We start from the raw sequence: 144,179 nt of genomic DNA, 5'->3' as shown, positions 1-144,179 counted from the left end.
CATAAATTTACAGGTTGACTCAACCTGTTCCAGCTGGCAGCTGGGGTGGTGGGGCTGGGGACACTTGACCTCGATATATCTTCTGAACAAAGTGGGAGGGAAGGGCTTCCTGCCATCCTTTGTCATCAAGCAGGCCAAGCCTGGCTAATGGGAACTGTCACCTGGGCCTTTCCAGGTCAGAAACGAAGAACAGCACTGAACTCCCCCTGGGGGCCTGCGGCCCTGAGCAGGCCCCGCTAGGCCAGGTAGCTAAATCATTAAAGACACGGTTCTTTTCAGTGATAAATTGTGCAGGCGCGTGAAACCCGCTGCTGGCCATTAATCTGGGCTAATCAGGTTGAAAGCTCGGTTGTTTTATTTAGTAATTAACGGTTATGTGAAAAACATGATCCATGGCCTGGGGCGTGTCTATAGAGCCCTGTCCGGGAGGAGAGAATGGAGAGCGGCGGGGATTCTCCTGAGAGACACTCAGCCTTATGCAATTACAGCCATTGGCAAACGCTGAAAAATGACCCTGGGCTCATATTGACACCCAGGAAAGAAACATCCTTGCCAACAGCACAGGCGGCGTCTGGAAGGCCGATAATTGCTCTCTCCCTCCTCCCCTCGCCGGAATCCCAGGTTCCCAAGATGCACGGGGGTTGTGTGGACACACACTGCTCCTTGCGGGGGCAGACAGCCTGCTTTGGAAAGTGGGCTGGACGGAGGTGGTGCCTGTTGCTGATATGGGGGTCCAAGACGAGGGGGAGGGGAAGGGTGCGAGAGACGCATGGTTTCGGCTGAACACGTTGGCATCTTGATGCCCGGGGATGGCCAAGAGGGAGGGGCCACTTGGCGAGTGGACAGATGGCTCTGGAACTCAGGTGTGGGCTGGAGCTGTGGTCGCCCAGGGGGGTGCGTTGGGGGCAAAGTGCGGAAGGTCCAGCTCAGGGCCCCGAGTGTGACCCTGCTGGAGATCAGCGTCCCTCTCCTTCCCAGTCCCCCTCCAGCAGCAGCACGCCTCTGCTGTTGACTGGCTTGTCGTCTCCTTCTGGCTCCACATCAACTGCACAGAGACCCAGCCCTGCCCAGTCCACCTTCTCACTTGCCTCACCTCCTGTTTTCCGGCTCCTCGGCCTGCTCTCCACCTCCGGGCACCATTGCCTCCGTAGCAATGTTGCAATAGCTACTTGACAGGGCTGCCCACGTCCATTCCTTAGTCCTCCTGAGTCTCCTCCAGCGGAGCCAAGGTGACCTTTCTAAAGATCTAAAATTCTTGGGATGCTCCTGAATGACTTAAAGATAAAACCCTCACCCTTAAAGATAACCCTCACCCGGGTTGCCGAGGTCTGGCGTGATATCAGGGCCTTGCTTACCTGTCCAGCCTCCTCTCCAGCCACCTCCTTGCCCCTCACCCCCTGAGACCCAACCATGCCCCACCTCACTTCTTCGAGTCCACATTCATGAATCAACAAGTCTGTGTCTTCCTCTCCCCACTGCCACCATGCTAGCACCTGGTCGCAAAACCTAGCTGGCCCCTCAAGCTGGCTTAGGAGCCTTCCTGTGCGGTCTCCCCACCCTGTGCCTTCAGAGCGCCCACCACTTTGTGGCTACTATCTCGTTGCTTCTTTCTGTCTCACTCCAACCTCTCTGAAGTCACGGACCACAACCACAGTGTTGCTTGCTGCTGCGTTTCTAGCTCCTCAGTGGTTCCTGGACCATAGTCAGTACTTGGCAAAATCTGTTGAATGAAGTTGGGAGTAAAAGAGTTCACTGAACAGGAGGCCTCATGAAGGGCATCGACTCTCAACCCTCACTGTATGGATAAGGGAACTGACCCCAGAGAAGGCTGATAACACACTGGGCCATATGGCAAATTAGCGGCGGACTCCGAAGGGAACGTGAGTGTCCTGACCAATCCATGTGTTCCATGGCTTTCTCTTTGGAAGGTGGATTATTTAAATTCCTTGTGAAAGGCCCTCGGCCCTTTGATCAGTTTAAGCAATTTCTCCAGATAAGCAGCCTGTTGGTATAAATGCAAATATCTGACATTTCCACATAACATCAATGACTAGAAACAATTTAAGGAACATTCCTGAAAGTTTATGTTAACATTCTAGGAATCCGTGGAGGCAGTTCAGCTGGTAGGTAAGAGAGAGTGTTTTGGAGCCAGAAAACTGGGTTTAAATCCTGGCTCTGCCATGCATTAGCTATGTGATTTTGGGCAACGCACTGGACTTCTCTGTGCCTTCCTCTTATCGTCTATAAAATGGGGATAATAACACTGACCTAATAAATTATCGCTAATAATAATGGAAGATAATGTTTATTAAGTGCCAGATACTGTGCTAAATATTATGTCTTATCTCAATCTCTGAACAACATACTGTTCTTATCCCTGTTTCATGGATAGGAAAACTGCAACACAGCAATTGCCCAAGGTCACACAGTCATTCAGTGGAGGAGCCAGGACCCATTCACTTGGAACCCCCATGCCCTGTTCCCTGCGCAGCCCAGTGTCTGACACGTGCTCCCTCTGCGCTCCCTGGTATAAACGGGGGCAGCACCAGAAGCAGCCATAGAAACCACATTTTATCCAGGGCCTTCCTCATAGTAGCTGCTCCATAAATGGTAGCTTGTAGGACTATTACTAGCCTGAGGAGTCTGTGCTCCAGAATTTGTTTTCTAAAAAAAAAAAATTCCTGAAATTTCTAATAAACAAATTCCAGAATTTGTTTTTTAAAAAAGGATCTAGGCGCCTTTGCGAGGAAATCCGATCAGCAGGAACCAGTTCCTATGAAGCTATGGAAGGCCCTCTGGCCACGGAGGAGCCAGTTCTCGGTGGGCCAGGTTTCTGGTCCTGGCTGGCTTCCGGTCCCTTCGCTGCCAAATCAGTATGTGCCAGGCTCCAGAAGGTTTCATCTACTTCCGGGCTGGAGGCTAAGCCACATGCGTGCAAATCAGATGGAGGGCCAGGTCAAACATGCAAGGGGCAGTGGAGGGGCCCCCGAGAGGACTATGAGAGCTCCAGGGCCCCTGTGGCCCCCAGAACTGAGCCCTGGATGGCCGAGGGAGGACACCCCCCCCCCAACGGCCCTCCACCTCTCCCAGGCCAGCCATGCAACAGAGGGGACATTCCCACCGTCTTCTTCTCCTAGGAGAAGCCTCTCTTCCCTCAAAGACATGCATCTTTTGTTGCCCTTACCGTCTGGCTGAGCAAGGGAAGGTACCAGCCAGCCAGGTCTCATTCGACAAGAACATCAGTAGCACCAGCCTTTGGCAAAGTGGGGCCTTACTGAACTCCGGAGATGGAAGGGTACTTGCTCAGAGCTTGCCTGTGAAGGTCAGTGTTCTTGTATTAAGGCTGAGAGCCTGGACTATGGAAGCATCCTCCCCAGGTTTGAGTCCAGTCTCTGTGACTTACCAGCTCTGTGACCTCGGGCGTTTCCCTGTAACTCTATTTTCTCGTCTGTACTAATCGGAACAGTAACAGTACTTACTTCTTAGAGTTCTGTGAGTATCACATGTGAGGGTCCCTGTGAAGTATTTACAACAGTCCTGGAGACATACTACCTGCTCCGTGTCAAGTACTAAATCACCTGGGCACCCACTGGCCAAATCCTCACTATGACTCACATGCGGTTAGTGTCTGCTTGACCTCTTCTGGCAACAGGAAGCTCATCATCTTTCAAGGTTTCTCTTCTGGTTGCCACACAACTCTGATTATTGGGTGTAGCTCCCATCTCTATGCAGCAATGAAAAAGTCCCTGTGGCAAGTCTACGTGACTTGAAAGATATCTGACATATATCTGACATGTATTCGACATATATTCAGTGAAAAAGATGAAGCCAAACATCATGTATAAAAAAAGAATAGGGTTTGCCCTGCTCGCCTTTGAGGCAGCTCAGGGACCGAGAGCAGATGCTGGCCCCTCTGTCTGGGTGATTGGATTCCGAAAGGGATCTGACGAATTGCCCTCGCATGGGCCAGTTTAGGCAGGAGGGCAAGCTGATAGGTAACGGAGGAGAGGGTAGGAGGCGAGGTTCCTGCTGTCTAATTTGCCCAATCTCAGGGAAGGTCAGTCCCAGACCTTGACCAAAGGAGACTCGCTGGCTTCAAAAAGTGGTTTAGATCATTTTTTGAATGAAGCTCAGGATCCAGAAGTGACGGGAGTTCTCCAATCTGTCATTTAAAAAAATTCGTTGAATTCTCAAGAGTCGGTCAAGCGCCTCTTACAGAAAACATGACACGCGCCCATCGGGGCAATCCCAAATCACCCTCTCTTTCAGAACACCCCAAGAGTCCCACGGGGAGCCTCCCATGATCCTCATGATGGCCAGACCTCCCCTCTGCACCTGCTTCTCCCAGCCACGGGGTGGGGGTGGGGGGGGTCAGATTCCCTCCCTGTGGCCACTACGTGAGGGGAGGCTTGGAATCCTATTCTGTAGGCACTCCATTAGCATAGAGAGAATGCTCACCGTGTCTGTTAGCTGTTTCTGCCAGAGAGGTTTCTGTGGGTCCGTGGAAGTCTGCGGACCTGGGCCACATGACTGTGCAAAACTCAGGGAGGGACACCCAATAATCTTTACTTTATCTTAAAATAGGCCCTGTGGTAGGTCTGATTCCCGTTTTTACAGATGAGAAGCCAAGACAAGGAGAGGGAAGGAACCCCCTTAAGGTGGCACAGCTCACTGGGGGCAGAGGCTGGTTTATACTGTCTCCCAGCTCCTCACCGAAGGTTCTTGCTGGCCCCCCTGGCCCTCACGACCTTCCTCACTTCCTCCCGTCTCTGTTCTTGGACCAGTTCTGCTGCTCCTTTCAAATGTCTGCCATCCTTCCATACCAGGCTGAAGAGAAATCTATTTGAAGAGGAGGAAGGTGAGAGGAAATGGTGACAGAACAGAGAACTATTGGAAGTCCAGCGGAGCCACCGCGGCAAACACAAGCACGAGGGTCGTGCCCCTGACCAAGCCGCAGATCAGCCCAGCGGAGTGTGAGGGTCTGGAAAGCAAGAGGAAGGTCCTCCTGGCTGTGAGCGGGCCCCTCTGCTCAGGGCGTCAGCAGGCCTGCTGACGAAGCTCCACGATGGGACGGAAGAGGAGGACAAAGGGACTGCCAGGCCTGCCCTGGGCCCAGGGCGTGTTCACCGAGGCCACACAGGCGCCTTAGAGCCTTGAAGCCACACTTCGAAGAAGAGCAAGGATGCGGCCAAATCGAGGAGGAAGGTCATGGACCACGGCGACCTTGGCAGCCTCAGCTGGCAGAAACACAGACACACAGAGGGGGAAGAGAGAGAGAGACACTGAGAGGGAGGGAGGGGGTGAAGAGGGAGAGAAAGAGAGAGAGGAAACCAGTCACTAGACCGTCCCTGTGCCTACACTCTGCTCACTGGGCCCAGCCCTTGGCATCTTGGGGTTCAAGGCAAGGATGGTCCAGGCATCCCCTCCCTGCTAGTGGGGACTTTACTCTGAGAAGCTGGAGGAGAGGTTTTCAATTCTTTCTCCTAAGTAGGAGTTTTTTGGGGGCTTTTATTTCCACATCTGTGGGCCAAGGGACTGAAGGAAATTTCCAGTCTTTGCTCTGCTCTCCTGTGACTCTACATCCCACACTTTGACTTTCAAGAGGCTTGTGTTCCCGGACACAGGAGCTCCACGTGAACATATGTGAGATTTTATCCCAGAGAGAGGCCGCTGTTTTACCAAGCATCAAAAACAAGAAAATATTCCATTTTTCCGTGGCAGCCTCAAGTCTGTCAACGTGGCTCCCCATTCAGCTGCACTCAGGTTCCAGGTTAATATAATAATCGAGGTAGGAGTTGCCCGTCTTTTAATTTGGCCAAAGCTTCACCTGGAGGTTCCCATAGGTCCCTCCAGGTCTGAAAGTGCCTTTTTTAGGTCCTGGTGCAGGTTTCCACCAGTTCCCCTGCTTCCAGCCGCTGAGGGATATCCTTTGGTTAGGAATCTTCATGAACTTTTAAGAATAAGTAAGAAGACACACATGTGCACACGCCCATACGGGTTCGTTCAGCAAAATGTGCCCTTGGCCCAGCCCCTGCGCTGGGTGCAGGGCTGACAGTCTCATGGGGGATGCAGACAAGATAAGCAAGCAGAAAATGACATCAGAAGCCAACATGGACATGCCCTGTGCCTTGATCCTTCAGGCATTTGGGATCAGGCTTGAACACAGGAGATGGAAGCTAAAAATAGAAAACTCACATTGTCCTGTGCACAGGGCTGTGGGGGAGGTCACAGGGACCCAGTGGGCAGCCCGGGAGAGTCTTCCCTCCCACTGACTGGCCCCTCACTCCCAGCTCCCATCACGTGCAGCTCCCTGGGGACCCCATTGTCTGCATGGATGAGCTGAGGTTCATTTGGGAAATTCGTCCCTGGGAATGGAATGGGAGATTTCAACCGTGGAGTTGGACTTTTGTGTTAATACAACTGTGTTTTGTTTGGGAGTTTTGTCTTTTTTCAAATAACACCACACAGAGAACCCTAAGAAAGTCCCCAGCCTTCGATAGACAGACGCATCGTTTCTTTTTATTCCATCAGTCAGGGGGAAAAAAGTGAGAGAGAGAAAAGAAAGGGACGAAAGGAAAAAGAAGCCCCCTAGAGCCGCTCTCCTGTCCTTCCCATCAGCCACGTGGGTCTGCACAATTAAATCTCAATAGCTCCTTCCAGGGCTTTGTGGGGCCCTCACTGCCCCAGGAGGACAGTCACTCTGGCGTTCAGAGGAACCTTCCTTTCCACATGCCTGCAGGTCTCTACTTCCAGCCTGCTCCTAGCGGGACTGACTGCTCCTGAGGTCGTGTTCCCACTAACAGGGGAGCCCATGCCTGTCCGAGGCAGCCCAGCCTCCAGCTGGGAAAACCTGCCCAAAGCTGCTGGCCCATGAAGAAAGCAGAAGCTGGCCACTGGCGTCACTTGCCATTTGTGTGGCTGCGAAGAGAGATCATCCCACGTTAGTGCTGGTTTATAGCAGAAACAAGGAAATGCTTTGCTCAGGGTTGGTTCGTTTTTTCTATTAAGGATCTAAGGATCTATCAGGGATCATGTGCATTCAAAATTGTTTAGTATTTTTTATTTTTAAAAATCCTAAACTTCAGATTTATATGATAATAAAATTAAGAGCATGGAAGAATCTATATATAAAATTATAGTCTCCCTGGTGCTGGAAGGGGAGCAGGGCATCAGGGAAGGGAACCATACAGGTGTGAATGTAAAATGGTGACCAGTTTTATTGGAGACAAGAGGACGTACAAGGTGAGTCCGGACAAGAAGGCTGAGCTGTATTTGCAGAGGCTTCATATGGGTATTAGGAAAGCCCTTGAGGATTTTTGAGCCAAGAGGTGATGTGTTGTGAGCTCTGTCCGAGTGCAGTGAGTATGACAGGTTGTGTTGGAGGAAGGAGACAACGGAGAGGGCCACCATGAGCAGGCGGCCATAGTAGCCAGGCGGGTGTGGACAGGGTAGTGGCAACAGTGAGGAGGCCCCAGAGGAAGGGGCCTCTGCCGATGACCTTCTGGGGGGGGGAGGAAGGAAGGACAAGAAGCAGCAGCCACGGCACCCTGAGGGGGTCCTCTGTCCCCCCGGGGCACCCCCATCCATACACGACATTGTAGCTACCTGTGGCTTGTTGGTCTCCCAGACTGCACTGTACCTTCCTTGAAAAGGTATCATAGCAATATCGTACACCCAGCATCTGGCCCACGGAAGGTGCTAGTAAAGACATGTGTGGGACGAATGAGAGTGACTCAAATGTACACAGTGCCTCCAGGAGAGCCTGTTTGTGAAAGCTAGGGCAACGGGTTTGTGACGGAGCTACATTTTGGATAGTGTGGCCCCTTGGGTCCTCCCCCATCCCAGGAAGTTTCCAGCTGCCTCTCTTCATGCTTTGCTTCGGATCTTCCCATCTGATGCGGGTCCCATGACAAGATGAGACCAGCCTGGACCCAACCCTCATCATGATAGCCATCAAGACCAGATTTGTGAGGTATCTGGTCTCTGCTAGACCCTGCAGCTATGACATACACCATCTCATTTAGTTCCACTTCACCTTTACGGGGATCCTTTAAAAGAGTTATAATCTCATGTATCAGAGGGAGGAACTGGGGTCCAGAAGGAGTCAATAGCTTGCTCGAGGCTACACGAGGAGACAGAGTGGACCCAAACCACTATGCTGTGAAGACCCTGAGGGTACGACCGCATCATGTTCACTGCTGTATCCCGCACACGCTGCCCACACCATGCACTTTTGAGTATTTGCTGAATGAATGAATGAATGAACGAATAAAACAAGATTCTCTTGACTCCAAAGCTCGAATACATCCTGTGCCTCCATTGCCTCCTCCGGAAATCATATGAACCCCATGGGCTTGGTGTGAGGCTGAAAACGGGTCCTAGCAATACGTCTGGTAAGCAGAGGGGTATGTAAGCCACCTTCTCTCCAGAATTCCCCCAATGCCACGCTGCAGATAATGCTTGCGGATATCCTTTTGAAGATGTTTGGCCTTCAGAGCTCAGCTCGCATCCCCCCGGTCCTCATTCGTGGGTCTGATCTGATACTTAAAACGGGCAACGTCGCCTGCCAGCAGGCACACAGCAAACCTTCCACGAGAGGCTGAACAAACTCCCTTTATTTCAGGAGTGTCTGAAACCTGCTCACTGCGTTCCACCACCGCCCCCGGACCACGCCTCCCAGCTCCACCCCCACCCACGCTCAGCAGCCCTTTGTCAAGGAACTCAGAAGGGAAAGGTGAACTGAAGGGGGACATCTTTGTGGCCAGAATAAGTCAGCAGTGGGGCTGTGTCTCGGCCAACCCTGCTCAAGTTTCGGCTGCTATGGGCCACACAGAGCCGGCCTTGTTCACTCCTGAAACTTCTAGCCCCAGTTTCATTCCAGGGATGCGGAGGCTTCAGTGGGGCCTTTGTGGCCAAAGAAACCTCCTGGACAATAGGGCCACCCTCCTTCAAAGTGACTGCTCCACCCTGGAGGGAGGGCCGAGGCTCTCAAACTACTGACTGCCCAGCACTTCGTGGACATGGAAAGTTCCGGGAAGCCCAGGAGGTATGGAGAGCTCAGGCCTCTGCTGTGCCAGGCCCCTCTTAGGCCAAGTCACAACCTAAGGGAAAGCTGCTGCCAGCCCTCGCCTGCCTGGGGTGCCGACATCAACCACATCCCCTGCGGGACAAGATGGGAGATCTAAACTCAGCACGAGTGTCTCACTCAGGGGCTGCCTTTCTCTGCCTGGTGCAGCAGTGACCCCAATTTGTCTAGAGGGCCAAAACTATGTCATGACTAAACATAGAGGGGTCAGTGGGGAAAAGTTATGGAGCGCTTACCGAATGCCAGGTGGTGTGGGAAGCACTTTAACAAGTTGATATGTATTAGGCACCTACTATGTCCCTGGCATTCTGTTAAACAATTAATATTTATCATTTCATTCCAGGTCCCCAACAGTCCAACAAAGAAGGTAGGAATAGTATCATCCTCATTTTACAGATAAAAGTGCTGAGCTTCGAAGAGTTTAAGTGACTTGCCTATGGTCCCACAGTCTGTAAATGGTGAGCTAGGATTTAAACGTGGGATTTGAATCCATGTCTGTGCAACAGAGAAGTCTATATTGTTTTTATTTGTGTATAACTGACACACAGTGTACTTCACAGAGTTCAAGTCTACAGTTGATTGTTTTCAGCATGTGAGACCATCACCACTCGACGTGGCCGACATATTCATTTCCCCAAAGTTCCTTCGTGCCTCGTTGTAGTACCTTCATCCTATCCGGAAGCAATGGCGGATCTATTCTTATTATATATTAGTTTACAATTCCTAGAATGTATGATTCCTAGAACCATATAATATGTACTTTTTTTAAATGTGACTTCTTTCACTTGGCATAACCATTTTCAGATTCACCTGTGTGGTTGCATTTATCACCAACCTGTTCCTTTTGGTTGCCAAGTAGTTTTCCATTGCATAGATGTACCCGTATGTGTTTATACATTTCTCTGTTGGTGGACATTGGGGTTATGTCCAGTTTCTGGCTGTTAGAAATGAAGCCGTTATGAATTTCTGTCTACAAATCTTGTAATACATGCTTTCGTTCTTCTTGGATAGAAACCTAGGAACGGAATGACTAGATCATATGGTAGGTTATATATTTAAACACTTAAGAATTGGCCAACTGTTTTCCAAAGTGGTTTCGTATTTTACATTTCCACCAACAGCGTATGAAGATTCCAATTGCTCCACACCTTTATCAACGCTTGGTGTGGTCAGTCTTTAATTTTAGCGTTTCTAATAGGTGTAGTTTGTAGCGGAACCTCATCTTTCCATGTGTTTATTTGCCATCATACATCTTCTTTGCTGAAATGTCTGTTAAAATCTGTTGCCCATATTTTTATTGGGTTGTTTGAGTTCTTACAATTGAGTTCTGAGAGTTCTTTATATATTCTACATACAGGACCTTTATCAGATGTAGGATTTGTAAATATTTTCTCCCAGTCTGTGGTTTGCCTTTTGAAGAGCAGAAGTTTTACATTTTGATGATGTCCCGTTTATCAATTTGTTCTTTTATGAATAGTACTTTAGTTGTAGTATCTGATTCAAGGTCACGAAGATTTTTTTCCCTATGTTTTCTTCTAGAAGTTTCATAGTTATAGCTTTTACATTTATGCTTATGATCCATTTCATGTTAATTTATGTGTATGGTGAGTTAAAGCTATTTTTTTTGCATATTCAATGGTTTTAGCAGCATTTGCTGAAAAAACTATTCTTTCTTCACTAAATTGTCTTTACACATCTATCAAAAATCAGGTGTCCATATATGCATGGGTTTATTTCTGTATTCTATTCTGTTCCACTGAATTGTCTTAAGCTGTCCCCACCCACGTTACAATAAGTCTTGAAATCAACTATTGCTCATCTTGTTTCGGTTTATTCTTCTTTGCAAATTTGTTTTGGTTTTTAAGTCCTTTGCATAGCCATGTGAATTTTAGAATCAGTTTGTCAATTTCTACTTAAAAATTCTGCTGGGAGCACCTGACTGGCTCAGTCAGTAGAACACGCAACTCTTGATCTTGGGGTGGTGACTTCAAGCCCCAAATTGGGCACAGAGATTACTTAAAAAAATTTTTTAAGCTATCTGCTGGGATATTGATGAAGCTCCTAACTTTAATTACATGCTAATCATACTTACATTTTACCAAAAATCTTTGAGTATGGCATAATTCTTACTATTTTATAGATGAAGAAACCAAGACTCATATAGGTAACAGAATCTCATTTGTGACAGAATAAAAACTAGAACCCATGACTGCTTTAATTCTTGCTACAGTAAAAGAGCTTGGAGTGAGAATAAATGGTGTCCCAGCCTTCAGCTGGGATTTCCCACTGAAACACTTTTGGGTTGCATTCAACCCATGAAGCCATCATTTGATGTTTATTTGATTGCAAAATAGACCTTCAAAAACACATCCTTCCTGCTACCTCTCTCTGACCGACCCTCTCTTCATCCTCACGAGTGGGAAAAACACATACTGTCATCTGTGCAAATAGTACCTTCCCTCTAAGTCTCACTATGCATGACTATAATGAGAACTTACTCACCAGGCCTGTTCATAACTGCTCAAGTAATCATCTTCTTAAAAGCATGTCACTCTCCTGCCCAAACACAATAAATGACTCCCAATGCTACTAAAATTATGTTGACTCATGGAACTGTGCACGTTTAGAGCAGAAAAAGACCTTAGAGATCAAGTGTACAAAACTGTAAAGAAGTAATGTTCAACCCTCCTGTTTCTGATGTGAGAGCTAATTACCAAGGAGAGGAAATGACTTTGATGCAAGGAATCTGTAACTCTGTCTCAGGAATTCTGGTTTTGTTTTATTTGGTTTTGAGCTTTATGGCAGGATTTTTATTGCAATCGCAGCCTAATGCTCTTTCCTCTAAAACTGTAAAAGAGTCACTCTGCCATTCAAGGCTCTCCTCACTCACATGCCAGCCCATTTCCTGTCCTTCCACCATACTCCAGGCAGCTGGTGTCCACACCAGCAAGACCCTTCCTGACCTCTGTGCCTTGCTTTCTGCTGGTCTGTCTGCCAGTGATGAGTGCTCCTTTTTCTCTTTGCATCCATTTCTTCCCGAAATACCCTTACTCCCTATCACTTGAGGCTGATCTCAAATGCTACTTCTTCCAGAAAACCGTCTATGATTCCTCCAGATGCAGGCATTAGGTTTTCCGTCCACCACCCCAAGTTTCCATCATCCTGGGTTTGATATGAAAAATACCCTAGATGAAATTGAGAGCAGATTGGTGATGATAGAGGAGAAGATTAGTGAATTCAATGACATAGCAACAGAACACCAAATGAGAGCCAAAATAAAACCCAGAGATAAAAAGAGAACAGGAAAAAATAGACAATCAATGAGTTGCAAGATAGCTCCAAGTGGCCTAATATATGTAATTGTGTCACAGAAGAAGAGGAGAGAGTGCTCAAGAAAATACTGAAGAAATAATAGCTAAAGTTTTTGTACATTTAATTTAAAAAAATAGCTACAGATCCAAGAAAGTCAATAAACCCCCAAGCACAAGAAATATGAAGAAAAGTACAAGGCATACCCTAACCAAACAGCTTAAAACCAGTAATAAAAAGAAAAATAAAATAACATAAAAACAATTAGAAAAAAAGGCACAGTATGTCAAAAAGGAACAAGAATGCCAGCATACTTCGCAAAGAAAACAATGCAAGTCAGAAGATGGTGGAGAAACATCAATGAAGTTCTGAAAAAAGAAAACCAACTTAGAATTCTATACCCAGAGAAAATATCTTTCAAAAAGGAAGGTGAAGTAAAGACTTCCTGAGACATATAAAAGCTGAAAGGGCTCATTCTCAGCAGGCCTAGACTATACGAAATAAAGCTTTCCTCACAGGATAATTGTAAGAAATATGCTGCTGAGATATGGGTGCTCAGGGACAGGCATGCTGCCCAGTAAAGAGCCTAAAACCAGGGTTCAGGAGTCTGAGCCCATCCCAGCTCTGCAAGCTGCAGCTAAGAAGAACCTTGTTTCTGGAACCAAGGCCAAGTCCAGGCCAGAACCAGGACACGGCCAAGAGCAGCTATTGCTTACCTCCTGGCCCATCTGCTGCCCTTGCCCACTTCTGGGGCATCTTTCCTGGTGGCTTTCTCTGAGAACCATTCAAATGCAGACCACACCCCTGCTCCTCCCCTCCCCCACACAAACACTGAGGGAGGGTATGCCCAGCCACAGACAAAGAGTGAACCCCCATGTTGGTCCCATCAGCTTCATCCTTGCTGCCATGGTCAGGCTGTGACCTTGTCACTTCACACCTGGACCATGGTAAAGACTCATAAAGGTCACCCAGCCTCCACTTTTAGTCTGACCTCCACCTCCTCACCTCCAAAACCACTCTCCACTCTGTACTGTGGTCAAAAGGATCTTTTGATAAAGCAATTCTGATTATGTCTCTTCTTTCTCAAAATTCTTCAATGGCTCCCCATCACCTTCAGGATAAAAATCTAAACTCCATAGCTGGTCACAATGTAACCCAAACCTGACTTCCGTCTCACCACCCAGCCTTCTTCCCTTGACAAAGACACAGACTCGGCTCTAATCACACCAGGCCAGCTGCTGCTCCCTAACTCCATGTGTGACATTTAGTGAACACCTGTCATGTGCCAGAAATCCTCTAGGTGCATTTTCACTGTAAATTTTCCAGCCTTCACGGTGATGAAGAAAGAGCTTACTATGCCAAAGGGAAAATAGGATGGTTCACTTTTTGAAGGATGTTGTTCAGCTCAGCTCACATGCCACCTCCTCCACAAAGCCCACCTAGGCTGTATCCACTCTCGTCTTGCTCCTTTTCAGAGTGCTGGTGGTCTAAAGTTATTTTGTTGCCTGAGATCCAGGATTATGACTCTCTTCTTCAAGTTCAACCCCTACCAAACGTGGTGAGCTTCTTGAGCTGAAGGTGCATGTTTTGTTCACCCCTGTCTCTCCCGGCCAGGAGGAAGAACTGAATGGAACGGAACCCTCCTTCCTGGAGTGGGCTCCTCCCAAGGCCACAGAGCCCCCAGAGCTTCCCAAGAATTCTTGTGCACCTGTGCCGACACAGCACCTCCCCCTCGCCCCCAGCTTCCAGTTTTTAGGGAGTCCAGTGTTGAGGTCTGGGGCGTTGCTGGTGTGTATCTTGGAGGGAAGTGAGCAAAGGCCTCAAGACAAGGGAAAGGTTCCCAAGGTTGCAGGGGCTGTAGGGCATCTGCCCCCCCCCCCCCCACAGGCCCCTGCGCTGCTGGTCTCTGCCGTGCCCTTTGGCCTCTGGTGGGTGGTGTGTCTTGACAGTCTGGCAAGCGGGAATCCACCGTGAGTACTCAGGAGAGAGGGAGCCAGACTCTGGACTCAGGCAAGAAGGAGATTGGGAGGCTCTACTGCTGATTCAGCTGGGCAGCGGCGACAGAAGTCTCTCCGGAACATGGCACTTCCAGCCCAGTTTCTTGGCCACATGTGTAACATGGGGTAACACAAGCCAAAACGCAGAACTCCCAGTAGGACACGGGGTCGTTGTGACCATGGGAAGCACAGATCCCCTAAGAGCCCTGGGTGGGGTGGGAATGGGGTCGATATGAATGCCAGGAGAAGTAGGTGACATGCAGAATTCTCCTGATGGGAACAGTCACTTTTGTTGTGTGTTTGGGTATGTGGAGAGGGGCCTGGCAGTGGTGATTGTGTGTGTGTGTCCCTTGACATTAGCAATGAAGTTCTTTAACAGCATTCTAGGGCTGGCTATGGCAAACTGGAGGGAGCCTGTCCAGACACACTCCACGTAGTCTCAAACAAGTCCCCTCCCGTTCTGGGCCTCAGGTTCCCCACCTGTTGAGGGAGAAAGTTGAACCCCTAGCTCTGGCATGCTTTTTTATCATCCATTTTAAGCTCCCTTTCATCCCCCAACCACCGATTTGCTTTAGGAATGCAAAAGGAGTGGGGTATCACATAGCAGAACACAGTTGGAGGGAGGTTCCCCCCTTCTGCCTCTCAATCGGCCTGGGAGGGTTTTCAGGCAGAAGGATGGAGCGGATTCAGGACTGGAATAACTCAGGTGTATTCGGTGATGTGGAGGGAATCCGTAAACGACCCGTCTTCTGATGTTTCTGGATGGTGGCATGGAAGGAGGAGGTACAGTGAGGTATGGTGGGCAGGGCACCCGCCACCTTCTTGGGACGGGACACCTGAGCCCGTGCGTTGCCACTGGCTTAGACAGCCCTCCTGCGGTCAGCCCGTCAGCGTCCTCATGCTCAAGACAGCAGAGTGGAGCCAGGGACCGCACTGGTACCGGAAGGGCCCTAAGAGACATGAGACGAACTCTGCCCTCTAACAGAATCCACCCCGGTGCCAGAGCAGGGAAGGGGCTTGCTGGGGTCAGGGCAGAGCTGAGGTCAGTCGGTGCCAGCCTGTGCTGGAACCAAGCCCTGCTCGATAGACACATAATAGGCTGGCTTCAAATGCCAAGGGAAGTTTCCAAAATTATGTGGCTTAAAGCAGGTGAACTGCTCTATGTTAGACATCAGGAGAGTGGTCAGCCTTGCCGGGGGTGATGGCTGGAGGGTCACAGGTGGGCTTGTGGGAGGCTGAGCACGTTGAGGTTCTTGACCTGCTGGGTGTAAGGGCGTGGCGGGTTGTGAAAACGCATGAGGCCGCACAGATGACATGCGTACATTCCACTTCAAACTATTTAAGAAAAAAAAAACGAACTGAAAAGGGAGGAAAGGAAGCACGAGTCTTGGGCGCTGCGGTCAGCACCCCTCCCCCGGGGGCACGCAGGAGAGGGCGGGGCGCGGCTAGCGCCCCTGGCTGTCCCCCTGGAGCGGGAGGCTGGAAGGCCGGCCGCCCGCTCATATTGGCAGAGCAAACACACGGGCCCCCAGCACACTGGCCCTCTGTGTACACAGGGTGTTAGGCCGGGCTCCCCCGAGCTGCACTTCATGGTGACAAAGACAACAATGCCACATCTCGTAACTGTCAACAGCATCGCCGTACTCAGGTTTTTGGTCCAATATTTGCAGAGTCAGAGGAGCCATGTCTACTCTGCAATATTGACTTAGAGCCAGCACTTACCAGAGAGAGTGGAGGACCCAGCCCCGCCTGCTCACCTGCCAGGGCCTTCAGGGCGTGCGTGGCCTCAGGCAGAGCGCTGGGGGCCCGCAGAGTAGGAAAATCAGCCCTGCTTGGTTTCCCGGATGTTGGCCCTGATACCTGCACCCTGTAGCCTGGGCGTCGGGCTGTGGCGGGGACTCCGGAGTTTCCAGATCGCCTGCAGCCCTGGGTAAATGCAACCCGGAGACCCGCACAGGAGGCAGCTGGGAACATGAGGCATGGAGTTCCCAGTCTTGAACTGAAGTTTTCAGGAAATGGTAATTAGACTTTTTTTTTTTCCTGAAGAAGTTTTCTTTTTCATAACGGAGCTAAACCCTACGGATGCCAAACATGTAGCCTCCGGTTCAGGATCTTACGTCCCCCCCAGTAACTTCTGAGTGAGACACTTTCCCATTGACAAACACAAGAGACTACTTTCCAGAAAGTCTGTCCCCTTTGTGAGCTCCAGGCCCCAGCAGCGGCGGCCATGACCTGTGACCTCCTGGCTCCCAGCCTTGCTGTCAGCTGGAGAAAGACAGGGGCCCCGCCTGCGTCAGCTGGACAAACGAGGGCCTGGAAACGCTGCCTAGAGGCTCTGCTTTCCACAAGGGGCTGACCCCTCGCTGCAGGTGCCCTGTCCCCAGGGCAGACTTGCTGCGCCGTCAGGTGGCAAGTTGCTTAGACATCTCCGTTCTCTGAGAATGACTCTTTTTCCCATTTGATCAGAAGAGCTCTGAAGAGACTGCCTGCCCTGCCCTCTCTCTGCCTCCAGGGCCCACGCATTCAGCGAGGCGTCCAATAACCATTAATTTAGCCAATTTCCTGGGCCACACCGTCCCCCGGGGACCCCACTTTGGTGGGCAGCAGCGGAACAAGACTCCCTGCTGTTTGCCTTCCCTTTTAATTACACGGGGACAAGCTTCCTTGGGCTGACTTTGGGAGGCAAGCCCCAGGCCAGCCTGGCTGCCCTCCACGAAACAATGCACACATGTTCGGGAGAATTCCCTCCTAGCCTAATCCGGGCTGGGAAGAAAAGGGCTTTTCTTCTTGTTGTCAAAGGGGGTCTTCGATGCTAAGATACCATTTTGTGTCTCAAGTCATGTCACGGGACTTCTGCCTCGGCCTCGCTGCCTGCTCTTTAGAAATGAAAGACACAGTCCTTGCTTCACCTCAGGACAAGTGCCCCCCACCCTGCCCTCCTCTGAAAATAAAGGGGGTTGGGGGCCTAGGGAAGCAGGAAAAGCTCCCAACTCCCACTGTTCCTTTCTCATCCTGGCAACCTCGGCTTTCTGGACTATTTGCCCAAAGGATGAGTAGGGAGGGCTGAGCCTCACCTGCTGATCTCAAGGGTCATGAATATTCTTATAATCCCCTGGATAGAAGGGCTCTTTCATTAGAGGACCAGATTCTTCCTGGCGGCCTGGGGGCTTGCCTCCCCCTCCCACCCACCGGCTTGCCTGCTGGCTGCTTTCCTGCTCCACCGCCTCTGGGTCTGGCTAGCTCCTCCGCTCTTGGCGCAGGTTGGATGGAGAGCCAGATTTTCATAAGGCATTGCTATGCTGCTTCCCTCACTACTCCCTGTCCCTATTCTACGGACGAATCAAAGGACATAACAAAGAAACCCCAGACATGCATCCTGCTGCTTAGAAAGGAGCTGGTGTCGGTACACCGAGGAGAGCAAAGTGACGGTGTCACTGGTAGTTGAGTGCACTTACGTTTATATACTTTACCTTTATTTGGCAAAGGATTGGAGGTAGCTTTTGGAAATACCCATAAAAATTCAGATGAAGAAATCAAAGACAATTAGAGCAAAATAGAACCAAGGCAGAGGAAAGCTTAATACCACAATTAAATGTTAACAAGTTACAAGTAAATGTCAGTTTCCATATGGGAGCAAGGCTGAGCTAACAATGTAACTTCGGACTTCCTAGCAGCCCAAGAAAAGGGAGAAAAATGGTCCATGGATGGTCAGAGCATACCAGTTGCTCAGGGGAAGCACAGTTCTCCCTGACACTGAGGGCTGAGACCCTCTATCAACAGTGGGTCCTCAAAACAAACAAAAATTCTCGTGTGCTGCATTAAACATGTCATCTCTAATCTTAGAACCGTTTCCTTAAGCTGTCTTTCAAGTGGTTTAATGTGCAACTCACATACCAACAATCACTGACTTTGCTAGACTGCTTTTAACACTTGCCATGGATTTAAAATCCATCTTGAATTCAGGCTAAGAAACTAAGAGGTAATTCTAATGGGGAGTGCATTGCTTCGGATATTTTAAACAAAGAAAAGGTCTGGTCCTATATAGCTAAGCCTCAGAGTACAAAGCAGTGATTTTCAAAGTTTTAATCTCTTAAAAATTATTGAGTATCCCAGAGAAATTTTTCTTTAGGTGGGTTATGTGTATTGATATTTAATATTTAATATAATATTTGATATTGGTATATTCACAATTGAAATGGAGAATTATTTAAGATACATACTCATTAACTATTTTAAAACATAAAACAACTTTATGTTAACATAAAATTACATTTCTTATGACAAAAACTGTAGCAATAAGAGTAGCTTATTTTTGCAATTCTCTTTGATGTCTGGCTTGATAGAAGATAACTGGATTCTTCCAAGCACTTCTACATTCAACCTATTGCAACATATTGTTTTGGTTGAAGTATATGAAGAAAACTTCCTCTCACACCGTAATGTAATTAGAAAAGAGAAGGAGAATTTAATAGCTTTCCAGTTAATCGTGAATCTCCTTCGGTACTCCATCAACACTTGACAAAGGTTAGTTGCAGTGTAGACCCTGAAACCGTATCAGTCAACTTCTCATACTCTGTGATGTAAAATCCATCGGTCCACCTTCCCCTTGGAAAGGAGCTTTCCCCATGCTTGACTTGGCCCCATCATGCCTTAGCCATTTGGAAAATACTGGTTTCCTTGGTTATGCAGATCTTCTAACTAACACATTTCTTTCTACAATATCAAAAAGAAACATTCATCTAAGTCATGGGAATAAAAGGCCCAGCATAGGGAATATATTCAATGACACTGTAATAGTGTTGCACGGTGACAGATGGGAGCTGCACTTGTGGTGAGCACGCTACAGAGAAGTTGAATCACTATGTTGTACACCTGAAACGATGTAACACGGTGTGTCAATTATTCTCAAATAAAAAAGTTTTTTAAAAAATGCTTTTAAAAATGAAAAAAAAGATACATTCATCAAAGTCATCATCCACTTCGCCAGATAAATACTGAGAAGTTGTCAAGCTCATTGTTTTTCCAGATTCTGCTTTTTGCCTAATGTATAAGTTTTATCATTGGCAACGAATACAACAGAGTTGTTTTCCGGGAAGTGGCAGGTCCACTCTGCTTATTTTCGAGCAAATGTCTGCCACATGACTAAGTTTGAACTCCCATAGTTCCTCAGTCATCCTCAGCAAAATGGCATTCCTCAAAAAAAGTGAGACTTTAGGTCACAAATCACATAACTGCACAAGTATTTTTCCTCAAGATGACCATCATATTTTGGGTTGCAAAGTGTTTTATGCGAACCTCCTAATTTGTCACATACACCATGAAAAAGACATGAAAAGCACTTAAGGGTGGAGATCTAATAAAAGCAAAAATCAATAAAATAAGAGTAATACAAATTAATAAAATAAATGACTAATTTTTGCTACTTCACCAAGCCATTCGTTAAGTTGCCTTTTTCTTTTCCCTAAGCTGTGAGTGCGTCGCGGTGCGGCCGGCACTACGCCCGCGAGCGCACGGCGGCCCCACTGCCCGGTTCATGCCGAGCGGGGTTACCCACCACGACTCTGGCATATCAGTGGATAGCAGCGTACTGCAAAGAGCAAATAACATATTCGTATTATTACAAAATCATGTTGACCTTGTGAGCCCTGGAAGGGTCTTGAGGACCCCCAGGGTCCGCAGGCCGCCCTCTACTAACTGCGGGTGCAGAGGAAGACCCGGCTGGTAAGAGGGCAATTCCTTGAGGAGAGGCTCTCCACATGCCAAGCAAGAAAAGGCAAGCACTTCCTTCTGAAAATGTTTTCTATCTTGACTACAGCTCTGACAGCTAAAAAAATTAGAGATGCACCCTGTGCTGAACAAATAAATATTTCAGAAATTTAGTGCTAGAGTCAAACTGTTTGATTAAGGTTAGATAAATGCTTACAATAGGCTAATAACTGAATTCTCCTCATCCCATACAATGATGATCTTCTCCACCATATTGATATATTGTGAAGATCAAATGAGATAATAGCTCTGAAAGCTCTAAGCTAATTAAGGGTAGTGTTATATTTTATTTTTGAGGGTAGTTTTATTTATAAGAGGCAGTTTTATATAAAAATAGAAGTTTTCACAAATATCGGCATTAGAAGGACCTTTAGTGAATATCCAATCAAACCCTCTGTTTTATCAATGAGGAAATTAAGACGAAAGATGAAAAGGACTTTCCAGATTATAGCAAATCCTGATTATGGGTCCAATTTTTTGCCAGTTGAAGAGTTAATTGTTGTATACCAGTTAGCAAACGAAAGAAGCTCTCTCTCTCTCTCTCTCTCTCACACACACACACAGTAAATGTACAGATAGCAGTAAACAGTAATTTGTATGTAACTCAGAATCTACATACCGTATGCTTTATAAACATGAACAACTGACTCCTTTAAATAGTTTTTCTGTATTTGTGACAGGCTAAGTGTTAGGTATATGAAAAGAGAGACCACACAGCCCCTGCCCTCAGAGACCCTTCGGTCTTGTGAGGAAACGCAGGAGCGATCGGTAACTGCAGGACGCGCTGCTGCGTTAGGACAGGCGCGTGCTTAGGGCGCTAATGTAGGGCAGTTCACTCAGGTGGGAGACAACGGAATAAGGAAGGAGTCACAGAAGTTCCCCAGAGCAGGTGGTGCTCGATCAGGGTTCCCAGGGAGGCAGGAGGGTCATCAGACCAAGGAGCCCGGTCCAGTCTGAGCAGCGCGTGTGCAGGAAGCAGTGTGACGGAGCAGGGGGCTCTGGGGCTCTAACAGGGATGCGGGATGAAGAGCGGGGCTGGAATTGCTGTTCGAGAGGTGAGCAGATCCCTCATCGGGCAGAGCTAGGAGCTGAAGAGTTTGAACTTTGAAAATCTGGAGACAGTTTTAGTTAAGAAGTCACATTTGCACTTTGGACACATCATTCTGGCAAGAGTGTGGAGGATGGATGGGGGGAAGGGGGCAATGAAGGTCTGCAGTGGCAATGCAGTGAGACACGAGGGCTGTCTGATGTGCGCAGAGGTCATAGGATGGGGACACAAGATAGAAGGATGAAACTAGAGAGACTGGCAATTGGGTTTGTTCCTGTATCAGAGGAGATTCCTAGATGTCTGCCTTGTGTACCTAACAGTGTCTGTCGCCAAAATAGTGAGGTCTGGAGAAGGGACAGTTTTAATGGAGAAAACAGTGGTCTCACTATGGACAGGTGTCTGTGGGACATGTGAGTGGACAGCTGGGGATGGGGCTTTGGGGTATGGGGAGAGGACTGGGACGGAGCCAGAGAGTGACAGTCACTGCAAACACGGAAGGGAGTTGACCAGCCAGGGAGAACGTGCGACTGAGGAAGAGCTCCGGGAAAGGCCACCATCTAGGAAGGTCTGCAAACAGCACTGACAATCAGCAGCTGCTTTGTTACTAGAAGGGAAACCAGGAGAAAATGGTGTCATCAAAGGACAGAAGCCAAAGAAATAAGGGTTTACAGAGAGAGAGGGAAGGAGTGGAAGAGGGAACGGATGTCACAGTCTTAAATAGCCAAGTAAGTAAAAGAGTGTTTGGGCGACAGTGGTGGCCTCAGTGAGAGGCAGGAGGCAGAGGTGCCCAGCTGGTGAAAGAAAATGCGAGCTTGGAGTGAGCTGAACAAGGAATGTGGATGATTTCTCTTTAAGGAGCTTGGCTGTGAATGAAAGGAAAGCCAGTGTGTACTTAATAGATATATAGACTTCACAGAAGATACCAATTTGTTTCTAGATCCTGGGATTCACGGATATTTTAAAAGCTCATTTGGAGCATTTGAGTGGCTCAGTAGGTTGAGCCCCTGACTCTTGATTTTGACTCAGGTTATGATCTCAGGGTCCTGGGATCGAGACCCACATCAGGCTCTGTGCTCAGCACAGAGTCTGCTTGAGAGTCTTTCCCTCCGCCCCTCCCCCCACTTGCAGGGGCACATGCTCTCTCTCTCTCTAAAATAAATAAATAAATCTCTTAAAAAATTTTTTAAAAAGTCCATTTGTCTTATTTCCAGATAACTCTATCCAGAGTACCCCGAACACAGTACGTCAAAGTGGTGGTATAAAACGAGAATAAAGGAAAACCCATTGAGATTAGAAAAATGCAAAACCAGCAAATGCAAACCACCCTATTGTAATCTAAAATGCTCCCCATCTAGGTTCCTTATGCCCACGTGGTGGTGAAAGCATGGCCTGGGAGCGGGGCTCTTAGTAGACAAGGCAATCCCTTTTCGGCCTGGCCGTGAACCTAAGTTCACACAAGTCGCACTGTACCCTCTATCAGGCAGCCAATAGTCAGTCTCTTTGGAAACCTACTTTGGATTTAGGTCTCTTTGCTCATCCCTGTTCCAATGCAGATTAACCTTTGCCCTTGGCAGGGAGTTGCTGCTGGATGTGAGCAGTCTTGTTGGCAGCCAGGGGTATCTCAGGACTTGGGTGTGGAACCAAGGCACCTGTGAGCCAGCAAAGCTATTTCTCTGTGCAAACATTCCTGAGAAAGCAGCACCTCTCTTACCTACAGCTCCCAAATGCCTCCCTTCTGAACTCACCACCTCTCAAACTTCTCTGACGTCTTTGCCAACAGTAACTTCTTCCTCATGCCTCCTACTGGGCAATGCAGGCCACTTCTGGTCGAGAAACAATTTACAGTACAGGGCGGTGGTGAGGGGCACAGACCAGGAACCAGACTTTCAGGTGGAAATCCCAGCTTTGCCACTTATAAGCTAAGCAAACTCTGACAACTTGAATGATTTAGAGGTTCTGTTTTGGGGTTTTTGCCTATAAAATGGGAAAAATAATAGTACCTATCTCTCAGGGTTGTGGAAATGAACAACATTCAGACAATTTAAGTGCTTCCAACAGTGCCTGACAAACAGTACATGGTAACTCTCATTATTTAGAAGGATTTGAGAGAGAAACACCTTGTATCTGGTTTGGAGGCAAGTATTAGAATGCCTTTCACTTAAAACAGAATGTCCCCTCGGAAATATCTTGCCTGACTTCGTTGGACCAGGATGCATGGTCCCTTGGTTTCTCTGGATGCCAAGTTTAATCAGGCGCAGAAACTCAGAGGTGACCTGGGCTGGGGGAAACCTGTGGGACTCTCCAGCTCACTGTGCTTTCCCACGTCGGGCCTGGAGAAGGAAGTGGCGCTAATAAGGTCATGCGGGGAGCGGAGCATGATTCATCAGAATAGGACTCCTGTGCTTCATGGCCGTGTGCCCTGCTGCGCCCTTCTGAAGATCCAAACGCACGGGTTTGAACTCTGCGTGTGCGCATGTCATTGCCTTCTTTCCTGACAGAATTTCTCCAAATAGGATTGCTTTTCTGGAACCAGAGACAAACCCTTTGTTACAAATCCAGGATAAATAGACACACACACACACACACACACACACACACACACACACACACACGGATTGCTTTTCTGGAACCAGAGACAAACCCTTTGTTACAAATCCAGGATAAATAGACACACACACACACACACACACACACACACACACACGGATTGCTTTTCTGGAACCAGAGACAAACCCTTTTTACAAATGCAGGATAAACACACACACACACACACACACACACACACACACACAGTAGACAACCGGCTCTCCCGTACGGTACCGTACCCTTTAGTTAGTGAGATGATTTTATTCAAGCTGAGCAACAAATACAAAATAATTACCAGAATTCTGGGCTACCTCTTCCTCAGTAAACCCTAAAAATAGAATATGCTCTGAATACTCAGGATTCACTTAAAATGTGTAAAACAGGCCTCAGGGACACTTTCCCCGCTGAAGTTCACCAGCGTGACTTTCCGAACTTGAAAAAGTTAGACGTGTGGAACAAGAGACTTCTATATAAATACATACACCTTACTCGATCAGGGTTTCCTCTCAGCACCAACTTATCCCTTGCGCTCGATGTAGTATATATTAAGTGTCTCTCTCGGAATGCACACCCTTTCCTGCAGCTCACACCACGAAAAGGAACTGTCGGGTCGGGACAGGTGAGTGGGTAAGGGAAGGGGGCTCCTGGCACGTCGCCAGCCCATTCAATACCTGCTCTGTTTTCCAGGCTCTGCAGGCAAACTCACATGGGATCCCAGACAGACGCAGCCAACTTGCCAGCCTGGGAACTCAGGGAACCTCTCCGAGCAGGCGTTGATGTGCTGAAAAATGGTGACGGCGCCTACGTTAGGGAGTAAGAATAAGTAAACTAACATATTTAATATATATTTAATATAGTTGGCATTTAATACATGACATTTTCCCTTCAGTCCACCCTCATCATTTAGCTTCATTTAAGGTTAAAGCTCCACGCGTCTACATGAAGCTCAACATCTACGCATCCCGAAGCATGACCAGGAATCATGTTCTCGTCAGAAGCCCTTAGGATTGTCACGCAGATGCACTGAGGCCAGCGGCGGACAGAGCGCTGCAGTTCAAGACGCACATGGTGACCTGGGGCTGGGCAGCATGCTGGTTGTGGATGTTTCTGTCTGACTCACACACCGCTGAAGATCTTCTTCAAAAGATTTATTTATTTGAGAGAGAGAGAGAGAGAAAGAGAGAGCGAGTGAGCATGCAGGGGTAGGGGCAGGGGGAGTGGGAGATACAAAGAATCTCAAGCCGACTCCCCACTGAGTTAGAAGCCTGACGTGGGGCTGGATCCCAGGACCCTGAGATCATGACCTGCGCCGAAATCAAGAGTCGGACGCTCAACCGACTGAGCCACCCTGATGCCCCAAGATTTTTAAATTAGCTGCTACCATTCAAAAGTAGGGAGGTTTCAAATAAATACCCAAATCTCCAGCTTCTTTTACAAAATGCCTGACTTTGGGGGGCACTGAGTTTGTGGCCTGACTTCAATCTTCTTGGAACAGACACAGTATAGTAGTCCCCCATGATCAGCAAGGGGGGGACATTTCAAGACCCCTTGTGGATGCCTGAAGCTGCAGATAGTTCTGAGCCCTACAGATGCCATGCTTCTCCCTGTACACACATACCTATGATAAAGTTTAGTTTAAAAATTAAACATAGTAAGAGATTAACAATAACCAATAATAAAATACAACAATTATAACAATATACTGTAATAAAAGTTATGTGAATATGGTCTCTTTCTTAAAATACCTTATTGGACTGTACTCACCCTCCTTCTTGAGATGAGACGAAATGAGGGGAATGGCGTAGGCACTGTGGTGTGGTGTTAGGACACAACTGGCCCGATGATGCCTCAAGAGGACGGTCACCTGCTTCCGGACGGAGGCTGCCCCTGGGTCACTGGAGTTGTGGATAAGGGAGGACCACTGTACATGCTTAGGAGTCAGCAGAGAAGGGTTCTAGTTCTGCCACTAAGGGAACCAATTGTTCCTTCTCTCTGGACCTCTTTTCTTCTTTTGCAAAACGTGAGCTATCATTGTTTTAAAACTGTAATTCACTGGCTAGATAAACAAAGTGAAGCTGAGGGTAAAAAAAATGATAGAAATCCTCTACAAACCACACCATACTCTATACAGCCAGCCAGGTGGTGGGAGGCTTTAAAAATGTCTCCGAATATACGTATCCAAACTATAGGCATTACTGATAAAAGCTATGGTAGTTCAGAAAGAGGAAACAATTTTTTAAAGGAAGAATCACTCTATTTTATATACACAGGAAGATCTCGGCTTCCCACTACCAGATGGGAAACATGCAGATGTGCTCTGTATGCATCTGCTCTGGAAACTTCCCTATTTCCACATTCTCATCTTGTAGTTTTGAGGAGGTTGGTTGAGCGTGCCACGCCTGGTCTGTGGAGGCTTTCTGCTCGGTTGGCTTCAGACAAAGTTACCATTAACTCCCCAACCTGCAAGAAAATTATTTAACACAAAGGATTCCAAAATGTCCTCCTCTCCCCCTACAAGCCTGCAAACAAATGGTACAGGAATGAGGTCAGAAAGGAATCCCCCGCCTACCAGGCCTCTGAATTCATTTACCTACCTCAGAGCCCATTCAGGGAAAGGGGTGGAACAGGGAACAAGAGATGCTCGGAGGCCAAGTGGAGTTTGGGGGTCGAGCGCTACATTACAAGATTTGACAGGCCTTTGCCAGCCTTCAGCTTCTTTGTGTCTCTCACATAATAGAGAAACACAAACTGAGCAGCACACGATCTGTGGTTACACCCTTGGACAGAGCACACTCTTTGCAAATGCTAATAGTATTGTAGCATCTTGTCACCCGGGAACACAAAAAAGGATGTTGATTTTCACATGAACCAGAACAGGCCCATTGTACACAAGTTTGTGACCAACTTGTAGTATCTGCACATCAAAAGCCCAGCCAATCACGGGGTACACAGCTGGCGAACTGCACCGATGGGGGTGCCCGCCGCAGAACAAGATCCAAACGCCTCACCCACCCATACGGCGACACACACAGTACTTTTGACATGAATGAAACTACGATCTCACGATCCTCGTTCAGCTATGACCACGGCAGTTGGCAAGTATAATTAGCAAGAACATAAATGTCTCAGATGTTTAAGAAGAGAAGTCTGAATGTATGAAAACGGGAGTGGTTTTGCTCGCGCTGAGAGGCTCCAATATGGTAGAGGCAGCGAAGGGTGGGGATGTTCAATCAGGGGCGATCTGATACACGGAAAGATAAACTCACGAGAATGTCGGCAAGAAAAGTATCTACTTTCAAGCTAATAGTCCTGGGAAACTAGAAACTCAAGGCAAGAAAATTAAATAAAGAACGTATAGGATACTCTTAAAAATAAATTGTCTAAATTGTAGAGGCTTCTGCTAATAGCCTTTCTCTCAAGTGTTAAGTTTATTAGGAACAAAAAGGCAGTAAAATTTGGGGAAATATTCAATCAAGGTTTTAAAAACTGGGGTAAAAGTAATTCTGGATCTGAATAGTTGGGCTAACTCAAAAAAATTTAGAGGATCAACACAGGTAAGATGGGAAATTAACATGATTAACATGTTGAGGAAAAATCACAAAGTACTAATTTCTACTACTGAGATTTGAGGTCTGGGGCAGACAGGAGATGAGAGCCCCCTGAATCTCAGGATCACCTTGTCCCCCAGGACCCCGCAGGGACCCCCATCTCTGCTGAGATCCCCATTCTGGTGGTGCAGCCACAGCCTCAGTTAGGGTTAACTCCTTATGCACTTTCTGGGGGTGTCAGTGCCCTGGGTACTCCTCAGTAAGTCCACTTCATAAATAAGTTCACTATCCTAAAAGTATTTTTGAGAGACAGCAAAGTGCACACAAGTGTCTAACCAGGCTTGTTTTCAAATTTAGACTTTGCTACTCACTAGAATGACCTTGGGCAAGTTACTGAACAACTTTTCTGAGCCAATTTCCTCATCTACAAAATGGAAATAATACTACCTGTGGTAATGAACGCAGAACACAAGACATACTGGTTCAAGTTCTTTTCTTAACATCAAAACTTAAAAGAAAAACCAAAAAAACTTCACGGGACCAATCTTTGGCAAGATAGGATACTAAAAAGGCTTCGGGGTTTCTAGACAGACCCCAAAATGCTAATGGCCAGTGACAGTACACGTCTTTGCTGTGCGCTCGGTCCTGCAGGGACCTTTATAATGGGCCCTTAGTAAGGGTGTGCTGCCTTCTGTACCTTTCTCCCAACACACACCAGGCACCTCTTCCTCCTGCTAGTACTGCTCATGGAGGCAGGGATGCAGGTTTGCTATTGTAACTGGGTACGTGCTGGGTTCTTAATGCATAGCTCACGTGCTGCAAGTGTGGGGGTACTTCTGACTCAAGCTCTCCAGACAGATACATTTCTTGATGGAGAAAAAGTGAGCATTGCAACTTGTTAATGATGTGTGACTACTTCCATGTTAAGACATATGGAAAAGAGAGATTAAAAACAAAAATGGAACGCAGAAAAATGGATAGGTTAATTCCTTAAGTTAAGAGGTAAATTAATTTCAGCATTTCCTGCAGCTGAAGTGAAGAAACAGGTTAAGGTCTTGAATTCTCTTTGACAGAAGAGTGGCACATACATTTGTCTGGAGGGGGAAGCTTTGCTGGCACTGCATAATCTAGTAATCCTTCTTTTAATGAACTCAAATAACAGACATGTTCTTAGGTTTTACTTCTGCAAAGGATACCATGCAGAAAAATATTTTCTTCAAATAGGTACATCATATAGCATTTGGGAAAGCCCAGGCATGTTAGATGAATCGAGAGGTAGGTCAGTGTCAGTCCAGGCAGTATTGCTTCCTGAAGTTTTGGCCTAATTCTCAGAAAAACTTTAGCAAAGCAAGATGGAGCCAGTCTATTCTCTGCATACTTTCTCACACATGTTAGAGGTCTCACAAGTTCCTGGCAAGTGCTAGATCATGAAAACCATGACTCTATTTTCTGACAAGTGGATAAAATTCTAATTTCCATGTTGTTCTATGTGATGTAGTCACTCCGAGGATAAGCAGCAGAACGGACATTCTGCCTCAAATGTGAAGCTGTGTTCTGGTAACACAGCTGTACGACATTCCTCTGTGGGAGGCAGCTGGCAGTGTCGTGGCATGGTGACTGGGTCTTCACTGGGCCTTGGGCCTATGGGTTTTTAAATTTTCTCAAACCTGGATAGGAACCAGCTAACACTTGGATTAATTAGTTAAAAACAAAACACGTAAGAATTCTCTACTGCAAAGAATGAAGTAACAGGGATTTAAAAACCCTTAAAAGTTACTTCCTACTCAGTGACTTGACCCCAGATGAGCCTCAACACTGATCCAGAGAATGTGAACGTAACTCCAGTCTTTCCGAGAGTGATCAGATACACGCTCTCAATTTTCAAGCTAGTAACTCAACTCTTACTGTTTCAAGATACTTATTAAACCTTATGACGCACATTTTTCTTACCCTTACAAAACTGTCTTCTTCGAGGTAAAGGTTACTCACATTTAAACAGAATGGAGGTTCCTCAGAAAGTTAAAACACAGCTACCCTACGACCTATCAATTGCACTACTAGGTATTTACCCCAAAGATACACACACAGTGAAAAGAAGGGGCACCTGCATCCCAATGTTCATAGCAGCAACGTCCACAAAAGCCAAACTGTGGAAGGAGCCGAGATGTCCTTCAACAGATGAATGGATAAAGAAGATGTGGTCCATATATACAATGGACTACTACTCAGCCATCAGAAGGATGAATACCCACCATTTACACTGACGAGAATGGAACCGGAGGATATTATGCTAAGTGAACTAAGTCAATCAGAGAAAGACAATTATCACATGGTTTCACTTACATGTGGACTATAAGACAGTGCGGAGGACCATAAGGGAAGGGAGGAAAACTGAATGGGAAGAAATCAGAGAGGAAGACAAACCATGAGAGACTCTTGACTCTGGGAAACAAACTGAGGGTTGCTGGAGGAGAGATGGGTGGGGGGATGGGGTAACCGGGTGCTGGGCATTAAGGAAGGCATTTGATGTGATGAGCACTGGGTGTTATATGCAACTGATGAATCACTGAACACTACGTCAGAAACAAATGATGTACTATATATCGGCTAACTGAATTTAAATAAAAAAATACAAAATAAACAAAAATAAACTTTCCTGATACTATTCTGCTTCTTAATCTTTGACAATTTTTGTAGCACTCAACCTAACTCTTAAGTTTTCTACATCTATTAGTTTAATATGTGGAGAATATGACTGTTTTAGTTGTCACAAATTGGGTGTGTTTATTTTAAAACACATTTTGCAATACAATTAAACAATCCATCTGTATTATTTGCAAGCACATGATAGCTACTTCACTTTCATAGAGAATTCTTTATACACCTGAAACTAATTTAATGTTACATGTCAACTATATTTCAATTAAAAAATGGGTAATTTTTAAAAGGTATTAATTCTTCAGTTGGAAGCGTGAGAAGGAAACAAATCACTCTGTTAAATCTACAGGACGTAAATTCTTCAAACTTTTTTGATACATGCAGACTTTGGACTTGAAGTGTACAAGGGATAAAAAATTAAAGTACAACTACTTTTTAAGCCTCACATTGAGACTGGTCCGTTAACAGTGACAAGTGACCTACAGGCTAACGTGACGGAAACATGTTCTTTTCTACAAATCTTCCAAAGGAATTCAAAGACTGTCTCTTGACATTAACTCACCAGAAATAAACCATACTCCAGCTAGTATGTACTACTTACTGAAGCAATCATGCCTTCGAGTCTTCCCCTCGTTTTGACTTCGGCCAACCATAAGAATCCTGGAGAAGACACACCTATACTCTGCCTTATTTTACACATCAAATGATCAACAAACATTTAATAAGCATCAGTTAGGAGCAAAGTTCTGGGAAGAAAAAAAAAAGAAACGGGAGTTCATAATAAGGTGGCAGGTGGAAGTAAGGGATCCTTAAGGTTCTTTCCCATTCTAAGACTTAGGTATGACATTTTTTTTTTTTTTTTAAAGATTTTATTTATTTGACAGAGAGACAGCCAGCGAGAGAGGGAACACAACAGGGGAGTGGGAGAGGAAGAAGCAGGCTCCTAGAGGAGGAGCCCGATGTGGGACTCGATCCCGGTACGCCAGGATCACGCCCTGAGCCGAAGGCAGACGCTTTTAACGACTGCGCTACCCAGGCGCCCCAAGACTTAGGTATGACTTTTTAATAAGCCCCCTGTACAAATGCACATGCTAGCATCATTAATGAAAACGATGGCCGTGGCAGCAAAATCCAATTAAAAGACATTTTTAATATATTTTATCAAAGAAAATACCAAAATGCTTTGACAAGTATCAAGACAAGAAAAAAGGCATTGTCTGACCATGGATTACAAGTGTGAAATGTGAAGCATGTGAAATAGAAGTATTCAGAGAAGAGCCACATTGAATGGCTTGTGAGCCCATGAATTTGGTTACACCGTGAAGTCAAATTACGACCCTAGGTGGACAGATCTCTTTCTCTCCTCTTTCTCTCTCACCCCTTCATTAATACAAAGTTAAAAGATGCTCTCCAATATCAAATTATAACATGATTTAAATATCTTTAATTACTAATCTACACAAACGACCTTAATTAAGCACAGGCGAAGTATCATCGCAATAACACCGACATGGAGCACGGTTTTAAAAAATAATACAAAGGTCATTCACAGTGCACAAGTGAAAACAAGGTTAAGCTTTAAATATTTAAACACATAGCCATGATCATTCAAAAGTAAGTGTATTTGTAAGCACATGTCTATACTGCTAAAGCACCTGAGACTACAGCAAACACCAGCTTAGAGAACGGAGATAAAATGCATTATTTTGATCCCTCTTACGGGAAAACTAAAATACCGTATTTCTTTTTTGCAGATAAATACATCTGAAATAAATAAATACAAAATTATCAACTAGTTAAGGGATTTACCTTTTAAGCCTACACTCTGAATCTTATCATATGTAAATTTCCCAAATTATACGGTTAGGAAGCACCACTCTGCAATGTTCCCTACTCATTTTTACTCTATTCATTTGCATTTGGAGGCCAAATTATTTGTGGGAAGGAGTCCACTGGAGTAAAGCTGAAAAAGGGGGGGGAATACGGAATACAAAGAGGAGAGAACATAATTAAGCTACTAAGAAAGGCTGCTTGCTCCACCTATAGCCATAGCTCAGCTGATTCAACTGGGAAGCAGCAAGAACGGCTTGTTTCCTATTGTGCGTTGCCTACCAATACGGAGTTTTAAAATTGATATCCTGACCGAGTAAATGTTAGATACAATCTATCTACAGGTGTTCAGTCTTCCATACAGGGCTTTGTTCACTCTATTCTTTGCAAATTCTGCCATGAAAAACAAATGATTCCTGGTTGAGTTAGAACTTAACTCTTGTACATTGAATTTCTGAAGTGATTTGTTTAAATTTGAATCATTTGTAATTTTTGAACTACAGACACAACACACAGGGTTTACTGTTGAGAATCCGAATTTTATTTTTTCTTTTAACATCTGCATCAACCTAACTTCCAAGAAAAAAAAAAAAAGCACGCTTAGAATGAGATCAGCTAAAAAGGAAAAAAAAAATATGTAGCCCATGAAAGAAAGAAGTCATATTACTGTGGGGGGCGAGGGGGTATCTGGACTCTTACATGGGATTTTTAATCACAATTTTTATCATCTATTTGCATGTTTAATCTACAAATAGTGATCTCAAAATTAAGACACCCCATCCCCATTTCTTAAATTTATACAAAGAGATGTGAAAAAAGTACTGACTTAACGCCAGCCTTTTGCTTGGGAAAAATCTACAGAAATAACAGCTAAGGGTATTTTTTCCTATCCATAGCACATACAAAAAACATGGTCCTATTTCTTTAGAAATAGATTTATAGTTGTAAAGTGGCTCTGTTTTACAACTACAAAAATATTTTTTTTTTTTTTAAGATTTTATTTATTTATTCGACAGAGATAGAGACAGCCAGCGAGAGAGGGAGCACAAGCAAGGGGAGTGAGAGAGGAAGAAGCAGGCTCACAGCGGAGGAGCCTGATGTGGGGCTCGATCCCAGAACGCCGGGATCACGCCCTGAGCCGAAGGCAGACGCTTAACCGCTGTGCCACCCAGGCGCCCCTGCAACTACAAAAATATTAATAACTGCATGGTGCCTGCTTCAGTGAGAAGTTACCACCAAGCAGCACTGGTCAGAGGAAATTAACCAGTGAGGTCATCTCCAAACTCAGCACAGAACATGGAGGGGGTGGGGGGCGGCTCTACTCCCTTTCTGTTCACCCACCAGCCCTAGAGCTGAAAGACACATGAAATGTTCTTGACCCTCATCTACCAAGTAACAATGAACACCACTACCAGCTGTGTAAAACCGGATCTACCTTCCTTATCAAACAATGTAAAACAAATATTTACTCACTTCTCAATTTCTGAAATATTTTGTGATATCCTTCCAACTTTGTATAGTGAGTGTCCTCAGATCCCGAGTGAAATCACAATGAAGAATATATTGATGCTAAATTAAAAAAAAAAAAGTGGGGTGGCAAGGGAACTGTTACCAAAACATAATTCTAAAAAAGCTGTAAAATGAACTATAAAATAAAAACTGTCACACAATGGGCATTTTTATTAGAATATTAAAGGCTTAATGAAATGGCAACAAAGAGCAGAAATAAATAAGAAAGATATTTTAAGTCAAAAATGGCATATTTCTTTGCTTTAACATCCATTAGCCAATAAAAAAGTATTTGTATGAAGCACATGAAAATGCTGTGAAGGTACTATAACTGAACTGCAATGAATCAAATTTTACGTTTTTCTTTACACTTTCAGCTAAGAGGGAGATGGTCAACATTATTCTGTTGAAACAATTTCTATTTCAAATAGTCTTATGTCTAAAGCCTTTTCCTGAAGCCCACCTGAAGTGCTTGACAACAGTCTAAATGAAATTAGTCAACTCATTATTCTTTATCTTCCTTACCCTGTGTCACAACCCAGTAGCTCTGTCAACAGGTTCAAAAAACCCACAGCTAACAGAGAACCTAGCTTACCTATACGACATCCAAACTGAATGAATTTCAAATGGGTACAGAAAGGACAAAACGGTCAACTGAAGCAAACAGGGAAGCCACTGCCAACTTCGCTTCTAAGGCAGCCCTCTGGGCTGGCTATGAAGGGTGAGACCTCTTTCACTGAACGTACCCAGACTTGTAATCCGAATTCACCTATTTGAGGCACTCTTCTGTTAGCTAGTCCTCTTTCACATGATAAATGTAAACTGAATTTCCATAATCAGATAGCTACTGCACATAGAACATTACAGATACAGACAACAACTTAGTGGGTTACCATCATTTTATATACAATTGATAGCTTTTCACAACACCTGGCATTTTTTCCCCAGAAAAAAACTCACATTGGGTAACACCAGCTAATGAATTAGTTGAACGTGCTACCACAAATGAGACGAGCAGGAGAGCAAGCTTCTTATCTTCAAGGACTGAATCTAACGGCCACACCTCTTGTATTATCTCAATTTGTCACTTCAATACAATTAAAATAGGACTTTAATGCCATGTCCACTGTTCCTGCATTCGAAAGGCAACTGATGGTTAAAGTGCCTCGAACACGCATAAATTATTTTTATCCCATGACTTTATTTTATGTTTAGAAAGGTGGAATAGCAGAAGGAAAAAAGGCAGGACAAGAGACTTTTGGAGTTTTCTTTCTTCACATGTATGCAGAGGTGATTATATTATGAGTAGGATTCTGCAAAAATAAACACATTTGATAAATTAAGGTATGAGGAGACAAATGCAAAATTTCTAAACTTTACTGCTGCATGATCATAAAAACACTGAAACTTAACAGTCTGCTGGTTTTATTAAATGCAAAATATCACCTACTTTAACAATAGAACAATTTTATTAACATGATGTGTGAATCAAAAAATAATGTAATTTATTTTTTATGGAAAACATTTAAAAACATATTAAAATCAATCAACAAAGTCATCTGTGTATGACTGTGTTGCATACGAACATCTTCAGCAATTATCAGAATGAAGTACTTAAAACTATCAGGCTAAGGAACTCCACACATGTTAAAACTACCGTTAAGAAACTATTCCTTGAAGTTCCTGGTAACTCTTATAGAATGGTCAGAATGAAGCAAGGCCACTCCCTCCCATTTTGCCACATTTATTCTTTTCATTGGATATGCACGGTACAAAACAGAATTACTAACAGTTCACAGGGTTATAAACCCCAAGGGTTGGAAAGGGCCGGAGAGACCAAAGCCAAGTAAGGAACAAAGAACTGGGATGGTTTCCTCACAGACAACTTAGCTCTCGGGACTGCCCTGGCCTCCACTTGAGACAGACACTCTGGCAGGAAAAGGCATGTTCCCAGTAGCAATGGTAACACTAAGATGTCACACCGACCAGCTTACGGAAGTGACACCGACCACTATGTAAAACACTGGCTGGCTTTAGGCTTCCTCATTTCATTAAAGACAGAAATGCAGCTTATATTTTTACTGGGTTTCTGTGATTTTCATGAATTTTCTCCCCCCACCCCCACCACCACCCTGAACCACATTTACAAACAAAAATTTCAAGAGAACTTTGGTGCTGAAGAGGAGAATCTCCAAATCAAAAAGGCTCTCAAAATGTTTATTTCTAACATTAATTATTGATAGTAATTATAACAACGAGGAAGATACAACAACCTTTTGGCTTTAAAAGAAAATTTTTATACACTGAAGTTTTATAAAACATTTATGAACATAAACACTTAAAAACAATGAATTATTTCTGGATTGTGTTCAAGATGACTGATATTTAGTTTCTAGATGCATTTTGTACACATCCATATATACATTCGTCTTAACTTCAGGGAGAGAGACAGAACTAAGTAACACAGCATTACTGGAAAGCTTTCTAATTCCTCCCTTACTCGTTGCTGGGATGCTGCTCTGAGTGATAATCCTCTGAGCTGTGCTTCCTTTTCTAGCTTGCTTTCTCCAATATACTGCCCCTCCAGTAGAGGCAAACAGGTAGTTTGGTTAAAGGGCCTTTTCTGAAATGAATGCAGCTAGGGAGGGAATCTTTTACTTTTCTATTCCTTCCAGTTCTGATTGTGTTCCAGGCTGCCTACAGGGCAGGGCTCACAGATAAAGTGATTAATTAAATATTTTAAATAGATGATAATGTCTTAATTATAGCATTTTCCCTTTCTCAACTTCTTCAATAAAAGCAGAAGACTCACTAATTATAATTCTTTAGCAATAATTAGCAGGTTACTAAGCTACTAAGGCAAGTCTTTAAATATGTAATACTTTATTTGGAACATGCTTCCAAAGCCAGACTATATAGAATTAGACAAGAGTCCACACATTCAGAAGAATACTCCATTCTAAGGCTCTCTGAGTTATTTTACACAGGAGAAATATTTTTAAACATAAGAGAATAAGATTAAGAACAATTGTTAGGATTACCAGTCAAGCCAGTAAATGCTTTGCAACTTAACATACACATAATTATCCATGGAATGTGAACAATGAGGAAAATAATGAGAGCTACAGTTCACTTCTTTACGTGCAGAAAACTTACGAGCCACATGCATATTATGAAACAGCTTAGCTTTGTTTACCTTTGTTCTGTTCAAAATGAGTTCTAGAGGATATTTTCAGTTCAGCCAGAAGACAATCAAGTATTCAAAAGGAACATTATACATGTGAAATGTAGAATTAGTTTCAGAGATTCCTGCCATTAAAATTGTTATTAAGGAACAAGCAGGATATAGTCAAGTACAATGATAAACTATAATAATAAGCCAAAAAATATAAATTTTGCATCTAGTCAGTACCAATGCAGTGAGAGGACTTTTATTTAACTTATTACCATTTATTTCTCCTGATGAAGAGCTTCAATAAAAGCATCAAGTTTTTCTTGAATTTCTCTAACTTTCTCTGCAGAGAGAAAAAAGATAATAAATTAGTTAAAAGTGAATTTATTTTTCAAAGGCAACACAAATCTTAGAAGATAATTATCCAATAAATATTGGATAATTATCTGGGATACTCTATTTGGGAAAAGGGAAAAAAATTACTTTAGCACCCCACACCACCTTATATCCAAAAAAGGTTAAAACAGATTGTAGTAGTAGCTCTTAACAACCTTTTGGAAAGGGAATGTGTGTGGGGTTTGTGACAGACCCCTTTCAGAATGCAGTAAGAGTTAAGGAATCTTACACAGAAAAATGTATGTATAGATACATATGTAATTGCGTACAGAATTTTAAGGAGTTCTCAGATTCTCTGGAGTCCAACCAAGGACTCAGCAATATCTGGAACAGACCAAAATATAAAATAAAATAATGAAACCATTTTTAAAAACTAAAGACTACAGGTGAGCATTTAACAGGCCTTAAACTGGAAAATGACTTTCTAGGATAAATGGGAAAAGTTACAAAGGATAAGATTACCAGTATGACCACATTAAAATGTATACTTCATATGTCAAAATAGATAAAAGAAATTGTAGGAGATATTTGCAACAAACATGAAAAGGGTAAAGCACTTCAAAAATACATACAAAAATGAATAAAGTTTAAAAACACTACAGGCACTAAAGACAGACTTACATTATCTTATTTGATTTTCGATTTTCATGTTTATAGACTTCCAAATAAAATCTATAACTTCTCTTTGAAATATAAAGACTTCCTTCACAGATATAAACTAGTCACAGTACGTGTCAATCTCCAAATGTTAAAAAAATGGAAGTTGTGATTTATTCTACTTCATTGCTAACTTAATTATGCAACTCCCCTTTAAAATACAGTTTGTGCTAAGCACAGTAACAAATATTTTTATCCTTTTAACACAATTCTACATATTAGTGGGAATTATCAATTAAAGTGAAGTGATTGGTTCAAAACTATTGCTCTAGAGGCAAAACTATAAAGCATTCTGTACTATATCTATAGAAAAATCATTATTATATTCAACATTTGTATTTTTTAAAAAATATTTATTTATTTATTTATTTATTTATTTATTTACTTATCTTAGAGAGAGGAAGAGTGCTTCTGAGCGGGAGGAGGGGCAAAGGGAGAGGGAAAGAACCTCCAGCAGACTCTGTGTTTATCTATACTTTTTGGTAGTCTGTACTATCTGTAAAAGAACAGTCAAACCAAAAATATACATCCTTTCTCAAAATAAGGCCCTACTCTTCTTTTTAAAATTAATTCATTTTTGCTTAGAAACAGCTTCACCTAGTTTTTTCAGGGAGTATTTAGAGAGTTCCACATAGTGCAGTTCATTGGCTGAAGAGTTTTTTTTAAAAAGGGGAGAGTAGGTGAAAAGTTTTCTAAGTTGTCTCACAGAATTTTGGAAATGAACAGGGTATTTAAAAAATCATCTGCCTTAAAGAGCACAACACATGGAAATCTAAAACAGGTGTTCAAAGCCTTGGCAGCTCCTCTAACCATTTCACTGAGAACTACTTCTACTTGGGAAAGCCGTACTGTATAAAGAGAGGAAATCTGATTCTATTTGCTCCACGATCTGCGTATGATCGGGCAGCTGCAGGGCCAGCTCTACCCATCCTTGTGCCCTGCCCATGACCTCCATCCTTAGCTCGATAGACGATCTGGGAGCGGCTGGTACAGCAGCATCACTCACAAGAGACTGTTCAGAGCAAGATCTGTTTGTGTTGAAAGAGACCAAGGGCCACTCTGGCGCAGGTGTCTAACTGTGGAGTCTGAATCAAGCTCAAATTCTTCTAAAATTGGAGATACGCAATGTTTTTTCCCAAATGAAAGTAAAAGACTTATTTAACTAACTTTAATAAGAAAACCACAGAATAAAATTGCCAAATTTCCCTTTCAAAAAGCTGTTTTTACGAATTTTACAAATAGAGTACCAGGACACCGTGCCACTTTACTCTGAAACCTCAAGGATGACACAAAGGGTATTTCAATAAGTAACTGGGAAGTAATGGGGGGAGATGAGCAGAGGAGAGGGTGGAGGTAAACGTTAAAAGAAAAAAGAATAATTGTGATAAATGTATCCTTTATACACTAAATTTAAAAATTCATTCCTGTGTTTGTTCCTTCATTTTATACAGTGCACTTAATGGAGTGACATGGACACACGGCTGCTATCCTGCCTTTGAGAAGAACTCCTTGACCACCCCACTTACCTCATTCTAAGTCTATGAAGAGTCTACTATATTTGGGATGATTTTAAATCCCACAAGTCCTCATACGACCAAAGGTGTCACTCCCAAGGATGAGGACATTAAGCCTGGAGAGTTAGCTTTGTGACATCCCTCTGATTCAGAAACATACTAGAGCTGCTACCATATATAGACTCTGATAACAAAACAAATGTTATTATGTCAAGTATATTTGTTGTTTTACCTTTTATGTGAAATAAGACACACTGTGATAAAAGTTAGGGAATGGACTAGTTATCATACACACTCCCAAGTAGTTCTGTGCCTAGGAATGACTAAAGACATATAATAAATATTATTACCTCTTGAGGAGACTTAGATCTACATACATTTGAAGAAATCCTTGGAAAATAATAAAAAAGTATGAAACTGGACAAAAAAAGTTCAGCATCTTCAGTGTTTACAAGAATGTCAAACTCAATATACACGCTCAATAAATACTTGACAGGTGGTAAGTGAAGTTTCCAAAAATACAGCACAGACAATAAAGGCTGTAGGTTATTAAGAAGGAAAATATCACTTGACAGGCTTTCTGGGTGTTATGCCAATGACCAAGAGGGCAGAAGCCAGGAGCACAAGAACTAGAGCCAGCGTGGGAATAGGAAGCAGGACACATACGCACTGACAATGAAGATCTAGGAGAGCTGGTGGGTCACCCGAACCACATAAGCAACACGGAACAGAGAATACTCAGATCTAACGATATAATACCAGTGGAAAGAGAAACTTCAGTTTAATTATTTCACCTTATTAAGAAGACTATGCTGACTGCACGCACGCGCACACACATACACACACACACACAAACACAAACACAGAGCTTTAGAAGTAGACTGATTTCATTCTTTGCAAAGAAGCTATATTGCAAATAATAAACAGCATTATTTCCTATATTTGAATTCATTTTAAATTCTAAGTCTTCAGCACTTCTTATATACAAACTATGCCATCTAACTGCACACAGGAAAGAGTCGTCCATAAAAATTAAGTGTTAGCAACTAAAACTTTCTATTTTCTGATCCTTCCAAATTAATGTCCCAGTATTAGTGTTTTCAGATTCTAAGATCTTACTGTATTTAACTATCTTACGATTTAGAAATTACTTTCCCACGAAAATGTGTGTATAGATTAGCATGGCTAATTACAAAACAAACTCCTTTTTCCATTAAATATTTGCACTAAATATTTATAGCTAGAGAATTCTTATAAAACTTCAGATTAACTTGATAAATTAAACCAACTCAGGAAGGGATTAACAAACCGCTATTTCTGTTTGAACTGCTATTTCGGCTCTGAAATAGGCAATTCTACATGGAGTGAATACGGAGTCTACTTTCCATTTATCCAATGTTTACTTAAAAGATGAACTATTTCAAACATCAATTCATTGTGCTTCTTGATTGAGTCATGAATATTCCCATAATCCCCACCTCATAAACCGTCCCTCTCAGTGAATGAAGTTCCTTCTCTTTTTTCTTTTCTTCAGATGACTTGACACCCATTCATGTTTTGGGTCTCTTTATCTCCCCATGAAATGATACTGCTACTCTCAATTTCTCTTTGAATCTTCTGATACTTACTCTAAAAGTCTCAAATATAGACTAATCTGTAATTAGGTTTTGAATGCACTGTGAATACCGAAAGGCCAAACCTGGGAGAAGGTTCACTTCAGTGGTTAATAACAGTTTAGAATAGGAACAAAGAATCACACACAAAACACTACCACATGTGCTGAAATAAATCTTTTACAACTTCTGAGGTTTTTAAAGAAAGCACAAAGAAACAAACTGCAAACTTACTAATGCAGTGTACTTTAAGCAAACCACACATCCAAAGATCAAAATGTACCTTGACAGAACTGTTTTATAACACGCTGCATACATACGTCGTACCAAGCCTGAGGACACCTTGTGGGTGAGATTTTGCTGTAAAAAAGCTGTTCACTAAAGGAACAGTTCTTAACATGTAATATATGTTGCTCCTAAAAAGGTTTGCCTTTTATTAGACAATTATACTGTAAGTGTTCTTTAGAAGTTCAGTATTTAGAGGAATTATCTAGAGTACAGGGAAACATGGAAAAAAACCAACCAACCAAACAAGAGACCAGATTTAAGATTCTCAAAGGTATAGTCAAAACAGATTAAGCACAAGAAAAAATATGCACCTTTTACAGTCGATGAGAGGAAAAACCAAAGAGACAGTCAAAGGAGTATAGCTAAATCTAATACTTCTCTTCTGAATCTTGGCACTGTAGTTTTCCTACAACAAGGCATGACTACAAACAGGCATGACTATTTTTAAACAGACTCATTAATGAAGACAAACAGAATACTTCTGCTTGTTACAGAAAAAGGAGGCATAATTTCCTATGCTCTGGAAAGTTGTTTGAGACTGATATAGTAATTTCAAAGGTGGGGTCCCTGACTTCTAGGGGTCTGCTGAAGGTGGTAATAGAGTTGTCTGCGTTATTTCCATTGTCTCAAAAGTTCATATGGAAATCTTTGGCCGGAATTACATCTACTCTCAGAACAATTATTATTTAGGCTGACAGAAGTTATAACTCGATGTTTCTAATGAAAAAGAATATATTACTGTAGACAGATCTTCCGAAACATAGACTTTCCAGGAGTACACAATGAAAGCAGTGTTTGATGACAACAAACGCTAGAAATCCCTGGACTAACACCCCTAATAATCAATGGAGTAGTAATTTTATATGGTTTTTATAAAAATGAGAACATAATGGATTAAAAGCTCTATGACGTGGTCAGCAGCAAGGCTTCCAGTCTCAGCTTTGCCTTTAACTTCATGATCACAGTCAGGTCACAGCCCCAGTTTCTTTAGGGAGTATGTCCAGAAGGGACATATTCTTTAGTTAGGGAATATGTCCAGAAGAATTCAAAGCCTGTATTGCTTTAAAACTTAGGACTGAAATGTACTATTCTAACTGGTCCTATGTTTTAACTGCATCTTTTCAAACTTAATTGTTTTGTTTGCTCCTTAGTATTTTTTAAAAATTTATTTGACATTAAGCTGAGTAAAAATTCAATCACAAATGACAATATTATTGTCACAGGGCTACATAATTTTAGAAACATCAGTTTTATACTGTTCCCCACCCCCCTGGAATCAATGTGGAACTGCTTGCATGAATTATCTACATACAAAAAAGTGTCATTTACTATCACTTGGCTTAGCACAGAACTTGCTACGCAATAGATGTCTATGAATATTCATTCACTTTTGAGTAATCTACTTTACCAAAACATAAATCAAACATTAAAGATGACTATTTTAAAAATTTGGTGTAATCAGACCCCCGAAACAACATGATTTAGAAAGAAAGCTGCCTTAAGAAAGTCTATGAAATAAATTACAACTTAGGTCTGATGAATATATAAATAGCTCAAAGTGACTTGTCGGTAAATTCGGCTTGCTTTCTTTCCCCCTCTCTTTTTTTCTTTCTTTTTTAAAACTTTTAACTGCAAGTGTTTCTACCAGGCTCTTTTGCCCAATATAATCAAAACCTCTTAAAACACTTTCGTGATATATTAAAGCTAATTCTCCAAAAGACTTCAGTATGAATGAACACAGAGTAGCCTTACACTCAGGTCTTTCACTTTCATAAGTAGATGGAAATTGTAATTTCATCTCAGCTAACTATTAATGCTATGGATCTGCCCCTTAATTAATAGACCAGCTCCATTCCAGGTGTTTGTCATTGTCAGTGAGTATAAAACCTTGAACTTTCTGCTACCTGATTATTACAAGGCTCAGCTGCAAAAAGAAATCATATATATAGGGGTGCCTGGGTGGCACAGCGGTTAAGCATCTGCCTTCGGCTCAGGGCGTGATCCCGGCGTTATGGGATCGAGCCCCACATCAGGCTCCTCCGCTGGGAGCCTGCTTCTTCCTCTCCCACTCCCCCTGCTTATGTTCCCTCTCTCGCTGGCTGTCTCTGTCAAATAAATAAATAAAATCTTAAAAAAAAAAAAAAGAAATCATATGTATGGAAGACTGTATGGGGGATCCTAGATATTAGATACTATGTGAGTTCATCTTTAGATAAGCCAAACAGCTATGTATCTGGACTGCAGCATTTTGATTTCACCTAGAACTGCTTATGTTTTTAGTCTACACTGAGCCGAAACCAAGTAAAGAGCCCCATGAAGTTCATGATTATATATAGTCATCTGATTTACTCTATCATATAATTCAGTGTCTGTCTGTGAGTATGGATGAAATTTCCCTCAGGCACTGGGTACAAGGAACACCCATGCTTCCACTAAGCAACCGCTGTGTCTGACAGCCACCAGCAACACCACGAAATCAACTTTGCCTTCCATTTTGCATCAGCCGTCTAGGAAACTCAGAACTAAATTTGCAGGTTACTTGCAAAACAGAAGAACCTCTGAGCAAGTATTTTGAGGGGTACCAATCTTATCCCAAGTTTCACATTATTTCACCTGTCTTAACTTTCTCTTTCCTTTCACCCAATTTTCCACTTAAGCATTCTTATATTTTATACAGGATAGATGGTTGCAAGCTGCCTCAAATCCTTTTTGAAATAGGGCAGGGAATTAATAAACAAGCTTAAAAACGAGTTCATAGAAGATGTACCACTAGGTGGCTGATTCACATAATACATCATACAACTCGAAAAGTGGTCTTTTTTAAAATCGGTAATTTAAAAACATTTTGGGGGGTACAATATTTGTCCTATTAACTTTCTATAAGTAATTTCTGCATGGGAGAAAAAGATTTTGGAAAATCCAATGATATAAATATGTATACTTAAAGCATTTCTTTTTAGCAATCGAAGAAAAAATAGTAAATTTTTATGGGATTCATGATGGTCTTTTAAATGTAAAAGTTAGATTCTAGCATAAGATTAATAATCACCTGTGAATTATTTTATTCTGTATCCAGTACATAAAATGTTCCGTATTAATTACATCAATTAACTCAAATTATGGTGACAAAAATCTTTAAAAGTTATTTTATATACTAAGTCGTTAATGATACATTGCTTTATTTGCCCCACCCCCAAAAGTTTAAATAAATACACTATTTCAAAATGAATACATTCCTTTTGCTTCCACAGAATAACCTAAACATCAAAACAATTTCAAAAATATGATTTAGGTAATTCATTGAGAAGGCTAAATAATCTTTAGCACAATGACCAACAAAATATTCGGTCCCAATCAATTAAGAAAGTTTAAAAATAATCCATCATTTTTTTTCTTTTCTATTTTCCTCTTCTTAAAAGTATATTTTATTCTGAATTTTTTTAGAAGGAAAGTTGAAACATTTTAAGAAAAGGAAAACCACCCAGGCAGCCCTTAAAGAGACAGGACATCATTTATCACCTGCGAAGACAGATTTAAGAAGAGGGCCCCTTCTGTTCCTTTAAGACTGCAAAACAGATGGGAAGTGAATGGACAGTCAATGGGACAAGAAAACACATGGGAGGTGGTGCTGTATGTATGTTCCCAGCATAAGAAAGAGGTCAAGATTGTAACTGCATGACTGGGTCCTGGAAAGGGTCTTTCTTCAAGCTGTTACAAAGACAAACGCTGTTCCTCATCCTGCTGTCAAACTGTTATAAATATTGGTTTGTCAAAAGACCTTTAGTGCTGAAGCTTTAAAAAGGAGGCGTAACAGATGAATGAATCCTGAGAATGATTCTTAAACAGTCAGCTCATTAATGTAATTTTTAAAAGTAAAGGAAAATAATATGAGAATAGAGACTATAATTTTGATTTATGAACCTAACCAAAAGTTTATGAAAAAAATATGGAACTAAAAATTGCAGGTTTTAATAAAGTTATGAATTAAGCGAGATGAAAAACAAAAATGAAATACAATGATACTTCTTAACTAAGATGCTGCACTAGGACAAAGGATTATTATTAAACTTATCACAGGAAGGGCTAACAGGAATTCATATTTTGTTAGGCTGATTCCGTAAGTTCTCAGTTATTTCTCACTACGATCTTGTAAAGAGGTATCATTGTTGATGTTGGTTCCAGAAGTCAGAATAAGGATCAAAGAAAAAAAAACAACTTCAGAATCAGTTTTACATATTCATTAATTCAGAAAATCACCTTTACATTTTGTCACAATTTCTTATTTCCTACAGAAAAGGAAAAATCACAAAATTGAAATACCAATACAGAATTACACAGATTTATAATCCTGTATATTTATCTTTTTTGAAGAATGAAACCATTACATGTCTTTAGGAGACACATTCATTGTTCTAGATTCTTAATAATTAGTTTAGGAGAGTAGGCTCAAAAACTAGGACATTGAAAATGATACAAAAATGGAAGTCAAATTATATGAATTTGGTCACCCACAAGTACAAACCCAAAGATTAAAAATGAGCAGATCCCAAAACAAATCTAAGAAGATACTATCTCTAACACGTTGTTAGCCCCAGCTTTGCCATAAATATTTATGTAACTAGCTAAACCATTTCCCTCAATGAACATTAACTTCCCCATCTGAACAACGGGGGATAATACCTTACAGGCCTCATATGCCTTTACAAGGCAAACATGGACAAACGTAACACTTTCTGTAAAGTGCAAAGCTCTATACAAATGTCAGAGACAGTTGTAGAGCTCCAAGCAGGATTTGGATCCCAAAGTACCAAATGCTGCAGTTACATGGGAATATAGACTTTCTATTCCTTAATGCTCGCCTGGCTCACTGCTTTCTCTCGATTGTCAGCAATCTTGAAAAAACAAATTTGACAGAAGTGAGAATAAAAGATTACTAAGTTAAGAGAGTGGATGGTTCAAAGTGGCGGTAGCAGGCAAACATTTGAGGGTTTTTCTAGGTAAGAAAGTCAAGATCAAGGCAGAGTACGTGGAAGAATTAATCCAGTGGTTTTAAGATGGGGATGACGTGAACATCTTTGGAGAAAGGACAGACATGAGGCATAAGCACACACAGGAAGTGCCAGGGTCCTGGGTTTAACTTTCAAAGCAGAGTGATTTTCTGTGTGTTTTACTACAACATAGCCTTTGGAATACCTGACCTATTTAAAGTAACTAGAAGAAAAAGAGGAGAAATTTAGCTTACTCTGATAAATGAGAGACCAGAAATAGGAGCAATGGCAACGAAGTGAAGATTGGTAGTGTAAGAGAAGGCCGAGCTAAGATCTCATGAAAAATGTGTTCCAGAAATGTGCAGAAATTATGTCCCTAAGACCACATTAAAATTTTTGTTAGAATACAGTGTTACAGTGGTTATCTCTGGGTAGTGGCAGTTGTTTTAAAAACTTTGCTATCTGTATTTTCTAATTTTCTTTTCAAAGATTTTATTTATTTGACAGAGAGAGGGGGAGAGAGAGCAAGCAGGAAAGCACAAGCAGGGGGAGTGGCAGAGGGAGAGGGAGAAGCAAGATCCCCACTGAGCAGGGAGCCTGATGATGCTACGCGATGTGGGGTCAAAAGGCAGATGCTCAACAGACTGAGCCACCACGCGCCCAATGTTTTCTAATTTTCCACAATGCATCCATATGTACTAGTTCTGTGATAATGAGAGGGATTAAAACAAACACCTGAAATCCTGGTAGTGTACTTGGTGGAGACACGTAGTCTGTACCTATGATTCAGAGAATGAAGTGGTGCCTCAAGGAGACTACACAGGCGAGGTTGGAAAGACTTGAATTCCTTCACCCAGGAAACAGATCTAACTGAAGGGAATAAAAAACAGCAAACTCGTTTCTACGATGCATGACACTAAGGAAGAGATGAAACAGCTGTTCTAAGACAAATTAAAATGGACCATTTTCATTCGTAGTAGGTAACAATGAAGCAGGGAAAATCTATTATCTTGCACAGGTTGCGCGAACTTGAAAACTTCACCAGTTCAAGAAAGATTTCAATTCATTTACAGATGACAGATCCACAGTGGGTATTTACCGGACATCAGAAGAATTCAAAATGAACCCCAACCACCAAGGAAGACCCCATGATGAGCAATTACCATCTAGTCCCATGAAATATCTGCTGTCATCCCAATCACCAAGAAATTATTTGGGAAAATATTTGGTCACCTTTAAGATTGACTGTATCATGAATTAGCTTTGTCATTACTATGAATACAATAATTAAGAATATGAAATTTCTAAGGTAATTTTGAATTAACCTTATTTGGGAAAAGAAAGTTTAGAAACGTATAAAATAGTAAACAGAATTTCTTTTGCCTTTAACGCCCCTCTCCAACTACCCCGAGAGCCCTACTTCCCAGAGGTTACCAGTTCAGTGTGCACCAACTCATCCTCCAAGACCGTTCCTTCTAAACAAATTTACTCATATCTTGCTTCATTTTATTTTGTTAACATAGTGTTTCACTGACCAGTAGACAGTTTTAATGATTAGATTTGGTTTTCAATGACTAGATTTCACTTTTTTCCATTTTAGCAATGGAGAGAATACATAAAACAACTAAAAAACAAAACACATCAAAATTTGATCCCAACTTTAAAGACGTTACTTTATTCTAGACTCTCAGTAAGGAAGTGGTAAGCATTATTAGCTAGGGAAAAAAGTTGCATGTCTAGCTGAAAATATGCACACTGGCCTTTTTATACACAACAATATATACATAATCACAACATGTAAATAAAACCTTCAAAATGATAAAGACCTTTCTTGTCTTTATTATTACTTTTAATAAGTTAAAATGTGAGTTTAAGGCAAAAAGGATATACTTGCTAAAAAAAACACTGAATACCAGTAGCCTATAGTAAGATTACAGAGAAGTAAATTCCATTTTAATCTTGTACCAATTTATCAATATACTCAATGTTGCCTTTAGAAGATAGACTTAGGCCATGAAAAAAAAATGTGCTTTATTCTAAATGCCCCATTTTGAGTCTGGATCTTCTCACCAATAACCTGGAAAGCACACCACTCAGGCTCCTCATGTGGAATTCTGTGTGTAAATAACTACTTCTCTAACACAGAGGACTCTCCCTGAGGATTACTTTATTCTTTGTGCTGTCTCTCTCTCTCTCTCTCTCTCTCTCTCTCTCTCTCTCGCTACAACACAAAGCAGAGTCTACTTTACCTATGAAGACTGAAGGTAAAAATAATACTTCACTATCTTCCTTAGTTTCTTTGTCAATTTCACCTATGAAAAATAATATTTCACAAAGGCAAAATGTAAAATTCAACTGCTTTTACCCTAAACAGATGCCTTAATGACCTCAAACACCAGTAACACAAAACAGAAGTTATTTTATTCTGTAACAACAAGAGAAGCATTTCAATCTTTGCATTTTTAAAAGCACACTAATTTCTACTAATAACCATTCCAAAAAGTACACAAAAGGTACATGAATGTTAGAGAGTGAAAATGATTCCAATCAACTTAAAAGTGCCTAGCAAACATAAAAAATTATTAAAGTGTTTTGGTAAATTGGATGGATTGGCAATTAGGAAATCACCGGTGACCTAGAAGGAAGTGGTTTCATTAGGAATGAAAGCTGTATCACAAGATGTCAGCAAGGGAGTGGGTGGGTGGAGACAGGGGTGAACACAGCAAATGCAAGCTGTTCTAAAGAGCAATGATATGGTAGCTTTCTGGCATGACAGTGTTAGAAAGGTTCCTTAGGATAAGAGTTAGCTTCCTTCTTCCTCTTTTTTAAGCCAGGAGGGAGGAGGAGGCTAATAGTCTGTATTAAAAGGTCATGATTAAATAGTCACCGAACACATACAATATATAACATACAAGATATGAAAGAACCAATCACTTTAGCAGAACAGACCAATCAAAATAGACATGAATTTTTTTTAAAGATTTATTTATTTATTTGAGAGAGAGTGCACGTACACAAGCAGGGGGAGGGGCAGAGAGAGAAACAGACTCCCCGCTGAGCAGGGAGCCTGATGGGAGGGGGGCTGCATCCCAGGACCCTGGGATCATAACCTGAGCCAAAAGCAGGCGCTTAACTGACGGAACCATGCAGGCGCCCCCCCCCCCCCAACCTTTTTCTTTCTTAAACTGGTTATTTTAGTTGATCTACAGTTGCCTACAGTGGGAAGTCTGCCTTCTGCTCAATTAAACAACACTGGCAGTACCTCAGTAAGGTAAATAAGTAGGGAGGAGGAAAAATCCTGGTTGAGCAAGCAGTAATAGTCTGGAAGAAGGCACAGTGAGAGACATGGAAAAACAGACAAAGGGGAAAGACTGCTTAGAAATGTGCTAGACTCCAGGAGAGATGAGAATACAGTACCGAGGTCTTAGAATTATTGGCCAAAGAAATGCAGTAAGGGTAGTCAGATATAAGTCAAACTACAGGGGTTACGGTCCTTATACTTATGTTTTCTCTGCAGGGCACCTTACTCTATTCTCTGTGATTGTCCCTTAAAAATATCCTCTCTGCGCCTACATACCTAGAATTCTACAATTCAATGCCACCCGTTCCTTTTTCAAATCCTTTAAAATTCATCTTCTTTGGTTACATCAACAGACAAAATGAATATGCTACTACAGATCGAGTTCAAATAATTTACCAAATTTTCAACAGTCACACGGTTTCTAAGACTCCGCTAAAAGAAGACAGATGTCAATTTTATCTCAATTAATAAAATGACAATTTTTATTGCTATGAATAAGAAGAATTCTCTACAGTATGGACTTGGGGGCAGGAGGGTGGGTAGTGGTGATGCCCAGCAAAAATCCCCTATGGAGACTTGTTAAAATTTGCATGCCAGAGCCCTACCCCTTGAAAAAGAGTTTTATTTTTTTTATTTTTATTTTTTAAAGCAAATTATGTTGTTCTTTTTTTTTTTTTAAAAAAGATTTTATTTATTTATTTGACAGAGATAGAGACAGCCAGCGAGAGAGGGAACACAAGCAGGGGGAGTGGGAGAGGAAGAAGCAGGCTCATAGCGGAGGAGCCTGATGTGGGGCTCGATCCCGGAACGCCAGGATCACGCCCTGAGCCGAAGGCAGACGCCTAACCGCTGTGCCACCCAGGCGCCCCTGAAAAAGAGTTTTAAATATGAGTTTCCTCTTCTGTAATTTTAAGTTCTAAATTCTGAGTATAATAATCATTTTTTAGGATAATTTTCAGTCACACTACTTCATGGCCACTATTTTCATCCACAATGGCCTTCAAGGATATGGCAGGTATGGAAGGAATTTAGGAATGTGGAAATTAAATTTGAGAGTATCCTGAGCAACAAAATCATTCTGGCTGGGGGTTCCATCCAAGTAGTTTTGACTACTTTTACTCAAGTTTTACCATGGCACGAAGATATATTTTGTAACTATCCTATAAATTATAATTATGCTTTATTTATTTATTTAAAGTCAGTGGTCTTAAGATTTATTTATTTTAGAGAGAGAGAGAGAGAGAGTGGGCACACACACATGCGGGGAGGGGCAGAGGAAGAGGGAGAGAGAAGCCTCCTTGAGCCGACTCCCTGCTGAGTGCAGAGCCCAATGCAGGGCTTGATCCCAAGATCGTGAGATCATGACCTGAGCTGAATCAAGTCAGCTGCTTAACTGACTGAGCCACCCAGGCACCCTTAGAATTATGTTTTAGATCTAATTAGAAATCTTAAAAAAATTTTTAATTGAAGTATAGTTGACACACAATGTTGTATTAGTTTCAGGTGTACAACACAGTGATTGGACAAGTTTGTTGTTCTAAATGCAGGTACCATCTGTCACCATACAATGCTATTATAATACCACTGACTCTATTCCCTATGCTGTACCAATAAGGGATCTTTTTAGATTTAAGCAGCAATGGTGCATTTCTCTTCCAATTTTAGCTTTTAAAATGGCAGTACTGGTTCATTCTGTTGTCATGCCCTTTTTATCACCATAATTTCAAAAATACACTAGTATACTGACAATGAACAACGTTTTCATTCTAAAAATGATTTCTGTTAGTATCTGGTAGCTCAGAGAAAAATAAAATTTCCATCTCCGTTTTTAGAGTCAAAACTGAATCTCACACACACTAAGATACAAAGCTGGTAACTCTGCTCCTTTCTAATTATCAAGAGAAAGCACAGGATGGATTATAAGAGGAGACTGGGAAAGTGAAGAGACACAAAGACAAGCCCCACCAGCATTGTATACTCCCAAGAGAAACAAACTTTAAGTTTTAAGAAACAACTGCTGGCTGTCTGGGAGATGCCCAGGCATCAAACAATAAAGAACAGTCAACAGAGGCGAGAGGCGAGTGCGCTGCTGTGACTCCTGCTCCCTAATCCCCAGGCTCCCCTGAAAGGCCAGCTGTTGCCACCTCGCGAAGGGAGTCAGCAGAGCAAATTAACTGCAGGAGAAAAAAGCTGCGGATATTGGAAAATTCTAATTTGCTAGGCTCTGTAAGCTATACTACTCTTAACATTAAGGACATCAAACTGTATCATTAGAATAAAATAAGCCTGTGCAATGGCAGCCCAAGGAGTTTATATCACTATTTCACATTTCACCAGTAAATGAGATGGAAATATGAAGTTACTCAATTTTTACTGAAGCACATCTTCAATTCATACAAAGTACAAGAAGGAGGAAGCAATACACTGAAGCCTATTATCACACATTTCAACACTCCCAGTGCAAAAGCCCCCCTCTCAGTTTAGAGTAACAGTCTTTATGCTCAAGTAAAGATTCTCTATCTGTTACAACTGGATCTTAAGACTTTAAGCATGAACACATTACACTGAAAGCTGTGTCTGAATTTTGGGCAACTTACATACTACTTAATTAACTATGGTGGAATTTGATAGAGTATAATTTGAGACACGCTTACAAGCCATAAATTAACTTCTTCAATCTGGTCAATGGCTTGGTTTACACTTTAGTGCTCCCTTATCCAGATGTTCTAATTCTACCAAAGTTTTTATACATTTGAAAGTTTAAATATTAAATCACTATTATGTATGCTTTTCTAACCCACTCTGTAAAAGACACTGTTAACTATAAGCTTCCAAATATAAAGGACCATATTTTGTGTAATTATATTTTTCAAAAGCTTGAGTTTTGTTCTCAAATTAGTTCGGCACAGTAGTTAAAAGACATGGACTTAAATCTTGGCTTTACCACTTACTACCCCAAGTGTTTCTAGGCTTCCATTTCTTCATCTATACAATAAGAAGAATGAGAATGCATATAAGGCACACAAACTACTATCTGGCACAGGAAAAGTATCCAAATATTAATTCATATTTGCAAACAGTTTCAAGTTCTGATATAAAAATGAAAAGAAATGTATTGTAAAATAAGAAGGGAAAGACTGTAGATCTTAGATCTAAATGATTTGTAATGCCCCTTTAGTTCCTGGATATAAACGATTCTTTGATTATATACACAGACAATGAAATGTAATTCGGGCTTTACTGAACAAGAATTTAGAAAGAAACCTAAGCTCTAAATCCTAAGCAACTGATATAAAGGTTCAAAACTCACGATAACCCAAGTTAACAATTGATACAACATTCATATAACAAATAAAAGAATTCCATGCTGTTTTGCTGAAACTCAGTTTAGCAACATTACAGCAATTGCTACCAGTGCCCAAATACTCCATTTCCAGGGTGGGACAGAACAAATTCCAAAATGTCTGTGACATGTTAGCATTATCACTTGTTTTATATGATGACAATCATAAAACAGATTTTATAAATCATAGAACAATGCATTATGGAAAAACTTTGAATTGGGCTATATACGATATCAATCTTCCCCTCTTCAAAGAAAGCATTTAAAAATGTAGTTTCAATAAATACATTGAAAACATTATTATAAATTATACTGGGAATCCAAATAGATTTTATCTACCTTGACATTGTATTTAAATATCTGTAAAAAATCCTTTGAAATAAAATTTGCTACAAAGTCAAAAGAATTTCATCAAGGTCATAGTGGGCATTTTTCAACACTAAATAGTTCTAAGTGTAACTAGAATCTGCAAATAAGGAATTAAGGTGGAAAGATGAGCTATGCAGGAGGTGGGGTACCTGGCTGGCTCAGTCGGTATAGGGGACGCAACTCTTGATCTCAAGATCTTGAGTTCGAGCCCCACATTGGACGTGGAGCCTACTTCAAAAAAAAAAAAAAAAAAAATGTCCAGGAGGTAACTGAGCCTTTCAACATATTGAGATCATATTTTTAAAATTCTCATTTTCTTTAAATTATTTTCATGTGACCATGATCCATTTATATAAACAAATCCAGTTATAAAAACAAAATTAAACCATTTTTACCCTTTTTTATGTAAAAATTATTTTAGATATGGAGAAAAGTTGTAAGAACACTACAAAGAACATATTTTTCCTGAATAATTTACTGTCATTACATCCCATAAACCCCTAATATTGTATTGTGTACTAGCTACAAATACAGATCTCTTTCTAAATAATCCCAATTTTGCAATCAAAATTTAAAAATCAACAGTGATGTATCACTATTACCATGAAACATCCCATTCAAGTTTTACCAACTGTCCCATTAATGTCCCATAGAGCAACAAAATTAGGTTCAGGATCACACATTACATTTTGTTTTCATGTTCTTTAGTCTCCTTTGACCTAAAATACTTCCCTACTATTTTCTTATTTCTCATGATCTTGATACATTTGAAGACTACAGGCCAGCTATTCTATAGACTATGCCTCAATTTGGGTTTGTCTAATGTATCTTCACACTTGGCTTTAAGGTACACATCCTTTGGTAAAAATATCCAAGAGGTGATGTTGGGCATTTTATCACTGCATTCTACAAGGCAGCGCACAGTTCTAATTTGACCATAATGGTGATAATAAACTCTGACAGCTTGATTAAGGTGGTTATTGCCAGCTTCTCCATTGTAAAGTTACTCTTTTTTCCTTTTCTAATTAGTTTGTGTGAAGATACTTCGTGTGATTATAGAAACATCCCATTCCTCATCACTGATTTTGTTCATTTATATAATCCATTTTATTCATTTATATAATAATCAATTTATGGAATCCTATTTTATTCGGCGGGTTATAATTTGTACTTGTCATTATTCATTTTGATACCCCAATTGTCCTAGTTTGGCCAGGTGGAGCCTTTCAAGCTGGCTTTTGCACCTTGCTGACATGTCCCCATCATCCTTCAAATACTTCCTTACTTTGTCATCTTAGGATGCTCCAGGTTCATCATAACCTTTTCTTGTTCCAGCTATGGAATGCACCACCTCTCCAAAGAGTCCTGTTTCCTACGTATGACTTCTCTTCTTGAGACTAGAAGGGGTAGGCTCTTGTTTCATTTCTTTGACTCCTAACTCAGGACAATCAGTTGATGAACTCCAAATTAAGTGGTGAAAGGATTTAAAATCAAGCAAGTTTAATAAAAACTGGCAAAAAATATGATGCACTAAACTTTTCCAAACTCCACAATACTCTACCCCTGTACTATTTTGAAATTGTAGTAAAAGCTCTTTTGACTGTTTCCCTTTTTCTAAATTCCATCAACACACTATATTTTAACTCAACATGCTATGTATTAAAAGCTTTGATCTAAGTAATACAGTAGTTACCGTTAAAACTTTGAAAGTTTTCTGGCTAAAAGGATCCATGACCATATTCCCAGGTGTTACACTAATGATAAACAGTATGGAAAAGGTACTCGCAAGAGTCTTTTCCAACTAATACACAATGTCATGGCTCATCTCCTTTAGTGTGAATGATGAAGCAGAGTCACTGGTGAAACACTTGCTTCCAAGGACGTTATTTGGTACATTAACACACTATAATTTTATATGTACAAAAAGAGTGAATCATTTCAAGGGAGTCACAGGAGTACTTTCTCAGGAAAACAGCAGGATAACATAAGACTTGGCATGACAGTGCACAAATCTGTGTTAGCAATTCACTTTCCTGAAGTAATCAAATTGGGACTAGAAAGTAATGGGGCTATATAAGGCTCTCTTACAAAACATGAGAAAAGACACTTTATTTTTAATTACTGAAAATTATATATGCTGGTAAAATACAGTGAAGTATTTTATTGTCTGATAACCATTTCCTGAGGGATACAAAAGAAATATAGTTGTACACCTTGTGACACCGACACACCTCTTCTTGTAACAGCACTAACGTAGCATAAAACTGTGAAGCAGGGACTTGCAAGTGGTTTTTGAAGTAATTCTCCCAAAGCCCCTCCAAGCAATATAATAACTATTGGAGTCATTTTTACAAACAGGAGGCTAAGGCTCTGAGAGATACTCTAAGATAACACAGCTAGTGAATGGCAGTTCACATTCAAACACAGATCTACAAGTTAGCACAAACTTAATTATTCTGATAAAGTGACGTAAAAGAAATTAAAAGAAAAGCAACAGGGAAATGGAAATAAAAGCTAAAATGAGATACGTTTAAAAAAAAAGATTATTTAAGGGAAGAAAGGACAGAAACGAGAACAAATGACGAGCTGAGGTAACAGAGAGAGGGAGGCGACGGTGGTGGAGGCGTGCGCCGCAGAGGCGTGGGGTGTTAAACAGGAAGACCGCTGGTTTCTCTTGCATGTTTTAGGAAGTGTAGTGACCTAAGTTCAGATTAGAAATGGTTTTCAAATGTGATGAACTTCTTCCTACTTAGTATCTGCTTTCTCTTAGTTATCAGAAAACTTCTAGGACACTACAGTTAAGTATACACTGAAAGGAAAAATACTTTGTTTCATGAAATTAAATGAGGGGCAACTTGTACCAAGGTAAGCTCAAACGGAAGCACCAGCCTCAGTATTTTTATTTTTATTTACTACTACTCTTTCACGGATTTCCTTGGGTTCTCAAGGATCTAAGTAAATCTTAATATGCAATCCAAATACCTTAAAGCTAGGAACTGACCAGCATTCAGGAAAAGAACCAAATATCCCCCACAAACAAAATGACAAGGTGATCAGTAAAGCCAAGCTAGGCTGGAGGTGGGGGAGGGGTGACGGCAGGGAAAGCCTAGTGGGTCTAGTGTAGCTGGTAAAGCCCAACCTGAATGAAGAGGGTGTTCACACGGGTGCTGGTGGCTTGGCCCAGTAGTGAGAACAGTGTCCCTGTAGGAGGGCAGTCCAGTCTGGTGCACACCATTGGAGCACATGTAGGATGAAGAGGATGTCCTCCACAAAAGCACGGCCGGGCTGCAGGTGAGGAGGTGCAGGGGGAGAGGTGGGAAGGATAAAGGGGGATATGCCTGGTACACAATGCCAGAGCATGAGCTCAGTGTAAAGGGTGTCAACACAGGGCGAGTCACTGTTGTGTGGCCTGGAGTGGGGTGGTTAGAGCCTGAGCTGGGTGAAAAGGATGCTTGTGCAATGAAGGGGACAGTGACAAGTTTGGTTACATACAGGAAGACTGATCAAAGGAAGTAAATATATTAAGGAGACTTGGAGCCAGATTTCTCATTGTCAGGAAAAGGAGAAAAGTAGGATGAACTCTATTACTCAACTGAAATGGAAAGTATCAGTGCCAACTTATTATTTTCAATACAGACATATACCTATAATTAGGAATACAACGTAAATGTGTGTACACGTATCTACACATGTATACATGCACGAATGCACGCACAGACACACACACACACACACACACACACACACACACACACGCACGCACACACAAATGAATGCAAAATCTGTTCCCCAGCTCTTTCCCTGAGAGGGTCTGGGAACAGTGATAGTCCAATAACAATCAGTGTATCTAGTTCCCCACTCTTGATTTCTAAATACCATTCTCCAAAAAAAAAGAAGCTGGATCAGGGAAAATACAGTGTGAGTGTGGAACATCTTGTTACATGGAAGGACAACACTAGGACGACACATGACACTTGAATGGGGTCTGAAAATTAGATGCAGTAATGTATCAGTGCCAACATCCTGATTTTGATGGTTGCATTATGGTTGCTAGGAGAAAATCCTTGTTTCTAAGAAACGCACATTAAAGTACTTGAAAGTGATGGGGCTACAGATCAGCAACTTTATCTCAAATAGTTCTCGAAAAAAAGTTCCTTGTATGTATTTTCTATAGTCTGCGATTAAATGGATGAATGGATAATGGAAATGGAGGAGAAAAGGCAGTAAGGTGGAGGGCAGGAAGAACTACTCACTGAGGTCTTCAGCCAGCTGAACTCGTTTGCCAGTGAGCAGTTTTACCTTCTTCTCGCTATCTTCAGCAAAATCTTCCAATACCTCTTTCACATTTTTCTCTAATCGCCTAACTGTTCAAAGTAAACAAAAAACTTGAGGAGCATCATTTTTATGAATGCACGAGGATGATAAATTAGCAATATTTGGAGAGTAGGTTCCGATTTTTCTCATGATGTTAGATCTACTGAGTTCAGACTTCTCAAAGTTATAGGGAGAATCTGTACCTGTTATACAGTACTTTTATCCAACATGAATCTAACACATATTCTCAGAGAAAAGTCTATTCGCAAGTCCTAATGCTTTAAAGAAGTGAGGATTTCCCCAAAAAACTTAAGTGATGTTTAGGAGTCCTTTTCTAACAGTTTTTATGTAATGAAGGGAGACTCCTCGTATGTTTTATCGCCCATCTTTTCCAATTATGATTTATTTTTATTAATATATTAAGGGAAGATTACAGTTTACAATTTTTCTAACAAATCTATTTTTATTTTTAAATGTATTTTTAATTTATTTGAGAGACAGAAAGTGTGCCTATGGGGTGGGGAGGGGGAGAGGAAGAGAGAGAGGGAGAAAGAGAATCTCAAGCAGATTCAATTTTATGACCTTGAGATCATGACCTGAGCCGAAACCAACAGTCAGAAGCTTAACTGACTGAGCCATTCAGGTGCCCCTAATGAATCTATTTTTAAAGAAGAATTTTGATATCCTTCCCTTAAAAATGAGTTACTACTATTTTTTTGATGTTAGAATTAGAAAGTGGTCCCTCTGTGGCTTACCTTCAGTGTTTGTAAGTTGCTGTCTTAAAGTATTTGCAGTGATAGCAAGCATGCGCTGTATTCGCCAAAACAGGACGACATCATTGCATTCCAACTGAAATTTAGGTAATTAAGATTACCAGATGCAAATTTAAAAATGAAAACCATGATCATAAACACATACGATTACTGAAGTTAGTACGTATACCCCAAACTTCAATAAAAAACCTTATATTTGCCTAATACATATTTTCCTATTGTAGACACAAGCCACTGAATCTTCTCCGCGCAGGTCCATGAACATCTGCGTAATTTGGCTTCAATCTGCCCCCACCCCCTGAGGTTTGTTTTGATTCCAATGACAAAGCAAATAAATTTGGAAAGTACAGAATTTCATGACATTATATAGAAGCAGAAATTCATAGCATATACCCTTAATTTTTAGTTTCAGCTAATAACCATGTTAGCTTAAATATACCCTTAGGTTAACCTCTTTTCTTTGACTGTGCACTCAAGCCAGTTTTGAAATGCAGCTGTATATAAATATAAATTAATGATATGTTTTAAAAGAAGCTTATTCTGTAGAGAGGTCTTCTCAACAATTATGCAAAAATCTTGCCACTTTTAACATAGGTATATTTAAATACAAATTTATTTTAAGCTGTAGAAAACTCAAAACCTCTTACTTTAGGGGTCTCAAATAAGACCACTGATTAATAGAGAGCTCTTTCAGAAGGATATTTTAAAAAGCATTCTGCTTGTAAAAAAATGCTCAAAATACATCGGTCTGCTGCCACCTAGGGGTTACTCTGTGAAACGTGGCATTAAACAACGTACAACTTGATACAGTTCTTTTAAATAATTATTTAGAGATTTTAATGATATAAATAAAGAATTACACTATAAGAAAAAGCACCATAAAAATTGTTTTTGCAGTATGATTTCCACTATGCAAATGGACTGTTATGTCATACACATGCACACACAACTACATATAGAAAGAGTTGAACAGATATATATAAAAATGTTAACTAAAATTACTTCTAGTTCGGGGGATTATAAGTGACTTATATGGAATATTAAGGAATTTTTAAATAAGTGACTATTTCCTTTTGCATTTTTTTACATTTGTTTATTGCATTTCCACAACAAGAATGTACATTTTCTAACATAAAAAAGTTAATTCTTGGGTGCCTGGGTGGCTCAGTCGTTAAGGGTCTGCCTTCGGCTCAGGTCATGTTGCCAGCGTTCTGGGATGGAGCCCTGCATCAGGCTCCCTGCTCAGCGGGAAGCCTGCTTCTCCCTCTCCCACTCCTCCTGCTCGTATTCCGTCTCTCACTACCTCTTTCGCTGTCAAATAAATAAATAAAATCTTAAAAAAACCACAAAACTTAATTTTTTTTTTTAAAGATTTTGTTTATTGATTTTTTTATCAGAAAGTGAGAGCACAAGCAGGGGGAGTGGCAGAGGGAGAGGCAGACTCCCCGCTGAGCAGGGAGCCCGATGTGGGGGTCGATCACAGAACCCTGACATCATGATCTGAGCTGAAGGCAGATGCTTAACCAGCTGAGCCACCCAGGTGCCCCCCAAAAGTTAATTCTTAAAAAAAAAATTAAAAAGTGGGTTAGTGCCCATTATCTGCATATAAAATCTTATAGTGTGTAAAATATAAACTAGTAATACCTTAGAAAAGACAGGAATTAGGTTATTCTTCATAAATCACACATACTTTCCCCAGCAGATCAAAGGATTTAAAACTAATGCTAAAGTTGTAGTTCGCTTTTAAGCATCTAAGCAACGATCACTAAAAGCATTTCCCCTTGTTTTTGGACACCTTACCTCAGAATCTACAAAATGCCTTTGGTAGTAGTAAAAGCCTCTTCGACAAAGGTTACAATGGTTTAGAGCTGTTTTTAAGAAGTGTCTTCTATACACTTGGTGCCACGTATCTTTAATCTAAAATGAAAAAAGAACACAAAAAACAAAGAGTTACCATACACTCTGTAGGCTGACCACATTCTGAAAAGTCATCCAAAGAGTTTACTTGTAAAAAAAATAGTTAAAACTAATGGTAATGTTATTATTCTACCAATCTTTTTTATCCATTAAAAAAAATTTTTTAAGACAAAGATTAGATTTACCACTACTCTGACCCCTTACCAGTTTATGTAATTCCAAATGTGCAATGTTTTTAAACAAGCATTGTTATTATATTCCTACAAGCATCCTGTAGAGTAGATAGGGTTGAGATTATTCACTGCCCTAGTCAGACGTAAGGAGCCCCAAGGAAAAAGGGGTGTTGAGCTTAATCTAAGGACAGAGTTAGGCCTAGGAAGCTGGTCTCAGACCATGTCCATCAATGCAACAGTATTTCCTTTTTGATTACTACACTTCATTGTTACCACAGCAAAACGACCCCCCTAATGTCATTACTATGTAGTTTGTTAGAGTGTTCAAGGTTCTTTCACACCATTATCTTTTCTGAGCATGACAGTAATAATGTTAAGTAGGTATAACAAATATCATCAACACTATATGACAGATGAGGAAAGTGGAAGTTCAAAGAGATTAGTTACTAATGGTACTATTACTAATAAATGGGATGAAACTGTGCTAGAATTCACATCTCTGACATCTAGCCCACCTGCTATTCTTGTTATAATACTTTGCTAATTATTTCATAGCTTCATAAAGTACCCTGAACAAAATGTCTCTTGGAAAAAACCTGAGATTTTCTTGCTCAGAAAAAGTAATTAAGATATATAGCCAAGGCATATCCTAATATGTGGGCAAAGTACAAATGTGGATAAATTAAATTTATATTCAACTAATAGTTTCATGTAATCATTAGTTTTAATTTCATTTTCAATTTATAAATAATGCTAGATGTAACAGCTTGAACTGCTTTGAGTTTGACCTGCTTTCTTTTCTTGTTCTGACCTCTGGTGGAATTTATATTAAGTATACTCATTTCTCTGGTGCAGAAACATAAATAGTAGATAATCTCAAAAAGAATTTATGTGTGGCTCTGAAATTTATTATATGATTATTTTCCCCCTTAGAACTATTTTTCTAATTGGATTTCACTTAATTTAAGCTAATATTATAATGAAATTTCGATCCCTCACACCCTGACTGGGGCACACAGGCCCAGAAAGTTATTTTTAAAAAATTTTTCCAAATAAGCATCATGAAGGTAAGTAAAACATAGTCTAAACTGTAATTATTTTTATTCTTATGTTTATTATGAAAGAGGAAAATGAGACAGAACCCTAAGGCACTATCCAATTTAATAAAAACTTAACATTCGTCTTTTTTCTAAACCTACTCATACCTGATTAAGGTACAACTGACCGAGAAAGCACACAGATAAATGAATCATATTGAAGCAGAACGTGTATCTGCAATCTGAAGCAGTGTAGTGGGGTGCAGAGATGTGGCTGAAGAACCCCCTCCTGCCAGAGCTCCCTGCTGAACTTGCCCAGGTACGTCACTTTTCTAAGTCTCAATCTCCTCACTTAGAAATTAAAGCATTACACTTAATAAAGGAATACTGAAAATAAATCTCTACTCCGTGCACAATCAAAATGACTGTTTTCACTGTCAGCAAAAGTATACACGACCAGAGTCAAATCAAGCACTTAAATATCCAAGTAACATGTGAGAAGTAGTCACATTTCACCACGAGAAACAAAGATTAAGGAAGCAAGTTCATGCTTATCAGCAATATGTATTACCAAGCTTGGGTCCACTTCTACTCCTCGGGATTCGAGGTTCTTTCGGACTGTGGTTATCTCATCGCTCGCCAGATAGGCTGGGTGCTCCTCATTACACTTCAACATCTTCTCCAATTCGTTCTTGGTTTCGTTGTGGACAAACTTTAAATTGTTTAAAAGAGAGCTGTGTTTTAGACGGTTCATGACACTTATGAAAAATTTTAATAAATAGATTGCTATTGCACAATAGGGTACCCGAGCTCCACATAAGAAACAAGAAAGAACATAGTATCTTGGCTTATGAATACAGGACAACCGACTTACAAAGGCAGAATAAGCTGGACTTAGGCAAGGGAAAAAAACCCCAAACAAACAAATAAACAAAACAAAAGACAAACAAATTAGCCTTGTTATGTATTTTACTTTTGCTGAAGTGTTTTATCATCATAGTACCAGGTACCTTACTATATAGCTTCTTGACCTTAGGGTAGGGTATCAGTCTAGGAAAAAGGACCCTGAATACATGGGAACAGATAATGTTCTATAAATGATTCGTATCTAAGAACTGGATGACTATAAGGACTTGCACCTGCTGACATGTTTCTTTTCTGATAAATTAAATATGAAATTCAGAGTTGGGATTTAAAAAAAAAAAGTCTTTTCATTAAAAATTGTGCTTTAGACTGCTTTTCCAAGGTGCCTATCATCCTCCCTTTTTAAGATTTTATTTTTTATTTATTTATTTTAAAGATTTTTATTTATTTATTTGAGAGAGCAAGCAAGGACGAGACAGAAAGCAGGAGACAGAGAGAGCACAAGCAGGGGAAGGGGCAGAGAGAGGGAGAAGCAGACTCCATGCTGAGCAGGGAGCGCAAAGTGGGGCTCCAACCCAGGACCCTGGGATCATGACCTGACCTGATAGGCAGACGCTTAACTGACTGAGCTACCCAGGTACCCCTAAGATTTTTTTAAGTAATCTCTACACCCAATAGGGGGCTTGAGCTTATAACCCTGAGATCGAGGGTAGCACCCTCCACCAACTGAGCCAGCCAGGTGCCCCCCAAGGTGCCTATCATTCTTAAATGTACTTCCAATCTCTTTTCTCCTAATTGTTTGCAGTCTGATGACCCAAAGAAGAAAACATATACATACTAGTGATAAAATTGAAAATAAGACTCTTATACAGTGTCAAATTACGTTTATCTTTTCTTTTTTCAATCCTTTCAAAATTCCATGGTAAAAGAAACTAGCTTCAAATTCACTAATTACTCTGAACAAGCTACTACCACAACACTCTGCCCCAAAATGTAGCAAGCTACAGTATTTTTGAGTACTTACAGAAGAATACAATGTAAATGTAAATAACTGGCTTATAAATGAAACTACTAATTAATATTCTCTGAAAGTATGACACTTTAGAAGAGCTATTACTTAATGAAGAGAAATTTTACAGTTTTCTTAAACATCTGCCCTTGGTCTGAAGTAAGAAGGAAATCTCTAAGTTAGATGATATTCCCCAACTCTTGTCTTGTTTTCACTTCTGTCTGTCCACCTATACCCCTGACCACACTGGGTCTTCAGGAGGACACTACTCTCCCATCCATCCTGAACAAGATCTCCACAGTTCAGCTCAGACACGGTGAGAATGTTTCAAAGGGATGGATTTTTCCCTAGAAAACTAAGTAAAATGTAAAAAAAAGTACAGAATAGTTTACAGAGCATAGACTTCTTATCTTTAACACAGGACAATTTTCAATTTCTTTTCCTGCTAAATCAGTTATTCAAAAAGACAGAAGGAATTGTTACACAGCAACCTAAACTTGCAGCGTGAGACGGGGACAGTCTCAACCTCTTCTAGAATCTGTTTCTCACAGTAACCTCTGGGAATTAGGTCTAGAACAGTGGTTTTCCACAGGGAACAGGAAGGATAAAAAGGTTAGAGAATGAGAACTTGATTCAGTGAGTCTGACAGGAGGGGCTTTCTTTTGAAACAGCAAATGAAACATAACACATACAAACACCTCCCCAGGCAGTCCTGATGTCCCTCCCCCTACACCCCCAATTATGGCCTCTGTTCTAGAGTCAGTCTGGGTCTTATACATGCTGCCCTGAAGCCCTGAGAAGGCTTGAAGGGTTTCCATATTCCTCTCCTAGGCCACAGATCCCTGCATTAATCTTCAAACTAATTCCTCTACTTCTCTTGCAGGGATCCTGTATGGGTTCAAATTCCTGAGAAAATCACTTACAACTACGAATTATTTCTGAGAGTGTTTAACCAAAGCACATTTGCCACTAGTTGCTGAGGCAAGTTGCCATCATTGATTACTCTGGAGACTTTAGGCCTAATTTCCCTTAAGCCATGATGGTCAGACACCATTTTTGTTCCAAGTTTATCTGCCTCGCGTCAGTTCTTTTCAATCAATTCTTCTTCTAGTCTTAAGATCAGAAACCTCTGATGGATCTCCTAGAAATTCTTTTCTGACAGACTTCGTCCTCTCAGCCCATGTGTCGAGAGAGATAACTGATGCTCCCTGAAAACACGCATGATCCAACCACTAACTCTGTCCACTTCCTCGGCTTCTCTCCAGTCTCTTAATGACTCATTTTTCCACAAGAATCCTATCAGAAAAAAGAGAAGAGGAAGACTGACCCTTTACTTTTTTTTAAGACAAACTGGAACTCACATCTGATAGACAGCTTATGAAAAAAAAAAGCATGAAACTAATCTGTATATATATAATATATATATATATACACACACACACAAATATATATATATATATACATATATAGTGTTGATTATATAACTTATTTCTGTATTTAAGATGGAAACAAAAAAATAAAAAAACAGGAATGACATGGCATTTGGTAATTTTCCATTTTTAAAATTTTTTCTCTTGATATTTCTGTACCTCGGTCTCCTTTAATTACATGCATTCAAAGACTGAAGGAAAGAAAGGGGATTGGATTCCACCTCTTTTTCTTATTCATTACTTCCTTCACTTATGTATTTTGGTCCTATATTCTGTTTTCTCTCTTTTGTTTAAGGAATGAACGTAAGCATGAGATGTGGTGTAAAACTGAATGCTAGCTAGGAAGAGAAGCTGTAACAATAAGGAATAAAAAGATGGTACGGGATGGGGACTTGAATGATCTGTACATCTTCCCTCTATTCATTTGTCAAGTTATTTACACTTGCCTTTACCATTTTGTTCTTCTGAAGTGCTCATTAAACATTTACTGAATGAATAAATTCTACAGTTCTACTTCCTATCTGAATTTTTATACCTATTTTGGGAACACAGCAGCAAGCTAACAGAAAAATCCAGAGGTAACAACAGATGAGGCAAAAGTCACTATAGCTTTTATTCTAATCACATCCACTCTACATCCTCCGAAATCCTTGTCATTTTTTATTTCTGTTCATAACTTTAATTTTCGCTTTACCTCAAAGAGGGAATTGAAATAAAGTAATCTACCACAAGAGGGGCATGGTTCATCTCCCCTTCCTCTTAATAACACAGCTACTTCACTTAAAATAAAACAAAACAAAACAAACCCAACTTTCTTTTGTAGTTTTCTATTTTATCTAAAGATTCATTATAGTTTAGAAAGGCTGATACAAAACATTTGAAATTATTAAGCTTGGTCTGGAGGCACGCAAAACCTGTATTTTAATGCCTGATAAAATAAATGAAATTGTATCACAACACAGAGGTTTGTTTTTTACCTGTTCTTGGGTCCGGTTCTTCCAGTATAACCACCTCTTTTTCCAATCTGGACCTATCATGTTTTCAATTGCATTTTCAGCTAGAAAAATTAAAACAAATTTTTTTTTAATTCATCAAGAATTTTATCACTTACCAAGTACATAAATTATAACTAATAATAAACAGTCTTGCTTACTTAACTATTTCAAACTGCTGTATCAATATAAAGTCAGCTGAAATAAAAAGATTACAGGATTGATGCGGTACATATATAAGAAATAATTTAATTTGTAAAGTTCCTGTAAGTATAGAGACAAACACTAAAACAGTCTTCAATTACAGTTTTTTAGAATATGAGCACATATAAACGTGTCTGGTTTGTACTAAGCACTTGACTGAAAAATCTCACAAAAAATATTTAACTATAATATTAATGACAAAGACTATAAAATGCTGGTTTCATTTATTTTTTAAAACTTTTTTTGTTTTAAACCAATGTTCATCAAGTTGGATAATTCCTTCACCACTGGGAATACTCAAAACTCAATAACCTGTGTCCCTACTTACTATCCTTGAGACGAGCTTGAAGAGTTTCTTCCATAAAATAAATAGCTGCATCCCACTGCTGTTTATCAGATATGGAACGGTCTTCTAAAGCATTGTGCTGAATAACCCTCTGAAGCAACAAGTAAAGAAAAACAGCTAATTTGATTTATGCCTTATCATCATAGCAATTTTATTCAAATAGACAGCTTATCAAATACACAATATAATAGATGTACCTAAAACATAAAAGTATGTTGCTTCCATGCAAATGCAGGAGGTCCTATTACCTGCCTATCTGTCAGCTTTCTTCCAAAAGAATGAAAAGTGAAGATTTTTTCCTATACCAAATTAAATGAGCTACGTATAAGATAGACAGAGGCATATTATACATATAACTACATAAAACCTGCACCTAGAACCCTAGTTCTCAGGAGTTAATGATTCAGATCACCGCTACCTCTTCTTTTTGCCATATGATCTGTGTGTCCGCATTTTCAAAAAAGAGGAGAAAAACAACCACTGTCTCACTGTTAACATCAATGAAAAGTATAAAAGAGAGAAGCTTAAAAAGTCTGGACAACCATAAGCAAATGTGAGGTATTTATTATAAGAACACCAATTTCTAAATTTTATAAGCCTTGAATGAATGAATGAAAAAGGACACTTCTTGCAGAAAGCTAATCCTAAGGCATTTAACAAGAATGAATATAGTTTTTAAATATGAAGACAAACACTTGTTTAAAAATAAATTGTAATTACAACCAGCCCCCAGTGAGATATGCATTTTCCTAGAAAACCGTTCCATCTTCTCTTTCAGCGGGGCCTCCTCCTAGCTGTCCGAGCAGAGCAGGTGCTTAAAAGGTTTATGGTGATGCACGTGTTCTACATAACAAAAGATCTGTTGGAGGTGGAGGATTTTGTGAAGGTCAAGAGCCAGGCTTTGTAATTAGAGCAGGGCTTGAGTCTGAGCTTTGCCAAGGACAATAAGACGACTGCTTAAGAACTAAATAAAATAGTGCTTACAAAATACATTGTAGAGTTTCTGGCACCTTTCAAGCATTCAACATGTGGTAGTTAGCATTGTTTTAGGAGTCTAATATTTTATGACTCAAATCCACTGAAAAGCAATGCATCTAATTCCTTTCACTACCACCAAGGGTAAAATGAGAAGCAGCTATCTGAGCCATCTGTGGTTCAGGCCCATGTAATGGCTAGTGGACAACAATCTGTGGCAGTTTATAGAAGCCTGTTTACTACGAAGTTTGACTTTTCTCTGAAACGACAGCCATGAAAGAAAAAGCAGAGAACTGTTAAAGGGCTGATTACAGAGAGTTAAACTACTTCTTTCCCTCATTATTTGAAATTCAGAACCTTATTGAAATGGTCGTATAAAAGTAACTTCTTATAAAAAGGGTATCAATTTGAGAAATTATATAAAACTGTGAGGCTGACACCGTAATACATAAATGACGTACCAAGCTGTCCTCCGCAAAATCATTCCACTTGTGGCGTTTAATACTTTCTTCTTTAACAGCCTCTTTAAGTTTATCAAATATGTCATCATGCTCTTTCCCTTTTGGTTCTGTCATGAAGCGGGAAAATTCTTCTTGTAGGGTCTCCCAAGCAACCTAGATTTAAAAGGAAAAAAGCTGTATTTTACTACGTAGTTTAATATGTAACATGACAAACACGTGAATTTAAGACAAATAGATGTAAAAGTCAACTTATCACAAAATACATATGAAACTACAATGGTTTCTTCTTTTTTTAAGGCAGCAAATATAAACTCTGGCCTAGAGATCTCACACTGGTAGCTGGTGGGATAGATCTGGAGTCCTGACATGTTTTGCTAGACATACGGTGTTTTAAATTTTAAAAAATCAGTAGCCAACACTAAAAACAGACTTCATATAAAATGCTTCCAGCCTCTCTTGAACTATCTGGCACCACTGTACCCGCATTCCTACATAACTAACTGGAGTTGAACAGGGGCCGCCCCCTTGAGACAGGTCTGCACTCCAATCAGCCACCGCGGTTAGTTCATTTGTTTCATTCTGTACAACACTTGAGTTTGCCTGCTGTAGAAAGTTTAAAATGTCATAATGGTTTAGTCTTCTTCACATCTTTGCCTTTATGCAAATATATGAAGCAACGCATCAACATCTTCAATTAAACTGAGTATTACTTATATTCAATGTAAGTAATAGTCAACCTATATTATAGCTAACTTGGAACCACCTGGCCAGTGAAAGGAAGAGCATAGTGTCAAAAGTAACTAAGAACTAGATCTTCTTGTGACTAAGTGAGCTAGTTAATGCTGTATTTTTTATTTAGCCCTCCTCATTTTAAACATTAAGAAATCACGGCATAAACAACGCGACTGTCCAAGAATACCCAGTGAGGTATGAGAATCTAGGTTTCCTGACCCTTTAGCAGATCCACATCTTTCTGCCACCCCCAAGCATGAAGGGAGAAAGCAGCAGGAGACAGAATGATCACTTCTCTGCTGAGCCTTAGGATGTGACCACATCCTACCACGGGACAGGGCCCGGATGTCAGGGCCAGGTGTGAGAAGAGCTAGTGGAGTGGTGGCAGCAGTTCTCTAGTTATTTTAGGGGTAAATGTGTCGAGAACGGACAGGGGTCAGCTATACGCAGCTTTGGTAGAACAGCTCTCAGTTCTTCTAAAGAGAAGCTTGAACCAGCTGAGAAAAGAGGTGAGGAAGCCAGGAGTGGAACAGGATGGGAGAGCGGGGAAATACACCCAAGTAATTAAACAGTTGACATTTTCAAAGTAATGAAAAATAAAATTATCTTTAACACTGATCCCCATTTTGCGAGCAACCTCACACGGAAGCACAGGACACGCTGAGTCTTTGCGAGAATAATCATTCTTTAGGCAATGCGCACGGCAGATCAACTTAGATGACGACCATCACAGTAACAGCAGGCACTGTGCAGTTACTGTGAGCCAGGCACGTCTACATACTACATACATACATATTCATTTACTCCTTATAACAATCTGTGAGGTAGGCAACATTATCATCCCTAACGTACAAATAAACAGGGAGCTTAAGCACCTAGTCCAAGGATCACACAGCTACTAAGTGGTAGAGACCACGTGTAACAGAAAAGCATTCTTCAAGGTACTTCCCTATAATTCCTAGTCTAACCTTCTGGCAGGATCCTAACTAAGGAAATGATTATTTAAGTATAATTGAGCTCTGCAGAAAATCAATAAACGAAATGTTTCATCCATTAAACATTTTCCTTATGGAACCCTTAACCACAGAAAAAGTTAAAAGCATTTCACATTCAAGCAAATTTCGTTGGTTTTGTTACATGCTATCTTTGGAACAGAACCAATACCCTCAGACCAGCACTATACCAATTAGTAAATTTTTATAATGGTAGGTAGTCACTGGTAGTAGCATTAAGATTAATCCCAATACAGAGATGAGGAGTAAAGAATAAATGGAGCATAATGACCCAAAGGAGAGACAGTGGCTGCAATGGGAATAAAACCTAAAATTCACTGCTCCTACTCCCTTCAGATAATGCTTCTTACCCATTTAATTAAATTATATCCTAACCTCTACTGCTTTATTAGGAAGCTGTTTATCAGTCCACTGTTTAAGCTTGATATCCACTGTTGTATTAAAAGTCCCTGAATTCATGGTCTGTGCAGCTGGAAGATAGATATTTTCAATCACGTGAGTTGATACTCTTTCCCACAAAGACTGCTGAAGGATTTCTTCCCTGAAATTTAAAAAAAAAAAAGTTTCAAAAACACCAAATTTAAATATTGTTTTTAAAAACAGCTTTATTGAAGTATCATTCACTTACAATAAATTGCACATATTTAAAGCTTTGACATATGACACACCTGTGTGCATCACCACAATCAAGACTATAAACTTATCTGTCATCTCCAAAACTTTTAGCCATTCGATCTGTTTTATTACTAGAGATTGGCTTATATTTTCTAGAACTGTATATAAATGCAACCATACAGTATACTCTTATTTCGTCTGTCTTCTTTCATTCAGCATATTCTGAGATTCAGCCATACTGCTGTATATTTATGTTTCACTTCTTTTTATTGCTGAGTAGTATTCCACTATATGAATCTATTTATCTATTTACCTGCTAATGGACATCTGGGTTGCTTCCCATTATTGGCTATTCCAAATAAAGCTGCTATGAGCATTCACTGTACGGACATACACTGTTGCTCCTCTTGGGTAAAATATCTAGGATTGGAATAGCTTATCATACGGCAGTCATATAAATAACTATTTATGGTACTGCCAAACAGTTTTTCAAAATGGTTGAACTATTTTACATTCCCACCAGCACAGGATGAGACGCTCTACATCTTACCAACAGTTGATACGGTTAGTCATTCTGCCAGGTTTACAGTGGTACCTCACTGTGGTTTTCATTTGCATTTCACTAATGACTGATACTTCTGAACATCTTTTGGGGTGCTTATTTGCCTAATATTAATACATACTTTATATGTATTGACTGTGAAGTGGAGTCCAAGTCTGAGAACTTCTTGGTATAATTTTAACAAGTTATCAGACCACAGCACAAAGAGATGTTACGGGATATTGCTAAGTAAAACTGTAAGTAAAAAAGTAAAACTATCCAACACATCATGATAAATAAAGGTAACAATACAAAAGATGGATAATCAAGTTGAGAATCTTTCCTGCCTTAAAAGACATCTTAGAAGAACACAGATCTCTAAACAAGAAAAAGACAACTATTTCAGTCAAGAAAAAAAAACCTGAACTCTCAAGAAAATATTTATTTGGCTTCTCCCAAACTAATTTCCACTGTAAGATAACATTACACCACACAAAAACATTCTGCTTACCAAAAGTGTTCGTTGTCAAGAGTAACCTCAACCCTCTACTACGCAGCCATAAAGCTCAGGGTAACAGAAACATCCCTGCTGTCCAAAGGCCAAGCTGCAATTTTCTTGGTTGAGGAGTGTCAACAATCCCTTCTATCTAAAACTCTTCATAATCACTCAACATCTTGTATAAATCAAGTCTCCTGAGTCAATGAGTTTATAGCTGCTGGTTTCCCCTTGCTAACTTTTGGGTCTTTTCTCAGTGACAACCAGAACACCAAAGAGTGTGAAGAAAGGATACACCACCGGGGACCAAAAGGACAAAGTCAATTTAGTCATGGTGTTAATGACAGATAATGATGGGGGAAAATTTTAGGAGCAAGCTGGAAGAAAAAAAAGCTTCTCAGGGTCTCATATTCACATATAATTTTAAACACAAATTCAAGATTTCTGAAAGATGAACAAAAGGCCAGGATCCAGCCTCTGACCACCAGACTTTTTGCTGCTCCTGCCTCAGAACAGACTTGGTCTATTATCTCTTCCTTGGAGTCTGGGCAGGAAGTGACATCCCAGACACCCTTTCAAGGAGGTAATAACAAAATCCCAGACCATCAAATCCCGACAAGCCTAAGGTAACTTTCTCACAGGAGGCTGCTTTCTAATCCACCACAGGTTAGCTGCTGTCACCTACCCTCACCCCCCATCCTGCCCTTTCACCATCAAGCTGCTGTCCTCTGTCTACACTCCCCCTGCTCCCCTTCATCATAATCATGTTTATTGTGCCCCCAATACTCTTTTCCATAACAAAAAACCACTTTACATTCTCACTCTTTCCGTGTTCCTTACATCCTCAAACCTTTCCTGGCTCTCCCTTCCAGCAGTGGTTGTCCTTACATTCTGCTGACCAGAAGGTGCTCAGAGTTATAGTGGAAGCCATGTTCTCCTCACCTCATAATCTCTCCTTCGGACCATTAGTTCTCGACTCTCACGCAAAAATCCCTGTGCTGCGGCCAGTGCATGTGCTTACGCTGTCCCCCACCCTGACGTGCACCCCTACTCACATTTCCTAGCATATGTTACGTGACTGTAGACTTTTCCAACCTAAATTTTGCCATCATTTAGGGAAAATTCCACATATACACAAAATACAATTAACGTTATAGTTCTACGTATTCCCTTCATCTTCTCCAGGAACTTTACCTCCATTTTACTCCATTTTAATGAAAACACTTTTCAAAATGGAAATTCCTTGTTTCAAAGCAGAGGACTCAATCTATATAATAATTTCAACCAATACAGAAAATGTAAGAAGTCCTCCATAATTCCTCTTTCAGTAGTACAATCACTATTCACAGCTTAATTTATCAATAAAAACATTTAATGCTTGCATAAATATTTGTGTGTTTATGTAAGTGGATCATACTACACAGACTGCTTTATAAATACTTTTAAAAATTAAAAGCACGTTACAGTTTTCCATGTCAACATCCTGTATTTTTCAATGGCACCACAGTAATCCACTCTATGAATAAATCAAACATGTTCATTTCAAATAGAATACATATGTTTTCAATTTTTTTACACTTATACATAAAACAACAGTGAAGATTCTTATATGTTCATCTTTGTCAAATATACCTTCATTCCTACAAATTCGCAGCAATGTAATTATTGGATAGAAATGTACTCACTGTTTAACTGGCTTCTCCATTACATCCCATCACTAAATCCTGTCAATTCTATCTTCTAGGTAACTTCTCAGATATATCAAAACTGTCTCCCTCTTCTCCATCTGCACAACCACTATTCAAATTTGAGCCACCATCACCTCTTATCTACATAATTTCAACAGCAACTGCCTCTTTGTTCACTGCCCCCTTCTTCATAGCATTCCACTTTCCCTACTACAAAGATCTTTCTAAAATGCAAATCTGCCCCAAAGTTATTCAGCGGCCCTCGGTGCTCATGGGATAAATTCCAAGCTTCTGAACACGGCACGTATGGCCCTTGATAATCTGATCTTGTTTGTATCTACTGTTTTATATCCTGTCACTTGCCTCCTTCTGTGCTAAAGCCAGAGGTAACAGCCTTCAGCTACCTGTGTCACCCTGCTTGCTCTCACCTCCTGGGCTCTGCAATTTTCCTGTCACTGCCTTTACCTAACACCTTTAACCCTTTAAAATCTAGGATTATGATATCAGAAATCTTTCTCAATTCCTCAACTCTGAGTTAGGGGACTCCACTGCGCATTCCCATTTTCCTTCCACTCTTTTAACAAAATAAACTTAATACTTTTAACCAAAAGTTATATGCGGACCATTCATACCATTTTTTAAAAAGTGTATTTCTATCAATACAGCCAGCTGTCCTAAATGACATATGAAAAAGAGATAAATCTATAATAATGGTCACATAATGTTAATGGTATACCAATCTCTCCTGCTTAACGTCAGCTATCAATTTCTGATGATCAGGTATATTGTGTGAAATGATGAGAGCCTATTTCTGCCTCATGCGTCATATGTCAAATATAAACCCCCAACAACTTTCAAATATAGTTACAATAGAGTAGAACGCCTATAAGTAAATTATAAACTATCACGTTCAGTGATATACTTGTAATACTGCTTCCAGATCAAAATATAGATCAAATAGTCCTGGCAATTAAATAATTAATATCTTAGTCACGCACCCTAAAATATCACATAAGGCATATGCAAAAACAAAACTACTACTTAAGACAATAACTACTACAACACAAAAATAAAATGCTTTGGGTACGATGCAGTTGAATTCAGTGTGGTATGAACAGTTACAATTAGGACTTGCTATTTTGATCTATGTTTGTGTCAAGCTATAGAGCCTGAAAAAAAAAAAAGCTGATGAAAAGATACAGAATCATCTGATCCAGCAGTTCACAGAATAAATCTCCAGCAGCCAGATGTGCTACCTCTCTCCCTTGCCTTCTCAATAGGCAACCCGGACATACAGGCTTCTCATCCTTTCACAATTCCCTTCAGCCACCTGCGTGTTAAGTAAATGACCCCTATCTTCATTGCTCACTTTAGTGCAGGTATACTTTGATTTCCGACTGCTCTACCCAAACGAAACTAACCATTTCATTTGATGATGCCAGGAATTTCCAGAGGCACCATATTTTTCTCCCATAAAGAGTATTATTAGTAATAATAGTTTACAAATCACTTTTTATGGATATTATCCTCATACAACCTAGTATGACAAGGAGTATTCATTCTTTGTGTGCACACGTGTGTGTGTGTGTGTGTGTGTGTGTGTACACACTATCTCTACATTATCTCTTGCAATTTCAAAAGCTAAATGGCTTACAGAAAGCCACAGAACTGGCTTAAAATGCAAATAATCACAAAGATAAGCTGGGTTGTATATATACCTGATTAATCAATCAACAAGTATAGATAAGATCAGAATCCTTTTTGGGATTAGGAGAGGAGATTGAAAATAGGTAAATTTTGGCTCCCTGAAGAGAGAAAAGGGTTCACTATCAAGGAAGAAAGGACACTGAGGTGGGGAAACAATACTGAATTCAAATTTAAGGACTGGACACTACTCTCTAGGCTCAATTTGGATCATCTTCAACTGAGCAAAAAGAAAAAGTACAAAAAATATTTATAATGACTGGCGATAAGGATAGTTCTAGTCCAAGAATGCTAAATTCTTAAAAACATTATAGACTTCGTTAGAAAGATAATTTATGCACAAGAAATTTAATTAAAATAGGATTGCAAAAAAAAAAATCAAGGCTATTTATAGGTACACGGAACCTATTTTGGTTTCAGTGCCCTATTCCAACAAATTTAAGAGTGCCAAAATTCATGTAAACATAACTAGAAGGTGACAGTTTACCCCAAAAGAGATTTGCATGACTGTTTTTCAAAAGGATGCATACACCTATTTTTAAAAAATGTCCAATAAAATTCAACTTGAAATACTATTTGTAGGAAATATATGAGGCACAAATCATGAAAAGCACCAACAGTTCTTACTCAGAAATGAGAACTTGAAAATATATACTCTTTTCCTTTTATAAATTAATTTTCTCTCTAGTTTTGTTCTCTGTGATTAATCTAACAAGAGCAACCAGGTTTTTTAATTAATTTTTTTATTTAAATTCAATTAATGAACATACAGTGTATTTTGAGTTTCAGAGGTAGAAGTCAGTGATCATTAGTCTTAAATAATAACCACTGCTCATTACATCACAGGCCCTCCTTAAGGCCCATCACCCAGTTACCCCATACCCCCTCTCCCCTTCTCTCCAGCAACCCTCAGTTTGTTTCCTATGAAGAGTCTCTTATGGTTTGTCTCCCTCTCTGATTTCATCTTGTTTTATTTTTCCCTCCCTTCCCCTGTAAGAGCAACCAGTTTTGATAGATTGATCTTTATCTAAAACACAATTTGATGAAACTTTTGCCTAAATGACTCGACAGAAATCAAAATTATATACAAGGTAAAGAAAGCCTAAGACAAATTAAGATTTAAAAAGACCATGGAGAAAGCAATTTTCAGAATCTCTCTTCTGAAAGATACTTAATAAATACATAATTTATTGTATTTAAATACTTAATTAGACTACAACAGTGGCTAGATTTTGCAAGAAATACTTTTTACGCTATTGCCTATTTACTGTTTTGGGGGATGAGCCAAGGCTACAATAAATCACTGCTTTATCAATCTAAATTTTAGTATTTCATTATAATCCATATAGTAAAATCTTTTGAGGAAAGGTCAAATACTCACCAATGTTTTGGTGTAACCTGGCTCAGACTGATAACTTCATCAAGGATTTCATTCTTAGCTTTTTCAAATAGTTCGTTCTAGGTAATATAGATACAAGTAAGTAAGATTTTCATAAGACCAATCTGCCCTGCCATGAGTTTCAGAGATCACTAAAAAGGCCTCTGAAAGGCTAGTAGGCTGAGCTTACATCGAAAGCATGCATGATCAGCAAATAATGTTCTTCTCTCCCATTCTCTCTTTCAGGAATACAAGTAGCCAGATAAGGACAAAGACATGGACACAGATGTCTACCTTATTCATTCAATTCTGACTGTAGTTTTTCATGTAACATTTGTTACGTGAAAATATCGATACATAGTAATTTAGTCTACTAGCATTAGTAAACTGATGCTTTGTTTTATAACAGATGGCATTTTAAAATCAAAGAAAACCAATACTTAAGTCCCACTAAATTAGAGTCTATTTCTCCACAGTAAATGTTGAAAAGGTTAAAAAAAAGTTGATGTATAATTTTAAAAAGTTTACATTATATAAATATATTAATTCTATAAGACCTTTAAAGAAATGTTCCTTGCTTTTTCAGAAAACATTTTTAAACACTTGCTTTAGCATCTTATGATCTATAATTATTTTTAATATCATGTACTAAATAATAAATTATTGTAGAAGCGATAACTACACCCTTGCAGTTATACAGAGAACTGTATTCTTGCAGCTCTAAGTTAGTAATCCTATGGTCAAAACCAAAGCTTACCAGATTTTGGCTTGCCGGATTTTGCTCATCAACATAAATTCTGTTAGAGCACAATATTAAAAAAGACCTATACGAAATACATGAGGCATGCAAACATTACCCGGTCAAGTTCTCGCAGGCGAGGATAGTTATTCTTCCACTCGGTTTCAAGGTTAAAACGTGTTGCTGAGGAAGAAGGAAAGATGTTCCAGTTTCAGGATTCTCTTTCTTTCCAGCTGCAGTGGTTAAAGGTGATCTCACATATCTCTGTACTAACTGAATTTCTGAGTGTGCATCTATGGTTCCTGAGTACTCTGGCTCTCAACATCTCAGAATCTCACTACTGCAACCGTTTTCCAAACCAATCTTCTTGACTTCAGTTTCTCCATCTTCAATCCACAGAACACAGAGCTGAAACAGCTTAGTACAGCTGCTAAAGGCATGGACTCTGGATCACATCACCACGATTCAAATCCTGGGTCTATGATCTATTGCGTGTGACGCTGGGTGCATCACTTAGGTAAGTTACTCTGGTGCCCCACTTTCCTCTTCTGTAGAATGGGAACAATAACAATACTCATAGGGTTGCTGAGGGACTAAGCAGGTAGAATTCTCAAGTGGGAAAAGGGAAGAAAAGTATACTCTCAGCAAATGGAACTACGGAAGCAAAGCCACAGAGCAGGAAAGTGTGGGATTCAGGGACTAGGACAACATAGCTGAAGCACAGGCTGCCAGGCCTCCCAAAACCATTCCTCTCTTCCCCCTGAAAAGGGGGAATCTGAGCCCTCTGTAGTTTACTAAGCTTTTTCCCAAACACTACTGCAAACTTTCTACTCTGACTCTGCAAAGTGCTCCTTGCAATGTTTCCTCTGAAGCACAAAACGTTCCTGAACAACAACGGACAATTTATATTTTTTTCCATTTTCCACAGGCCAGCTAATAGAAAATGAACTAAAAAGCAACTGTTCAGGGAATAAAGAATCTGCTGGACACCTAAGACTGCCAATTAGTAAAATGTCTGAAGTTGTTAGCCTATTTTAAAAAGCCAACTTACCTTTGAAACTATCAGCCTGTTGCTCAACTGACTCTCGTACCATTTTCCAAAAGCAGTCTGAAACGGCAAGACTTAAATTTCTTGTAGTCACTTGGTGTGCCTTTAGCATGCTTGTCCTATTAAAAAATAACAAGGGCAACAGTACATAAAAATGGCAAAAAGGACAACACTCTCACCACGTTTGAAAATGTGCTTATAATATAACAAGAACAGCCCCTCTCACATTTTATACCAGCGCTGTTCAATAAAACGTTCGAGGATGCAGAAAACGTCCTCCATCTGAGCTACATCCAACATAGTAGCTACTAGCCCCATGGGTATTTGAGCCATTGGAATGTATGGCCGGTGTGACTGAGGAACAGAAGTTTAAATTTCTTTAAAGTTAACCAATTCAAATTTAAATAACCACCTGAGGCTAGTGCCTATCATGCTGGAAAGCTAAGCTCCAGACGCTTGTCACTCCTGGTCCCCAGAGATAATACACAAGACTATGTTTGCAAAAGCTATCTTGATTTACTATACTAATACAGATGCAAACGTACCTTGCCATTTTAAGATGCCGTACATAAGGTTTTAATATAATTCGTTGTCCTTTAGCTATTCTTTTTTGCTTTTCTATCAGGATCTTATTTTCTGTTATTTCTGTCAATATCTATTTAGGGATACCCCTTTGACATCCCCATTCTCCATTCCAGCTTTCCCCAATACCAGAAGAGAACCCAATACATGTACTCAAAATGTAACTCTTGGGGGCACTTGGCTGGCTCAGTTGGTAGAATACGCAAATTTTTTTTTTTTTTTAAAGATTGTATTTATTTAAGGGGTGTCTAGGTGGCTCAGTTGGTTAACCATCTGACTCTTGATTTTGGCTCAGGTCATGATCTCGGGGTCATGAGATCGAGCCCCACTGTTGGGCTCTGCATCAGCACAGAGTCTGCTTGTCCCTTTCCCTCTGCTCCTCCTCCTGCTCAGCCACTCCCTCTCAAATAAGTAAATAAATAAAATCTTAAAACAAAAAAAAGATTTTACTTATTTATTTATTTGAGAGAGAGAGCGTGGGCATGGGGGGGGCGGTGCAGAGGGAGGGAGAGAGAGGATCTTGAGCAGACCCCCCCACCCCACCGAAGTGCAGAGCCCAATGCAGGGCTTGATCCCACAACTCTGAGGATCATGACCTGAGCCACAATCAAGAGGTGGATGCTGAACCGACTCAACCACCCAGGCGCTCTGATAGAGCACGCAAATCTTGTTGTGAGTCTGATACCCATGTCAGGGGTAGAGTTTACTTAAAAAACAAATAAATAATAAAATTAACATAAAATACCAGGACGGGTTTCTTTAAAAGATAATTAAATAAAAATGTAAGTGGTGATTTTTGAATATCATTTCATAAGTAAAACAACTAAAGAGGTGTCCGTGTTGTCTTTCAGTGCCCACAGCCCAAGTGGCAGTTTATTGCACCAGCACGTACTGTACCAGATGATAAGCGGCTCCTAATTCTGAGGAGCTTGAGGACTTGCCTATTAGCTACAGATCACCATCTGGGAAAAACTCTGGAAATTCAATGTTAAACTAACAGCTATAAAACAAACTTTTAAGTGAAAACAGTTTAAGCTACTCCCTCACTACAAAATCTTTAAATATCTAAACCATACACCTACTTTAGGAGTTTTGAATTTTGAAAAAATTCTTCTTCATATTCTCTTATAGCTTCAATGCTTTCAGAGCTGTTTCCTAGGGAAAGATGATGGAGGTTTAAGAAAATTAATCTTACTTGAAAACAAGAAAAACTTATATTATAATAATCCATCTTTGCATACCTTTGCCTGTTACAACAGCAAAATACCCCAGAGCTTTCATTGGGAAGAGTTTTCCTTCAATTATCTGCTGAATCTATTTTTAAAAGTGGGAAACAAATGTGAGATGTACGTTTATATAATTTCTTTAAAGCACAACATACCATTCAGAAAGAAAATTTAATAATGCTATATATGTATGTTCAGTCAAATATACAAATCTGTACAAAAGTATTAAAATGTTTTTCAATCGCTATTTGAGAGAAAAAAATAAACATATTTAATTTCACTACACTAAAAGATACATTATTAAGATCTAAGATACATTATTAAAACTTGGAATGATGTGTAGTGCTTTGGGGTCAGGCCTTAGTTTAATTTCAGATCCACCAGTTACTAGCTATGAGGCCTTAAGAAGCTACTTACTTTTTTCAAAATGACTGCTGAGAAGATTCTCTAAGGCACTACGATACGTACCATGGTGTCAGGTACACAGAGGCACTTGATGAATGGCAGATGTGATGATTATTTCCCCATACTCTTCTTTAAATAGATAAATTCTAACCAAGATGGACTGTCTCATCTTACTCTGTTTTTAAAAATATTGGGATCCATTGGCTCTCATCTCTTTTAGGGCAAAAACCCTTTTCTAAATGTAATAAAAACTAGAGACTGTCCCCAGAAAAATGCGTATTTGCAGAGAGATCTATCATTCACACGATTTAAGAGTTCCGGCTCCTAGAAGCCGGTTCACATTAATACTGCAGTAAGAATTCCTCCTCTAAGACAAGTTACGCCCCTGAGCTAATGCTGACTCTTTGGTATAAAAAAGGATTGATACAAGCTTCACTGCATTTCAAAAGAAATACAAACTCATTATCCTAGAGAAGAGGGGAAAGGAATGAAAGAAATGAAGAGACATGAGAAGGAGGCACAGAATTCGCTTCTACCTTGTTTCTCCTTGCCTCCATACCAGGACCGTGCCACCACAGCAGGCCCTCCCCCTCAAAATACGGCAAAGCAAAGGTCATGGAGGCTGTGCAGAGAAGAGTTAACAAAGCAGGCCTGAGACTGCTGTCCTTAGAAAGGCCTGCTCGTCCTTGGCTGGCATCTGAGGATCTCACTGGTAAACAATTCCCACATTGATACAAAACTTTCCCTGCATAACAGTGGCTGATTGTGTGAGTAATGTGGTTTTTGCTACCATCTGCTTTCCTTTGGGCGTCTGGAATTTTGGAACTTGAGGGTGCCTACATGAACAGCCTCCAGTAAAAACCTTAGGGGCTGACTCTCTCATGAGAAACTTGTTGCTGGAGGGATTCAGGGTTTCCTACAGGACTCTACTGGGAGAGGGCTCTTGTACTTTTGCCTTTTGTGATTCTGCTTTGTATCCAATCACTGCTAACAGATGTTAGGTGTAAGGATGACGATGTGTAGAGTCCTGTGAGTCCTCCCACAGAATCGGTGAACTTCGGTGTGGTCTCTCTTGGGAACCCAGCACAAGAGGCACACTCGCAGAAGGTTTCAGGTGGGAAGGAGAGAAATTCTAAGCAGTGGCACAAGGGATGCACACTTATACCTGAAGTCATTCTACGGAGGATCAAGATATAATAATAACGGATGACAGCCACCATATATAAAAGCAGTGCCAAGCACTATTTTAACCAGTTTACAACAAATATTTAACTCATTAAATCTTTGTAACCTATGAGATAGTACCATTAATACCTTCATTCCCAACAGATAAGGAAGCCGAAAGCACTACAAAAGTATGAAAATTTACCCAACATTATACAGCTAGCAAAGAGCAGAGCCAGCATTTGAAAACAAGCCATCTGGCTACAGATTCTGTACTCTCAACCACTACCTTCTGCCTTTACAAGTAAAGAACATGCCCTAAGTCAGGACTTGCCCCCTAATAAGACTTACAATGTTATCTTGAAATAAAACTCTTTCGTTGTTACAGGAGAAGGACAGGAGGGACACTGAATCCCATGTATAAAGTTGCAGAATTTCAGATATGAAAATGACCCTAGAGATCGACTAGTTTAATAGGATGGATTATGCACTAACTAGATGCAGAGAAGTAACAAGATTTGCCCAAGGAAACACAGCCAGCTGGTGGTGGAGCACGGATAAGAATGCTGAGGCCTGTGGGGTGCCTGGGTGGCACAGCGGTTAAGCGTCTGCCTTCGGCTCAGGGCGTGATCCCGGCGTTATGGGATCAAGCCCCACATCAGGCTCCTCTGCTATGAGCCTGCTTCTTCCTCTCCCGCTCCCCCTGCTTGTGTTCCCTCTCTCACTGGCTGTCTCTATCTCTGTCAAATAAATAAATAAAATCTTAAAAAAAAAAAAAAAATGCTGAGGCCTGACACCAACCAAGTACCTTCCCTATTATAAAAATCTGCTTCATAGTCTTTGATCAGTTAGGAAAGGTAATGTTTGTTTGCAAAAAAAAAAAAAAAAAAGTATACACAATGTCCAAAAGGAACCTATAGTGTCACTAGGCCACCATAATCATTATTAATTTGTGGTTAATTAACAAGTGGTTAATGACTGTCAGCATACAAGACTATTTAGAGTAAGCAACATTAACAGTTTTCTAAGAATTTCTGAAGCGAAAAAACTGAAATTATGGAATTTTATTTATACCTCAAAATTGTACTTAAGTAATTTACTGTAACTTTTTAATGCTTTGTTTTTTATGAGAAGAAAAATCCCACTAAAGTATTTCACAAGGAGTTTTTGTCTGCTTGTTTGTTTCCGTTTTCATCACTCGTCCCTATCATAGCTGAAGCTTGTACAAAGAATCTGTTCTCTCACAATGAAGAACTTGCCCTCACCCTGCTTGGGCTAGCCACGTTTTTTTCTGCCAGGTCTACTTTGGTCAAAACAAATATCGTCCTCCTTCCATGAGGATCCATTTGACTGACCAAGTCTGTAACAATGCTGCGTTCAGCATCCACAGATCCATCTGAAAAAAATTTGAAAAACAACACTATAACAACTGCAAAGTAGATTTTAAAATTTCTATATGCTATACCCTTATATCTATATTATAGTAAGAAAAATTTCAATACATTTATCTTAGTTATGAAAAGAAATTCTAGCCAATAAAAATATGTGATGCCCACAATGAAATTTATCAAAATATTCCCAATTTCAATTCCATTTATTAATAAAATGACTTAGGGAGGGCAAGACATTTATCTGTATATTTATGTAATGTGCAGATTTAGAACAAAGCTTAGATTGCTAAAAAAGGAAGTATATCAGTGCAATAAAACCTTTTGATAAGATTTACCTTGAATACATAGTATGATGGCATTAGGATTCTGCATATAAGCTTTGCTGATACTGAAAATAGTTTCCTTTGTGTCAGGAGCCATGCCTGATGTCACGGTCTTGAAGAAAAGGTTTTAAATGTCATTATACATATTTTCCACAATAGGAACAAGACAAAATACACATTTTGTATATACTTACATTAATCACACCTGGTAAGTCAACAAGCACCATCCTCTGCAGTCCAGGGCCTTTCACATTTAAAGATATGGTCTACTCAGGGAAAAAAACAAAACAAAACAAAGTTCATTGTGGGGGGCAGTTTTATTGGTGATATATATTCTGAAAATTCTGTATCTCATCCATTCAGAAAAAAGTTACTCATTTCTGATCCTTTTAGTTAATTATTCTAGAAAATTACCCACAAAATGATACATTATTTGGAATATTAAAACAAAATCTACATATCTTAGAATAGCTTCAATCTAAACATGAGTGCCAGTATCATGATTTATCTCAAATCATCGACTTTGAATTTCCATAGAACATTGTTAAAATGAATTACAACACTTACCTCAGGACTAACAGTACAGCCTTCTTTCACATTTTTCCTCATTCGGAGTTCTATTTCATGTCTTAATGCTGCAAGCTATTAATGGAAAACAACAAAATCCTATGAAAATCTTCAGCTAACAAATATTCCAGTTAGTGTCTTTCATAAGCTTATATGAGTTACAAAGTTACACACATGAACCTCACGTAAATTCTACTTACATCCTCCTCTTTCGTAAGATCAAACTCCCGAGAACTATCTTTAAACAAGGCCACGTGGTGAGGACCTTCACTCAGAGTAACCTGAAATTAATGGAAAATTGAGATGTAGTAATGCATTTACAAATCAGACTGATCCCACAGGACTAACCTGGTCTAGAGAGGCCCACTGCATTGCATAAACCCCGGCATCCCCTCACAGTACCCATCAGGAACATCCCTGGGGGCTGTCAACATAGCAGTGCAGAGACTACAGAATTTTTTATCTGTATTGTTCATACATCTGTTGCATGTGCTATAATTTCCCAACAAGACTGCTGGCTACTCTTTATCTTTCATGACCTAAAATAAAATGCTGATGCCCCCTCCTTTCCCGGTCAATGCTATAAGACTACTAAGTACAAAACCATCAACCTAAAACCTGAAAAACAAAACAAAATCGTGGATTTAACATCACAGGTAAAGGATGATTCATTTATTCAATTTCTATCTATTGAGGGCTAACTGTGTCAAGTGTTGCAGGAGGGGAAACAAAGAACCCACTGTCCCCAGTTCAGAGCTCACTACCTCCTGGGAGAAATATACACAGAGCTAACAGGACAGTGTAGCAAAACCTAGGTGCACACAAGAGTGACCATAGGGGAGCTAAGGCAGCCTTCACCCAAGAAGTGAGTGACATTTGCATTAAGGAATTTTCTAACAACTTTTTATATCAACAGTCAGGGCTTTCATGAGAACTTCTAAAGTTCCCATTCCTTTACTTTTCAATTGTAACTTTTCAAGGTTCTTTATAATGATCCGATTTCACTCTTAAAATACAATTCCTTCTATTGAGACTAGCTAAGCAGGCTAGATAACCAACAAAACTCAGCTGTTTGAAGGCATCTGAGAGGAACCATGGCAGCCTGGACTCAGTCCAAGACCCCAGAGGATTTTAGGGGCACACTCCTATGGCTGTTTTCCTTCAGGATGCTTGCAGATTTGTATGTAGCACAGGGCAGCATAAGAGAAAAGGTTAAAACTCAAAGCAGTCTTACTGGGCTGAGGAGATAGGATCAGAGATCAGGGTATCAAGCAGCCCTGGGTTAAGGTGCTAAAGCCCCAGAAAAAAATAGACAGTAGAAATGAATCTCTAAAAACCAAGCCCTACCCTTTGTGCACAATTTCCCCATAAGGTGTTTGCACATCAGTTAACAGAGCAGAAAAAATCTGTTAAAGAGGCTAAAACGCTAAGTCAAGATTCTGGCAATCTGTTTAGGAGAGACAAAAATCTGGAGTTTAGAGTCCATCAAGGAGGAGAAGTCCTGGTAAATTCTAGAGGTATAATGGTGAGCTGGAAAGAAACCAGCCTTGACTGTTTCAAGGAAATCTGTCTATGATTTACTCGCCTGTCAGAAGAAAATTAATTCCTTCCTAATAACATCATTCATAACGTTATTTTACTATAACATCATTCATCATGTTATTCATGTAACAGCCGCTACAATTAGAGTGCTGGTAGCAATGTAGAAGGTAGGTTTACAATGTTTTTAGAGATGATTATAGAGTGACACGTAAGGTACAGTCAGATTTTCCCCCCACAGGAAATATCCCAAGTGCCCATCAATAGTAAAATGGATCTATAAAGTTTGGTGCATTCACACAAAAGCACAGAGCAATGGAAAAGAAACTAGTTTTACGTAACATAGTTGAATTCACGCCCAGATCCAAAACAGTGCACTGCATATGAATCACACTAGACTGCTTGTTGCAGTTACGAAGAGACTTCATTTCTGGAGGATTTTAGCCATCAGCCTTATTGTCTATTCTAGCCTTCATTCTTGGTGATGTCAATTTTTAAATTCTCCAATTACTCTACACCACCAGCTAAAGTAAAAGAGAAAAAAAAAAAACCACAACCATTCGGCTTTCCCTCAAGTTTATTCCACAGTTTTTTTGTTTTTTTTTGTTTTTTTGAGAGAAAGCGTGCATGTGCAAGTAGGGGGAGGGGGGTGGAAGGAGGGGCAGAGGGAGAGAGAGAATCTTAAGTAGGCCCCACACCCAGCAGAGCCCAACACGGGGCTCGATCTCATGACCCTGAGATTATGACCTGAGCCAATATAGAGAGTCAGACACTCGACTGACTGAACCACCCAGGCATCCCTGTATCCACAGATCTTAATGGAGACTTAGTATGGCTCAGGAATCCTATTATACCTTGCCTTCTCTCATCAACTCACTTCTGGAGTCACCACTAGCCTAGAAAGACTTCTTAGCTCAATCTTTAATGCCTTCTCCCCTCTCTCTGCTTCACAGCTGATAATGTACCCTCTCTTCTCACTAAGCAAGTAGAAGCAAGTGAAGGAAACTTGCACATATTCTACTTCATTGCCTCCACTGGTGAAGTGGCCAATTATCAGTCTTCATCCTCCTTGATCTCGCTGATCACCGCCTCCTCCTGGCTGTTTTCTTGACCTGACGTCCAGTGCACTGCACTGCTCTGGTTCCCCCTATTGCACTGGTGGCTCCTTGAGAAGCTCCTTTGTTGTCTGCTCCACCCTCAACCTCTTAATCTTGGGCATGCCCAGGGCACAATCCTTCATCCTGTGTCTTCCCTTTTCTCACTCCCTCGGTGATCTTATCCAGTAAGATCATGGCTTTAAATACCACCTTTAGATATTTGATTATGACTTCTAAATTTATGTCTCTAGCCCAGGTCTCCAAACTTGTATTTCCAACTGCTTATTTATTTGTTAATATCCCTTGCAAGTCCAAAATTCCCAATCTTCTCTCCGGAGCTAATTCACTCTACTCCAGAGTCAATTACATGCTGTAATTTATTCAGGACAAAAGCACTGGCATCATCTTGACAACTGGCTTACTCTCTCTCCATATCAAGTATATCAAGAAATTCTACTGATTTTGCTTTAAGAATAATTCATAATCCAACCATCTCTTACCACCTTTGTGGCTAGTTCCCTGTCCGAGAATCACTTGAACACTCCAATGCCTTCCCATCTGGGCTCATTAGTTCTACCTACCTTATTTATGCCTATTTTCAACACAGCAGCCACAGTGAGCCTTTTAAAAAGTAGTATATTATAGGGTGCCTGGGTAACTCGGTTGGTTAAGCATCCAACTCTTGATTTCAGCTCAGGTCGTGATCTTGGGGTCCTGGGATCGAGCCCTGTGTCAGGCTCTGCACTTAGCACGGAGTCTCCTTGGGATTCTCTCCCTCCCCCTCTGCACCACCCCTGCCACCCCGACTATATGCACATTAGCACTCTCTCTCCAAAAAAAAAAAAAAAAAAAAAAGTAATATTACTCTGTTCAGTACCCTGCACTGGCTCCCTATTCTATTCAAAATAAAAACTGAAGTCTGTGCAATGACCAACAAGGCCCTAATGATCTGCTTTCTCCTGCCTCCCATTATTCCTCTGATCTTGTCATCTGCTACTCTTCACTCTGCTCTAGCCACACTGGCCTTGAACAAAACAGCCACCTAGCCATCTCAGGGACTTTGCACTAACTTTTTCTCTGCATGGAACACTCTTAAACTAGATATCCACATGCCTCGGTTCAAATGTTACCTTCTCAATGCAGTCTCCCCAGCACCCTACCCTTACCTGGCTCCACGTTTTTTTTTTGTTTGTTTGTTTTTGGTGGCACAACACTTACCACCTTCTAACATACTATGTAATTTAGTCATTTATTTTGCTTATTATTTATTGCCTGCTTCCCCTACCAGAACATATTCTCCATTATGGCAAGGATCTTTGTTTTGCTTAACCAACACACTGCCTACAATAGTGCCAGAACATATTAAGCACTCAATAAATATTTGTTGAATGAAGACTGAAGCCATAGACTTTCTTCTTGTGACTACAGATGAACTATTAGAACTTCTATATATTGCATGCTGAGTCCCAGCCTTTTACCTCAAAGACTCTACTATTGCAATCAATTGTTCCCTCTCTCTTATACCATCATTTTTACCTCTCAAACTAGATCATTACGATCAGTATGTAAATAGCTTTCCCTTGATCCAACATACTTCAACTACTACTGCCCCATTGCTCTACGCCTCTTATAGTAAAACTGGAAAATTATCTACATTTACTGACTCCACTTCCAATACTCTCATTTTCTGACTCAGCTTTTCACTGACCTCACTCCAAATAAAATCCAGAGTCCTAACAATGGCTCAGTGCAGCCCGGCCCCACCACGCCTCTGCCCTCCTCTCTCACCTCTCTTCCATTACCCACTCCGCTCCTGTCACAGTGGTCTCCAGGTTGTGCCTCCACTGCTTTCCACAACAGGACTAATTCCCAGTGCTATGTATCAATTCTTTTTAGTTACAATTCTTCATTTCGACGTAATGAACAACCTTCACTGAAGCAGCTACCTTCCTGAGGAGCTTCAGCCAGTTGGCCTACTGTCCTACCTTAACCGGCGAGCGTGTCATCATCTCCCCAGATCCTCGAGGGAATATCCGCGCTTGAGCAATCATTTCCAACACACTAGTTTTTCCAGCACTCTGGTCTCCAACCACAACAACCTTACCATAGAACAAATAACATTAATTCGGATTTTTAAATACAAACTTATATTTAAATAGACTTGAAATACCGTGGAGATTTTTGAGTCTTTTAAAGTAGAGTTAAATAACTTTAAAAATCCCATCCATAAAAACAAAGATGGTTGTTATCTCTATGCATATTGAAAATATAAACAGCAAAATATTAATTGGATCCATTATTTATAACCAAATTTTTAATAAAAAGTTGTGCTATTTAAACCACTACGTCTAAAACCAGATCATTCATGTTCTACAAATCTTTTCCACAGCTAGTTTACTCTTTATAAAGATATTTTCAATTCCATGGTGTTAAATTTCACTCACTGACTCATTTAATCCACTGTTCCAGTATTTTAGTTTCATGGATATTACAAATACATACTGCCAAATACCTGATAACCTTGCTTCATTACATATAAATATATGTAAGCCAATGGACCAAAATAGTCAAACAACATTCATTCAATGCTTAAGACATCATCTAGAGTGCATGAATAATATTATATAGGTAAAAAAACATGTCTCTGTTTATGTCTGTGTGGTGTGTCTGTATGCATATGGCTATACTGTGTGTGTGTGTATACGTGCGTATGTATATATATATATGTGTGTGTGTGTGTATGTGTGTAACTTTTTTAAAACCTAAAGTGTTCTTCTGCTAAAGATCAAGTTCCCTAGGTATTAATTTTTCACGTACCCTTGGCAGATGATCTTGTGTATTATAACTGGCATCATAATCAGACAGAACATCAAGAACTTCAGAATACATGTCAATCAAAGATTTCTGTAAAATATTAAAAATTAATATTAAACAATGAACAAATTAAAGAAAATCAGATGTGTCAAGAGAAAAAAAAGCTGATAAATCCAAAATGTTTTACATAAATACACTTTCATAGTAAAACAGTATAAAATTCCATTTTTTCTCATTCAATTTGTTTTATTCAGAAATATTCTGATTTAATACGGAACATTAACTGAGGATTTCTTAACCTGCCAACTAAATGTTAAAAGAGGGAAGTTACTGTTTAATATTGAAGAGCTAATATTAAATGCTCAACAAAGGAAGACCATTAACACCATAAAGGCCAAACAAGAAGTCAGGTGACCAACTACAAGGAAATCATCCCCTATCAACTTTGGTACGTGTATCAGAGGGAGGGAGAGAGATAGAGAAACTGATGAAAGGATAAAAGTAGAAAAGAAATCACCAAGAAGACTGTTAAATCAGTAAGAATGAGTAAGTGTACTGTGACACTTGGGCAGACACCCTGCATTGTTTTTCTCTCTAGAACCAGGACAGAACATGGTACCTGGTAAATAATAAACTTCAAGAAAGTATCTAAAGAATGAATGAACAAATAAATAACAAGTGAGGACAAAAAGGACTAGTATGCCAAGCATTTAATAATTAAAGACAAGTTTCAATGCAAGGTAGGAACAAAACGAGGGCCTACATTTTCTTTCATCTCTTAACACCCAGAAGTAATTAAATGAAAAGCAACTGCTATCCCTTCCACCAAAATATAAACAAGAAATTCTTGAAATTTTCATTAACATGTCATTTTATGAGAGAAAATGCCATTTCTGAGGTGAACTCTCAAAATACATTAATACTTGGATATGACTTTTCTCAACTGCCATGGGTAACTTATGAATAAAGCCATGATATTATCTGTTGTATGCAGTCATGACTTAGAATCAGAACTACTAATACATGTTGGTTAAACTACAACTACGTATCTTTGGACCTTGGCTTCAGAATACATATGCCATGATTTATTGTAGGTATGCTACACATAAATTCTGTTTACTTATATGAGATAGAAGTTAAAAATATTACTTCAACTTAATTCAGCACATACAGCTTGGTTTAGAGGGCAATAATGAGATTTAACTTACTGAGAATGGTAATTACCAATGTGCTGAGGATAAAAATATCAGCATATGCTTTTTACAAATATGCTTTAGAATGCCAAAGAAACCTTCCAGAAGAATATGTTAAGTCTTATAAAACTGAAGAAAGGAGACTAATCATTTACTGAAAATACAAGTAAGTTATGATGCTAAGTCATATCTAAATGTCCCTCAACTCACAATTCTGATTTTATAGCTGTAGAAATTAAATAAGCCTAAAGACAACTGGGGTTTTTTAGAAAAATATATTGATTCACAAGAAATGACTGTTAAAAGGATGAAGATTTTATGGGTCTTGTATGAAACAAATGTCTGGAGACTATAATTTATGAAGTGTCTTAATATAGGAAAAGACTTCCCTATCTCCCAAGGATATCAGGTTAGAAAGAAAAGGACAGAACACATTACGGCTTTAAAAACTGGTATTGATGAATGCACAATGTGAGATGGCAAAGTTCTGGAACTAGTAAAATTAAGGTAAACTGAAAATACCTTAAGTTTTCTGTGATGGATTCCTTTGTCATCTTTCTGCAATACTAATTTTCTTAATTCCTTGTTCTCTTTTTCTAACCGTTCCAAGATCCTCTGGTACTTTAACTGTAACAAAATAACACCATAACTACATAAGAAAAAGATGAGTTAATAATTTAATTAAGTCTAAATTAAAATCTTCCAAAATCCTGAAGTCATAGCTCCTGAATATTTAAAATGATTTATTTCAATTAAAAAGCTTCTTCGAAAATGTTGAGAGAATAAAATAAATCATGAAAATTATCTCATACAAACAGTTGAATTCATTTTTCTATTATAATTTGGCATTTTATTTGGAAAACTCTTTGCTCTTTATATTGAAGCAGCTGAATTATTTAAAAATACTAAAATGTAACAATTTAAAGAAGCAAGTTCTTAAGTACACTCTATTGAAAAAGTATTTCCTATCACTTCAAAAACTTAAGTCTTTACTATAGGGACATTTGACAAAAATTCAAATTCTTTCCATTCCTCATATTACTTTATGTTGTATATTAAAATGATATAAAATAACAACAGCTAATAGCATCTGAGCATATATTATGTGACAGGCCCAATACTGAGTGTTTCTGCCGGCATTAGCTTCCTTAAGTCTTTACATGAAGCTAAGGTTACCTAGATTAGGGACCTGGGATTAGGGACCCTTGGTAGCCTATCCAAGGTCACAGCATTTTAAATATATGTCAAAGAGCTCCAACTCTCCAAATTTTGGTTAAGTTTCCAAGGCCAGAGATTACACATTAATTTTTTAAATACTGACATAAAAACAGACTTAAAGAAGACTAATACATGTAGACGGTTTGTTTTGTCAAAGTAGATGCTTAGCTACACACTTTTCTTCTCAAATAAATGTGATCCTTTTCTACTTGGTCATCTCAGTTTGTATACTATTGTTTCTTCTCTAAACATGAATAATGTTCAGACACTCTTAAGAACTACTACTTCCTACCAGCAGAATGTTTATGTCCAACTTATAATATCATGCCTTTCAAAATGGAAGACCATTCCTAGGACAATTTTTAGGTTGTTGTAATCTTTCAAGAACAAAGTAAATAATAGGAAATCAGGCGTCTATCCTCAGAGAATGTCTAACTTAAGTCAAATTTTAAAAAAGCATATTCTGCAGAACTCCGTAATATGAGACAGGCAGAACTAAAAGCTAGATCCTACTATAAACATTTTTTAACAACACGTGTTCATTTATACGTTGTATATGTAATATATACAACAAAATTCTGAAAAACATAGATCTTTGCTGTGTAATATGGTAGCCACTAGCCACTGGAGCTGCTGAGCACTCTGAAATACAGTTGGTCTGAACTGAGATGTACTGTTAAGTGTAAAATACACACCACGCTTTAACAATTCAATTAAAAAAAATGAATAAATAAAATACCTCATTACTGTTTTTATACTAATTACATGTTTAAATGATACTAATTTGGAATTTACTGGGTTAAATAAAATATATTAAAATCTGTTCTACCTATTCCTTTTTACCTTTTTGGAATGTAAAAATTTTAAATTACACATGTGGCTTGCATTGTATTTCTATGGCAAATCACTGATACAGATAGCCCCAGGGCTTATTATATCAGGAATTTTTCATACAGTGTTTGTGTCAATGCCCACTGGCTGACATTACAAATTGCACAAATCAAGGAGTTGATATCGATGGATATACAAGGGTGGTAGGATTTCCACTGGCTCATGTCTTTGTAAATAGGGAATCAACTACAGGGTCTACATTTTCTGGGGACGGAACCATTCTTTGGTATAGGTGCCAATCTTTAGCCATTCTGCAGAGATGTGTTACTAAGCTGTCCTCCAAAGATCGAGACCAGTAGTTCTCAAACTTAAGGATCCATCACAATAATTTGAGGGCTTTTAAAAAGAAAGATTGCTGGGTTTTACTTCTAGAGTTTCTGATTCAGGAGGTTTAGGAAGGGGTCAATAATTTGCATTTCTATCAAGCTCCTGGAAGGGTACTGATGCAGCTGCTCCAGAGATCACACTTTGAGACCAATGACTCCTAACCTCTGGCTGAACTGAAGATTGGAAATGCATGGCCAGGAAGCCTTTAAAAATATACTGTTTAATTTCATCTAGGTTGTCCCTTGTACTTTTTTCCCCGAAAAAGAGACCCCCTTAAAAAAAGTTTTCTTAAAAGACAAAAACTTAATTATTGCACATCATTGTTAACCATGTAAATTAACATAACTAGATTATATATTACAGTTGTATTTATATTACATCAGAATATAGTAATAATCATAACAATATATTAACTAATGATGGAATGGGTGATATGGCAATTTTGCACTATAATTTACCTACTCATCAGATTGTACAGAACAACATGTCTTTAAAATAATGAAAGTTTTATAGCCAACTATAGGAGAAGAGCTTTTCAAATTAGTGCCAGAAATACATTTAGAAAAGCCATTGTCTGATTAGTTGTGGGATTTGGAGAAGTAAAGGAAAAAGATACCGAGGGCTGACCAGAACTATAGGAGACTCAAATCAACTTACTATATGACTTAATTAGCCTAGCAATGTAAAAATGCAAGCATAGGTCTTGGTAAGAACAAGTCACTTTTCCCCACTTTTTTTTTCCATAGCAGTTTTTCTTCAAAATTAGAAGTACAAGATTCACTCAAAAATAGGTTTCTACACATAAAGGAGTTAGCCACACTTACCAAATGTCTTTTTTATTCCTTATTTCTCAATTTACTTTTGCATTTTTTTAACATCTATTGATAATAAGGTCGTATCATCAAATCACTCCAAATTTTGCTCTCTTAAAAAAATTCCCACATCATCAAACTTAAGTATATTAAAGTCCCTGGTTCTTTTTCTTCTTTTTCTTTCTTTCTTTCTTTTTTTTTTAACAGATTTTATTTATTTATTTGACACAGAGAGAGAGCGCATGAGCGCACAAGCAGGGGGGAGTGGCACGCAGAGGGAGAAGCAGGCTCCACTGAGCAGGGAGCCCAATATGGAGCTCGATCCCAGGATCCAGGGATCATGACCTGAGATGTAGGCAGACGCTTAACTGACTGAGCCACCCAGGTGCCCCTCAAGTCCCTAGTTCTTTCTACTCATCAGAATTACCTGAGTATGCAGAAGTTCTTCTTGAAGCTGGTCAATTTTCTCTTTGTCTGTCACCTAAATATTTAAAATAAATTAATTTTATTTCAGTAGAAATAGATTTACCTAAAATGTACAGTAAGTTAAATGTTTTGAAAAGTATTTTTAAAAAACAAAAACTATTGACTTTATATGCATATTTTTTCAAAGCAAAATTTAAATCAAATGATTTAATAAAGTAAAAAACATCTGTAGTAAACACTAAAATTGCTTATCAAAATTTTATAATTGTATTAATACGTAAAAGCCTTAAAAAGCAATCCTTTTCTAGATGCTATTCTAGTCATTCCTGATGAATGGCTCGTTAGAAAAATAAGAGATCAACACACATGGTTACTATGGTTTTCACAGGTTGTTTTATACTCAACCCCAGGTATTTGGAAGCTTGGAGAAAAAGAGCATTGACACCTTCAGAAATGTGTTTTGGGAACTTAGATGCATGTTATCATTTATAGCTACTGAAAAAATTCACTAATCACAGTGTATATGTTAAGCATCTATTACCCATTTCTATTCTGTAAGTAGGGAAGTATTTACTAAATGCAAAGAACAACTTGTATTTTCAGAGCTTTAAGTGGAGCCAGATGCTTGTTTTTAAATTCAGTTCCAGTGCAAGATCTGCTAACCGATAACAGAGTGAATGCAGGAGCAATAACGTTGAGTAAGGGAACTAAAATTGATTTAAACATAAAACAGAAGTAGAATAAAATCTATAGCTATTGTGGAAACTACTTCCAATTGTTACTAATGCTAATAGTTCTAAGACAAAATATCCAAAACAACAAAGAACTTTATTGCATTAACAGGCTCTAGTCACAGTATAATTCAAAATATAAAACACAATGATTGATTTTATTAAAATGATGTCATTTATGACAAATCCATATAACTGTGCTTTCACTCCTGGGTGAGGTGCAGAAGTTGTCATACTCAGTCTTTCAATATAATTGTCTAATTTCTGATAATCAAAATTCATAAACATGAATTTATTTCATAGGAGACAAAACTTAAGGTAAAATTCATGTAAATCCTTATTCACTTTCATTCAATGGCTCTTTAAGCAATCAAGACATTATGGTAGTAACTACATATAAAAAATTTTAAATGATTTATTTATTGAGGTAGATATTAATAACTCTTATCCATACAATAAAAAGTTATTCTGAGGTTTTAATTCCTCTTTCCAAAGAGTTTCTCAAAATATTCCCCAAACTTCTTTTAAATAAAGATGACAATACTTGCTATGAACATACTATTTTTTCCTTAAAAGTCTATGCCTAAAAATCTCCAAATATGATTCAGTAATTAGAAGAAAAGATAACAAAAAACAAAATTTTTATTATGGTTTTCTCATTTTTGTATAGCAAGCAGACTTATGGAGAGCAGCTTTTTCATTTGACTGTGTAAAATGGACAAGAATTATTAATAGTCTCCTAAAATGTGAGGAAACAAGCAAGTTGGGAAGGCACCAACAACCTGAAGAACAAAATCTTGAAGACTGATGAAGAAATAAAGAATCCCATGTTGTTTTCATATGGCATGCCATCATACTGTAATAATGTGGTCATAAAAATTTTGCTATGTAGATTAATTTCCCAATTCATTTTAAAAGGTAACTGTGTTCCATTAAAATACTCATCTGACTGCAGCTAAATTAGTATGAAATGTATAAGCAGTATTAGTATAAACTGTTTTAGTTCTGAATGTGATTATTTAATGACTTCATGCAATAAATCCTAAATTATCATAGAAAATCAACTAGTACTCTACATCTGGGACAATAATTAAGTACTAATACAATTACACAAAAAAAGTTAGAATGTTTACTGTAAACCAAGCTCTATAGATGGTTAACTTGGTAATTTGGTAAAATAAAAAGGGTATATAAAAAGTTAAAATGATACAAGGTTATTAGACTATTACAAATCTTTATGCTAATATTAGTATTTAGTAATGATTAAGTGTTAAGGTTTTTACAAATTTGTATTTTTCGGAGTTTTAGATTTATCATTTGCCCTTCTGGAACAAGGGTTAGGCATGACTCATGCATAGTTTTATCACTATGCTTCCTATCTACTCAGTTTAATGGAACATCAAAATTAACATTATATTAAAAGACAGGCGTCATGGTGGAGTCAAGAATCAGACCCAATATTTTCTAGGAAATAAGATGAAAACTTTTAGGTTTACAAAGTAAATATTAAAGATAATGAGAAGACACATTTCCATATTTTCTTAAGGGAACAGCACATAGGATTTTTCACCTGCCACTTATTCAGTATCTTAACTAGCAATCCGGTATATTTAATGTTGATGCACTTCACTGGTAAAGTTCTGTTACTTACAACAAGAGTTAACTTCTTGTCCCATCGTTCAATATATTCAGTTTGCATTATGAAATTAATTTAAAACTCACCCTGACAGAAATGGGTATCAATGGTCTTGAAACCAGAGCTTTTCTACAATTCCAGGGCTGTGAAACTGATGGAGATAGAGCGGAATCCTCCGCAGAAACAAGCTAAAGCTGAAAAAGAAAAACCTTTACTAGCCCCTCACAAAACCAAGCCTGAGTGTTGTATTTTAGGTATTTCTTCCTACTAAGCCACTGTGGCCATTCTGAAGTACCGAAATACAGAGGCAGAGGACTCGTAAACATTTCCACGTATGTGTATGTATTCGTAGGAGGAAAAACTACCCAAGGCAATTTGAATCTACTGTCTCCATGAGCTACAGGGACAGTTTATTAGCTGCTACTAATAAGATACAAAAAAATGAAGGCCTACTTACATTTTCAAGTAGGTAAGGGAAAAAGAATGATTAAGAAGTAACAAAAAGCTGTGGTTGTGCACCTCAAGAAAACCTCAAAGGCCTGGAGGAATGACACAAATCTCATGAATTAGGATTCGGATCATGAGGACAGTGATAGGTTGGAAAGGCACCTGTGTACCCACGACCGAGAGAAACAGGGGGAGATGCAGTAAGGAAATGACCGTGAAGGCCAGGAGAATGATGCCATTACAGAAGAGCATGAACTGTTTCTGCAGTTCCATTTACCCTCGCCCAGGGAGCTCCAGAGTGGGCCGGACTGTCCGGTGCGCTGCGAAGCACGCCTCGGTAAACTACCCACACAGAGGGGCCATCCTGTCAGCGGCTATTTCACAAGTGGGGAAAACGCAGAATGAAAGGTTACGTGGACAATCTGATGACATCAGAAACGGAAATGAGGTCTCTAAACCTGAAAACAGCTCAGTAAAGTAGGCCTCAAATGAACACTAACCTTGGGCAATGAAGAAAATGAACATTATTCACTACTAATATCCCTTAAATCATCGGATTCAAAATAATCTTGAACCATATCAATATATCAATAATCTTGAACCATATTTTAGAATGGCAGATCTGTGGGACTCATTTCAAATTATTTTACCGTTATGAAAAAACAAGAACTTGTAACTAGAGCTATTAATATTTCTAACTAACATACCAGAACACAGCAGCTTCTTCCCCTTCTTTCTGTAACAAACCTAAGGAACAGATGGCTCAGCTTAAGCATCCAATTTGTTAGAATATTTAAATGGCACTTCAACGACATACAGAGCAGAGAATGCTAAAGCACCATTTAAAATAAGCCCTTTCTTGGTTTAACACACCTACTTTAACTTAACCAAACAGGAAAATAACTTATTTTCACGTCCACCTATGTTGTTTGTTCACTGAGCGCTAAATATACAGAAGCTGATTCCACAGCCATGGAATTGAGAAAAGCCAGGAAGCGACACTGAAAAGATAAATGAAATTGTGAGGAGTACTTGCAAGTATCACCCATCACCAAACAGGTAAGGTTAGCAAGCAAAATTACTACATTAAATCATTATCTATAATATTGGTTGACTTCAGAACCTACAGGAAGCTAATTAAGAGGCTGAATCTCTTTTCCTGAGTAAAATTTGTATACGACTTTTAAAACTTTCTTCATCTGATATATGTAACTTAATTACGCTGATGTCAAGATCTCAGAATGTAACTTTAAAGTCATGACATTCATTTCATTTTGACTCAAGTCTCTTCAGAACTCTTCAGAATCTTGGGGTCTACAAAATGGGATCATCTATCAGCCAAAAGCATCCTTTTAAGGATTTTTTTATTATACCTATAACCAAACATCTGTACAGACTTATGCCGACTTTTATTAGAATCTGTTCTTCAGCGACCTGAATCATATCAAATTTCCAATGTTCAATCTTTCAGTAGTCCAAGGTGAAAATTTATTTGTGTTGACTTCACTGATGATTGTGGAAAAACTAATCAATGAGTTTATCAGGGTGTATACGAATAATTTTACCCAAAATTTATACCAAAATAGTTTTCTTCTACAAGAAATAACCATGTTTTCTGCTGACCCAGTTTACTAAAACAAGTAAATTTCGTTCTTTAAATAATTTAAATAGTGGTTGTCCACAGTAATCCTTTATACTTTAGAATGAAAACTTGGGAGAACCATAGACAAGCTGGCTACAAACTGAGGGTGACTCGATATAATAACTGGACCAAGCAAATCACAATTTATAATTCTTCTCTAAATACAAATCCATGGACCCTCACAGAGAATCTCAGTTTCAGAAAACAAATTCCTATGTTTAATATTTTGGGTTTATTCATCCACTCCAGGAAAGTTACATATTTGCATTATGTATCTTTCATATTTTTACTTTGTTAAAAATAATTTCCCATCACTGGAGTCCATGAATGGATTAAGGTGACATGATCTTGGTAGAAATGGCTGATTAGTGTGAACACATCAGTAGCCCCCTTAAATCATCCATCACCTTGCGCTTCTGTTGGGCATAGCTCGTGCTATAATGGCCAGCGGCTCTGCGTGCTTCCTCTTCATGCTCTTGAATTTGCTGTTGTAAGAGAATGAGCTCACCAAGCAGACCCTGCCATGAGTTTACAATGAGGAGAAGAGGAAAATTGGGGAGGAGAACAATGTTAAACCAAAGGGCACAAGCAAGGAACAGGTGTAAGTTAGGGAAGAATGGATAGCTTATAACAAAAATGGAAATGCATTTCTGTACCTTTAGAGCCACTATCTAATAGGGCTCTATACCACATTTCCATTTTCCCCCTCAGTAAATTAGATGTCTCAGAAATACAAAACAGCAGAGTTTAAAAAGTGAAAAGCAATGTGACTGTCTGCTGAATAAAATGAGCCAGATATATAATATTAATATACAGTAAAACCTAAACTAACTGGAATGCTGAAGGAAAGTGGCATTGTAGTTAACAACTTATTACTTCAACCCTTATTTTTGGATTGCCAATATGAACTAGTGTATTCTCCTGACTTGATACAAAAGGGGAAAAAAATCTTTTAATTCTCAACCATAATTCTCACAAGACTGAATGGAATATACATAATAGCTCATTTAATTATTACATTATTATTCTTAAGTATTTTTTCCTTGATATCTAAGGACTTCAGTTAAAGATTACAGTCCCTCAAAACTATTAATTTGAGTTTCCAAGCAACAAGTTAACCACAGTTTTACATTAATTCATATATTCTACACGCCTATGCACACAAGCTTATCTGACTACAATTTAGGATTCTCTTTCTGCAAATTAAAAAGTAATGTTTGAAGCACTGTTTTATTTTTATACATATAAAGTAAGTAGTATGACTGATTTTTCACTTTTTATGAGCTGCTTTGACATTGAGTAAAAACAGCCTCTAGGAACATAAGTAAGAATTTATCAATTACTAAAGCAAAAGTACTGTAAAAGAAAATAACTGAGATTTGGAGATAATATAGTTATGAAAATTCAAAATGAAACAAAACCCAGTTACCTATGTACAACACAATCACAATTCCTATGTTTAAAACTCATTCCAATTAATAATCATAACATGTTAACTGATGCAATTTTTATCACAATGTATTTACATGTGTATTGGTACTCAATACATGTCATTTTCTGTACAGCATTTTTAATTGCTGGCCTATTAGCTAAGAGACCTCAAGAGACGTGGGAGAAAAGACAACTAAGTATTGAAAATGTCACAAGCTTAACAGTTTTCAATTAGATACCCTAAAAAAGGTAAAGTTTCAATGAATGAGGTCACTATTTAATTTGCAAAAGAACAGTGTTCTGGAAGAACAATGGGCTCAAGTTTTACCACATTATAAAAATAAAAAGAGCTAGGAAAGCTAAACTCATTAAAATAATCTAACTTGGCAGTTTCAAATAGCTTCAGAGCTTTTTAAAATAATTGTCCAAAATATTATATTTTATATAATACAACTAGAAAGTTTCCTAAAATGCTGGTTAACATTACATTCAAAATTTAATTAGTAGAGTCATCCAGAGGCTTAATAACTTACTTTGTATAACCCAAAGACTTCTACTATAAATAAAAGTTTTCCAGAAAAGAAATAAATACAAACAGGAAAGCTAGCATTATAGTAAAGCATTTTAAATTAAGGGAAAGTATTAGCATATAATTTGGGAGATTTTTGTCTGATTCTCAGATTGACTACATTAGGCTATGCCAACAGTAATGAAACTGGTTGACCTGCTATAAATCAAAGGATGAAACTAGTTGAAATTTCTGTGTGACAAGTGAGAGAACATCAAAATGGCAGGTGACATAACTGAACTGTCAACATCTGTTTCTAAATTCAACAGTACAAAATATATTTATAAAAACCTGTGGTTATCTTTAAAGATAAATCTTTCAAATGAATACTTTTATGGTCATGGATATATCTATCAAAGAAAGACAATGCCAACTGACTACTCTCACTGTCCTCATCATTCCCCATCTGTCATTTTTTCATTTTTTGTATGACTGTTTTTCATAAAGCAGAAAGAAGAGTAATCAACTTATTTTTATTGTCATTCACTATAATCACTTCTCATCATCCAAATGTTTAGATGTCTCAAAACAATACCCTTTTAAAGGTTTCCTGTATTGGCTTACACAGTAGTGTACCTGTGCTTGCATGAACACACCCCCGGTATCCTAACTCACATAATGTCAAAACAGTGAGCCACTACTACTCCACATTTCTTAACTGCGCTAGTCTATCGGGCACATGATTCGTTTTTACTTATAGCTTAAATACCCCTCCCTCATCCTTTGCTAATATCTATATGCAAATTTTACGGTAAATACTTAATATCTACTACATCACAAGCAAACACCCTCTTTCTAGTGACACCTCACTTTCCTTCCAAGTCTGTTACTGAAGCACTGTTATGTGAAGATAGTTGAAATTAATTGTTACCTCCTGAAAAAAGCAGGAAGAAAACAAGAATTAGACACAGAAAAAACTATTTACACTATGCTACATGACTAAAGGAGGTTACCTTTATCCAATTCTGGGCATCAAATCTCACCCTAAATACGGCTTCTGAGCTAAGGCCACATGGAATAAGGCAGGAAAAGAAATGTGACTACTGTGCAAGACACATTCCTTAAATGGACAAAATACATTTTGTTCAATAAATATTTTCCCAAGCTCAGATATTTTTCCCTCAAGAAACAGCACGTAACTATGTTAAAATCATATACATTATATATAAACATAATTGTTGCAAATAATAGTTATTGTAAACAACTACAGATGACATACTCTCTAAACATCTCCTAGTTATTGTCAATTTGACGCTGCAACTCAGTCTCCTATTTCTTTTTTTTTTCTCAGTCTCCTATTTCTACACTATTGTCAGATATTTAAAAAATTATAACATTAGATCAAGAAAATCAGTGATAACTCCAGAAACCAAAATATCAAGCCAAAAATGCTGCAAAAACCTGAAAGTTAGACAGGAAAGATTTTAAATAATCTTAAAGTTATAAGTCATTCATATGTGAAGACACTTAAAATACTGTATTTATAACAGCATTTTAAAAATTCATAGCAGAACTAGGCCCTTATCCTGTTTGTATACCTACCACCTAGAATAAGACCTGACACTTGACATGTGTTATAGCTGACACCTAAAGAAAGGCTTGGCACATGTTTATTCCTTCAGTGAATCATATTATGACCTCCTTTTACCTAATAATGCACATGAAGTTTCGCATAAAATCCAAATTGGGTTTTCAAAAAAATGTGTATTCTGTAAATAAGCTATACATCAGCCTTATAATCTATTTTTCCCATTTTTCATAAACGCCAGAACACACCACAGAAATTAAGAAAAGGGGAGGAAATTAATCAAATACTGTTAGCAGGCAATTAACTCATGCAGTAATTAAAAAGGTAAAGTAATCATCATCATCATCATCATCATCACCACCCTGATAGCAAGTATTTGTTTAGTTTTATTATGTGAAGATTTTGTGCGAAAGGGCTATCCATAAAACAACCCTATCAAGCAGAGGTTCCCCCTTTTACAGCAGAGGAAACCAGCAACTTAGAATTTGATCTTATACAACCCAGATCACATAGCTCAGAAAGCAGAACGGGTAGGATCTGAATGCAGGCAGTGTGACTACGAAGTCTGTACCTGATACTGTCTTATTGGCATGATGGTCTATTTACAAAGTGGCCCTGACTCCAGCTGGTTCCACATTAAAAGAAAAAAATGGTAATACTACAATACATCAGAAGGCATATTTGAATTACTAAGAAGATGGGCTGGGTGAGTAGTTCACAGAGACCTTAGGGCCTACAAACCTAAAATATTCAATACCCAGCCCTTTAAGGAAAAGTATGCCAACTCCTGCTTTATTAGTTTTAAAAGTAACTTGGGTCCAGAAAAGAATTTTATGAAAGTGAAGACTTCTTTCCCCTTCCATTCAAAAAATACTGGTAGACATTAAACTACTTTCCAAAATTTGAATAATTCTATTTGATTTGCTAAAAATAACTATTTCCTCCCCTCCCAGTAATACATAGCTCTGCTCAAGGTATTTATGGTCAGTGGAAAAATGTTTATTAATAGATATCTGAAGGAAATATGTCTTTCCATTTGGATTATTTAACCTGCTTGTATTCAGAAATATCATTTCCTATCTTACTACTTGGACAATTTCTACAACTGATAATCTTAAGAGATGAACAAATCAGTCTATTAAGGATAGTTTTATCAATCTTACAATTTCTAGCAAATCCCCTTTGTTCTAAATTGTTACCAAAAAACAGTATTATGTACACGGTATGCACTTAATGTTTCTTAAATGACATAAAAGGACAGTGTGGTTATGAAGGAATAAAACAGGATTCCTGTTTTGCCATTCCACTTTTCTTCATGCAGATCTTCCCTGCTTTTCTTTCTCTGACCCCTCTGCTTCCCAAATACTACACTCCAGTGCACAAGTGGGTTGGCTTCCTGGCTACGATTCTAACCAGTTAGCTCCTCAGGAACCTTAAGTTTACTGATCTGTGGTTGCTTGATGGTGTTGGTTGTGGGAATTTCATTTTGCCAGTTACTACATTATTTGTTGACTGAGGAATCCCAGAAACATAAATCCTACTTAAGCAATGCTGCTTCATTACAGTTACTAGGCACAGGCACTACTTTCACATTCTTATGCTCCACAGTAGATGCCAAAGATCAAAGACCAAGAGACATTCACATGTGATCAGAGTGAAGACATATTAAATAAAATTTTGTGGCCTACTTGTTGGCATTAATGAAATTTATTTACTTCAATTAGCATCTCTTTTACTGTGTTAAATAAATCACTCAACTTTGCTAGAAGCTCAGTATTATCCTAGGTGTTCTGAGGACAGAGACCTTATGATAGAAAGAATGCAAGCCAAAGTAAATAATGTTTCAGCTGGCAACTGTTTTCAGTGTTAAGAGTATAGTTAAGGACACTAAAATAGTTATAGAAGATTTCATGAAGAGGACAAAAGAGCAAGGCTTTAAGGAGGCTTTAAGGATGAGAAAAAAATCTGGCAGAAAAGGGAAGAGAGATCTCAGCTGGGAAGTACAAGATAAGTAAAGCCACAAAAATAAGAATTATAGTAACATGTGAAAAGGAAGAGCATTAATTACTATCTAATAATTATACTTAAAATGGTAATACCACTCTTCATGATTTAGACTTTCAAGAGGTTCTTCAAATGTTTTCTATAAATTATAAATGTGCTTGTAACCCTCAGAATGACCATATTAGTTACTTCTGTGAGATGCTTATGATCAATCAGAAACATGATCAAACAAAAGCACAGATAATAACATGTCTCATTTAGCAAGTTAGTTTTCACTAGAACAGACAATCTTACTGAATCTAAAAAAGAAGATTCACTAAGTGGTCTTGTCACTTATCTGTTATGATTGATACAGAGAAATATGCAGATTTGCAAATTAGTTACTAAAATAGGCTCACCACTTCAACTCTCAATTTGCCCTCAGGTGGTTCTGAAGGTCTCCAGGTCTCAAGGATATTATTCAATTGACGTCAAGGGCCCTAATGTTTCTTCAGTGGATACAAATTTTAAAATTTCTGATTAACAGCATTTACTGAAAAGTGGTTTTGATATTTTTCCATTTTTTAAATCTGGTAATAAGTATCAGAACTTCTGGTCAACAAGATGTGAATAACTACTGTCCGTAAACTCAACAGATATAATATAAATGCAGGCGAAGTCAAAGAAACTTGATGTTTAGTTAGCCCGTGTAGCATCGTGCAGAAATATGTGCTTTTCACTTTTTGTAGACTTTTGGTAGAACTCAATTACAACTTTCCAGAGTACCTAAAAGTCTACTGACACAGACTGGGAGCTACAGGTAATCAGTTCATTGTGTTAGTCATTCTGTCTGACTCAAGTCAAACAATCTGACATCTGTATTCTTTCAGCTCCATCATTTTCACTTCAGTTGACTCTGAAAGGTCCTAATTGTTCCTCTACCTGCCAGCACTTCTCCACATGTGTTTTTTTTTCTTTTTAATTTACTTATTTATTTTAGAGGGAGAGAGAGAGACAGCATGAGTAGGGGGAGGGGCAGAGGGGAAGTGGACTCCGCACTAAGTGGGGAGCCCAACACTGGGCCCCATCTCTGGATGGGGAAATCCCAACCCCAGCCGAAACCAAGAGTCAGACGGTAATGGACTGAGCCACCCAGGTGCCCCTGTGTTCTTCTATTAGCAAGGACAAATTTCTCTAGTCCTAGCTGTAGAAATGTTTTTATTACTACTTTAAAGAAAATTGGATTCACATTTACTTTTACACTTCTAGTTTAAGTCTGGCCAGAAATTTTGGTACAACCCAGACAACCATTAACCTAAGGTGACTGCTTCAAACTCTGAATACCATTTTCAATCTGGGGCTCTCACAGGTAAGAGTACGATAGGTAAGAGCCACGCTGTGAAACACATAATGTTGCATATTAACAAAATTTAAAACCACTAGTTGAGGCTGGAAAAACTTTCCTTGTATAGTAAATTCTTATACTAGTATTTGCTACAATTTAATTTAAACTGTAATGAAAGCAGCTTAATTACAACTCTAGACTTAATAATATTAATTGCTGAGTTTTTAATGGGAAAGATAATCACCATAAATTATGAAAAAGTTAAAAGGAAATAGGAAATGAGGACATTTACCTTCAAGCAAAGTACGTTATAAAATAAAGCAGTAAATTTACTTTTATGTCTATTGTGTAAAATAACATCTGAGAGGGGCGCCTGGGTGGCTCAGTAGTTAGGCGTCTGCCTTCGGCTCAGGGATCCCAGAGTTCTGGGATCAAGCCCCACATCAGGCTCCTCGGCTGGGAGCCTGCTTCTTCCTCTCCCACTCCCCCTGCTTGTGTTCCCTCTCTCGCTGGCTGTCTCTTTCTGTCAAATAAATAAATAAAATCTTAAAAAAAACAATCTGAGAATATAATTATATTCCCAGGGATCCATTCTCTCCCTTCTTCTGTACTGCAAAGCTCCTGATCACTTAACAGTTATTCATTAAGCATCTTAACAGGATTTTAAGGAGATTATTTGAGTTAGACCCTGAAACAGGTTTTTCATTCACCAAAGCAATCCTTGGCCATACGTGAGAACAGCAAAGATGTTGCCCTCCCCTAACTGATCTAAGCAAAAAGACCTCGTCACTCGAAAACCACACCACTAATCCTATAAGAGAGGTTCCTTCTCCCTCATTACATTAGCTCTTCTTTGCACATTAAGTCTACCTGCATTAAGGGCCAAGGCGTTGGCTCAAAATAAGCTTTGCATGATAGGCTAATTGCTATTCAAATTTTTCTCCCCAGGAGCATGAATAGTCAAGGATGTCCCTTTAGTTAAAATGCTAATGGAAAAGGTATTAAACAAGATCAAGTTAAAAGGCAAATACACTTATACACACACACATATATGCATGCACATCTTAAAACGTTTCTTCCAAAAGATCTAGTTAAAAGGCAAGAGAAAAGTCTTTCGAAATACTAGAATTTAAACCTGGAATATCACATAAAAAGTTCAGTTAAAGGACAAGGAGAGAGATGGAAACCTATACATAGGAATTATTTTCTTTCCAAATAAACATAAAATTATTTCCCTTCAATTTATAAAAACCATAATAACCTTCAGTATAAAAGTTACATACTCCATATTTAACTTTAAAAAGTTCAATGAATACTTTTTCAGGTATCTATTTATCTAAATATTGATTTTTTGAGAAAAACTTTCAAGGAATCAGTTATCTTACCAATTTCAAAAGATGAAAAAAATGAAGACTAAGAGAATGTCAGGTTAACATATGAATATAAATAAAGAACAATGCATATGTTATTTTACATTAGCAATTCTCCCAAAACTTTCATATGGATTTTAACACAAGTATTGAAATTAACATAACCGAAATAACTCTATACACAATTGTTGACTATTAAGGTAACAAATCAATTTATCCCCTAATAACCCATTTCCTATTCCCTTAATATTTCCCCTAAGTATATATGCCATGAAACATTAGTCCCTAGAATATATTTCATGGAAAAAGGGTTCTGTTGCTAAATAAATCTGGACAACTCTGTACACTTCGACTTCTCTTGCGATTCACAATGCACACAAGTATATTAAGGTCTGAGAAGTCCTAGGGAAAAGAAAAGCCTGCTTGTTTTACTTAATCAGCTTTTCCTATACATATTTAACAATAAAGCCCTTTGTTAAAAACGATCCTTGTAACTAACTTCACAGAGCATATTTGAAGGAAATGGGCTTCTCCAATAATATTTCCAGAGCTGTCACATAGTACCTGCACTCTGTACCAAGATTAAAAACACCTCTCCTTAGATGCTTTTATATTTGCTCCTCAGACGTTACTGTTTTCAAATCCTCCAGGTGGGTAGAAAGTTTATCGCTTTCAGTATAAAGGAGAATTCTCCTTTATACTTACCTTTCTATAGTGCTTGTCACTTTCAGATCCATGATCTGTTGCTCTAAACGCTGTTTCTCCAGGTGAACCTTAAAGATAAATACGCAGTCCTTCAAATTCTCCATTGTGGTCAGTAGCCCAAATTCCAATTTATTTTAAAGGCAAATACACTTTTAGAGCAAAAATCACTTTTCCGAAAATTAAAAGCTATTCTTATTTTAAGGAACATACTGGTAACCTATGCAAAAAAACCAAAACAAAACAAAACAAAAAAACGCTTTTTAAGTATTATAGGACATGTTTAAAGTATCACTGAAAATTACAATCAAAGAAAGACAATCTTTGATAAGGATAATTTTCCATGAGAGTACTTACAGTTCAGCTATTTACCACTGCCATTACAAACCACATATAGTAACAAAATAAATTTAAAATGTCAACTGTGACAGGACAGATGAGACAAACTAAAATTACTTTTCATTTCAATTATCAGAAACAATTGTATCACTCTCAAGAAAATATTTTGGTTAAGCAAACTTTCTAATAGTTTTAATCTTACAGATACATATTTAGGAATTTTAGTTTTACTGCAAAATAATTATTTTATTATTTTCACCTGTAAAATAAGGAATTTGCCCAATATAGTTCTGGAGTTTTAAAATTCAGCATAAGCAGCATAAATTTGGTCTGCAATTTTATTTGCAACTAGTTCATTAGAAGCATTTAAAAGGCATGTTAAGGTCAGCAAAAATGTCTGTTTACACACCTAACAAGAGAAGTAGGTCAGAAGCTCCTATGACTTCACTAACCAATTTGTGACCTGTGAAAAACCAGCAAAAGGGGAAATAGAAATGTAAAATTTGACAGGAATGAGCAAACAAATATGTCTGAGATTTCAGAGTTATATCATGATAGGGCATAAATTGGGCAAATATACCAGGATTAACCTCAGTAAATTCTACTCATTATGGTCCATCATAATTAAATTTGTTCTAAAATCACCAAATTGGTTCTAACCAATTATGAAAAGCAAGCACATAGGAAGTCTCATCTACTTGTCAGGAACAAGAGATATTTTTTTCCCTCATTGACTAAAGCCACGCATGTTTAAGCTCTTAAAAATTTTCATTTCGTTGCACTAACCAAAATTTAAAACCACTGAGCACCAAAACTTTGTGTACAGTCTTTTTTTCAAAAATCTGTCTTTCATTTGTACTACATGTTTTCATTTAAAAGACAGGAATCAACAAATGAATACATCTTGGTATTTTTCCTCTGGGGTTTCTGGCATTTTAAGTGAGATCAAACAGGTCCTTCCTTACCTGTGGTGAAAAAGTCCTTTAATAAGCTGAGGCTTTCGACAATCTTATCAAAGTCAGGTGCCAATTTTGCAAGGTCCTCTGAATTAGGAAGCGCTTTTCTAATTTTCTCTGTTAGAAGACGAAAAAAAATTTTCAAAATCAGAATTTCACTATTAAAACACTGATAATATTTAAATAACATCATATATAAATATCATCATACATAAATTTAAATATTTTTCCATTTTTTCCCCTATTACAACCACAGCTGCTACATGTATCTGAAACAACGTGTAATTCTGAGGATAATTTCATAAGCCATGAAATTTGTTTAAAAAGACTCACCAGATGTCTGGCTTAGAGGGACACCTTGATCTATAAGTTAAATGCCTTGAAACAGAAGCACTATATTAACAATGTTAACACTGTATTGGAATCAGAAGTACTTTTAAGGAGAAAGTCACAGCGAAGAGGCCAAGAATCAAAGAAAAAAGAGAAAAACGCCTCCTGTAACACCTGGTCCAAACTCAAAAAAAGTAATGAAATCTCAGTTCAAATTCAGAAACAGAATTCCATTACTTGTCTCTGTCCTTTCACAAACCTTCAGAAAATTCACACTTGTTACCATTTGGAAATAACTGTTTAAGAGCCCAAGGCAAGCTTTGGTTTTATTTTTGCTAGTTTTATTTATAAAATGGTCAGAGTATTTATTTTTGTTTATAAACACTCAACAATTTTGTCGAAGTTTGGTACAACTTTTACAGTATCTTCTGAATTAGGACGGGCTTTTCTTAATTTTCTCTGCAGAAGACCAAAACACATAAATATTCTCAAAGTAAGAATATATGTCAGATATTGTTCTATTGCTATACAAGCATTCACCTGTTTAATCTTCATAGCAACCCTACATAATAGTTATCATCAACTCCACTTTACAGGTGAGGAACTGAGGCACTGAGGTTCAATAGCTGGACCTGCCCACACAACAAAGAAGTGGGGAGTCGGGCTTCAAGCCTAGCCAGGCCAGCTTCAGAATCCAGACCCTCAGCCCCACGCTGTGGTGCTGGCAAATACATCAAAGTAGAAAACTCTCCACATGAATATTAGGAAAATACTGAAAGAATGCTTCAAATTCCTGCAGGTTCCTCTGTCGGTGCAGCACAGTTTTATCTTTAAGAAAATGCCGTGTGAATAAGTACATAAAGAGATTAATTCCACCCCCATACACACCTAGGCTAAGAAATTAGACAAAGTCTAAAAAAAGAGGCTGAGGAAAAGAATTTCATTCAAAAAAAAATTTTTTTTTAATTACTGTAACTTAATTTTGGCAATCAGAACTATTAAACATACTTTTTTCTCATCTACCTGTTACAGAAAAAGGGGAACAGTGGCTGAGTATGGGGAGAAATTACTATGGACACTAGCACACTTTTAGGGACCTGGTTACAAAAAGTAGAGATAACCAAGGGATCCAGTCAAAATTAACTAGTTAGGTGGGTCATGGTGCATCTGTTCTGGGTAACAATACACAACACTGAAAGTGAAGTCTAGGAAGGCTGCTTAGCTGACAAATTTATTAGGCAGCAAAAGATTAAGAAACCAAAGTGTATGATCTAAAATATTAACCACACACACAGACTACCTACAATTAAAAGAAAATGTCCATAAGGATAGCGGTGGCTATGTGAGAGTGATGGGCGAGGCGTTATTTTTTTCCTATCAATTTTTTCTTTGATATTCTATTACTTTTATCATTCAAATAAAACTGCTACACAGTAAGCTCATGAGTGAAGAAACTATCTCAATACCACTATTTCTCTTTCCCAAAGATACTACCAAGAAACAGTTTAACGTTGAATACAAACCTAAATCGATATACTCATCAATCTCCCACACGATGTCAGGCACAATCCATTTATAGTCACTAAGGTCAGGTATCATATCTTTCCACTGATCGAAAGTCTAAAAGAAAAGAAAGTATGCCAACTGAATGCTCTGAATGTCATACAAAAATAAAGAAAAACTACCTTAATTTATCTAATTAAAACATGCCCATCTACTACAAATGATGTATTATGTTTAAATATTTTAGAAACAAAGTAGCCTCAGCTCTTCTAAAAACAAATTAGCTGGCAAGCATACAAAATATGTAAATGTTCCTTTACAAAATATGGAAAATGTAAAACTTCAAAAGACAGTCTTATTTCAAACAGGTTCCATGATTTGGCTTTAAGCAATACTGTGGAACACAAGACAAAACGAGGGGTCAGGACACCTTGCCTCTGCTCCCAAAGCTGCCAAAAAGTGGTTGTGCTAGCATGCCACCTACTCTCCTGAGCTCTAAATTGGCAAGCTGAAAATCAAACCTAGGTGACCTCACCCCAGCCCAGTGCTCCTTCCACTAGGCCATTCTCATCTCTTGTAAGTATAGGATTCAAAGAGCATTTTTCTATTAGCACCATTAAAACAATTTAGCACATGATAGAGACACACAATAAAGATCTAATTGTATTTAGATTTTTAAATATCTATATTCTATTGGACTAAAGAAAAATGATTTGCGCTATAAAACCTTCAAATAGTCATGCTAAAAATAAGTGAAAAAGCAGTGGAAATTAGACTCACCTTTTTGGCTGTATAGCCACCCCCAACAGCAGATCCTAGTATGAGATATCGAAGTTTTAAGAGTCTTGCAGCTAATCTCGCTGGCCAAAAATTCCTGCATGGCTGGTAGCCATATTTAATTGGAGAAAGTTTCAATTTACGTAAGGGAAGGTTAGTTAAAGAGGAGAACTGATGAAATGACGTCCTGAATTGGGGTCTTTGAAGCTTTAAGGTAGGATGATGTGAATGATAAGTACTTCGTGAAACCAGATGCAGTTTTTGTAGCGGCAAGCCTCCTTTGATTCCAGAGCTATGCTTCACTAAGGACTGGCAGACCTCACTAAAAAAAAATCAGCATGGGACAAAGATCAGACTGGGTAACAATGCAAAGGAAATGATATAAAAAGAGCAACATACCCAAGAGAAAACACACACGCGCGCACGGGGCCACTCACACCGCGTCATACTGTACCTCGTATCTCCTAGCCATTCACTACGTGCCAGGCACTGCTGCAGCATGTGCTACCTCCTGTAATCCTGCTAACAATCCTATGGCGAAAATACCAGTATTACCTCCGTTCTACCAACGAGGAAAAGGTGGCACACACATGAATAACTTGCCCAAGTCCACACAGATAGAAGGATTCAAACCCAGGCAGTGGGACTCCAGAGCCTGCCCTCTCATTCACTTATTTTATTAACTGCTGTTCGCTGTCAGGGAAATTGGAAACAAAATGAACAAAAACCTGCTTTTAAGCACAAAAATTCCAACAGCTTAGAACAGCTATTCTTTGGCTTCTCCTCTAGGTCTCAGGATCCTGAGATAGCCCAGGGACAGAAATTAAGGAAAAATCATTAACTATATATAAGGCACCTGACTGAAAGTTTCTGAGAAGAATAAGATTAATTAAAGAGTAATAAAAGATGATACTAAAGGCAATGTGCAATAATCTGAATATTTGTGTCCCCCCCAAATTTATATATGGAGCCTAATTCTCAACATGAAGTATTTGGAGGTGAGGCCTTTGGGAAGTAATCTGCTTTATATGTGGTCCCAGACATGGAGCCCCTGTGTTGGGACCGGGGCCCTTATAAGGAGATGAAGAGCACACATCTCTCTCTCTCGCTCACTCTCTGTCACGTGAGGACACAGAAAAAAGATGCCCATCTATGAACCAGGAAGCAAGTCCTCACCATACACCAAATATGCTGGCACCTTAATCTTGGAGCTCTCAGCCTCCAGAACTGTGAGAAATGAATGTCTACTGTTGAAGCCACCCAGCTTTTGGTAATTTGGGGAGTCATACGGTGATTGTATATCAGTTGTGCAGATATAAGAGAAGACACTAGAGTGAGGTGAGGTGGCAGCACTGACAAAGGAAAGGGATAGGTAGAGACCAGAATGACAGACTGGACATGGGAGACAAGGGAAAAGAGTAAATAGTAATCTGACGTTTTCGCTGGGAGACTAATATTACCAATTACAGATAAAAAAAAAAATCAAGAGCCAAACCAACTTGGGGGGAAGAGCCCACAGTTCCATAACATTTAGCTCAAACTTCTTTCAACTCCATCCTTGGAGCCACTTAGTGTTTTGAGCCAGGTAAACTCTGGTTCCATCTGCAGTTTCACTGCTTACTTGTGTGCAATCAAGGGCAAATTATGAACTTACCGAAGACTCAGTTTTTTAAAATTTGTTACAATGGGATAATAGCTACATCAGAGTTATTGTCAATAATCACCAATTCAAGTATCTTCTTCCCAGACCATAATCCCCTTCACTACAACCATCTTTGATCCTACTGGAACAACCAAGTCATGGATCCTTCTTTCTTCTTCTTAACGTATTAGTCTTCACCTTATCTATTTACCTACTTACCCACCTTATAAATAGTTCATAGTTCATAGTTTCAAGGACTCTTTTGCAAATACTCTAAACTCGATTGCCCTCTGGCTTTTGGTTACACTTGTCTGGCAAAATACAAACCCTAGATGCACCTTATTATCACTTTAAGCCTGTACCAAGGGAATGAAGCACTACTGAAGAAAACTGAACCCACTGGACAGACATCTCACGTAGGCCTCTAAGAACGCCTGAGAATCTTACTTTCTTTACCAATTCATTCTTCCACACTCTCCTAGGACTATTTCAGATGTTCCCCACCCTCTTCTACCCTCCCACATTCTCCCCATACTTCCTGCAATTTTCTGGAGAAAATGGAAGCCATCAAGAGACATGCCGTTGCTTCCTACGGCATCTACACCCACCCCCCTCTAGCTGCCCCTCTCTGCACAAGCCCTAAGCCCTGTGAGATTACAGTAAGTACTCCTCTTCCCTTCGAAGGCAAATCCCTCCATTTCCTCTGAATTCTTTCTGCCTTTTCAGGAATCACTAGTCAAGTCTCTCTCAATTTAAAGAAGAGAGAAAAAAAAGAAGCCGGTTTCCTGCTCTATTTTGTTACAAGCCAAACCAACTTGACTTCCATCGGTATCACTTCAGCAAAACAGCCCTTACTGAGTGTCCTGACACCTTCCAATTGGCATTTGTTTTATCAATTCTCATTCTCTCTCTCTCAGCAATATCTGACAGTGTTAACACCCCCTCCTTGTTGGAACTCCCTTTACACCGACAGTCAGTAGCTTTACTGCTACTCACTGGCCACTCTTTTTCAGGCACCTCCTCCCCAACTACCCTTTTTTAATTTATTTTTTATTTTTTAATTTTAGAGAGAGAGAGAGAGACAGAGAGAGCTTGTGAGCGTGGGGGGTGGGGCAGAAGGAGAGAGAATCGCAGCCCAACACGGGCTTGATCCCAGGACCTGGAGATCACCATCCCAGCCAAAATCAAGAATCAGATACTCAACCAACTGAGCCACCCATGCACCCCACCACAGCTACCTTTCAAATGTTGGGAGTTCATGGGACTTAGACATAAAGTCACTTCTCTTCTCATTCTATTTACTCTTCCTAGGCAATCTTATCCACACCCACTTCCTCAATTACCATATACATACTCATGTTTCTCAAAACTTATATGTCTAATACAAATAGTTAAGCTTCCGACCCTTGTGTCCAACTGCCCACTGCACATCACCCCTTAGATATCAAAAAGTACCTCAAATATCCAAATCCGTGTTATCTTTCCTCCGTCCCTCCAAACCCTGACCACACTCTAGTAGTTCCTATCTCAGGAAAGGGCAAACACCTGTCCAGTCCCATAAGCCACAAATTTGGGGCTTATTCTTGATACCTTCCTCATCCTCAAGTTCTGTTAATTCTACTTCCGACATAGATCTTGAATCTTCTATTTCTCCCATCTCCACTACCACCATTCCTTACCTGGGCTGCTGTAACAGTCTCAACTGAGGTATTCTCCACAGCACAACCAGAGCACTCTTCTGAAATGTAAATCTGATAACTGTCACTCACCTGCATAAATCTCCCCAATGTCTCCTCCTACATTCAGAATAAAACCCAAATTCCTGGTCTATAAAGCCCTCCATGGTCTAATCCTTCCTCTCTCCCTCTCACCTCCAAGCTCCACCCAGACCAGTTTTCATCTAGCTCCTCCATTGTGCCATAGTCCTTCCATCTCAGGGCCCTGATACCCACTGTGCTTGGACAAACTCTTCTACCTACTTACCTCCCATTACTTCTGTTAACTCTGGTCACAAATGGTTTCACCACAGCATTCCCTCCTCTCCCGGAACCTACATTCTAATTCGAGTCCCTTGCGACAGTTCTTAGCTCCCTGTACTTTTTCCTCAGTGCACATAAAATTAGTATTACACAATAGTGGAATTATTGGATTAATATTTGTCTCTACCAGTAAACTGCAATCTTCATAAGGCCAGGGAGGTCCTGTTTTGCTTATCATCGTATTTCTAAAGCCTAGCCCGGTGCTTCCAAGTAGTAGATGCTTGATAAATTTGCTGGGTGAACATACGTTATTGGGAGAATAGCAAAAACAAAACAAAAGGTGGAAGAACCTAGCAATGACCACAGAGTAAATGCTCAATAAATGTCATTTCAACATTAACTGCACTAACCTCTGCTAATGTATCAATGAGTAGTCCTCTATCCCTCAAAAGCTGTTTCCTTTTTTCAAGCAAGGAGTTAATCCAAATATATATCCAAACAGATAAACTCCAGACCCAAGCAGTCCTATTGCTAAGATGTTACTACAAAGTTAATTGAATTAAACATGTCTTTAAGAGTTTAATAAATGTTTGAAAGGAATTCATGGAAATTAAAGATGTAATAGCCAATAAAAAAAAATGAATAGCAACACCAGAAAATGTATTAAGGAAATTCTTGGGAACTTACAACATAAAGAAAAAAGGTGGAAACCATGAGAAAAAAGTTAAGTGACTCAAAGAAGTGGTATTCAAAGTTGGAATGTGTATGGAACGCGTTCCATAGAATACACAAAATGACTCACTGGGTTTCAGGAAGAAAGTACCAAAGCTTCCAGATACATTATTTTTTTGTATATCATCCTTCAAGATTATGTTAGGGCAGAATTATAATGTAAATAATTAATTAGTACAGATATATATATATATAACTTAAAAATAAGTGTGTATATACACATATTGTGGCATATTTTTTTTTTTTCAAACGCATGAGAAGCACAGATCATATTTTGCACATCATGGACATACAGAATCAATCGAAGAAGACCAAGTTATCTAACAGGAGTCTAAAAACAAAAAGAAGAGGAAAAATGAAAGGAAGAAAATAAAGAAAGAAGAAAAACTTCCCAGAACTGAAGAATCTTTTTAACAGAAAGGCCCATTAGTACCAAGCCAGATTTGGGGTAGAGGCTGAGGTGGGGGGACCCACACCTTTGTCAAAGAAAAGCCTTGAGAAATTAAAGATAAGGCCAAGATCCTGAAAGCTTCCGTGAAGAGAAGAACAGGATACCTACAAAGACACAAAAATCAGACTGCCTTGAGAGTCTGTATTATTAACAAAGGATGCTAGAAAAAAACGTAGCAATGCCTTTACCGTTCTGAAGGAAAAGTATTTTGAATGTAGATTTCTATATTTGGCCAAACTAAAAATCAATGTGTTGTAAAACAAACCCCCCCATCATGACTCCCCAAATCATGTATTCTCTCTCAACTACCATCTCTTTTAACCTATATACCATCTCCTAATACGAATTCTATTTTTCAACAAATTTACACAACCATTTATTACACCTAAATAAATGCTGGTCACTGATCTTAAATGTTAGTATGTATTTAGATATGTTCTATCAAAAAATGTTTATGTTCCTATCTGTTTAAGAATGGGAATTTAAATGTACTCCTTCATAACAAACATGCAGAAGAAATACAGCAGAAGACAAATTCCACAGCTTGAGGCTTCTGACCTTCCAAATCTCTCCTTCTGCAGGGGAGCTAAACTGTGCTATCAACATAAACACTTTTAAGCCATGACTCTATGGAGTCCATAGTAACTTAAGAAACAATTTAGCACAACAGCATCCACCTGAACAAAGAAGTATGAGTTATTAGTCTGTTGTTAAGCTCAATTTTTTTCCTTTTTATTTAAATAAAAGTAGATATGTTTCTTCAGGGAACAGTCAGGAGTAGAAATAAAAAGGTAGTAAATAATTTACTGCAGTATCAAGGGCTGCGGATTTACTCAGAAACTCAAATTCCATAAAATTAGAAATAACTATTCAATTATTCTAACTGACTATAACTATTGAATGTCACCCAGTTCTAAATTTAGACTCAACTTTCATAAAAATTTGGATTCCATTCCTTATAAAAACTATAAATTACCTACACACTTTAAACAACGTTCTGGAAAAAATTCAAGATGAGTGTTTAGAGGCTAATTTGGGAAAACCAAGTTTTTCCAACCTTATTTGATGCATATTACTTCTTACCAAAAGCCTGCAACAATGAGTTAAGGTTGAAAACATCTAAGGATATTAGAACACAAATACGTGTGAAGATAAAGTCAAATTTAAATCTTATTAAAATGTATATAGTAACCCACAGAAATGAGAAGGTTCTAAGCTTTTTACTTGGGATTAAACCAGGTCAGGGCAGCAATAACGGTGTGATTAGAAAGTTGGTGCTATATTCACCACTTTGCATCCAAAGTAAGTCTTCCTCCCTAAACACTGAAAAGCTGCTATTAAGAGGGCATCTCTAATCACCATCTCTGACACCATTTGCGTCACTGCCCAGATCTGACTCCAAAGCAAGTCTACTCAGCGGATTAGAACAAGAGACAGAGTCCTCTTCATTCTGGGAGAAAAACGAGTACCCGCAAGAGCAATGTACACCTGGCGCGGAGGTAGAAGAAAAAGAGTTAAGAGAGAGGCGGAGAGGGTGACACATGAATAAAGCCAGAGGCCGGGAGGTAGAGGGCAGAAACAAGAAGCAACCAGAGACAGCGATAACAGCAAGGACAGAAAGGTGAAAGGAGCAGGGACAAAAGGACAACAGAGACAGGCCAAGACTGAAAGGAGCCCAGAATCTTCGAGTGGCACAGGAACAGGAACAAGGGCCAGTACTGCAGCCGGCACTTCAGGTAAGCCCGGTCAGGGCTCCTGTAACTGCGGCTCCTCAAAAATACCCCGGAATCCTCGAACCGCCCTCCGCCTGGCCTGTAACTTATGTGCACATTCTGGAGGTAGTGATGAAATAACTCGGTTTTTCGGAGGCCCCAGAAATAACGGGGCCAGCTCGGAGCCCACACTTACCAGGCCACGGCGGCCCGGCGTAGTCGCCACATCCCGCCGGCGAGGAGGTCACACAGGCGCCGACAGGGCCACGCGGGAGCCCTGGTGTCAGCCCCCGTCCGGCCCTTGCTCCAGGAATGACCCAGGAAGAAGCCCTCGGCAACAAGGGCACAGAGCAGCCACTGCGGCCCTCCCAATGGCGCATGGACTTCCGCGAGATCCCGCCCGGCACCCGTACTCCGTCCGTCAGAAAAACAAGCACCCTCCACCCTTCCTAGGAGAGCAGCACAAACGGTCCGGAGAGGAGTGGTGCCCGTGCTCAGAGCCTCCAGAGGAAACAAACACTTTCCGCTTTCCCTCACCCTTTCCCTTCCTCTTTGTTTCCGGGTTGGAATTAGCGAAATTTCAGTTTCCCAGGTCAGAGATTTGGAGACGTGAGGAGTTGAGAGTTGAGCAGGGACTGGCAAAGTGTAAGGCGAGGAAAGCGGATTGATAAATTCTCGCTGGGTGGCTACCGATTTAAGAAAGTTTAGATATTGAGGGAGCATGGAGGAGCCTATGTAGTACCAAATGAATATGGTAATAGTGTAATAGAATAATAAAAACCAATGGTTGCCCCACTCTTTTGTTCGGTGCCCTTGTTTACAAAGCACTTTAAGAACAATCTTGGGAAGCAAGAGGAGTCATGGATCGGTTAAGTGCTTTAGAATCTTCTGAAGGTCACATCCGAGAAGGGCTCAGATCAATTAGATCAGCCGTGGGTTTGGAATAAGTTTGTGCGCTTTATAAAGGCATCAAAAATGATTTTTTTTTTTGTTTCTTCACTTTTTAAATGGCTTTCATTTGGCTTGTAATCCCACTAATTTGTTGAAATGGCTCGTGTCAAAGCCTCCAACAATTCCATATTATCAACATTCAGCGTAGAATGTTGGGTGCTCAGCACTCTCCTTTTTAGTTGGCTTCCCTCTCTGGGTTTTGGGGACATAACGTTCTCCTTTTTTCCAGAAGCTGCTGCTCCCCATTCTCCTTTGCTGCTTCTTCCTCTCCCGAAATTCTCAGCGTAGGAAGGTTCCAGATCTCAGAGATCCTGGGCCCCTTTCCTTCTCTGTCTTCATTCTCTCCCTACCTAATATGAACCAGTTCTATGACTTTAAATACAGTTTTCCCTTAAAACTCTTGTGTAGGGCCCATAAAAGGGGTGTGGCCTGTGAAAGGTAATGAAGACTAGTGGCTTAATCAGGACCAAAATCAAAGGGCCCTGTACGCCCCTCTTCACTGCAAGGGCATCCCCCCCAATTCCTTTTCCCTTAATCATCAGAATCCTAAATCAGTACCCATATGCTTGACAACAGAGCCCAGTATTAGACCCAGCCATTGGTAGTAAACTCCCCAAATGCAGGACTCTGGGGATTTTCTTTATTATATTTATTGTGGTTACTGTTTCAATGGCAGGTCCAGATAGGAACTTGCTATACTGACCTGTGCAAACCGTAGCTTTTTCCGAGATTGCAGAGTTGTGCAAAAATTCCTTTGTTACTGTTACTTCCCAGTTGTTTTAGAAAAAAATAAGGGAAACCAAACAATGGTAACTCCTTTCATATATGGGTTACCTTTACATTTCACAAAGCCCTTTTTTTTTTTTTTTTTTTTTTTTTGCAATTCTACTTCTAGGCATTTAGCCTACTGAACCATTCCTACATGTGCAAAGACAAATGCATGATATTTATTTTTGCATTGTATGAAATAGTGAAAGATTGGAATCAACATCGTTAAAAGATAAACTGAAGCATAATAAAAATTGTAAGCATTTATTTGATCAAAAATTGATTTGAATTAAGCAGTGCCAAGCCAGAATTGGTTACTAGTGCTCTATCAACAGGACCCAGGGACAAGACTTTATAGAGAAGACAGGGAAGCAATGAAAGGATATTATTTGATTGGCTGTATCTTACGTGCTTGCCTTATTTGGGAAAGTCTAGTTGACTGTGATTGGCTGCCTTAGGCATTGCTTTGTTTTTTTTAATTTAAATACAATTAGCCAACATATAGTACATCATTTATTTCAGATGTAGAGTTCAGTAATTCATCATAATTGCTTCCTTAATCTTAATGCATTTATAGGCTTAAATTTTGGTTTGCTTAGTAGGCTGCCAAGGTATTAGAACCAAGCTGGTCTATATATTCAACCCATTCCCAACATAATTTCAGCAGGTACATATTGTAGAAATTAACAAAATATTCTAAAATGTATATAGAAATGCAAAGTGCCTAGAATATCCAAAACAAAGAACAAAACTAGGGTTTTTATAACCACCTGACTTGAAGACTTAACAATATAATCAAGACAGTATAGTATTGGGATAAGAACAAATAAATCAAGGGACCAAATTAGAGGGTTCAGAAATAGATCTCCATTTGTGCAGTCAACTGGTTTTTGACAAAAGCACCAAAGCAATATAGAAGTCTTTTTAATAAACGACATGAGAACAATTGAATATTTATATGGGAAAATATACCCCAAACATGTTATACATAAAATTTAATATAAACTTATATACAAAAATTAGTATACATAAACAAAAATTATATAAGCTGGGACATAGCCCTAAAAGTAACAATAAAACCTATAAATATCTTGAAGAAAATATAGAATATCTTTGCAACTTGGGAGTAGACAAAGATTTCTTAGGTTGCAGAACATAATACCACAAAATTAAAATTGATAAATTGGACTTTATCAAACTAAAATACTTCTGCTCATGAAATAACACTGAGAAAATTTAATATACAGACATCAAATTTGGAGAAGATATTTTTAGAATATTTATCTGGCAATGTTTACATGTCCAGAATAGCTAAGAAATTCTTACAACTCAGTAATAAGATAAACAACCTGTTTCGTTTGAATGTACTAAGGGCCATTTTGTTGGAATTAAGGGACTTGGGGGGCCTAAATCATGGGGGGGAGCCCTCATGAATGGGATTAGCCTCTTATAAAGGAGACCTCACATAGCTCCCTAACTTTTCCACACTGTGAAGTTACAGCAAAAAAAGACAGCCATTTATGAGCCAGAAAGCAGACTCGCACTGACCAGAACAAGACCATGCTGGCACCTTGATCTTGGACTTCCCAGCCTCCAGAACTGTGAGAAATTTCTGTCTTTATAAGCTACACAATTTATGGTAGTTTGTTATAGCAGGCCAAATGGACTAAGACACAATTCAGTTAAAAATTCAAACAAACACTACACAAAGGAGATACATATATATATATATATATATATATATATATAGCCAAAGAACACATACAGTGCTCAATGTTATTAGTCATCAAGGGAATGCAAATTAAAACCACAATGAGATAACACTGTATCTTCACTAAAACTGCAAGCCTTAAAAAGACTGACAAAACCAAGTTTGGCAATCATGTGAGGCAACCAGAACTCCCAGGCACTACTGATAGAAATGTACATAGTATGACCACTTTGGAAAAATATTTGGCAGTTTCTTATAAAGTTAAACATACACCTCCCCTTTGGTCTAGCAATTCCAGTCATACAGATTTATCTAAGAGAAATAAAAATATATCGTGCACAAAAAGGCTTGTACAAAAATGTTCATAGCAGCTTTATTCACAGTAGCCAAAAAATGGAACCAAACCAAATGTGCGTCAACAAGAAAATGGAAAAATGAATTTATGCAAGGAAATACTATTCAATGCCAAGCAGGAAAGAACTATTGGACATGTAACAACGTGAATCGGTCTAACAGACATTCTGAAATCAAAAGGGGACGTTCCACTTATGGGAAAATGGGTGTTGGGAGTGAGAAAGGAACATTGGGGAACTTTCTAGGAAGATAGAAATGTTAGGGGTCTGAGTTACTTGGATGTATCTGTTTATCATAATGTGCAGCTAAGAACTGTACATTCCAAGTTTCAGATACGTGTATGCACATTCTATATGCATCTATAAATTGCTTGAGTGGGGAGGGTTGAAGTGGGTGGAGATTGGATGGAACAAGAGTGACAAAATGTTGATAATTATGGAAGCTGGGTGGTAGGTACAAGAGGGCTCCTTATACTTTTCTGTTCACTTTGTATGTATTGGAAAGTTTTCATCATAATGGCTTCAAGATTTATCACATACTTCTTGTAAAAATGATGCAGAAAGAAAAAGAAAATGAATGTGACGGAAAGACAATCTTGTGAGTGTAAAAAGGAGGAGTAGAGGATGAGTATGAAAGGCACAGCCTGTGTACTATGTAGAATTTATTCCAGCTGTATTTGTTTCCTATTGGGCTGTAACAAATTACCCCAACTGTAATGGCTTAAAACAAAACAAACTTATTATCTTACTGTTCTAGGGGTCAGAGGTAAGAAATGCGTTTCACTGGGCTAAAAACAAAATGGGTACAGTGCTGCTTCCTTTTGGGGCCTCTCAGGAAGAAGCTGGTTTTTTGCCTTTTACAGCTTTTGGAAGCTGCCCACATTCCTTGCTTCTTGCTCATTTCCTTCTTCAAAGCTAGCAATGACTAGTTGAATCTTTGGAACATCATATGTCTTTGACACTGACTCTCCTGCTTCCCTCTCCCACGTTTAGGGACCCTCGTGGTTTCATTGGACCCATCCAGATAATCTAGGATAATCTTCCTATTTTAAAGCCAGCTGGTTAGTAACCTTAATTCCATCTGCATCCTTAATTCTCTTTTGCCATATTCACAGGTTCCAGGGATTAAGATGCAGACTTCTTTGTGGATGGCATTATTCTGCCTACCTCACAGCTCCATTTAAATTCGTTTCAATGACCTCTCTCTGATACTAAGGAGAGAGAGAGAGAGTGTGTGTGTGTTTGAAGTAGCAAGTTTATGCAGCTCAGCCACACTCAGAAATAGCTGTAGTTTTAAAATTGTACTTCTAATCTTTATTCCTTTATATTTATCATTTTCTTAGTTTTAATGACTTTCATACCTTTGTCTTCTTTTCTTGCAATCTAAGAAGAAATCTCAAGTCCGCATTCCATGTCACAAATTTTATTTTCTACAGTGGCACTTTTGCCTTCTAAGCAGTTTCTTAAAGTTACTTTTGCATTGTAAATCTTGAATATTTCCTTTACTTATCTTTATTGCTTTCTGAACCTGTATCTTAGAGGTCAAGGTTTTTTTTGTTATATTAAAGATGCAAAATTGTTGTGTAAAATTTTTCCTTGTCCCTCTAGTGAATAAACTCATAGATAATAAATTCACTGATATGATCTTCCTCTGGATATTTTTATTATAATGACTATTGTAATTACTACTACCAGTGGACACCCATTTAATGTGCTAGGCGCTATGTTACACTTTATGTATTATATCTCCTTCCATTCTTTCCTACAATATTTTTTCAGAGGCTTCATCTTTTTTCCCCTTTCTTTTTCTTGTAAGACCAGAGGGTTTACTTTGTTTTATGCAGCAAAAGATATATTGACCAATGACTATAATCCTTTATTCTGCTGCATCGGTCTTATCCTTCGTGGTTATTCCTCTGCGATGGTTATAAATGTTCATATTTTTGTTGAGTTTTCACAGGTATTTTAGTAATTAATTAGGAAAAAGAACTGCACCAAGCGCTGCTAGTCAAAAACCTTATGGGCTGAGAAAACGTGGCTCCATGTGGGTACTCACACTGAAGACTTGATTCAGCTGTACACACTACTGAGTTGAGGTAAACTTTTGAATTGAATTTATGTAATTTCTCCAGACTTCTCTTTTCCTTCCCCCATTGAAATGGTAGGCAGTTTTGGTAATTTCTTTGCCTCAGGAATGTTAGCAGGAAGGAAGTGTGGGGAATTCAAAGGCTCTTTTGGGGAAAGCTCTCTAAGAAAGCTTAAGTCTGTGCTGAGATTTTGCTAGGAGCCTGGGAGTAGAGAGAGGGCCTTGGAGAAGCAAAAGTTGGAGGGTAGATTCCTAGAGGCCAGAAAGAGAAGAATGTTCTCCCCTAACTACCATTCCCGTGCTTGGAAGAGATCAAGACCTCTCGTGGTTCTCAGCCCCCCAAAAGATTCCACCTAAGCATTGATCGGATTCAATCCAGCAGATTCAATCCATCAGATTCCAAAGGATCGTGAGGACTAGGAATTTGGGGGACAGTAGCGGTTACCTATGACCACTAATTATAAAAAGAACTATTTTCTATGCCCATGGTTATCTATATCCCGTAAATCTTTGGGGTGAAAATAATTATATAAATAGCATGCTACTGTGTATCTCTTTCCAACTCCGCTGACATCTTGTTGGTAGCTTGAAATTAGTTATTATGGCAGTATTTACACCATAGAAGTAAGCACACTCTACCAATTGGGGCCCAATTTATTATTCTGTTGAGTGTTTAGTCTTAAGAAAGTCATGGAAAAACAGTAATACTATGGGTTAAATTTTAAAGTGTGTTGTGTCTGTGGCTATTTCATTGTGAAGAGCATGGAAAACTAAGGAAATATTCTTCCAGTATTTAAAACCTTTTATCTGATTCAGTAAAGAAGTCATGCACGTTTTCATGAATTATTTAAGCTCTCACATGTCTTTGTTTCACTTTCTTCTTATTTGCTAACGTATAGGCAAATAGCAACCAATATTCATGTCAGATTTAAACTCATAGTCAATGATGTGAGCAACTTCTTTGCTGAATAGATAGCAATCAAAATAATTAAGCATTTATTCCTAGTAAAATGTGTAATAAATATATATATATATATATATATATATATATATATATATATGCGTAATTTGTTTTGTAGAGCTGGTTGCTAAACATTTAGCAGCATACCTGTGCAGACTGTCAGTTTTCCATGATGGAAACCTTTTGCCATTTAGTTCTTAATTTGTTTTGAACTTTCCTATACTTCTGACCACTTATATGCTGTCTTATTTTTTATGAGTCAATGCCATGACCAAAGCCGGCAGAAGTATTCCTTTCTTCCACTCTCCAGGTTCTGAGGCTTTCTTCCTCCTGCTTGGAGGTATTTTTGCTCACACTTTGGAACATTTGATTTTTGCTTCCTTTTTAGACTAAAAATATATCCTCTACTTCCACCATGTTCCCAAACTTGGCCTGTGCAAGAAATAACTTACGTATTAGTCCTTAAGTAATTCTGCATGGCAGTCTATTCTAGGATTACCTATACAAACTCCTTTCCAGCTCGCTAGTGTCTTCCTCGGTGAGAGTAGATTGGACTATGTGCCTTGCAAAGGGACAGACTCCCACATCCTTGCTGCTCATTGTTGAGAGCTGTTGACAGCCTCCTTAGTTTCTCATCCTTTGGTGGTCTTGAGTTTCCTTTGCAGTAGGAAGGGCCAAGATGAGCAGTTGAGGCAGTAGCTTGTTACAAGTGCTATAATCCTAATACAGCTCATGAACACCATCAGAAAATGAGATCTACCATCTCTTGGTCTAGAGACCCACATACACAGCAATGGTGCCAGCATTTAGAGAAGGCAAAGTGATTCATTTACCTGTTTATTCCAGTAGGAGAGATGATAGGAGTGCACAGGAGCCAAGGAGTTCTTAACAGACAGGATTGGATTCACACATTTACATAAAACAATCACAAATTAGAACTCCTTCTTCCTTTGTTTCCTTTGTTTGCCGTCTTGTTTCTTCCTAGGGGATGGGTGAGATTTAGAAAAGTGGAAAGGAAGCGGGGAAGAAATACTGTAGGATGTGTGCGGTGAATTTGGGTTTCAGTGACTATTTTAGGTTTGTACTTCTGCATCATTCTGTTACCATGACATTATACTACGTGCTAATGTGTCTGTCTCATTAGAAAAAAGCTAATAGACGTGAGGCATGTAGAGCTGTGCCTGGTGTATAGTAAGCACTTACTAGTTGTATTAATTCAGGTAGGATGGGTTATGTTGCTCTACAAAATATACTTTCAAATCTCAAGGACTTAAACACAAACAGAGCTACCTCCTTCTCAAGTGACAGTCTGATGTACAACGGGGGGTTTTCTTGAAGGCTGGAGGCTCAGACCTGCTGGTTGTTTCCTGAGCTTCCTTGAGCTTACACCAGCTGAAACATCTGTCTTCAAGGTCACTTTGGAGAGCCCAGAGGGTTGTCTGGGCTGATTGTTAAGTACTAGAAGAGAAATAACTTGGAAATGACCACTCTGCAAATGGTCAGTAGGTCAAAGATCACTTCTGCCTACCTTTTATTGGTTAGAACCTAGTCATATGGCCAACTTAACCACAGGAAAGGCTGGGAACTACAGAGGAGCACGTGAGACCTGTGCAGACTGTCAAGCTCTGCCATTATGAGCATCAGCTTTACCACCGCAACCATCAGTAATAATAATCACATTATTCTCCAATTATAGTGCTATTATACTCCAAGAATGGAATATTGTCTTCTGGTTATGTTTGCCATCTATATTTCCATTGAGTTTTCCTTAGAGTTTTATTTTTTTAATTTTTTTTTATTTTTAAAAAGGTTTTATTGATTTATTTGTCAGAGAGAGAGCACAAGCAGGGGGAGCTGCAGACAGAACCGGCAGACGGATCCCAGGACCCCAGGATCATGACCTGAGCCGAAGGCAGAAGCTTAACCAACAGCCACCCAGATGTCCCTGAACTTAGAGTTTTAGATTACTTTGTAACCTATGTCCATCAATGTCTAAAACACCATGATAACTACTTTTATTCTCCATAATGGGAGAGTAACCTAATTTTACTTGACTCTCCATATCAGGAGAACCACTATATTGACAGCCATTGAATTTCCTAGAATCCAACTGAACAAGGGCTCAGAGTTAAAATTCAGTTGATGTAAAGAAATGCAATATTTATTGCACACCTGAGTTTGCAGTCTGAGCCTGATTCCTACCCCATTAAAATATACATTCTACACAGAGAGATTGAAAGACATTGAAGTATTCTCAACTTTCACGACCATTCCATGGGCCTGTTAATAAGGGCTGGCTGCTTTAAGAACACTGGAAGAAAAGGCTATTGTGAGCTACAGCCTTCCATATCTTAGGCTGCACCTTAGAGATCTGATTGAGAAAGGGTTGGACTTGGTAGTCCAACTGTATCAGCAAAAAGGCACAAGAAAGACCGTGCTCTAGTGCTTACCCTTCAGTTTCATCAGGACTCAGGGTTTAAGGCTACCAGTTAAGCCAAAGAGCAGTGCAGACAATAGGATTTCCATTTTGTATTTTTATGAGTTCAGAGAAATATATTAATTTCCTCAAGTTCACACATTATTTGGTTGTGTTTGGTATATTTAGGGCTCAAAATGCAAATCATTTCCCTGGAAGAGTTATGGCAAAGAAAACTGGAAAGTAGGTTGAGAACAGATCATAAAGTGGTTTGAAGATGTCCAATTATGTTTGGATATTTTTCTTTTGGCAAAAGGACCTATGTGCAGCTTCTTTGCAAGGAAGCACCATGATTTAAATGGTATTCCATGGAGGTTAATCTACCAGTGGGGGGAGGATTGGTTAAAGGTGGAAAGCTACAAGCAAAGAGCCTAGTTAGGAGGATATCATAATTATCCCAATGTGGTCCGATCTGGATTATTGTTAAGGGGTCAAAAATAGCAATTAACTTTTAAGCGTAAGTGGCTGAATTTAGATTTTCTATGTTAAGGCTGGAAGACATTTATATGCTTGTAAAATGAACTTTTTTGATGTCATGTTTCTTTTTCTTTTCCTCTTATTTTTTTAAAAAGATTTTTTCCCCTATTTAATCTGCCATGTTTCATCCCACTGAATCGTCAGCCTGCATAAGATCATTTCAGTAGCACTTCTTTAGGAATGAGAAGGCCATTGGGAGGAGCCAGGATGCTTTCAACCAAACTTTCCATCACCTGTCACCTGGCTTGATGAGTAGCACTTCCAGGGTGGGGCGTCCGGGTGGTGGTCTTCAACAAAGAATGATCTCGGGGCAGGAGCCCTGGCTGCACCACATTCAGTGCTGCCACCTTACTCACCTTTAAGGTCTGAAGAGCCCCCACCAGGGCGTCTTGATCGACTAACACACATTTCCCAGTGTGTCAAAGGATATGATAAAAGATTTGAATCAACAGCCAGATGAAGAGATGGATAAGGCGAGGTGTGGAGGAAGGGTGCAAGCTTCCATGTCTTCTCCAGTCCGACACTCTCCCCACATCTCCACGTGTTCGCCACCCTGGAAGCTTCTCTCCTTTCCTCTTTTCAAATATCCATTCTATCTGATGGCTATTATAGCCTTCCTTCATTCTAGCAGTGTCCTGGCCAGCTGTGGGAACACTGACAACTTCATGGACCTGTTCTGGAGTTTGCTTCTATGAGTCTTTGTTTTCTGTGTGGTCTCCAGGCCCCTTTCTCCAGCCCTTCTAACAATTCTCTGAGCTGCTCACTATTACTTAATACACTCCTTTTTTGCTCTGTTTTCCCGGAGCCCGTTTCTGTTACTTCCAAATAAGAACCATTACTGGTTCATTCGTTAAATTTGATGCCATAACCCAGATGTTAACTAGAACCCCCCTGCCCTGATGATTTAGATAAGATTGATTCAAACTACTGTCAATGGATTGTAGAAAGTCCAGTGTCTTCTCCAAGATTTCTACAAATTCTGCCAGAGATTTAGGTTCTCATGGACACATCTGTCTTAGATCTTTTGCTTCCTCTAAATCAGAATTTCTCAACCTGGACATTTTAGGCTGGACAATTCTTTATTGTGGGTGGCTGTCTTGCACTTTGGAGGAATTTTGGCAGTATTCCTGGCTTCTGCCCAGTTGATGCTAGTGGCTGCCCTGTCTCAGTTATGACAATCCAAAGTGTCTCCAGACATTTCTAAACATTGCCTGGGGAGCAAAATCACTCCTAGTTGGGAACCACTATCCTAAATTAGTTCAGTGTAGGAATTGGCACCTGTTATCCCTGTTGTCACCAAGTCAACATAGGTGTGATACTCAAGCATTTTTCTTAATTTCTTAACCTTTTTTTTTTTTTTTAAGTCACGAAAGGTATCTATACTTGTAGCAAATTTGTTGGAAGTTCTGGAGAAATTCAGAGATGTTCATCATAAATATTCAACCAAATCAAATTTGTTAGATGCTCATGTTCTTAAAAACTTCTCTTGGTCATTTTTTCAACTTGGGCTCTAGCCTCTGGCCATGTTGCTTGTCCCTCCTTGGTTTCTCTTCCCTTATCTCTCTTTACCTTCTCTATTCTCTGTTCTTCCCTGCTTCCAAATTTCTGTCTATTTTCAATTCAGAGTGGCTTAGCTATATTGTTTTACTTCTCTGTGTCAGCTCATCCCCTTCGGGTCTTACCTTCCGTTCCTAATTGGCAAATCAACGTATTTTTCTAAAGAAAAAAGGCCCTTCTCCCATAGTAATTCTGGAACTCATTATGGAGATAATTAAAATAGAATCTTGTTGCAATTCTCACTACAGTAGCTCCCTTTGTGTAGCTGCAGTAGTATTAACCCCCTTTTCTAGGAAGAAAGATGTTCTAATTATCTGTTGCAGCATAACAACTGACCAAAACATTGTGGCTTAAAACAACAACCATTACATCGTCTCCAGATGATTAGCTTGGGCTCCTCCAGCAGGATACTCTTGGACTAGTTCATTTTTTACATGGTGGCTCAGGGCTTCTAGAGGAAAGGTTTTATGTGACAGGAAGAGAGAGCCACACCAGTCTCATAAGTCTTGAGCCTTCAATGTCACTTTTGCCGTATGGGTGAAAGTCGTCCCAAGCCTGTGAGATTCAAGTCAATGTATGGTATCTTTATTTTACCAGAGTACACCCTCTGGGCACAAATTTTGACATTACTCCCTCATGCAAATTACCCTCTTCCCCTTCCAGGACCCCCAAAAGTTTCATTCCATTATAGTATCAGACTCAGACTTGAGGTCTAGGTTTGTTTTTTTTTTTAAGTTTTGTTTATTTTTGCGAGTGAGAGAGAGAGAGAAAGAGCAGGAGTGGGGAGGGGAGGGACAGAGGGAGAAGCACTCTCCCCTGAGCAGCGAGTCCAATGGGGACTCGATCCCAGGACCCTGGGATCATGACCTGAGCTGAAGGCAGACGCTTAACCAACTGAGCCACCCAGGTGCCCAGAGGTCTGGGTTTTTGATGCATCAGAGAACTAGAAAAAAGAGCTAAGAGAGCTTGGTGCTCTGAAAACCAAGGAACAACTGGATCTCAAGGAGAGTGGTCGGTGGGGTTAAAGATCGAGTAACCCAGAGACTGAGGAGAGGAGCGCTTTGGCTGTGGCCAATGGAAGGCTTAGGTCTTCTATTCCCCCCTCCTTCACTGTGGTGGAAATGCTGGAAGCCAGAGACCTTGTTTATTTTCCTTCTTATATATAATTTTCTTTTTCTGACGGTGTAGAATATGTTTCTTCTAGAAATTCAGAAAATATGGAAAATTATAAAAAAGAAAATATAATGCATAGATAACCACTGAAGCCATTCATTGAATTGATTTCTCTATATGAACATGTATACTTACATACGCACGTATATATGAGCATGTGTGTATGTATTCATGCCTTTTTACTCCCATCTTTCCTCTGATTTTTCAATCACCAGCAAAACTTTCCTGTGTGCACTCCGAGTAAGGTTGCAACAGGAATGCGAAGAGAAAAGAAGGCGACAATTATCAGCATTTACGTTTTCTAAATAGACTTGAAATTCCTGGAAGAGACATTACTCAGAGAAAAAGGATTTCCTAATCTCCAAGTTTGCCTTGGGGGACAAAAACGTAATTTTAGTTTTGTAAATAATGGGCTGTGGAAGCATGACTGAAGTAAGAGCCAATTTTCCTGCCATGAATTTGATAGAAATGTCACAGCTGAGGAAGGAGAGATGCGGGAGGTGCTAGTGTTGGTCTCAGGGACACTCCCATACTTAGTGGAATGATAGAAGCCCTAGAGGGATGGGGCTGAGACCTAAGCAGAGAACTGTATCCGGATGCCTGGGGAAATCTGAGGGGGTAGTGACGATGGCACAGAAGTCCTTCCTGCTCACATGTCGCAGCAGGAGTGGAGCAGAAATGGGCAAAACCAGGCAAGTCTATGGGGAGACCACACCCCACATGGCCTGTGGCCCAGGAGGCTTGGGAAAGTGCCCTAGAGTTTCCTTTACTCCAAAGGGATAGAGAAGGCAGAGATAAAACTCATGATGAAGCCACAAGTGTCACAGCACAGGCAAATGACCAGATAAAGACAAGTGATGGCTCGACTTATGCCGACGGAGGACTGAGGATGGGGAAGGACCAGCCCTTCCTCACTCTGTGACAAAATCCAGTGAACATAGGTACCAATCTAATGGAAGGAGGAGGGAAGGGGTAAATCCTTCAATGATTATTTAAACACAGAGTGCTGAGGAATACCCCTTGGTGACTAAGTTTTTTTCTGCCATCAGGCAAAATGAGGGATTAAAACAAAATCAAGTTGAGTTATAAAAAAAAAAGTTACATTTTCTGCACACTGTGACCTGAGAACTACGTGTCATTGTTTATTGGTGTATGTGTATATATGGTCATCTATATTATTCCCTAAAGTTTTGATCGCACTGTTGATAGAGTTTTACTAAACATTGTCATGAACAGTTTAACCATGTCATTAAATATTCCTAGGAATGCCTTTATCAACTGCACAATAGTCCAGGATATAGATACAATTTTCCTTCTTTCTCCTTCCTTCTTTCTTTCCTTTCCTCCCCAATTCCCTGATTGTTAAACACTTACTTTGTTTCATATTTTTCATTGATATATGTAACTTTTTTTAATACTTTAAATCTTTTTCTGTAACTTGCATTATTTCCTAGGGAGCAATTTCCAAAGTGAAATTACTGGGTGAAGACGCATAACCATTTTTAAGTGTTCCCATTCACCCTGTCAAACTGCCCCCCAGCCTAACTGTGCCTTGTACACCGCACCATTCAGGAAGGTAAAGTTCTGTGCAAGTGAACAGAGTGGTACCATTCCAGCAGAGGAAAGATCCTCGAGAATATTGTGGCTCTTGTCTGGACTTGGAAACATCAAAAGTGATGGACTGTTCTTTGCCACTAAATGTATGTAAAATATTAAGCCACTAGAGGGCAGGGTTATTTCACGAAACCAAGGGTTTCTCTCTGTTTTTTTGTTTTTTTGTTTTTTGTTTTTTTTGTGAAGCCCAAGCCAGTTTGTAACATCAATCCAGATCAAACTCCTGACATTGCCATCAAGGTGGCTTCAATTATTGTAACAGGTGATAACCAAAGGCAGCGATGCTATAAATTTAAACCAGGCAGTTCCCAAATACTGTAATAAACACATTGCATTCACTCTGCTTTTAAAAGACGGAACTTTTAATATTAGAATAGTTTTCGATTTACAGAAAAATTGTGAAAATAGTACAGACTTCCCATGTGCTCCAAACCCGGTTTCCCCTATGGTTAACATCTTGCTTTAGTATTTTACATTTATCACAATTAACGGACCAAGAGTAACATATTGCTATTAAGTAAAGTCTATAATTTATTCAGATGTTCTTAGTCTTAACGTAATGTTCTTTATTTGTTCCAGGAAACCACATTACATTTAGTTGTCATGGCTCTTTAGGCTCCTCTTGGCTGTGACACTTTATCAAACTTTCCTTGTTTTTGAAACAGAAAACTTGACTGGGCAGGTGTTTTGTGGAATGTCCCTCTACTGGGGTTGATCAAATGTTTTTCTCATTATTAGACCAGAATTGTGAATTTTCAGGGTAGGGGGACAGAGCAGAGGCAAAGTGCCATTCTCATCTCATTATGGGAAGGGCACATACCACCACCATGATTTATCATTGGCCATGTTGAGCTCCATCCCTTGGCTGAGGTGGACCTTGTCACCACAAAGTTACCCTTCTTTCCCCCTTTTCTATACTGTGCTCTTTGGGAAGGAAGTCGCTGTGTGAAGCCCACACTTGAGTGGAGAGCTATGTTAACCTCCCAGGGTGGCGTGGGATCTACATAAATTATTTGGATTCTTCTGCGAAGGAAATTGATCTCTTCTCCCTCGATTTATTTATGTACTCTATCCTTTATTTACATCAGTGTGGACTCATGGATAGCTATTTTATACTTTGGGTTATAATCCAACTCCAGTGTTCAAATTTTGTTGCTCGGATTGTTTTAGCTTTGGTCACTGGGAGCTCCTTAGCTGCTCCGGTATCTTCCTGATAGATCCTCACTGTTTTGTGTTGTTTTTAAGCACGTCCTTACTTTCTGGCACTATAAGAGGCTATAAGAGGCTCCAAGGCTCATCTTGCATATTTGTTGCCCTAGACCTGGAATCTGCCATTTTTCCAATTTTTATTGGATCATGGTATTAGAAACAAAGATCTGAGTGCTAGGTATATGTTCTCTCATGTACACATTTGGTACCCTTTTCTTCTCCTGACAGCACTGTAAAGTTATTCGTCCTATTTTATAGGTGAGCAATTTGGCCGCCTTGCATGGGGTCCCCCATTTAGTTATAGAGTCTGGCCTCACCTCTGGACTGGGGGTGACTACCAACCCCATGTTCCTTTCAGTATGCCCAGAAATAATGGCTAATGTGAAAAGGAGTGTCCATTATTGACTGCGTTTGTATGCAGCGGATGCATATTGCATCTATTATGCAACTGGATGAATGATTTTACCTTTAATCTTTTACTTCCCCGCCCCCCTTCAGAGAATGAAGCAGCTTTTGTCATAGAATCAATTGTTTGCCAAAGCTCTCTGGTAGTCAAAGGCAAGTGGTGGTGCTTCCGGTGCTCCCATTTTACAGAAGGCACCCCTGTGGAGCACGGCTCTCAGGCAGGCTGCCTTGCCCAGGCTCATGCAAGCAGAGGAAGGGGAGTCTGTCTAGAGGACTCTGGGCAGGCTATGAACAGGACCAGGGCCAATCGGGTTTGGGAGAGGCAGGGACTGGAGGGGAGAAAAGAAACAAGGGACACTATGGAAATGAAAATTTCTGGAAGAAGTAAACATTCTCGGGGGGAAAGAAGGCCTTCTGCAAGGGAGCTAAATCTCTATTTCTTGGGCAGTTCCGGGAGTTTGGTGTATCCTTAACGAGGATTCATCTCCTGCCACCAAGTGCAGTGCACAACTTCTTTATTTCGGTATTTCCTGTGCAATTGGGATGAACTTGCATTACATTTCCAACTCCACATTCTTGGGAATATTATTAACTTCTAGTTCATGGTTGCCTTCGAAGAGAATGACCTTCTGAAGCTCCCAATGGGGGCAAGCAAGAAACTTGGGCTTGTAGTAGAGGTGAAAAGAACTTAAAGAAAGGATGCTATCACAAAAACATGCTTAATAACATTTTTTTCTGATTATGACATTAAAGTATATTTATTATGGAATAATAGATGATACAGACAAATGAATAAAGTGAAGAATTATCCCACTCAGAGATATTTACTGTTAGGGCTTTGCTCTATTTCTTCTTTTCCCTTTTTTGTTTTGTTTTTTTCTTGTCTATGCATCCATGGATAATATTGGGCTTGTGTTGCATACAAAACTTTACATCTTGCTCTTTGCTTAATATTTAATTACCTTTTCCACATTACTAAATATTCCTAAAAATTTGGTACCTGATAGATGCATAACACTCCATCAAATTGAATATATTCAGTTTGAACTATGTTGTGATAAATTTTTATATATATTCATTTCAATTATAGCCAAAATTATTCCCTGCAGAACAATTTCTAGAAGTGGAATGAAGTGTATGATAATAAAAGAGTCTACCTCATAGAGTTGATGGCTAGAAAAATGAGGTGACATGAGTTAGCTCACATCAGTGTTTGGTACAGGCAAGCATTCAATGAATGTGGGGATTGATTATTGCACATATATTCCGCTTGATAAATACTAGCAAATAGTCTTCCAGAAAACTCCTTTTCATTCTTAATATGAGCATGTTACCAGATACTTTAATAGTAACTGAAACTATTGTGAACTGTTACAGTAGGCTTTGTGAATGCCATCTGGGATAAGAGACGGGGTCTTGGCCAAAGGAATTGAAGAAATTAAGAGTAGACCATTAAGAGTAGACCTCCCAAAGAGTGAAGGGGTGAGAAAAATCCTGGAAAGGAGTGTGGTGAGATCCATTGTCATGGTTCTAATGGGAGTGTAACCAAGGTGTATGCTGGGATACTGGGTGTGTACATACATGTGTGTGCATGCATGTGTGTGTATGTGTGTATGTGACATTGTGACATCAGTTTTGGGTTGTTTACCCCGGAGCAGTCACAGATTCTTGAAGGCAGAATACAAGCTAAGTGGGGTCACCAGTGCTTTGAGGAAGGAGGCAGGCCAGCTGCTGTCTAGATACATGGAATGTTCAGTTGTGGAGAATGCATAAGCTGGAGACCATCTGTTCTATCATAGGACTTATAAAGATCAAAGGAAAGAAACCCTGGAGATTCAGAACTAAAGATAATCGCCGAGGTAGTAAATTCTAATAAATGAAACTGGAATTTAAGGCAGTGGCAAGAAGAGTAGGTTAAGAAACAAAAGACAGGGGCGCCGGGGTGGCTCAGTCGTTAAGCCTCTGCCTTCGGCTCAGGGCGTGATCCCAGCGTCCTGGGATCAAGCCCTTCATTGGGCTCTGCTCAGTGCAGAGTCTGCTCCCCCTCCTCCCTCTGGGCCTCCCCCTTGCTAGTGTGCTCACTCTTCTCTCTCTCAAATAAATCAATAAAATCTTAAGAAAGAAAGAAAGAAAAAAGAAAGAAAGAAAAAAGAAAAAAGAAAGAAAGAGAGAGAAAGAAAGAGAGAAAGAAAAGGCAGTTTCCAGAGCACCATGGTCTAAAACGCATCTGTATTACCTGGAGGGGAAGAAAGCACTTGACTTCTTCCTGTCAGCAGCTGCACAGGGTTGTGATTTGAGGACACAAGCGTTCCCTCCTATGTTGCCCTCACCTCCCTTAAGCCACAGGTGCTCAGTGAGGATGGCCTCGTGACCTGCCACTCATGGAGCCCTTAAGTCTGTACTGGGTGGTACTAAGTTCTTTACAGTGTCACAAGGATGGGGCAAATAGTGTCAGTTCTACTGTACAGATGAGGAAACTGAGGCTCAGAGCCATGAAGAGACTTGTTAAGGGCACATGACGGAAGAACAAGAGACAGGAAGTGGATGTGTTTCCCACCTCCCATTCTACAATAAGTGACTATTTCATAGTGTTTGGTGTGCAAGCTCCTGGCCCGGATGCCAGCAGAGTGCCAGCTGGGGATGGTGCCCTGTGTGGTGCTGGTGGGGGGACACAGCAGGAGGAGAAGAAGAAGGCCAGGACTCCTCACGACAGAGTGGAACTTTGGAGTGGGGCTTAGACAGCCAACCTCTCACACTCCTTCCCATGCCAAGATAATCTGGCTCTGAATTTCTCTCATTTAAAGAGCTGGGGTTGCCCTCATTAGACAGTGAGACTGGCAGAGGTCGGCTATGATTCTTGCCCTTTTCTGTGTTCTCTGATAGCCTTTCCAAGACCCCCCTCCCCAGAAATTCAGGACCCCAAAACTGCCCTGCCTTATATTAAACCACCCCTTCCAATATTAAGAGCTTTGCAGAAGTCAGAGCACACAATAGCAACAGCAGTGGTTGTCGCACACTGACTCGGCGCTAAGCCCTTCATGTGCCTCTTCTCTCCTGAGCTTCTTGCCAACGCCAGGAGATTAGAGGTCAAGGAACATGTTCTCGATCCCACTGACCGGAAGTGGCAAGGCCATCATTGGAGCCCAAGCTCTCTGACATTAAGGCTAATACCCTTTTCTACTTTATTGAAGTATAGTTGAATTACAATAAACTGGACATACACAAAGTGCTAAATATGTCAGGTGCACCCCTGTGAAGCCATCTCCGCAATCAAGAGGACTGACGCCCTTGCTCTTAACCAGTAGGCAGCGGCTTCCACCTGCAGTATCAACCGCATCCTACGTGATGAGAAGTCAGATATTTGAAGATGATCAACTTGTGCTTTCTAGATCTCCCATTCCTCGAGACAAGCACCTTCATAAGCTTTTGTAAGTTCATTTCAGACTACACAGCTGAGTTTCTCCTACCAGCTTGTTGACCTTCCTATAGGGATTTTGCCCAGGTAATTGGATATTTGGATGATTCTCCAATGTGTCAAAAGCCATCTAAGCATTTGCCATGAAGCCCGTAGGCTGGGACCAGGCCTGCAGGTGGCAGCCAATGATGCCCACGGCAAAGCCCAGGTAGGCAGGAAGACCAGGGTTGGGGGGTCTCCAGGTTAGCAGGTCCTGTTCTGAATACTCTCATGCAAACAGACTGACACCCTTCAAGTAGGCGATCCATTTGTTATTTATCTTTCTAAAATAAACACACATATAAATAAAAACATTTGAATCGTCTGTTCCCCCATGTTTAATATATTTATGGAAGACAAAATTTTCATGTACAGCTTATCTTCCACTTCTGCAACTAAATATATATATTTAAAATATTTATGTTTAATATCTTTAAAAACATTCTTATATGTTTTCTGACACTAGGCTGGGCAGGCATACATTATCTTATATACCCTCACTACATCCCATAGAATAGAGTAGTAGGAGGCCCTGTCACAGGTGAAAAACTGAAGCTTCCGGTAATTAAGCGACCTGGCAAATTTTCCATTGCTATTAAACAGTAGAGCCGTAGTTAACAGTGTTTCCTCTGAGGCTGCATCTGGTTTGAGCGCATCGAGGGTTTGGGAGGTGGACGGCAGAGGAACACAGGGATCAGTGACTAAAATCTGAAGTTCAAGAACTCCTCTGATTAAATACCCTCAAATATACCACATCACCCCCCCCCCCACATACATTTCCTGCTGTTACAAAATGGGATTATATTCTACAGTGTTCTGTGACTTCACTTTGCAGGTCTGTATCATAACTTGCCATGGCCATAGACCTTCCTAATTCTTTTATTTACCTTTTAAAAAAAAAGATTTTATGTATTTATTTGAGAGAGAGAGAAAGAGAGAGAGAGCACGAACTGGGGGCAGGGAGAGCAGAGGGAGAAGGAGAAGCAGACTCCTTGCTGGGCAGGGAGCCCCATATGGGGCCCGATCCAGGACCCTGAGCTCATGACCTGAGCCAAAGGCAGACGCTTAACCGACTGAGCCACCCTGGCGCCCCTATTTACCATTTTTTTTTTTAAAGTAACGCAAGCGTAACAAGGTTATCTATACTTGCCAAAAAATGTAGATCTTGTGTTTCCTCTCCCAGGGACTCTGATGTGGTAGTTCTGGGTTCGGACCAGAGCCTGCGGAGTAGAGAGCTCTTCAGGTGACTGACAGTCACCACGGGTAAACAACTCGGCCGTTCAGTGCTGCCTCCTGCAGAGTGAAGGAGAAATAAATGGAGTAATAATTAGCTAACTACAAGGGCTTTCGAGCCAGAGAAAGACAGACAGGAATGGGGAGAAGACTGGACTCAAATCCCAGTGGGGGAAGAAGCACAGTAATACTCCTGTGGCAGGCACAGGAAGAAAGGTGTGGGTTTCATAGGCACTTGTAAAGGACGGAAGTGCCAAGACCATGACAGCCCCCAGAGCCCTCTGAAAGAACAGAAACTAGGCTGAAGGCTGGAGGATTACTTTAAAGTTGAATTTGCATGGGAAGCACTGTGTTTACTTGTTAATTTGAGGTGCTTTGGCAGAGTTAATGGAGGCTTGGGGGGAGAGCTAAAAAACCTCAGAGAGCCGCCTCTGCCACACGATCTGGGGGAGGGTCTGAGTACTAGGAGTGCGTTAGTGTCACTCCCATTCTTTTTTCCAACAGGAAATAACATGTTCCATTGCCCATTTGCTTAGGGCCTTGAAAGGTATGTATACTATGGACAAATAAAAGCTCTGAACTTCATTAGTTGTTCATTTCAGTCTTCTCCCAAAATACCATCGGTTGATCCCCTTGGAAGTCTCCTACCTTCGGTGTGGCTTTCTTGGTGATGGAAGAAATAACTAGCATTAAGTGGACACCAGGAAGGAGGTAAAGAGAGGTCCAGTAGCAGTCCCACTGTGCCTCTCTCTTTCCATTTCCAGCAGGGATCTGTTCTTGATTCCCACCAGGCGGCTCAGCCCAATGCCTGGGTCATTCTGGGCCTACGGTGGAGGTCCTGAAGCCAGCCCAGCCTGGCTCTCTGTTGCTCAGAGATGTCACAGTCCCTGCCAGTCTGCCCGGAGGTGGTGCCCTGATTCTTCTCATTGGGCTCCTGCTTTATTTCCAAGTCTTGGTCCCACATTGCTGTCTGGAGGCCCACATTGAGCCCCGATCCTTCCTAGAACGAAGGACTGATCTTTCTCTTGCCAGGCTCTGACCCGGAATTGGAAACTTGCCGCAGGCCCGAAGGCTGTGATTGGGATTGGTCACTAGAGGACAGACTCCTGGAGCCAGCTTCCTGTCTGGATTTCCAGGTATCACCTACCCCATGGCTGGCCTCTAACTGCTTGTTGGGAATATTCCACTTCTGTTTTATGTCCCTCCCCCAAACCCCTTGGCCAACTGCTCTCTTGAGCTATAAGCAAATATTGCCGTAAGATTCAGTTGCTGGCTAGATTAAATTTTCTCTGTCAGTCCCTGCAATTTCATCAGCTCCCCAAGTGCCAATTTTTTTACCCTGGTGGGTGTGTCCAATGCGAAGTCCCAAACCCTCTCTATCCCACTCAAATAGTTGGATACACCCTACAGTTCTGTGATATGGCCATAGTCATACACAATGGGTGCGTTCTGGGAATTTTTTATTTAAATCAAACTTTTCAAATGAAATTCTCTTTTAAATATTCTAGAGGGAATGTTTCAAATATCTTACTCTGATTCTTTTACAAAAGGTAGGCAGCAATATGGTGGTGCTCTGTGAACACTTGAGTCCCTGATTTGAGTCCCATCTCTTCCAGACTGGAACCTTGGGCAAATCATTGTAGTCTTCCTGGAACTTTTTCTTTACCTGAGAAACAATGAGGTCATTTATTAATTTTGAAGGCTGAGTTGTAACAGTCTGATTCTTTAATTTATTAACTTATTTATTTGAGAGAGAGAGGGGTGAGGGCAGAGGGAGAGGGAGAAAGAGAGTCCTCAAGCAGACTCTGCACTGAGCACAGAGCCCTATGCGGGGCTCCATCCCAGGACCCTGGGTTCACGACCTGAGGCGGATCCAAGAGTCAGGCGCTTAAGCGCTTAACCGACTGAACTACCTAGGCGCCCCTGTGATTCTTAATAGCTGCTCTCTAATGTCTTATTTCGTATATTCAAATTTCTACCTTAAACGTTCTCAAAATTAAGTACACTGGCATGAAGTTTCTGCCTGGGGATTTACTCTTTGGGATTTTATTATTATTATTTTTTTAATAGACTGTCCTTCAGGACCTGGAATTGCCATATTAGTTGCCAAGTGAGGTAAGCTTCACAGAAGGGAAACCGCCTTGAGTCTAGAGAGGAGTCTTTTATTTTATTTTTGGAAAGAACAGAATGCAAGGGGATGGGCTTTTCTGAGTGTGGCTGCATGGGCCACCACAAGCCACCTTAAAGAAGGTCAGACCCCAGTGCTGACCAGGGAGAATCAGGAGCAATGCCTCTGAGAAGCAGAAACAGCCATTAACCCGCTCTTTTCTTCTGTAATTAATGGGGAAGCCCTGTATCTTTGTATTAGACCCTTTAATCTAAGGGTTGCTAAATGTTTTACAAACATTAATTAATTCAATTAAACTTCACCTCACCACCTTGAGGTAGGTAATTCCTCTTTGGGACATCTGCTTGTTCCAGAATCATCCACACATTATGCATTAGTGCAGATTAGGATAACGAACAATAACAGTAAAACCTTGAGTTTAGATACGTTCTATAACTAAAGATCTCAAGTACTCTACAAAGAGCAGATCTGGGTAATGAGGGCGGAAGAGGAAGCTTGAGGCGGCTCATTGCCAATGATGACAAGGCAGCAACGTTACACATGTTTCAGGTTCCCCTCCATTCCGAGGACACATGACCTTGAACAGTTCTTTGTGACCCCTTTGTGACTCAGTTCCTACGGCTCTCAAGTGGGGGCAATAATATTACTCACCTCTGTACTTCACAGAGATGTTGCAAGGAGTAGTGTTTGTAATATGCTGTGGAGTTCTCAGATGAAAGGTGGAAATTAATATATGACGAAACATTATTACCACTTATCTTCACACCATCTAAATGGGTTAGGCTAGTGAAGTATCAGCATCCCCACAGTCCTGGCAGAGACTAGTACTGCCATTATTTGCACTTAACATCTATTGCATACACCCAAAGAGGTTGAGAATTGCTCAGAGCAGCAGGCTTGCTCCTAGGAGACATGAAAGCAAGCTGAGATACCAGGTCAACAAAGAGGTAGCTAATTATTTATTTTCTTCTTTTTCCCCCCCCTTTTTCATTCCTATTTGAGATGGAATGTTTAAGAGGCAACAAGCGCAGAGGGAGAATCAGGGAATGGCTGAAACAACTTTTCTTCAGACATTCCTTTCGATTCTAAGTCACCAGCATCTGATTCACTGTCTCTGAATGAGCTCATGGGCAAATCCTCCTCTGGGCCTTTGCCTTCTGTCTCCTTTTTCAATAATGTTTCCCCTACCCATCTCCATGTACCTAGGCCGGCATAGAGCTCCCTACCTCCATGGAACCTTCCTGGCCTCACTGTCTACCTGAACTCCCCCTGCCACTCCTTTATAGTTAGCACATGTCTTGGAATGTTTTTTTTTTGATGTTGGTGTTGCTTTCCAGTAGACTTAACTCTTCAAGGGCATATTCTAGTAATCTCTATGTTTTACCTAGTACAGGTCCTGGCATACTGAAGTTAGTCAAATAAGCATTCAATAAATGAATAAATGGAATCTGTCAACAAAATGTCAACATTCGAATTCAGACCACACCAAATCCATATCTGCTATTCTCACCACGCAGCGCCGTATCTGGGGGCCACATGTAGCATAGAGTAGAGATATGGAACAGGCAAAATTGGGGAGAGACAGACTGATTGAACCTTTTAACCCCTTTGGGTAAATACCAAGGAACACGATTGCTGGATCATACGATAAGATGTCTAATTTTGTAAGAAACCTCCAAACTGTCTTCCAACGTGACTGTACCCTTTTGCATTCCCAGCAGCAATGAATAAGGAGAGTTCTTGCTGCTCCACACCCTTGTCAGCATTTGGCGGTGTCAGTGTTTTCAATTTTGGCCATTTTAATAGGTGTGCAGTGGCATCTCATTGTAGTTTTAATTTGCATTTCCCTGATAACATTATCAAATGCGTTGAAAACATCTGTCCACACAAAAGTCTGCACACGGATGTACGCAGCTGTATCTGTAATTGCCAAAACCTGGAAGCAACCAAGAGGGTCTTTGGGAAGTGAATGGATAAATAAACTGTGGTCCATCCAGGAAATGAAATATCATTCACCTCTAAAAGGGAATGAGACATGGAGGTAACTTACATGCATATGACACTCAGAGAAGGAAACATACTGTGAGATTCCAGCTGTATCACATTCTAGAAAAAGCAAAGCAGGGGGAATAGTAAAAGAATCAGTGGTTTCCAGGGGTTAGGAGAGGCATAGGGATGAGTAAAGGGAACAGAGGGAATTTTGAGGAGAGTGGAACTACTCTGTATGATACTGTGATGGTGGATATATATGTCATTATACATCTGTCAAAACTCATAGGATATGCGACGCCAAGAGTAAACCCTAACCTCAGCTATGGACTTCGGGTGAAAATGATGAGTCGAGGTTGGTCCATCAGCGGTAACAAATGTATCATTCTGGTGGGGGTTGCTGATAGTGGGGGAGGATGTGTCTAGGCAGGAAGTATATGGGAATCTTCTGCTCAGTTTTGGTGTGAGCCTAAGACTGCTCTAAAACTAGCCTACTAATTTTTTTTTTAAGGCAAAGAATACACTTTCCAACAGGGAAACGGAAGATGTAACTGACAGTGTTCAAGGGAACTCTCCAAAGGCATATACTATCGAGAAAGACTGAGTCACTTTAGAACCTGCTTATGCAATGATTCCTATAATATTTACACACAGGCTGATCACCAAAAATGTGAGTATTTATGGCATCACTTTGTCCTCACTGGGGTGTCATTACTCATTGCACTAAGTCCAGACCTCCCTGGAATGCCCTTGATCTGTATTTTCTGCCAAATCTCACTCCCTTCTGCTTCCGTCACACGCACACCCTGGCTACAGCAAAGGTGATGGGCGCCCTCTGGACAAACCTGTTTCTCCTTCCGATGGCTTCCCGGCTTCAAATACTTTTATCCGTGGTCCCACTCCCCGTCTGGGCTCTAGCAGCTCGGCCTTCCCTGTCTGTTTTCAAGGCCCTTCTCAGATGCTTCCTCCACACAAAGGCTTTCCTAGCCAAATAAAGGCAACAGCCCTTGCAGAACACTTCCGAGACGCTGAATAAACATGCATACAATCTGGAAGAGCACCGCCCGTAGGTCGTGCTGCCAGAGAGGCACTGGGATGTGTTACTAACAGAACTCCCCGAGGAACGGGAAGAAAATGTCACCATTTCAAAGTCCTCAGTCTTGCTGGGTCGTGTTGTTGGACATGATTTTTTACAGATTTTCCTGGTTTTCACCGAAGTTTTTCTTAGGGACTGATTTTGCTGTTCGAGGGTGGCTTAAATATTGTTCTTCCATAACCGGATTCCTTGAGGGAAGTGCGTTTGTGCAAGGGTTTTCCTTTACCTCTTCATCAGTTAACACACTCATCTTCACCCACAACGGTGCCTGAGTTGCCAGATGTATCCAGGAACCCAGCCGGGAGGCCACAGTGCAGGGGTTACCGATTATGGACACTAGAATGGAACCCTCTTAACGACACACCAGTGCGGGTATGGCCTCACCAGGTCACATACTAACACTCCTCAGCCCCCGTCAGTTGAGATAAAGTTTGAAATCTTCTTGTTTTGCTTCTTTCTCTGCTTCATATTGGAATGACTGCCTGCTGGAGTTCTAACGTGTTCACTTACCCTTTTGGACGTATAATATTTTATTGAGACATAACTCACATTCATAAAATTCACTCTTTAAATGTATACAATTCAGTGAATTTTAGTATAGTCACTAAGTTGTGCAGCCACAACCACTATCTGCTTCCAGAATGTTTTTACCCCCCTAAAAAAAAAAATCCCATATCCCTTGTATTTTGATCTTGTGATCAAATGCTAATTTCACTTATTTATTTGATTAAATTGTGCTAATAATGTTTGGAAATTCAGTGAACATATGTACACATAATGTAATTAAGAGTATAACAGCTTAATGGTGACTAACATAATATAATAAAAAATCATTATTAAAATTAAAAAAAAAACTATTACCAGTTTAAAAAAAAAAAGAGTATAACAGCTTAGTATTTTTTATGTTTATCTTGCTTATACTTTAGCATTCGATCAAGGTTTTACATGTGCGTCCGCGTGCAGACACACACACACACACACACACACACACACACACACACACTTTAACCTTGGTCTTGTTAGGGCTACGAGGGCCAGGTTGGGGATATTAGTGCCAAGAGTCTAGCTTGAAGGAGTGAGTGGACACAATGTAGGTAAAAATAACTCTCTTTTGTTGAATACATATTGCTTCCCACATACGATTCCTCACTTCCGTGGGCAAATGGAGGCTAAGAAAGTTTACGAAACGTAACGATCCTAAGATGGCAGAACTAGCCCACCTTGGTTCACAGCGCACATTCAAACCCAGGCTCTCCAAATGCACAACACACACCCTTAACTACTGTGCTCTCCTGCTTGCTCTTACCTGGACACCTAGTGTAGTTACACCAAC

The 144,179-nt window shown here is 39.7% G+C and overlaps 1 protein-coding gene across 4 annotated transcripts; it reads right to left on the bottom strand.

Moving 5' to 3' along the window:
- Positions 1 to 34,217: 34,217 nt before the first annotated feature.
- On the bottom strand, positions 34,218 to 117,718 carry OPA1 (OPA1 mitochondrial dynamin like GTPase). Of its 4 annotated transcripts, XM_026496398.4 has the most exons (31): positions 117,402 to 117,624; positions 110,693 to 111,011; positions 109,933 to 110,029; positions 108,089 to 108,196; positions 107,533 to 107,586; positions 106,788 to 106,855; positions 98,265 to 98,375; positions 93,403 to 93,456; positions 90,250 to 90,354; positions 88,538 to 88,624; positions 87,706 to 87,819; positions 83,285 to 83,365; positions 83,085 to 83,159; positions 82,712 to 82,783; positions 82,530 to 82,629; positions 82,069 to 82,199; positions 79,250 to 79,322; positions 79,091 to 79,163; positions 77,430 to 77,545; positions 76,497 to 76,561; positions 75,643 to 75,719; positions 69,593 to 69,758; positions 67,473 to 67,625; positions 66,019 to 66,127; positions 65,472 to 65,551; positions 61,763 to 61,903; positions 59,865 to 59,981; positions 58,047 to 58,140; positions 57,231 to 57,341; positions 36,784 to 36,851; positions 34,218 to 34,649 (listed from the first exon to the last, which is right to left on the bottom strand). In XM_026496398.4, the coding sequence occupies exons 1-30, from the start codon at positions 117,431 to 117,433 to the stop codon at positions 36,787 to 36,789; spliced, it is 3,048 nt and encodes a 1,015-aa protein (XP_026352183.2). In that variant the 5' UTR covers positions 117,434 to 117,624; the 3' UTR covers positions 34,218 to 34,649; positions 36,784 to 36,786. The 4 variants fall into 4 exon arrangements, with proteins under 4 accessions (XP_026352183.2, XP_026352198.2, XP_026352192.2 ...); XM_026496413.4 differs by lacking the exon at positions 98,265 to 98,375 and having other exon boundaries at positions 117,402 to 117,718; XM_026496407.4 differs by lacking the exon at positions 107,533 to 107,586 and having other exon boundaries at positions 117,402 to 117,631.
- Positions 117,719 to 144,179: the final 26,461 nt, after the last annotated feature.

The sequence above is a fragment of the Ursus arctos genome, unplaced genomic scaffold (genome assembly GCF_023065955.2).
Source record: "Ursus arctos isolate Adak ecotype North America unplaced genomic scaffold, UrsArc2.0 scaffold_4, whole genome shotgun sequence".
In the NCBI taxonomy this organism is placed as follows: domain Eukaryota; kingdom Metazoa; phylum Chordata; class Mammalia; order Carnivora; family Ursidae; genus Ursus; species Ursus arctos.
Note: the sequence above shows the minus strand (reverse complement) of the source record. Positions and strands in the feature narration are given on the sequence as shown.

What these genes read in the sequence shown, in the direction of transcription:
- OPA1 (XM_026496398.4), bottom strand. Translation starts at nt 117,433, where the DNA reads ATGTGGCGACTACGCCGGGCCGCCGTGGCCTG. An exon ending in GTGGCTATACAGCCAAAAAG is followed by an intron (nt 110,030 to 110,692) that starts GTGAGTCTAATT and finishes CTTTTCTTTTAG; the next exon opens with ACTTTCGATCAGTGGAAAGA. An exon ending in CAAAATTCAAAACTCCTAAA is followed by an intron (nt 77,546 to 79,090) that starts GTAGGTGTATGG and finishes ATTTTTTAATAG; the next exon opens with GACAAGCATGCTAAAGGCAC.